We start from the raw sequence: 144,179 nt of genomic DNA, 5'->3' as shown, positions 1-144,179 counted from the left end.
TTTGTACAGAGAAAGAGGAAACTCGGCTTCAGCTATGACCCTATAATGGTCAATATAATCGTCTGTATAAAACGGTCATAACACAGGTCTTTTATACAGAGGGTTAAACAAACAGTAGCATCTCTTTAAAGGCAGGGATTCGTAAATTGCAATTAAAAGCTATAGAAACAGTTCAACACTTTCAGAAAGGAAGATTTATTACTAAAAGGTCAAACAGGGTGCAATAAAAATATTTACAGAAAAAAGATGTAACTAAGATATATATATATATATATATATATATATACACAAAGAACCATAGCACAGCAAAGAGAGAAATATATCAGAGAGAGAAATATATCAGAGAGAAAGGGAAGAGTTAAAGTATTTGCCAAAGTCCTGGGTCAGCAGGTCCAAGTTGCAGAGCAGAAGCGGGATTTGAACTCCATATGTTACGATGGAAAGATAGGAGATGTCTTCAACTTATTTCTTTAGGCCTGCTAGCCTGTTTTTTAAAGTCCCCCAGCAGGGGGGTGGCTCCGAGTAACTGACCAATACTCTGTTTAGGGAGGGATTGGTAGGTGGAACCCAAAATTAGAACCAGCGTCTTTCATAATTTATATTCTGGCCTATAACTTCCCAGCTGCACAAGCGACAATCTCTCTGCGGGTATTTTATTATGTAGATAAGTCTAAGGATCATGTAGATATGAATTATGAAATTGTACGTTACACGGTGTACGAATTCTAGGTTTTGGCTCCCATGATGATCTGAGGTGGACGAGTGACCCATCAAAATGTTCGCCTGCGCATTGGCCATCTGACGAGGTGCCCAGTTTTTATGTAAGTCTTCCATATTTCAAGATATGAAACATAGGGGAAAAACTGATTTTACCAGAAGTTATCTGATCCTGCCACCTAAGCTGAGCTAGGTTTTCTGAGGTTACAATTCTTTCAATTCCTGGGAGAGCTGCCTTATCTCCTTACGAGGTGTGAAATGTTACAGCTTCTGGGACAGTGAGTCTCCAATTCTCTTAGGACAGCTGAGTTATCCTGGCCTAGGTGAGAAAGGCTACACTTCCACAGACTGCTAGACAGGGAACTAGGTGCCTTGGCCTGTCAGTGACCCATAACCAGCCACATCTGTCACTGTGCCTCTCAGGAAGGGAGGGGGAAGGAATGAGGGGGAAATGGATACCCTTAGCAAGATGGAGTCTGAAACCAAAATGGTTGAACCGCGTCCATCTCGGATGCGCGCGTTTGTGACAAATGGTATTATACACTATATATATATATATATATATATATATATATAAATTTTTTAAAACCTTTCCATTTTCATTATATAACTTATTTTAAACCCAGTGATGTCATCTTTGTGGCTCTCTATGTAATGCAGGTACACCATGACTGGTGAGAGGGGTCAGCAGTTCGCTGTACGCAACTTCCAAAACATCACAGCACCCTGCCTCAGTACTCCTCATAAGTGGCCCTGATGCAAACAGTGGGCTAAGTCTAAAATGCCTTGATGGGCAACTGCCAGGCTGGAGGAGTGGGCCTGCCTAAGTGGGCTGTTTTCGGGTGCTAGGTATGCCCACATGTGATGTTTATTCTTCATGATTAAAACAACTGAAATCTAATGAGTGAAAGGAGTGGGCTAGGGACTATCATGCTGGGGAGGAAAGGGATAGATGATACTGGATGTCCTCCAGCCAGGCAATGAGGCAGGCTCTGTCTGATTACTATGTCCTCTAATGCATATTGTGAGAAGCTCACAGTGTGCTGTGAAATCAGAGTCAGTCATTTCATTAGAGGAGAGCAGCCTGTACTGTACATCTGTGTAAGACTGCAGGGACGGCTGGAGATCAGCTTTATATAAAATTCTGCCAGGCAGCCTATTTGTTTTATTGTTTGTACCATTATTGGTCTGGTTGGAGGAATGCAGGGATGGAAGTCTAGAGCAATAATAATAAATGCGCGGACCATATCTGCCCTGAATATAATCACCAGAACAGCAGATTGTGAGCACAGGCCATAGTACTCTTCAGAAATCCAGTTCTCTCTGCATCAGGGTATTAGGTCTTATTGCCTCCGGCTGTACAAGTGAATTAATGTTTAATATTCCATAGTCGATGCACTTGAAAGACAAGTTTTTAAAGCTGCTAAAAGTCTTTCCATTCTAATTTGTGCACGAACACAAAATGTTTGGCATAATCCTCCCACCGCTGGGGTCTGCGTTAAAACTAGGTGAACTTCTGCTGATCCTTCCATTTAATTCAAAGGGGAGAGTTAATAGATTGCTTCAGCTACTCAAAGTGGCTCTTGCATGAGAGAGCAGGTAGGCTCCCCGCCCCCAGATTAACTCCTCGTCTACCAAGTTATGTTTATAAACAACATGGTAAATGAAGGGGTTAAAGCAAGCTCCTGGTGTAAAAAAAATAATTAATAAAAAAAAAAATAAAATATAGAGAGAGAGAGAGAGAGAGAGAGAGAGAGAAATAAAGACAAAATAAGCTTTATTAATCTGTAAAAAAACAAGCATTTAATATATAGCAGCTTAGCAAGTCTTAGATGGGATGGCTGCATTAGTTTTCTATCCATTTATCACTGACAGGGGTGCTTGCAATGATCAGCTTCTATTTACTTATATACAGGGGCAGACTGACAACTCATGGGGCCCCCGGGCAATAGGGGATCATGGGGCCCCTGTGTCCTTGCCCAAACTCAAAAAAGCCTATGAAAAAGGTACCAGGGGCATCTCATGGGGCCCCCTACTGACCCCGGGCCCTCGGGCAGTGCCCGAGTTTCCAAATGGTCAATCCACCCCTGCTTATATAAGACCTTTATCCCAAAATGAAAAAAAAAAATGTTTTCTGTAACTGTTTGACCACTTTACGCCTGTAGGACATCATATAACATGCTCAGGTTTAAGTGGATATACCAGGATGATGCCTAAAGCCTGCACCATGGTGGCTATAAAGCCACTCAATCACTTTGACAGGTAACAGAAAGTGGTCACCCCCCCCACTGCTGTCACCTTTACTGGGCTCTCCCATCCCATTGGGTAGCCCCATAAGGATGCGACTGACGGAATTGGCTTCCAGGCACAGAGTGAGAGGAACTTACTGGCAGGTGCAGTCTACTTTCTCCACTGTAGATGGCGCTCTTCCACGGCGGCATTGCAGTTGGAGAGGAAATCAAGAGGAACATGGTTCCTCAATGGTTTTCTGAGTCACTGGGGATTGGATGCTGCCTATTTAAGGCCCTGGCTCCCAGGCTTGGTGTACTTATGTGAGTGGGTAGAGTAGGGACAGATACCCGTCTTTTAGGGACAAAACTAGTTGCAGGGAAAGGTTGCTGACGAGAAGGGAAAGCGTAGGGTCCACAACTTCTCTGGACAACTTCCCTTTTAGGCACAAGTGGCCAGGCTGCATTCTGCTCCTCCTAAAAGATGCTGTCAGTTCAGCTGAAACCGCTGTCAGAGCCAGTAAGTGCTTCCAGTTGGGCTGTCTTCCCAATGGGTTTATTGTGAGCTGTCTTTGCATTACTTCAACACAGGTTCTTTACATCACACTTGGACTGGGTGTGTTATTGCGGCTGCACCACACTGCACCCCACCTAGAAACTGATGTTCCTCCTACTGTGTGATGTCTGAAACTGGAAATGATGAGGATTTAATCACTTCTGGTTTCAGTTTGATGTAAACAGGCCAGTACTGGCTTGTAAAAGCATCTGGTCAAAGCAATCTCATTGTTGTTGGGTTGTACTGAAACATACACTATATTGCCAAAAGTATTGGGACACCCCTCCAAAACATTGGATTCAGGTGTTCCAATCACCTCCATGGCCACAGGTGTATAAAATCATCACCTAGACATGCAGACTGCTTCTACAAACATTTGTGAAAGAATGGGTTGCTCTCAGGAGCTCAGTGAATCCAAGCGTGGTCCCGTGATAGGTGGCTACCTGTGCAATAAGTCCATCCGGGACATTTCCTTCTACTAAATATTCCACGGTCAACTGTTAGTGCTATTATAACAAAGGGGAAACAACTGGGAACAACAGCAACTCAGCCACAGTGGTAGGCCACGAAAAATGACAGAGGGGGGTCAGCGCATATTGAAGCGCACAGTGCACAGAAGTCGCCAACTGTCTGCAGAGTCAATAACTAAAGACCTGCAAACTTCATGTGGCCTTCAGATTAGCACAACAACAGTGCATAGAGAGATTCATGGAATGAGTTTCCATAGCTGAGCAGCTGCATCCAAGCCTTACATCACCAAGTGCAATGCAAAGCGTTGGATGCAGTGGTGTAAAGCACGCCACCACTGGACTCTAGAGCAGTGAAGATGTGTTTTCTGGAGTGACGAATCTGGCAATCTGATGGACGTGTCTGGGTTTGACGGTTGCCAGGAGAACAATACTTGCCTGACTACATTGTGCCAAGTGCAAAGTTTGGTGGAGGGGAGATTATGGTGTGGGGTTGTTTTTCAGGGGTTGATCTTGGTCCTTTAGTTCCAGTAAAGGGAACTCTTAAGCTGAGAGCATACCAAGACATTTTGGACAATTTCATGCTCCCAACTTTGTGGTAACAGTGCACAAAGCAAATTCTATAAAGAAATGGATGAATGAGCTTGGGGTGGAGGGACTTGACTGGCCTGCAAATATTCTTGACCTCAACCTGAAAGAACACCTTTGGGATGAATTAGAGTGGAGACTGTAAGCCAGGCCTGCTCGTCTGACATCAGTGCCTGACCTCACAAATGTGCTTCTGGAAGAATGGTCAAACCTTCCCATAGACACCCTCCTAAACCTTGTGGACAGCCTTCCAAGAAGAGTTGAAGCTGTTATAGCTGAAAAGTGTGGGCCAACTGAATATTGAACCCTACAGTCTAAGACTGGGATGCCATTAAAGTTCATGTGCGTGTAAAGTCAGGCGTCCCAATACTTTTGACAATATAGTGCAGATGTGGAGCAAGACAAATGGGCAGCATGAATATTCATACTGTTCAGCAAATTCCTCGGAGAGATGGCCCAGATGGTGGCTAAGAAGGGGTATAAATAGTCTGAATTGTAGAACAGCATTGTCTTCCTGCCACTTGTTTATGTGGCGTGGCTACCAAGGTCTCAGCTAGCTTGCTGGTGGGATGTATACTGAGTCCTTCTATGGTGTTACTTTGATCTCTACTCAGGAATCTTGTTAGAGGAGTTGCTGGAGAGTGTTAAGTGGAATGTTAACCTCTCCCTCGCTGGAACATCTTCTGCTGGTATTGGAAAGAGGCATCCAGTTACCCAAGGGACATAGTGGGTACTGATCTGGCCTGGGGTTTTCTCTTTTGTGATTGTGCACTATTGGGATTGTTAAGCCATGCAGTTCTTCTCCTTAGAGGTACATCCTGATCAGTCACCTCTAGTTTGTGAAAGACTGTTTGCTACACCTGAGCTAAGTAGTTTCTCTCCTGAAAGATAAATACTGTCAGCTTCTTCAGAATTATCGTTAGAGAACTGTTCTTAACTCTGGAAGTCAAGCAGTTCTTCCTCTGAGTGGTACATACCTCTTGCCAGTAGCAGCAGGACATCTAACTACTTGAGGAATACATATGGTCAGTAAACTTTTTGTTTAATCCTTCTATGTACCCCATACCAACCAACCCTGAATAAAGGCATCTAAAGCAGTATCACGCTATGAGGTCTCTTATTGGGCACTCTGTATGAGTGCCATCATTCGCAGTGCCCATTTGGAGGATTCAGGACCCTGATGGTGATACCTGGTAACGGTTTCGGATGACCTTGCTTCCGCGGAGCCGGGATGGTAATCTGGGTACAATCTGATCTGGGATCTGATGATCGTTTCATGGCCTGGTGACGCAGGATTACATATTGCGTGTAATAAACGCACATCTGGTGAGTGCGTTTTTCACCTATTTGTGTGAACACACCTATCATCACACCTTGGATCAGGACGTCCACTCACCTTGAATTAGGATCCTGTATGATCCGCACTATTATATAGAACTTTTATATTCATTGATCACCCCTAGAGTGATATCACGCATGTGTATATATATTGTGTGTATAAACTGTGCTCTAGTATTCAGCGCTGCACCATTTTATTTTAACACATATGTTTGATTGGAGGTTTTATTTGGTTACCTTTTCGGTGTATCAGCTGCTCAGTTATATTGTTTGTGTATACGCTTTTGTGTACACACATTTATACATTTTTTGGCATTTAGTTGCGCTCACTTTAACATCCCATATTACAATACCTCTTGCCTCTACTACTGTTTCACAAAAGAATTTTGTTCTGAGTTTGGCAGAGGACATCTATTCCTGAAGTATAGCTATAGCAAGAAAGGCCTCCTGTTTGTACATAGTTCTGGGAATTATGCCCAATGTTGGTGTCAGTGGGAAGAATACTGCTTAGTATTAGTGGGATGAATAGTGTCCCAAGAGCCACATAAAGGCTAACAAAGGGCGACATCCAGCCAGAGGGCTACTATTTGGAGACCACTGGTATAGAGGTATTGACCTAGTTACTGTAAACAATGGATTATTTAACTACCAAAACTAAGATTCTATGCTAAACCTTTCATCCATCTTCTGAGTTCTTACATGTCTTGCTTTGATCAACCAGTAGAACAGCGAATTAGTGGAAAAGGTGCAATTGTGGGTTTACCCAATCAATTCAGTCATTTGTCACGATCTGTGTAGATGAAAGTATGGCAGGGGTGTTTTGTTTGTCTACATACAAAGGTTTCCTCCTTCCCCATTACAAAAAATCCAGTAGAGAATGAAGAGATTCTTGACTTGAGAATCTCTGCAAGCAACAGTGCCCTGCCTGCTGATCTCTGGAAAAAAACAGTATGGAAGACAGCACAATGACAAAAGACAAATGACAGGCCATTATTAAGGGTTCCTACTCTCCCTGCTAGACCTTGTTTTATAATATGGACAGTGCAACATATGGACATGAACACCAAAGTTCCTGAGTGGATGGGAATTATGAAAGAGAGATTTTGAATTTGGAGTTTCAAAGCCATATGAGAAGCCAGGCACTGTGTCCTGGTCAGGGGTCAGACTCAGAAATCAGTAGCTATAGCAGAAGAAAGGCTCCCACTGACCAACAGTATGAATACACGAACAGGTCATCCTGGTGGATGATGTAGGCCCACTCGAGGTGTGGGGTCTACGCACTAACCGGTATTTAGTAGCTGTCAGGAATGGACTGGCCAGCAATAGTGGGACTCACCTGCCTTATGAGCTGCAGTACCAGGGCTGGCCAGCGGGTGCTCCCAGCAATCAGAGACTCAACTTTGCAGCCAATCAAACACCTGGAACTAATTATACTGGTGTATTTAAGGGATGGCCAGACCTGCAGACTCTGCCTTGGTGTGTGTTTTTCCTGGGCCCTGTATCTTGTAAACCTGCGTTCCTGTTCCTGTTCCTGTCTTGTTGCTGACCCTGCTTGATTCTGACCTCTGCTTACTTCTCCTGTTCTGATCCCTGGCTTGTGACCCTGACCATCCCTCTGCCTGACCCTCTGTACCATGCTGCCCGCTACCTGCTGAACCTGGCCTGTGACCCCGACCATTCTCCGCTTGCTCCCCCTGTACCTACCTGCCCGATTGATATTGACCCGGCCTGCCTGACGACGCTTGCATTGTATGTACTGTTATCTGTGGGTGGTTGGTTTGGTTTGTTTGCACTGTGTTATGTTTTAGTATTGCACTGCGTTTATGTTTGTATTGTTAGTGTTAATAAATTATATTGTTTATAACATATCTGAAGTCTGCGTTTCCCTGCGTCAATCACACACCTCTGGTCATACCCGGGAGCCCTGACATTACACCAAGGCCAATCCTGACCAGAAGTGGCTGCACAGGGAAGCCATCTTGGTTTGTTGATGGGAAGGATGGATCTTGATGAGGTTGTGTATTTATATCTGCTAGTGTTTGATGACTTGGCTTTGTGTAAGCTCAGCTTTGTTCAACCCATACTGCAGACATGGACAGATTTGTTGCACCCAGCCTCAGTCAGCTTACAAAAACCCAGTCCTGCTTCTAATCTATTTCCTCAAAGCTCTATTCCTGCATTCCCAACAGCTCCTCCTGCCCTGCTATCTACCGCATGTCAGTACCCTGTTCCCACTCGCTGCACCTATCCTGCCTTTAACCCTGTAAAAAAGCCCTCTGTAGCAACTGCTCCCTCCTCTGTTCCATCCTCCAGCTCTTCTCTGTCTCCAGCTGCTCCATTCGTTTGCAGACCTGCGTTTACTTGCAGTGCTCCAGTAGTTAAAACCAGAAAAAAGCGAAAATTCTTTCCAACCAATACCATCCTGCCAGTATCCAAACCGGTGAGCCTGCCGTCTGAGAACCTGCCTTCCGTGGTTCAGCCTGCTGCCTCTCTTCAGCCTGATGCTTCTCTTCAGCCTGAAGCCTCTACTCAGCCTGATGCCTCTACTCAGCCTGAAGCCTCTACTCAGCCGGATGCCTCTACTCAGCCGGATGCCTCTACCCAGCATAATGAACTGATCCAGCCTGATGATCCTATTAGGCCAGTTGACTCGATGCCCGCTGTTGATCCAGATGATCCGGTACCTGATCTGGTGCCCGCTGTCGTGCCAATTGACTCAGAGCCCGCTGTCGTACCTGGTGACTCGGTGCCCACTGCCTTGCCAGATGACGTGGTGCCCGCTGTTCCGCCAGTTGACTCGATGCCCGCTGTTCCGCCAGGTGACTCGGTGCCCGCAGTCTTGCCAGACGACTCGGTGCCCGCTGTTCCGCCAGTTGACTCGGTGCCCGCTGTTCCGCCAGTTGACTCGGTGCCCGCAGTCTTGCCAGACGACTCGGTGCCCGCAGTCTTGCCAGACGACTCAGTGCCCGCAGTCTTGCCAGACGACTCGGTGCCCGCAGTCTTGCCAGACGACCCGGTGCCCGCAGTCTTGCCAGACGTCTCGAAGCCCGCTGTTCCGCCAGACGACTCGATGCCCGCTGTTCCGCCAGTTGACTCGGTGCCCGCAGTCTTGCCAGACGACTTGGTGCCCGCAGTCTTGCCAGACGACTCGGTGCCCGCAGTCTTGCCAGACGACTCGAAGCCCGCTGTTCCGCCAGTTGACTCAATGCCCGCTGTTCCGCCAGTTGACTCGGTGCCCGCAGTCTTGCCAGACGACTCGGTGCCCGCAGTCTTGCCAGACGTCTCGAAGCCCGCTGTTCCGCCAGTTGGCTCGGTGCCCGCAGTCTTGCCAGTTGGCTCGGTGCCCGCAGTCTTGCCAGTTGACTCGGTGCCCGCAGTCTTGCCAGTTGACTCGGAGCCCACTGTCGTGCCTGGTGACTCGGTGCCCGCCGCTCCGCCTGGGGGCCCGAGACCTGTCGCTCCGCCTGGGGGTCCGGCGCCCACCGCTCCGCCTGGGGGCCTGAGACCTGTCGCTCTGCCTGGGGGCCTGAGACCTGTCGCTCCGCCTGGGGGCCTGAGACCTGTCGCTCCGCCTGGGGGTCCGGCGCCCGCAGCTCCGCCTGGGGGCCCGAGACCTGTCGCTCCGCCTGGGGGCCCGAGACCTGTCGCTCCGCCTGGGGGTCCGGCGCCCGCCGCTCCGCCTGGGGGCCCGAGACCTGTCGCTCCGCCTGGGGGTCCGGCGCCCGCCGCTCCGCCTGGGGGCCCGAGACCTGTCGCTCTGCCTGGGGGTCCGGCGCCCGCCGCTCCGCCTGGGGACCCGAGACCTGTCGCCCCGCCTGGGGGCCCGATGCCTGTCACCCCGCCTGGGGGCCCGATGTCTGTCGCCCCTCCTGGGGACCCGATGCCTGTCGCCCCTCCTGGGGGCCCGGCACCCGCCGCTCCGCTTGGGGGCCCGGTGCCTGTCGCCCCGCCGGGGGGCCGGTGCCTGTCGCCCCGCCTGGGGGCCCGATGCCTGACGCCCCGCCTGAAGGCCCGGTGCCTGCTGCTCCGCCTGGTGGCCCGCTGCCTGCTGCTCCGCCTGGTGGCCCGGTGCCTGCTGCTCCGCCCGGTGGCCCGGTGCCTGCTGCTCCGCCCGGTGGCCCGCTGCCTGCTGCTTCGCCTGGTAATCCAATGTGCCTCTGCCCGGAGTCCAACCCGATGTGCCTCTGCCCGGAGTCCAGCCCGATGTGCCTCTGCCCGGAGTCCAGCCCGATGTGCCTCTGCCCGGAGTCCAGCCCGATGTGCCTCTGCCCGGAGTCCAGCCCGATGTGCCTCTGCCCGGTGTGCCCCTGCCCGGTGTGCCGCTGCCCGGAGTCCTGCCCGGTGTGCCGCTGCCCGGAGTCCTGCCCGGTGTGCCAGTCTTTGATATCCCGCCAGTTACCAGACCCGGGCGGTGGAACATTTTGCCCAGCTAGGACTGTTTGGAGCGTCCTGAGGCCGCTCCTTGAGGGGGGAGGGTACTTTCAGGAATGGACTGGCCAGCAATAGTGGGACTCACCTGCCTTATGAGCTGCAGTACCAGGGCTGGCCAGCGGGTGCTCCCAGCAATCAGAGACTCAACTTTGCAGCCAATCAAACACCTGGAACTAATTATACTGGTGTATTTAAGGGATGGCCAGACCTGCAGACTCTGCCTTGGTGTGTGTTTTTCCTGGGCCCTGTATCTTGTAAACCTGCGTTCCTGTTCCTGTTCCTGTCTTGTTGCTGACCCTGCTTGATTCTGACCTCTGCTTACTTCTCCTGTTCTGATCCCTGGCTTGTGACCCTGACCATCCCTCTGCCTGACCCTCTGTACCACGCTGCCCGCTACCTGCTGAACCTGGCCTGTGACCCCGACCATTCTCCGCTTGCTCCCCCTGTACCTACCTGCCCGATTGATATTGACCCGGCCTGCCTGACGACGCTTGCATTGTATGTACTGTTATCTGTGGGTGGTTGGTTTGGTTTGTTTGCACTGTGTTATGTTTTAGTATTGCACTGCATTTATGTTTGTATTGTTAGTGTTAATAAATTATATTGTTTATAACATATCTGAAGTCTGCGTTTCCCTGCGTCAGTCACACACCTCTGGTCATACCCGGGAGCCCTGACAGTAGCACTCCTGATGATGTAGTTGGGTTTTGCATGCTAGTGCCAGGTCGCAGTCTTCAGGTTTGCCCCATCAGAAGGTGAGCAAGCTGGGGTCCAATAGCAGATGTAGCAGGCAGGGATCAAGCAGAAGTGTTGTCAGCAACAAGCAAAAGATCAATAAAAAGAGGTTGTAGGTTGGGATCAAGCAAAAAAGTATTTGAGGAACAAGCCAAGGTTGGTAACGAGTAGTAGTGAAGATATGGATGGCAGCAGATAAGAAAAGAGCTGGAGAAGAACACAATAATTATGGGAGGAGCAAGGAGTTCAAGGTTCACCAGAAACAAGGTACAAGGCAAGATTATCCAAAGGATTAGACAGGGTGGCATCCAAGGTGGCTCAGCAAGAAAATCTGGACACAGCAGAGGTTGTGGGTTCGACTTGGTCCAACAGTCTCCACCTATTTATAAAACATCACTTTTGGATGCACTCACGCTGTATTAATCTTCCGGGGTACTGCTCTCAGTCTCTTATTCATGTGCAGGAGAAACCAGAGGGCCGATGGACTCTGTGTTGGGCTAAATGAGAAGTCCATCTGCCAACAGTACCCTCCAGTGGAGAAGGGAAGTGGCTACTCCACAAGCAAAATAGGTTTTAAAGAGTAGGCCGGGAGGCCACAGGCCAGGAGGCTTCAGGCCTCGAGCTAAAAAATCAGAAATTACATTTCTCACGTGTTCTATCTTAATCACTTTTCTAGCTGTGCTTAAGGGGCAAGTCTGAGCACCTGACTATTAACAAAAATATTAATATCCTTTAAATGTGAGCCCAATTTTAAATTTCAATACTCTCTTTACATGGTAAGCCTAAACCCACATGTTTGACTATGGGCTGCACCAGCAGAAAACTAAAGTACAGCAATTTCCTTTAAACTGTTTAACGACAACAGAACATGTAACCGCTGCACAACTGGCTCGACAGGAAGCTTCTAGCTTAACACAGTGATAAAGTTTTTTAATCAAATCTTTGAGCTGGCTGCTTTAATGCTAAGAGCAGACAATGTACGGTCCCAGTAGAGGCAAGGAAAAAAAATTAACGATAAGTGCACTTTGGGGGAAAAGTTCATTTATAGAACACCATTGACTACAGGGAAAAAATGTCACACTTACAAAGAATGGAACAGAGAAAAAAAGATCTTTTTTTTTTTTTTAATGCTGCCATGTCCTAGAAAATTATTTTATCAAAATAAAGAACCTTTGGCGCTCAGACAAATTTTTTTCTTTCTTTTTAAAGGCCACATTTTTTGGACATGGGTTCCTCGGTGCTGGAAAAGAAAGCTTCAAATAATGCTGATGGTTTAGTGATCTGAAGATTGAGAATTTTCCTTCCCCAAAGAAAGAAAAAAGGAAGCTCAGCTTTAAATGTTCTTATATTTTTCTTTTCTTTTTCATTTTTTTTTTGTATTTCACAAAGGATCATGTTTTTTTTTTCTTCTATTCTTATTTAAAGACAAGATTTTTTTCCAAGCAGAGATTATAACAAGCTTCATGCCTTTCATTGCTGGAAACGCGGAGGAAAGCGACCTGTCCTTGACAAACAGACTTGGGTCCCCTTGTTTGGAATTCAAGAAAATAATTATGCTGCCAAATGAAACAGCTTTTGTTGCAGATTTATTGGTGATTCTGCCCTTGAACCAAGTTTTGTTCAGAAGATGTTTCCATAAACAGCAATTTTTTAAATGTTTTTTTTTTTAATATGTAGGAAAAGCTGCAATTTTTTAAACACTTTTTAAGTTTATTTTTTCTAATAAAATAAAAATAACTTTATTTACAACTCATGAAACATTGATGTGATGATCACTGGGAAGAATTACCCCCCTTACAGATAATGGTGTAAGTGGGAACTTATGTGAGAGGCAGAAGCTGCTCATTGTTTAAGGAACCTCTAGCAACCTCTAGAGGAACCCTAGGGTTCCATGGAACTCTGGTTGAGAAACCCTGATCTAAACGATGGCTATATTACCTAAATAATTTTTCAGAGGCAGGTAATCTCCATCTAATTATGTATGACCATTATAGAAAAATTGTATTACTAATATATTTTTGGTCCAGCAAAATTGGACTAAAAATTCTAGCTCTATAGATCAAGTTTGATGGCAATTTTCTGCTAAATCCGGCCATGTATGTGTCATTCCAAAACATGGTGTTACTGGCAGGTGAAAATAACAAAAACCACTTGACATAAAAAGTAAACGAATGCAGTCACCACATCTCAACAACAATATATTACACATTTGTTGTTGGGGCCCTAGGCAAAGTAGCGGCTCTTGGCCCCATCACACACCAGCTGCATCCTCCCTTGTGAAGTGAAATGCAGATGTACAGCTTTGACCAATTTAGTAGCAGAAGGATAATGGGTTGAAGTTGGGACCCTTGGACATCCATCAAGCCCTATGCTCCTGCCTAGGTTGCCTTGATCATGATATAATATTCATTATTTTTACCACTATTTTTGTTCCTTTCAACTAAATTCACAGCATCCAAACAGAGATGAATATGATCAGATGGGATGGAAACTTCAACTTGTTTCCGCATATGATAAATTCATCCAGGTATTACTTTTAGATTGGTTTTGACTCAAGCACAATTTGTGTAAATTTGATAGAAAATGAATTGAGACTATAAATGGTCACATTTATGGTGACACTTTATAACTTCCACTCTACTTTTCTAACTGGAAATTGTTGGATGGACATTGGTAAATTAGCTCCTGGTGTTGTACCGAACAATAAACATCTGCCCATGTTTGATTTGCTGACAGTTTCACGAAACGTTGTCGAAATTCAGAAGATCTGAACCCTACTGAAATCTATAGGGTAGAATCTTGAAAATCAATTAGTTCCTTTTGTGGGGGCAATAAGCAAGCTATTGTCAGAAAAAAGAGGTATAGGAAGCTAAGTAGCTAAGTGGTTAAAACTTTCACTTAGTAGCACTAGGGTTGTCCGTTTGAATCCCAACCACAGCGCTACCTGCTGGGAGTTTGCATTTTCTTCCTATGCCTACCTGAGTTTCCTCCTAAACTTTAAAGACGTGCTGGTAGGTTAATTGGCTCTAGCATATGAATATTAGTTAGGAACCTTAGATTGTAAGCTCCTTAAGGGCAGGGACTGATATGAACGTATAAAAAATATGTAGCACTACCCTCGTAAGGGCCGCTGTGTTGTGGCTACCCATAAGCGCCTCTCTGCACAGCCAGGCAACAGGTATTTCTCACACAGTCTTGCATCCAAGAGACAGTAAACAGTCGGTGGGCTATGTTTTGTTGTTTTATTATGGGAAATCAACTTGGATAGGGGATTATGGGATGCCCAGTTTGGCTTGAATCAATGAAGGGGGGGGGGGACAACTTCCTATGTACAAAAGCAGATCCTGGACTGTTCTTTTCTTGAAAACTGTCAGTTGATCAGTAGCAGCTGCCCTTTATGGGCGAGGAACTAGCAGCCTTTCAAAAATCAGCTTAACTTCTCATAACTACATGCAGGTATACCTTTTCTGCCCTGTAGAGCTGCTCCCAGCTCCAAGGCTTGTAAACACTTCCAGCCCTCTTGACCTCTAGGAAGATCTCCTGGGACAAGGATAAAGGATTGAGCCCAGTGTTGTTCTTAGAAATCTTGCTACGTATGGCAGTCTTTCCCCTTGTAGATCCCAGAGAGTGCTGATGTACTTACTCTGTCCTCTTTGCTCCCTGCTGCTCCAGATCGCAATCCCATTCATGTTGTACTGCTGAATGTGTCCTTCTGAGCCATCCCAAGCCCAGCCTGGAGGTTGTCTCCCTCTATACCTAGGGGACCCCTCCCAGGCACTAACAGTCTCCTCAGCATTCCATCTTCCACCCAACTTTTCTGTCAGCCTGACTCTCCCATATTTATGGGCCAGTTCATAACTTTACCAGGGCCTTCAAACATCAGATTGGCCAGACTCCTATGAACATGCAGGTTATGTCTCCCCTCCTTCCTGCTTACTGACTTCTGGTAGGTTCTATGGTCCTTCAGATTTAGGTGGAGGCAATAGAGCCACAACCTGTTGAGTCATCCAGCTGACCTGCAATAACCTGACCTCAATCACAGACTCACACAATTACCATGAATCACACACAATGATTTTACCTACTCTACACTAATCTAGTAGCACACTCAAGGGTGCACTCTGCGTAAATTGATGGTGTTATGTAGATACCTGAAATAAATAAATACATGGAATTGATTGATTATAGTATTTTGGTAAGGCAAATGGAATTCTTAGATTTTACTGACCTGGAGGCCATGTTCACAATGACAGAAGCCTGCCAAAAAAACTACAGATGCTTTTCATTGCTCAGTCCTGTCTTCTTACTAGGATGGATCAACCATTAGGAAGAGCGCCCCAACAAGCGCATTTGTGAATGGAGTCTCTTTCTTTCCTGAGCCTTGTCCAGGGGGAGCCTCTGGAAGAAATCAATCTTTTCTTTGAGCAATAAACCTATAAAGGTGAATGTCATCTATGCCAAGGATCCAGCCCTTACACTGGATGTACCCAGTAGCTTTTAATGAAGTAAATTGACCAAAGGAATTTCATTGTAACATAGTTACATAGTTAGTCTGGCTGAAAAAAGACAAAAGTCCATCCAGTTCAACCATAGAAAAAAAAAAAGTTATAATCCTATATCCACAGTTGATCCAGAGGAAGGCAAAAAAGTTTCAAGTGTAAACCTACTAGGGTGTTCACGTCGTCTCACATAACCTACAAATATTATAGCTTCTGGTTTTAATAAGCAGACATTTACCAGTACAGGGATCCAGCTCTGTCCTTACCTGGGCCAGTTCTTTGTTGGCCTTTGGGTACCCCTGCAACTTCTCAGCTGGCTCTCCTCTGTGCATGCACAAGCTGTGTTGTGCTCTGTGAATGGTCCCACAGCCAGAAACCTTGATATAGAGGAAGTAAAAAACAGGTAGGGAAGGGGGAAGAACTTCCACTCAGATTGCCTAGGCAAACCAAGCAGAAGGGGGAGCAGGTACTTGCCAAAACTAGGTACCTGCTCCCTAAAAAAAAAAAGCTCAATACATGCGGGCCAATAAGGGGGGATATCCTCCTGCACTTAATATGGGTAGGTCCCTATCTACTAGCTGCAATCACTCAAACTCAACCAACAAGTCAAAAATACCGTGCATTAAAATAGTGAAGCGCTCCCAAATTATCTAAAAAATTATTCAATAAGTGAAGAATTACATAAACACTTCTAATAAATACCCATATACTATTAACTCATAATAGATCTGTGATAAAAATACCAAAATATACAATTCATAATATATACCCAAATAACAGTGATAAAACCAATTGACATAATACTGCTGATTCATAAAAATGTGACAAATCGTGATACTTGTGACACAACTGAATATCAAAAAAAGATATATAGTGATACTGCGATAAGTAAATACATATGTCTGTGGTGAACCCTATAACAAATTAGAAAAAATTGCTTCTTAGATCAAAAAAAAAAAAAAAAAAAAAAAATTATAAATAAATAAATAAACTCAGTGTTTCAAAAAAACTCAAATGATCCATGCAAAAAAATGTGAAACACTCTGTGATCTTCACTTCTAGTGCTCAAGAAAGGAATCCTCCAACGGCAGAAATGCCTGCTCACCTCCCCTCCTCGACCCACACAGGGCCAAAAGGCAAAAAGGCTCTCCTTAAAGGCAATCCTTTCCTCCAGGCAACTCAGGCAGGAACCTCAGGACTTCCACTCCACCTCCTCTCACCACGTCATATAGGGCACAAACAGAAACTTCCCATAGTATAACACCGTTTATTGTAAATAATATGGCATAACAAACTTTCCAACTCACATGGTAACTTTGGATACAGCGCTTTTTCACCTCACATCATGGGTGTACTCTCATGCAGGGAGGGAAACCAATATGGCCACTGCGTCCGGACAAAAACGTCCCCACGTGACCGGAAGTGACGTAATATCGTGCTGGGAATGGCGTTCCGACGCGTTGCGTCACGTGCATCGTGACTTCATCAGGGTACCGCCCCCCAGAGCCATGATTCATTTATATATGGGAAAGTCAGCCCACTATACCTAATTGAAGGGCGGACTCCCGGCGGCCATTTTACCGGAGTCCTCACTGCTATCCCCATTGCTAGAAGACATCCTATTACAGCACTCAATCCGTGCTATAAATAGGAGCCATCAGCTTCCATCATATATATGGCATATTCTTATTACCACTCCCCACAGAAAAACATATATAAACAATGTAACTAATCTTTTAATATAATATTAATATTAAAAACCCACAAAATACCCCAACTTTAATACTAGTTAATCAATACCAAAAAAAGGGGGGCAGAAGAAGATTATTATTTAAAGGTAAATGAGACCCAGCAATGAATTAGATGAATATAAAAATAGATACTCCCATCTAATAAAATTGCTACCTTTAATATTAAAAATAGTATACCGGTATATATATATATACACCAATAAAACCATAAGACCATACAATTTAATAATTTCCAATAGAAACATTTATTCAAAACCCTAACTTGATTCCTCTAAATCCTCACAAAAAACTAAAAAACCTATTTGTTTATTAAAAAATCCCATATATAAAAACAAATAAATATATGGTTAATTAGGTCACACCTCACTTCGCCCAATCCGACCATTTACCTATGATTGAAAAAAACAACAATACCCAAACGAATTCCTAATAAGTCATGTGAATAAGCCCATGATCCGAGTATACAGGATACATAGCATATATCAGTAATCAATCACTACATTATATTAAAATTATTAAAATAATTTTTTTTAAAACAAACTTTTTTATATATAAATGCACAGTCTAAAACCAAATTAAAAGTCACTAATAAAACAATTTAGATCAAATTCCACATTTAATCCATACGGTGCCTGCGTACGCATAGTATAGATCCATCGGGACTCAGCTTGACTTAAAGATTTGACCTTACTACCTCCCCTCCAATGTTTGGTGTATTTCTGAATTCCCCAAAATTTTAAACCCGACGGATCCTTACTATGTCGTTTAAGGAAGTGTTTGGACACACTGTGTTTTGGGAAACCATTTTTTATATTTTGGACATGTTCCCTGATACGTTTCCAGAGTGGTCTCTTCGTCCTTCCAATATACTGCAGGCCACACTCACATTCTAAACCATATACAACACCTTCTGTACGGCAAGAAATAAAATCCTTGATCTTGAATTCAGTGCCGTCGATATTGCATTTAAACGTTTTCCGTTTACTATTTTTCCCTTTAGTTTCCCTGCACCCATAACACTGTTTGCATGGGAAAAAACCAGATTGGTCAAGAAACGTGCCTTTCTTTTTTCTATCAGGTGGATCCAACACACTTTTTGCCAACTTCATTTTCAATGTTGGTGCTTTCCTATAAATAAATTTCGGACCATTTCCTAACAATGGATTCAACAAGGGATCTGATTTTAAAATTGGCCAATATTTACTAAAAATCTTCTCTATTTTCTTGTAATGGACATTATAGTCCAACACTATGGCCATATGTCCATCAAAAATATCAACTTTCTTTTTATCCACTACCAATGACTCTCTCTCTATTTTTCCAACCTCTTTAATACTTTTTTCAAGTGCTTGTTGTGAATATCCTTTAGCCATAAATTTATTTCCAATCATTTTTGCTTGTTTAATATATTCTTCCTGACTTGAGCAGTTCCTTTTCACTCTCACCAATTGGCCCTTTGGAATATTATATAGCCATGGGGGGAAATGACAGCTGTCTGTTGGTATATAGCCATTCCTATCTACCTCTTTGAAATACGTTTTAGTGATGATTTTACCTCCTTCATTTCTAATATTGAGATCTAAAAAATTAACTTCATGACTGTCATATGACCAGGAAAAATGTATATTCCTATTATTAGAATTCATTCTATTCAGGAATCCCAAAAGTGACTCACTACTGCCTTTCCATATGATAATTACATCATCAATATATCTGGAGTATAATAAAAGCTCCTCAGGAGTCTGTTTATAAATTGCCTCTTCCTCCCAGTGGGCCATATATAGATTGGCCACACTGGGAGCGAATTTAGCCCCCATTGCGACTCCTTTCACTTGTTGGAAAAAAGTCTTATCGTGCCAAAAATAATTATGTTGAAGGCCATATTCCAAACACTTCACTATGTACTTCCTTTGGGGCCACCCTATATTGGTATATTCCCTAAGCCCCCATGTAGCTGCCTCTACTGCCCCATCATGATCAATGATTGTATACAAAGATGTCACATCAGCACTTGCCAACAGAATTTCCGAACTAAGCTCCATTTTCTCTAATAACTGAATTAAATGCTTAGTGTCTCTTAAATAAGCTTTCGTCCTTTTGACTGCTGGTTGCAGATAAAAATCCACATACTGGCCTAATCTAGCCAGGACCGATTGTACCCCATTCACTATCGGTCTACCTGGAGGTTCACTGAGATTCTTATGTATTTTAGGTATTGTGTAAATTATGGGTATTCTACACACCTCTGGTAACAGATATTTGGCCTCCTTTTTGTTCAAAAAATCCTTCTTCTCTCCTTCTTGTACAAGCTTGGTTAAAACTTTTTTATATGAAAGTGTCGGATCCCTAGGAATAACCTTGTATGTGGTGGTATCTGATAATTGTTTATTTAAATCTTGCAAATAATATTCTTTAGACAGAATTACAATACCACCTCCTTTGTCAGCAGGTCTGATTACAATATTGTCTCTTTTGGAGAGCCTATTGATTCCTGTTTGGATACCAATGTTAGTTGTCACCTTTGGGATTATCAATCTCTCCAAATCATGATTGACCATCCGTTTAAAAACCTCTGTATAGTGATTATTAGATACCTGCGGATTAAAAAGTGACTTATTTCTAAAATGACTGTGCAAAATATCACTACTAGAACCACTAGCTATATTGCTCCTAGCCCCTGGTAACCCTAAGAAATATTTTTTTATGTTCAATTTCCGAACGAATTTTTGAGTATCCACATATATGTCAAACTTATTAGCTGTTTTGGGTGGTGCATATTTTAAGCCCTTATCTAGAGCCATTAGCTCTTCTTTAGTGAGATCACATCCACTGATATTGAAAACCCCTTCTCCTACTGTTCTCTTTTTCTTTTGCTGTTTCCACCCTGCCCTGCACCCCCTCCTTTTGGAGGGCTTTTCCACCTCACTCCCTCTGGACTCCTGTTCCGGTCTAAAAAATCTCTCTGTGGTAATTCGTTTCCTAATACCTCATATCTATTGTACACTTCCACCGGACTTCTTCCATCTCCATTGGGTGGATACCATCTTTCCTGTGGATAAAATCTCGGGCTTCTTTCTGGATAATAATTGTACATTTTGTTCGGATAATACTCAGGTCTAGGTGGACCATAATAATCAGGTCTCTGATAATTGTTAGGTCTATTCCACTGTGGATTCCACTGGGGTCTCCACCCATTCCCTCCATTTTTTCCTTTGGGTTTTTTATTATTATATGGAGGTCCTCCATTTTTCGGTTGTTGCCTCCATCCATTATGGGGAGTGTGGTATGATGGACCATAATGGTTAGTCTTTTGCTCATCATTATTCCTAACTGTTTTAGGCGGCATTGGAAGGGATCTATTTGTGTCCACCTTTTGTTCTTTGACTGGAGTGGTATTATTAGATGCAGTCTCTGTCTCAACCGGGGAACGATTTTAAAAAGGAACAAGTTTTTAAATGGCAGAGTTCCCCGGTTGAGACAGAGACTGCATCTAATAATACCACTCCAGTCAAAGAACAAAAGGTGGACACAAATAGATCCCTTCCAATGCCGCCTAAAACAGTTAGGAATAATGATGAGCAAAAGACTAACCATTATGGTCCATCATACCACATTCCCCATAATGGATGGAGGCAACAACCGAAAAATGGAGGACCTCCATATAATAATAAAAAACCCAAAGGAAAAAATGGAGGGAATGGGTGGAGACCCCAGTGGAATCCACAGTGGAATAGACCTAACAATTATCAGAGACCTGATTATTATGGTCCACCTAGACCTGAGTATTATCCGAACAAAATGTACAATTATTATCCAGAAAGAAGCCCGAGATTTTATCCACAGGAAAGATGGTATCCACCCAATGGAGATGGAAGAAGTCCGGTGGAAGTGTACAATAGATATGAGGTATTAGGAAACGAATTACCACAGAGAGATTTTTTAGACCGGAACAGGAGTCCAGAGGGAGTGAGGTGGAAAAGCCCTCCAAAAGGAGGGGGTGCAGGGCAAGGTGGAAACAGCAAAAGAAAAAGAGAACAGTAGGAGAAGGGGTTTTCAATATCAGTGGATGTGATCTCACTAAAGAAGAGCTAATGGCTCTAGATAAGGGCTTAAAATATGCACCACCCAAAACAGCTAATAAGTTTGACATATATGTGGATACTCAAAAATTCGTTCGGAAATTGAACATAAAAAAATATTTCTTAGGGTTACCAGGGGCTAGGAGCAATATAGCTAGTGGTTCTAGTAGTGATATTTTGCACAGTCATTTTAGAAATAAGTCACTTTTTAATCCGCAGGTATCTAATAATCACTATACAGAGGTTTTTAAACGGATGGTCAATCATGATTTGGAGAGATTGATAATCCCAAAGGTGACAACTAACATTGGTATCCAAACAGGAATCAATAGGCTCTCCAAAAGAGACAATATTGTAATCAGACCTGCTGACAAAGGAGGTGGTATTGTAATTCTGTCTAAAGAATATTATTTGCAAGATTTAAATAAACAATTATCAGATACCACCACATACAAGGTTATTCCTAGGGATCCGACACTTTCATATAAAAAAGTTTTAACCAAGCTTGTACAAGAAGGAGAGAAGAAGGATTTTTTGAACAAAAAGGAGGCCAAATATCTGTTACCAGAGGTGTGTAGAATACCCATAATTTACACAATACCTAAAATACATAAGAATCTCAGTGAACCTCCAGGTAGACCGATAGTGAATGGGGTACAATCGGTCCTGGCTAGATTAGGCCAGTATGTGGATTTTTATCTGCAACCAGCAGTCAAAAGGACGAAAGCTTATTTAAGAGACACTAAGCATTTAATTCAGTTATTAGAGAAAATGGAGCTTAGTTCGGAAATTCTGTTGGCAAGTGCTGATGTGACATCTTTGTATACAATCATTGATCATGATGGGGCAGTAGAGGCAGCTACATGGGGGCTTAGAGAATATACCAATATAGGGTGGCCCCAAAGGAAGTACATAGTGAAGTGTTTGGAATATGGCCTTCAACATAATTATTTTTGGCACGATAAGACTTTTTTCCAACAAGTGAAAGGAGTCGCAATGGGGGCTAAATTCGCTCCCAGTGTGGCCAATCTATATATGGCCCACTGGGAGGAAGAGGCAATTTATAAACAGACTCCTGAGGAGCTTTTATTATACTCCAGATATATTGATGATGTAATTATCATATGGAAAGGCAGTAGTGAGTCACTTTTGGGATTCCTGAATAGAATGAATTCTAATAATAGGAATATACATTTTTCCTGGTCATATGACAGTCATGAAGTTAATTTTTTAGATCTCAATATTAGAAATGAAGGAGGTAAAATCATCACTAAAACGTATTTCAAAGAGGTAGATAGGAATGGCTATATACCAACAGACAGCTGTCATTTCCCCCCATGGCTATATAATATTCCAAAGGGCCAATTGGTGAGAGTGAAAAGGAACTGCTCAAGTCAGGAAGAATATATTAAACAAGCAAAAATGATTGGAAATAAATTTATGGCTAAAGGATATTCACAACAAGCACTTGAAAAAAGTATTAAAGAGGTTGGAAAAATAGAGAGAGAGTCATTGGTAGTGGATAAAAAGAAAGTTGATATTTTTGATGGACATATGGCCATAGTGTTGGACTATAATGTCCATTACAAGAAAATAGAGAAGATTTTTAGTAAATATTGGCCAATTTTAAAATCAGATCCCTTGTTGAATCCATTGTTAGGAAATGGTCCGAAATTTATTTATAGGAAAGCACCAACATTGAAAATGAAGTTGGCAAAAAGTGTGTTGGATCCACCTGATAGAAAAAAGAAAGGCACGTTTCTTGACCAATCTGGTTTTTTCCCATGCAAACAGTGTTATGGGTGCAGGGAAACTAAAGGGAAAAATAGTAAACGGAAAACGTTTAAATGCAATATCGACGGCACTGAATTCAAGATCAAGGATTTTATTTCTTGCCGTACAGAAGGTGTTGTATATGGTTTAGAATGTGAGTGTGGCCTGCAGTATATTGGAAGGACGAAGAGACCACTCTGGAAACGTATCAGGGAACATGTCCAAAATATAAAAAATGGTTTCCCAAAACACAGTGTGTCCAAACACTTCCTTAAACGACATAGTAAGGATCCGTCGGGTTTAAAATTTTGGGGAATTCAGAAATACACCAAACATTGGAGGGGAGGTAGTAAGGTCAAATCTTTAAGTCAAGCTGAGTCCCGATGGATCTATACTATGCGTACGCAGGCACCGTATGGATTAAATGTGGAATTTGATCTAAATTGTTTTATTAGTGACTTTTAATTTGGTTTTAGACTGTGCATTTATATATAAAAAAGTTTGTTTTAAAAAAAATTATTTTAATAATTTTAATATAATGTAGTGATTGATTACTGATATATGCTATGTATCCTGTATACTCGGATCATGGGCTTATTCACATGACTTATTAGGAATTCGTTTGGGTATTGTTGTTTTTTTCAATCATAGGTAAATGGTCGGATTGGGCGAAGTGAGGTGTGACCTAATTAACCATATATTTATTTGTTTTTATATATGGGATTTTTTAATAAACAAATAGGTTTTTTTAGTTTTTTGTGAGGATTTAGAGGAATCAAGTTAGGGTTTTGAATAAATGTTTCTATTGGAAATTATTAAATTGTATGGTCTTATGGTTTTATTGGTGTATATATATATATACCGGTATACTATTTTTAATATTAAAGGTAGCAATTTTATTAGATGGGAGTATCTATTTTTATATTCATCTAATTCATTGCTGGGTCTCATTTACCTTTAAATAATAATCTTCTTCTGCCCCCCTTTTTTTGGTATTGATTAACTAGTATTAAAGTTGGGGTATTTTGTGGGTTTTTAATATTAATATTATATTAAAAGATTAGTTACATTGTTTATATATGTTTTTCTGTGGGGAGTGGTAATAAGAATATGCCATATATATGATGGAAGCTGATGGCTCCTATTTATAGCACGGATTGAGTGCTGTAATAGGATGTCTTCTAGCAATGGGGATAGCAGTGAGGACTCCGGTAAAATGGCCGCCGGGAGTCCGCCCTTCAATTAGGTATAGTGGGCTGACTTTCCCATATATAAATGAATCATGGCTCTGGGGGGCGGTACCCTGATGAAGTCACGACGCACGTGACGCAACGCGTCGGAACGCCATTCCCAGCACGATATTACGTCACTTCCGGTCACGTGGGGACGTTTTTGTCCGGACGCAGCGGCCATATTGGTTTCCCTCCCTGCATGAGAGTACACCCATGATGTGAGGTGAAAAAGCGCTGTATCCAAAGTTACCATGTGAGCTGGAAAGTTTGTTATGCCATATTATTTACAATAAACGGTGTTATACTATGGGAAGTTTCTGTTTGTGCCCTATATGACGTGGTGAGAGGAGGTGGAGTGGAAGTCCTGAGGTTCCTGCCTGAGTTGCCTGGAGGAAAGGATTGCCTTTAAGGAGAGCCTTTTTGCCTTTTGGCCCTGTGTGGGTCGAGGAGGGGAGGTGAGCAGGCATTTCTGCCGTTGGAGGATTCCTTTCTTGAGCACTAGAAGTGAAGATCAAAGAGTGTTTCACATTTTTTTGCATGGATCATTTGAGTTTTTTTGAAACACTGAGTTTATTTATTTATAATTTTTTTTTTTTTTTTTTTTTTTGATCTAAGAAGCAATTTTTTCTAATTTGTTATAGGGTTCACCACAGACATATGTATTTACTTATCGCAGTATCACTATATATCTTTTTTTGATATTCAGTTGTGTCACAAGTATCACGATTTGTCACATTTTTATGAATCAGCAGTATTATGTCAATTGGTTTTATCACTGTTATTTGGGTATATATTATGAATTGTATATTTTGGTATTTTTATCACAGATCTATTATGAGTTAATAGTATATGGGTATTTATTAGAAGTGTTTATGTAATTCTTCACTTATTGAATAATTTTTTAGATAATTTGGGAGCGCTTCACTATTTTAATGCACAATACATGCGGGCCGAACATCATGTATATCAGCAGCATTCAACATCTAAAACAACCAGCATAATCTTTATAGTCTCTCTGTTAAAGCAGAACTAACACGTCTGTGCGAAAGTTGAGACCTCACTCCTGTGATGGTGGTGGGGCTGAGTAGTAACAGCTGGAAGTGTCTTAGCAACGTCCTAGCAAAAATGCAGAATGGCATGATGCCATCTCCCAGCCTTTGGGAGGCCTACACCTATACCAAGGGCATTTTTCAACTTTATTCAAAGTTGCACAGGTTGTTTTTATCCATAGGTGCCCTTTATTTGTATAGGCAGATTGTGTTTTCTTGTAAAGGTGGACTAATTAGTGGTGCACCGAAATGAAAATTCTGGACAGAAACCAAAAATTCAGGATGCACTTGGGCAGAAACCAAAACCAATATGGACAGTTTTTATTAAAAAATATTTTTATATATATATCCAGTAACATAAAATAACTTTTATTCAAAGTATGTATATATGTATCATGTAGTCATGGCAAAAATATTGGCACTCCTGCATTTGTCAGATAAATGCCAATTTCATCCCGAAAATTGTTACAATTACAAATGTTTAGGCATTCTCATGTGTATTTCTCTTGTTTCCATTGGTATGACACAAAAAAGTGGAGAGACAAAAAGCCAAACCTGACACATTATACTCAAAACTCCAAAAATGGAGTGGATAAAATTATTGGCACCTTCAATGTAATATCATTATATTATATAGTAGCACACCCCTTGGAACAAATAACTGAAATCAATTGCTTTCTGTAGCCATCAATGAGTTTCTTCCATCTCTCTACTGGAATCTTGGACCACTCTTTTTTGCCACTTGTCCAGGTCTCTCAGATTGGAAGGGTTCCTTTTCTGAACTGCTGTATTGAGATCTCTCCACAGGTGCTCTAAGAGATTGAGATCTGGACTCATTGCTGGCCAGTTCAGTACTCTCCAGCACTTTGTCTGAAACCATTTCTGGGTGCTTTTTCATGTGTGCTTTGGGTCATTGTCCTGCTGCAAGACCCATGATCTCAGGCGTAGACCCAACTTTCTGACACCAGGCCCTACATTGCATCGCAGAATTCTTTGGTAGTCTTCAGATTTCATAATGCCATGCACAATGTCAAGACATCCAGTGCCTGAAGCAGCAAAGCAACCCCAAAACAGTGAATTTTTGGTTTACAAATGAAAATCCATTGAAAATAAAGCCTTGGTTTACACATTTTTAACGATTTTGTTTCGCAATACGAAGTATATGTCAGTGCCGATTTTTAAATGCAATCCTGGCTTTTTTTTCCTTCACTATAGCTCACAGAATTAGCTGTCACTTTCCCCGGAGCTAAAAGATACAGGTGTACCTCAGTTTACGAACACCTCCGTGAACGTAATTTTCGGTTTATGAATGAAAATCCTTTGGAAATAATGCCTTGGTTTACAATTTTTTTTACACATTTTTTAATGCCATTGCCGGCTTTTTTTTCCCTTCACTATAGCTCACAGATTTAGCTGTCACTTTCCCCGGAGCTAAAGGATACTTTGCTTCTTTTATCTCGGGAAAACAAACTAAAAAGGAAACATTGTTTCTTTTATCTTGGGAAATAAACTAAAAGGAAACTTTATTTCTTTTAGCTGGGGGGAAAGTGACAGCTGATTCTCTGAGCTATAGTGAAGAAAAAAAAAATCTGGTAATTTCATTTAAAAACCAACACTGACCTATAGTGACGGTGACTTTTTAAAACTTTTTTCTGACCTCCGTAACAGATTAACTGGTTTTCAATGCATTCCTATGGGAACCCACGTTTCAGTTTACAAATTTTTCGCAATACAAAACTTCCCGGAGAAAGCATTCAATTTGTAAACCAAGGTACACCTGTACATACCTTATTTCACATTTAGTGATGTCATCACTGGATCTCTGTGCATCTCTATGCAATGCAAACAAATCATGGCTGGTGCATAGCTTCCTGAACACATCACAGCCTCTGTAGATTTCTCAAGAGTCCTCAGCCCTGACGCAAGCAATGGGCTGGGTTTTGATTTCCATACGCTGCACTGATGGTAAAAACAAGCCTGAAACAGCTGTATGTAGTTTGGCATAAATTGCTATATAGTATAGACATATGTACAATTTTTCTATGTAAATATAAAACAAACTAGCATATTTTAAAAGTATACTTTAGAGAAAGCTTTTCGCTTATAGCAAAAGCTTCTATGTAAGTCCCACAGCCTGTAGTTGACTGTATACACTCCTAATGGCGGGTTAAATAGGTTGATAGCCAGGATTTATCCCTCTGCTGGGGTCACTCACTGCCAAGGAAACTTGCTTGTAGTTCATCAACAGCTCCACTGCAGTCCTGACCCAGAGCAGAGCTACAGTTCACATTCACTTATCAGGAGAGGCGTGCAACAAAGTAACCGGCAATTCATGAGATGGATGCAGAAACCAGAACCAGGTGCCAATACAATCCTCTTGTCACAAACGGCAAACTTGTTTGGCTTAACCACTTCGAAACTGGACACTTTCACCCCCTTCCAGTCTGGACACTTTCACCCCCTTCCAGTCTGGACACTTTCACCCCCTTCCAGTCTGGACACTTTCACCCCCTTCCAGTCTGGACACTTTCACCCCCTTCCAGTCCGGACACTTTCACCCCCTTCCAGTCCGGACACTTTCACCCCCTTCCAGTCCGGACACTTTCACCCCCTTCCTGCCCAGGTCAGTTTTCAGCTTTCAGCGCTGTCACACTTTGAATGACAATTGTGCAGTCATGCAACACTGTGTCCGAACAAAATTTGTTTTTGGGTGGTATTTAATCACCACTGGGTTTTTCATTTTTTGCTTAACAAACAAATTCTGAAAGTTTTGAAAAAAAAATGTTTTTATTAATTTCTGTTATAACATTTTGTAAACAAGTAATTTTCCTTCTTTGCTGATATGCATTGATGAGGCTGCACTGATGGGCACTGATAGGTGGCACTATTAGGTACTAAGGAGGCTACACTGATATGTGGCATTGATGGACACTGATATGCAACATTGATGGGCACTGATAGACGGCACTGATGATAGGCGGCACTGATGAGGAGGCACTGATAGGTAGCACTGATGGGCATTGTTAGGCAGCACTGATAGGCACTAATGAGGCAGCACTGATGGCCACTGAAGAAGCTACACTGATATTCGGCATTGATGGACACTGATATTTAGCACTGGTGGGCACTGAGAGGCAGCATTTGATGAACACTGATAGGCAGCACTAATGGGCACTGAAAGGCAGCACTGTTGGGGCTCCACTGATAATCTGGGACTGATGATTTGTGCTCTAATTATCAGTTTAAGTGCCGGTTCACATTGATGCAGTGCAGAATTTGCACAGGTTTCTGTGCGATTCCCACACTGAATCAAAATCACACCCCATTTATGCGAACCTCTGCAGATGTGTATGTTAACCATTTCAATACCGGGCAATTTTACACCTTCCTTCCCAGGCCAGTTTTCAGGTTTCAGCGCTCTCACATTCGAATGACAATTGCGCGGTCATACAACACTGTACCCAAACTAAAATTTTATCATTTTCTTCACACAACCAGAGCTTTCTTTTGGTGGTATTTAATCACCACTGGGGTTTTTATTTTTTGCTAAATTAACAAAAAAAGACTGAAAATTTTGAAAAAAAAAAAGTTTTTCTTTGTTTCTGTTATAAAAGTTTGCAAATAAATAATTGTTCTTCATAAATTTAGGCTGAGATGTATTCTGCTACATGTCTTTGGTGAAAATAACCCAAATTAGGATGTATTTTTTAGTTTGTAGGAAAGTTATAGAGTTCACAAACTATGGTATAGATCTGATTATTGATCAATCCTGAAGTACTGACGGCCAATCTAATTTCTTGAGGTCCAAGAATGTCAGAATAGTACAGATATCCCCCAAATGACCCCTTTTTGCAAAGTAGACAGTCCGACGTACTTCATAAGAGGCATGGCCAGTTTTTTGAAGTTGTATTTTTTTTGTCATACTTTTTCGGAAAATGAAAAAATTTAAAAAACTAGTTTCACTATTTTTTTTTTACATATTGTCACCAGTGCAGTACAGCGTCATCATATAACTGGCATGGCGGTGATCAGGGACACTGACTGGTGACAGTATGAAAAAAAAAATTATATATATTTTTTTTATTTTTTTATTATTTTTTAGTAAAGTTTTTTTCTTTTTTTTAAGATTTTTTTTTCATATTTCACTATGACCAAAGTTGTACAATGTTACCATAGTAACATTGTACTACTTTGGGGAAGTGATCAGTATTTTTTTTTTTTTTTTACACAATATGCTTATAGCAAAGAATTACTTTGCTATAAGCAAGCATTTACCTGAATAACATCGATTCATTCAGGGTTTTTTTTTTCTTTTTTTTGTGCTTAGCTGTGATTTGGCCACAGCTAATCACATGATATGTGCATGTGATTAGCTGTGACCATTCACAGCTAGACACTAGTATACAATGGATGGCATGAATGAAGCCATCCATTGTATACAACTGTCATGTGACCTGCTGCCATTGGCCACAGCAGGTCACATGGTACCGGCAACGGGGCCGATACTCAGATTTGTCATCGGCCGTGTCCGAGGTACACGGCCGGTGACAGATGGCGCCGCTGCGCCGTTCTGCAGGAGCGCAATCTGCGCATGTGCGGGAGGACGCCATATGGCGTCCACCCGGAACGCTGATGACATTTGCCGCCCGCCGTAGGGCGGGCGGCAAATGGTTAACAACACCCCGATTTTGGTGCGAATGTGGTGTGATTTAAGCCATAGAAAATGTATGACTCAAGTTGCACCACACAGAAATCACATGTGAGTTGCACAGGAATGTGGTGCAATTTCTGTGCGAATCACATTCAATGTGTAGTGTGAACCGGCACTAAATGTCCCCAGTGTGAATTGCCAGTTACTGGCTCTCCTCTCGTCACGCTGTGACAGTGCATGAGGAAAGGACTGCTGATAACTGGCAAGTCTGTTTACAATGTCATCAGCTGTGATTGGACACAGCTGACCACATGGTAAAGGGCTGCTGTGATGGCCCTTTGCCATGATTCTTGATCAGCTGTGTCTGGTTTAACCGCTTCCGCGCTGCCTTATAGCAGAAATACTGTTACAGAGCGACACGGGTGTGCAAAATCATGAATATGTACATGATTTTGCAGTTCCAGGTAGGGAGCGTGTGTGCGCCCTGCCCGCGCCACCATTCGCAGCCTCGACTTTCAATCACTGGTTCCCGACTGGTGATTCCTCGCCGACACCTGGCAATCTCTGATTACCAACGGGGGATAGACCTGTATGCAAACAATACAGATCTCTCCCCTGTCAGCTCCTGCACACTGCTTTGTATGGCTCTGCATAGCAGTGTGCATACAGTGGAACACACAAACAGCATACATAGTAAAACAGCACACAGTTAACTCATTGATCGCTCACATGTTAACCTCTTCCTGCCCAGTGCCATTAGTACAGTGTCAGTGCATTTTATTAGCACTGATCACTGTATTAGTGTCACTGGAGATGTCAGTGACACCAAGTCAGTTCCCCCCAGTGTCAGAATGCCCGCCGCACTGATCGCCACCATTACCATGGACGTCCTCTCAGAACTGGACGACCACGCAGTAGCCATCTTTGGCTGTAGAGCGGTCGGGAAGTAGGTAAAATGGTATTAAACCCAAACAAAAAAAAATAATTTGCAGTTTACCAATCCTTATCCACTTTAAGACCAGGTCAATTCTACACTTTTTGTTTACATTTAAAATCAGTATTTTTTGTTGTTGCAATTGTTCATGTTACACGGCACTTGCAAAGTGTTTTTTTTTTCTAAATGCACTTTCATTAAATTTAATGCGCAAAAGTATGTACCTCCGATGACGTCATTTATGACGAAACACGTTGGATGGAGCCGAGCCGTGACGTCACTGCACACGCGGCCCTGACTTCTTTTGTGTGGAATGCTGTATACAGTGCCGATGTGTTTTTAACCAATTTTTAATAAAATAAAACATCTGGATTTACACTATTGGGGGCGCTCTTTGCTCATTTTATATTTCTATGTGCCTACTATTGATGGAGAGGAAAGCTGGGCTATGAAATGTGGAGACTTGGTCAGCCTGTGGTTTTAAACAAGCAGTATATGACTTTTCTCATGGGAGTTACATCTTGTATGGTAAGCCTCTAAGTATTGCAGGTGGAGGACACAAAAGGTTTATGCTGTATACACTCAGAGACTTTTTGAACAATCACGGTGCTCTTGCCACTAATCTCTCTATGGACTGATGTAAAGTTTATTATGGACTTTTTGAAAAAATTATTTAGCTATTTAGGATGTTTATCATTATTATTATATTATTATACAGGATTTATATCGCGCCAACAGTTTGCTCAGCGCTTTACAATATAAAGGGAGACTATACATCAACAATACAGTTCAATGCAAAGGGGTTAGGAGGGCCCTGCTCCTCGGAGCTTACAATCTAAGAGGGAGGGGCTGGCGGTAGAAAAAGTAATAACTGTGGGGGGTGGACTGGTAGGAGGAATAGAATATTCCATTATTAGCTGAAGTCAGGATAGGCTTCTTTGAAGAGATGAGTTTTCATAGATCGCCTAAAAGTGGGCAGAGTAGGTGATAGTCTGATAGATTGGGGTAGAGAGTTCCAGAGGATGGGGGAGGCTCTGGAGAAGTCCTGGAGACGAGCATGGGAGGAGGAGACAAGGGAGGGAGTTTATGATTTGTTTATTGTTGACCAAGCCCTGTTTTCTATATACTGTTTTTATATGGTGTATCCCATATTTTGTGCTAGCAGCTGATTTTTGCACTTTACCTTTAGCACAGTGTTTTCCTTTTTGGTTAATTGTTATATATGCACTAGAGCAGGGGCGGACTGACCATTCGAGAACTCGGGCACTGCCCGAGGGCCCGGGGTCAGTAGGGGGCCCCATGAAATGCCCCTGGTACCTTTTTATAGCCTTTTTTTGAGTGTGGGCAAGGACACAGGGGCCTCATGATCCCCTATTGCCCGGGGGCCCCATGAGTTGTCAGTCCGCCCCTGCAATAGAGTTGATTAAGCAACGCTGTACTAGATGAAGGTTTTGGATTCCATGATCTTCAGACTGTTAAATATGTCCTTTCCGTTTAGCCATGATTGATTTTTTCAGACGAAAATGTCATTTTCATCTGTTCGATACACGAATCTTTGAATGGACATAGTAACGCATGTCATCGAATCCGGAAAAAAGGTAAAAAAATGAACAAATGCTTTTGTTTCATTTAGATGATATCACATGATGTAATAGTAGTTCAGGATCATGGGGAAATGATCATATTTTCAAATTAGTTAAATAATTTGGATTCGGATAATTAATGGATCTGAATTTATTATTTTTGATCTAGCATTTAGTCACTATCCTAATGTGCAGAAGGGTTGAGTATTGATCTTGTAACTGTGTTGTCTGGCAGCTTTCGCTAACACTTTTGTCAATTCACCTGTACTGAAAAGATGATTGGAGGGGGGATTTGTGCTAAAAGGGGTGACAATTTTTGCTGGGGGGGGATTGTGCTGAGAGGAGGGATTTGAGGGTGGTGGAATAGATTTTCTGCTGGGAGGGGGGATTTGGGTTGGTGGGGGGTTGTATGTGCTGGGAAGGGGTATTGGTGCTGGGATGAAGGATGGGGGGGAGGATTTGTGCTGGGAGGGGGAGAGTATTTGTGTTGGGAGAGGGAACAGGGAGGAGAGAGTTTGTGCTGGGATGGGGAAGGGGGATTGTGCAGGGAGAGGGGATTTGGGGGGAAGGGTGGCGGAGGATTTGTGCTGGGAGGGAGGGAAGAGGATTTCTACTCGGAGAAAGTATCTGGGGGGATATTTGTGCTGGGAGGGGGTATTTGGGGAGGGGAATGTATGCTGGTGTAAGGGATAAGGGAGTGAGGATTTGTGCTAGAAGGAGGGAGAGGATTTGTGCTGGCAGGAGGAATTTGGGGGAGAGGATTTGTGCTAGGAGGAGTGCTTGGGGGATGAGGATTAGTTATGAGAGGGGGAGGGGTTGCTGTAAGAAGGATTTGTGATGGGGGAATAATTTAGAGGGGAAGTAGATTTGTACTAGCAGGGGTGTTTGGGGTTGTGGTGGTGGGGGGGGGGGGTATTTGTGCTGAGAAGAGAAGAGGGTTTGTGCTGTGAGGGGGGATTGGGGGAGGGGGGAGTTTGTGCTGAGAGGGGGATTTGTGGGAGGGAGCTGGGGTATCCCTAGGGTTGGTGTCACCCAGTGTAGTAACACTTAGTGACACCCCCTCCGATGATCCCCGCAGGATGGATCGGATCTGCGGATTGAGCATAATAGATCAGAGTCCTCCCCAATCCGCAGATCCGATCTATCCTGTGGGGATCGTTGGCTTGTAACCTATACGGGGTTAACTGATCTCTCCACCAGCTCCAAAAGGTAAGTTTTACAGCAGGCCCCCCTCTCTCTCCCCCCTATCTCTCTCTCTCTCTCTGCCTTCTCTCTCTTCTCCTCTTCCCCCCCTCTCTCTGCCCTCTCCCCCACCCCTCCTCTCTCACTCTCCCCCCTACCTACTACATGAAGCTGCAGTGCTGTCACCAGTGTCGGGGGATTACACACTGACCTGCTGCATACTCTGCCGCCCCTCCAACTCTCTGACTTCAGCACCCGTGGCAGGGATGTGGACCTGATCCTCTGCTGAAACTCCGAGGAGCAGAGGTGTCCGAAGTGCCTGCCTCACTGTCCGCCCCCTCAATGCTTGCTTATTTCAGCAGAGGCACATACAGGGACGAACTGAGCCTTTCATGGGGCCCTGTAGTGATCCCGAGCCCTCGGGCAGTGCCCGAATGGTCAGTCCGCCCCTGGTGGAGTGGGTCCGGTGTCACCCCGTGCAAAAGTTGTCACCGTTCCCCCCTGCACCTGCCTAGGGATGCCCCTGGGAGGGAGGATTGGTGCTGGGAAGGGGGTGTGGGGATTAGTGCTTCTCCTGACCCTTACACTGTGTGTTAGACACCCCATGACTCCTGCACTCTTTTAGTTTTATACTCCTGGCCCCTACCAAGGACGGACTGACAACTCATGGGGCCCCCGGGCAATAGGGGATCATGGGGCCCATGTGTCCTTACCCAAACTCAAAAAAGCCTATGAAAAAGGTACCAGGGGCATCTCATGGGTCCCCCTACTGACCCCGGGCCCTCGGGCAGTGCCCGAGTTTCCAAATGGTCAGTCCGCCCCCGGCCCCTACTGTTCATTACGCACTCCTGTCCCCTGCTTTTTGTGCATTGTGTACTGATGAACAATGTTCTATAGTGTAATGCACTCCTAAACTCAGCACTGACTTACACATGCTGGACCTCTGCATTACACACCCCTGACCCCTGCACTCTATGTATTCCTAAACCAGACACTGACTACAGCACAGCATCATATACTCCTGACCCTTGCACTCCTGCCTTACAGTCCCCTGCACTATGTAGCCTATATTGTAAATATCATACTTCCCTCAAAATTGTTCCTCAACAGTTGCTGGTTGCTAAGCAGTCCCTGAATTTTTTAATGACGTTCTACTTTAACCCCTTCATGCCCAGCTGGGCCTTGACACCAAGCAGCCGCATATTTGCATACAGTTTTTAAACTAACATGTGTTGAGAGAGCTCGCCCTGCGCACTCCCAGCACGTGGCTCGGCGTTCCATGGAAAGGTCCTGATCAGGACCTTTCCGATCATGTGACCGCCATGACAGCCAATCACGGCGGTCACATGACCCTAAACCCTGCCCCGCCTTCTGGCATCAGAAACCCCATAAAGGGCCGGGAGGCGTTGGCGCTGAAGGGGGTAAGTAGGCCAGAAAATGTGTTAGCGCTCTATTTTTAGTGTGCACAAAATCATATGTAATTGTTCTGAGGTTTATATGTGTCTGTCAGCCTGGGTTCACACTGATGTGGTGAGGAATCTGTACCGGTTCCTGTGTCAATTCCACACCGCATCATAATCGCACCCTGTTTATGCGAACCATTGCGGGTGTGTATGTTAGGTTACCAACACCCCAAGATCAGTTTGCGAAACGCGGTGCGATGTGCAGAATCGGATCGCATAGGTGTGAATACCCATGCAATCCGATTCTAGTGCGCACTAAAAAAAGGGTCGTACACCTTTTTGGTGCGCATGAGGTGTGATTTGATCCATACAAAATGTATGGCTCAAATTGAACCGCACAGAATTTGCATGTTATTTGCACAGGAATGCGGTGCGGTTCCTGTGGGAATCACATACTTTGTGTCGCACCGCATCAGTGTGATCCCAGGCTGAGACTCTCGCTTGTGGCAAAGCATTCAAAACATATTTCCAGGTACAAGGAAGCCTGGGCTTTGTGTGACAGTATCTCTTAAGCCCCTCCCACTGTTAACAGTTTGGCCACACCTACTGTTCACCATGTGCCTCATTACTACCACTCCATTCCCCCCCCCCAAGACAGGGGTGGACTGACAACTCATGGGGTCCCCGGGCAATAGGGGATCATGGGGCCCCTGTGTCCTTGCCAACACCCAAAAAAGCCTATGAAACAGCCAATTAAATGTACCAGGGGCATCTCATGGGGCCCCCTACTGACCCCGGTCCCTCGGGCAGTGCCTGAGTGCTCGAATGGTCAGTCCGCCCCTTTTTTTTACAATCCAAATAAGGCCCTTGGAGCTGAAAAAGATTGTCCCAGGGGCGGACTGACCATTTGGAAACTCGGCCACTGCCCAAGGGCTCGGGGTCATTAGGGGGCCCCATGAGATGCCCCTGGCACCTTTATCATAGGCTTTTTTGAGTTTGGCCAAGGACACAGGGGCCCCATGATCCCCTATTGCCCGGGGGCCCCATGAGTTGTCAGTCCGCCCCTGTCTCGGGGGGGAGGGTGGAGTGCTAGTAATGAGGCACATGGTGAACAGTAGGTGTGGCCAAATTGTTAACATGAGTTCTCAGTCCGCCCCTGGATTGTCCCCTCCCTTTCGCCATAGTTTAACCGCCCCACTTTTTTTCGCGCTATGTACACCATATGTCACTATCTCCCCGAGGTGTCCCTCCTCATTCTCAAGTTCTGAGATATGCAAATATATCCTTGCTGTAGCAATTCATACACCATAAAAATCCATGTACAGTATATCAAGATGAGATTGCTGTTTATTCCGGTGCCCCCCCCTCATCCTATCACAAACAAGATCATTTTTTTAGGTCAATGATAGAACACCCACTCTCCGTGACTCAGCCCCCGGGACTGATTCCTTCCTACCGTCTCATATTTTCCCAAAGCAGTTTGTCAAATAGTCCATCACGTCTGCAAAGCCAAGTAATTTGGTTAAAAAAAAAAAAATAACAAACACCTACAGACGCGGTTTGCTATGCACGCAATTCACTTATATCACACGAGGATGCCTTTCATCATCTCCTGATGACTGCTCGTCGGAAGATTGTAAAATATGCAAATATCAAGAGTCAGGTGCGGCTTAAATAACGCAGCCATTCACTGCGAGATTGTCAACTGTTACCCAGGTGTAAAGCACATTGTACTCCAGAATACGCTTCACATCATGTAATTACAGCGGCTCTAATACCGGCATCTAGCTGCTTTTGTTCCTATTTCGCACACTTACGGCAATTCATAAGAGCAATAATGAGGGCTTTTCGTAGCTCTAGAATTGCGTGTTTTCCATTCATTTGAACACGTCTCAGTTACTTGAAAGTGCGTGCTGCGGAGTGTTTCTTAAAACAGAGCTCTCTGCAACGTTACGAGTCTGCAAGATTGAGTTCTCGACATGTCACAATATGTACAGCAACTGTATCCATTTTTTTTTTCCTGAAGCTGTTACTTTTATCATTAAAGCGGAGTTCCACCTGAATAAAAAATAAAATAAAAGTCAGCAGCTACAAAAACTGTAGCTGCTGACTTTTAAAATACAGACACTTACCTGTCCCTCGGTCCCGTGGTGTCCTCACCGAGGCTGGTTTCACCGGCCATCTATTCTCCCTGGTGCCAGCATTGTCAATGTGGGCACCCTGCTGTACCAGCGTGCAGCTTCACAGCAGGGTGCCCGCTGCGCATGCGCGAGAAGCAGTTCAGTTATGGGCACTAATTCACAAAAAGAACATTGGGGAACTGGAGAAAATACAGAGAAGGGCAACCAAACTGATAAGAGGCATGGAGGAGCTCAGCTATGAGGAAAGATTAGAGGAACTGAATTTATTCTCTCTTGAGAAGAGGAGATTATGGGGGGATATGATCACCATGTATAATACATAAGGGGGGTATGATCTCCATGTATAATACATAAGGGGGGTATGATCTCCATGTATAATACATAAGGGGGGATATGATCACCATGTATAATACATAAGGGGGGATATGATCTCCATGTATAATACATAAGGGGGGATATGATCACCATGTATAATACATAAGGGGGGATATGATCTCCATGTATAATACATAAGGGGGGATATGATCTCCATGTATAATACATAAGGGGGGATATGATCTCCATGTATAATATATAAGGGGGGATATGATCTCCATGTATAATACACAAGGGGGGATATGATCTCCATGTATAATACATAAGGGGGGATATGATCTCCATGTATAATACACAAGGGGGGATATGATCACCATGTATAATACATAAGGGGGGATATGATCACCATGTATAATACATAAGGGGGATATGATCTCCATGTATAATACATAAGGGGGGATATGATCTCCATGTATAATACATAAGGGGGGATATGATCTCCATGTATAATACATAAGGGGGGATATGATCTCCATGTATAAATACATCAGTGGTTCATATAGTGAACTCGGTGTAGAGTTATTCACCCTGAGGTCATCACAGAGGACAAGGGGGCACTCTTTACGTCTGGAGGAAAAGAGATTTAATCTCCAAACATGGAAAGGTTTCTTCACAGTGAGAGCTGTGAAAATGTGGAATAGACTCCCTCAAGAGTTGGTTCTGGCCAGCTCAGTAGATTGCTTTATAAAAGTCCTGGATTCTTTCATAGATACACAGAATATAACTGGATATAACATTTATAGGTAAAGTTGATCCAGGGAATATCCGATTGCCTTTCGGGGGATCAGGAAGGAATATTTTTTTCCCAGCAGGAGCAAATTGGATCATGCTTTGCTGGGCTTTTTGTTCTCTCTGGATCAACTGTGGGTGTAGGATTATAACTTTTTTTTTTTATGGTTGAATTGGATGGACTTTTGTCTTTTTTCAGCCAGACTAACTATGTAACTAATGCTGAAAAACGCGGTAAAATGTGGCAAACCGTTGTTTTTGGACTTTTTTTGAGCAAGAAAATTTTTTTTTCTTTGATAAAAAACCGCTAAAAATGCAAACGTGTAAAAACGTGGCAAAACACAGCTAAACGCTAATGCAAAAACGCTAAAAAAATGCTGAACAACTCACGTTGTTTTGGGGGGGGGGGCAAAGATACTCCCCCTTCATCAGGGCTGTGTAGGATAGCTAATTGCTGGATCAGGAGAGCTACTGACCAGCAGTATCTTCTAGAGCAATCAAGATAAAGCTACACCTAGGCTATACAGCTGTATGTTTCTATTGATGCACATAGGGTAGGGAGACAAAGCTCTAGTTCCTACATGTAAGGATAGCTTCACAGGATGCTGCAAAAGAAAGAATATATAATTGTGCTGGCTTCTGATCTCTCTGTGCCAGGGGCGGACTGACAACTCATGGGGCCCCCAGGCAATAGGGGATCATGGGGCCCCTGTGTCCTTGCCCAAACTCAAAAAAGCCTATGAAAAAGGTACCAGGGGCATCTCATGGGGCCCCTACTGACCCCGGGCCCTCAGGCAGTGCCCGAGTTTCCAAATGGTCAGTCCGCCCCTGCTCTGTGCTACTTCCCTGAACTTCCGGTCTGCATAGGAAAGCAGTAACAGTGGACAGTGCAGTCTGAAATCAGTTTTGGAGGAGGGAGGAGGAGGGAGGAGCAGGGAAGTGCCTTGCCATCCTAGGCTACAGGGCTGTGTGTTTACATTGGTGCACACAGTGTAAAAGAATACAGCTCCTGCATGCAAAGGTGGCTCCATAGAATACTGCACGAGAAAGAAGCCATCCTAATACAGGAAACCTGGGGAGTGGTCATGGCACCAGCTTAAACTGGAACATAGGCAAGGAATAAAAGATAAAAAAAACTGCTTACTTAGTAAGTGATTAAATCAGCTGCTGAAAATGCCAAAACTTACTTTAAACCTAAGCAATCAAATCATTTCTGAAAGCAGATGCAATGTAGAAAAAATTTTGGCATTTTTTAAACTGTTTACCAAATGTATATTGTCAGAAAAAAAAAATACACTGAAATTGAATTTACAGTATAATACCCAGTTATTGGTTTAGCCCGGGGTTCACATACATGCGGCTCGGCACATTGGATGTGATTCGCTCAGGAACCACGCCGCATTCCTGTGCAAATCACATGCGAATTGTGTGCCGTGTGATTGGAGCCATACATTTTGTATGGCTCTAATCGCACCGCACCAAAAAGGTGCAGGACCATTTTTTGGGTCCGCACTAGAATCGGATCGCAGGGGTATTCACACCTATACGATCTGATTCTGCACATCGCACCACGTTTTGTGGACCGATTTCGCGGTGTTGTTAACTTAATATACACACCCGCTGCTGTTTGCATGAACGGGGTACAATTATGATGCGGTGCAGGGGCGGACTGACCATTTGGAAATTCGGGCACTGCCCGAGGGCCCGGGGTCAGTAGGGGGCCCCATGAGATGCCCCTGGTATGTTTTTCATATGCTTTTTTGAGTTTGGGCAAGGACACAGGGGCCCCATGATCCCCATTGCCCGGGGGCCCCATGAGTTGTCAGTCCGCCCCTGCCTGGTACCTTTTTCATAGGCTTTTTTGAGTTTGGGCAAGGACACAGGGGCCTCATGATCCCCTATTGCCCAGGGGCCCCATGAGTTGTCAGTCCGCCCCTGATGCGGTGCAGAATTCGCACAGAAAATGCTGCAAATTCCGCATCGCATCAGTGTGAACCCAGGCTAAAGTATAAGAGCTGATTCACACATGTGCAGTGCAGCCTGAAGTTCAGGTTTCACAGCTAATTGACACAGTAGGTGGTCAGCGGTTCAGGTCAGGTTTACATCAGGTTCAGGACAGGATTAGTTCAGGATTGTATACTGTTCACACATGTGTGCTTTAGAAACAGTTCCCATAGAAGTCATTAGCCTGTAATCCTGCACCTGAACCTGACGGCACAGTTCAGAAATCGGACAGGACTCTTTTTCAAACCACACTGAATCCAGACTGCCAGTGCACCAGACATATCTGAACAGGCACCATAGGAAGCAATGTTATTTCACATGTCATGCGGATTTGATGCGGTTCAAACCACATCCAATCCTCATATTTGTGAACCAGCACTTAAAAACCGAGTTGCGTCAAGTAAATAGATACCAAACATGTCAAACCTTAAAATCACAAGAGCGCCTAAAACTTTTGATAAACTTTGGTAACCAAATTCGACACTTTAAAAACTTTTACATGTTATCAGTTTAGAGTTAAGCGTGAATTATGACCCTAAAATTACTGTTCTCCCTCCAACATTCGCAATGATATGCCACATGTGTGCCACAATTTATATTAACATACACATGCACAGCCTATGCTGCCTTTGCATTTAGAAGTGTCTGGGGGCGACAGGATGCTTTTAATTTATTTTTTTTCATTTTTATTTATTTTATCATAAAAGTTTAGCACTTTTCTTTTTTTTTACATTCAACTATATTGCTATCATAGGGGGGCTAAAAAGACTCACATGACAAGTCCGCCTTATGGAGACATCAGAGGTCTGTTCGGCTCCGTTCACACCAATGCGATTTTTAGTGCTTTTTGCAGAAACGCACTACAGTCCATTTAACATGGTTTCCTATGGGACATGTTCACATCTATGCTTTTTTGAGCTGCTGTGATTTTGGAAAGGGCCAGGGACTTTTTTAAAAGCAAAAAGCAGCGTTTTTGCTATGATAGAGTTCAATGGAGAAGCTGCTGAAATGCATTGCAGTGTGTTTTTGCTGCATCTTTGCCGTGTTTTGCATTTTTATTCTGCCCAGCAACAAAAAAAATTTGACTTTAACATGCGTCAAAAACACATCAAAAACGCGTGTAGAAAAAAGCAAAACAAACTGCAAAAAGCACTGGAGAAAGCAAAACACAAAATGCATATACGTGAACCAAGCCTTAGACCCCCTGATGTCTCTCTTGTCCTCCACTGCAGCTAATTAAGTACAAATCATGCTTGAGTAGCCCAGGAATGACAACTCTGAACCTGAAAGTGACTTAATACACACCGCTTCTGGGTTTAACCTCCCTAACGGTATTCCTGAGTGTAGCTCGGGGTAAAATGTCAGTACCAAAAGCAGTAACCCCGAGCTACACTCAGGCTTACCATGCGGCGTTGCATAGGGATTCCCTGCAGCACTTACCTTGTCCTTCGCTCCCGCGATGTGTCCCCTGCAGCGTCCCCGGCCATCTCCTCCGGCTGATGCCGGCATCCGGCTCCTGTGTTCCGGTCCCTGTGACGTCGGGACGTACGGGCGCCGCCGGCGGCGGGAAATTTGAAAATTTTTAAAAAATGTCATTTTTTTCAAAATGATTTTACATAGTAAAACATTGCGGTTTCAACCCATTTCACATACATTTTGTCCCTAGTGCTCGGTCCTGTCCCCTCTCTGCATTATTACTGTTCTTTCTGCCTGGAAACTTAGAAAAGTCCATGGCGTCCAAAAAGCGTCCCTTTATGTCAAAAGCGGTTTTAGACCAGCTAGAGAACAGCGATAGTAAATCAGAACCACTTGCAGATTGAGTGATAATGATTCGTGGGGGAAATTCGTCAGACACTGAAAACGATTTTGCGACTTTGCTCAGCGATGTGCGAACTTGGCGCTCTATTTCAAATTTCAGTGTTTTTGGTTTGATTATATTATTGAATTAAATGTATTATTATTATATTATTATTTTTTATGATTATTTGTTAAATTATAATTTATGATTTTGTGTTTCAAATTTTATGATACCCGGGATGTTTAATGGACTCTTGTTCGGACAGATTTCAGTGAGTTATTCCTAAATATTACAGCCTACAATAAAAAAACTACATATTTCCATGCAAAATAATGGTACCGCTTTCAGCACCAAAAATCTGAAATAATCAGACCGCCAGGGAGGTTATTGATCGCAGCGATTGGGGAGCAGATGTCCCCTCAGCTTCTGCTCTCAATGTTGGGAAATTGTGCTCCAGTCCCAGGCTTTCCGGAAGAACAAGTTTGCCTGGGAGCCATTGGTACTAAAAAAATGATCCAGAGCCACCCAGATCACTTTTACTTTTTCTCACCTAATAGAGAATGGCAGTGGGGCTGGACTGTATAAAAAATAATTAAACAAAAAATAGCCATTTTGACATCATGGCAGGGAAAGGAATGCCGGGAGGCGTCCCCAGGAGTGAAAGTCCAATTTATTTAATTTAAGGTTTTCCATCTGTGGACTAATAAAAAAGTGACATAACTACATCAAGTACCATTTCTGATGGTTAGAAGCAGTCATTATCACAAGCAGAGATTTACGAATGTGTTGGAAAATCACAGGGTTCACATTGATATGTGTTCTTGTCGAATGCTGTGCGTGTGTTATTCACTCCAACACGCATGCAGAGACTGACAAAAACGAAGAGTGTGACTTGCTTGACCTTTAGTTCAAATGCACTTTAATAGGACATGATGGGGGGGGGGTGATTTATTAAAACTGGAGAGTGCAAAATATGGTGTAGCTCTGCCGAGAAACCAATCAGCCTCCAGGTTTTATTGCCAAAGCTTACTAGAAAAAGCTGAATTTCAAAGCTGATTGGCAAAAATGCAAATAGTAAATTATTATTATTATTATACAGTATTTATAAAGCGCCGATAGTTCGCTCAGCGCTGTACATTACAAAGGGGACAGAACATGTGACAGAACAACCCCCAAGTGCCCAAAGAACCAAAGTGGGTAAAACGTAGCCTCTAAATGTGCACTGTGTGTTTAAAGTGAATGGGGTTGATTTACTAAAGGCAAATAGACTGTGCACTTTGAAAAGTACAGTTGCTCCAGAGCTTAGTAAATAAACAGAATCTTTGCTGACTTCCATCATCCAATTATGTGCAAGCAAATTTTTTTTTTAATTTTCCTTGCATGTGATTGGGTATTCTTTGCAAAGTGAAGGCTTACTTCATTTACTAATCTCTGGAGCAACTTTGCAAAGTGCACGGTCTATTTGCCTTTAGTAAATCCACCCCATTGGGTTTTGCTGACCTGCTTTTGACATGCATTAGGGCTCTTTCACACGAAAGTTCCGATCGGGTCTGCCTGCCCGTTTTTCATGCAGACCCGATCGGAACCTCCATTCTCCTCTATGGTGTGGCGGTATAAATGGACATCGGCCAACATCCGATCTGACAAAAAGGGATGGATGGGGATCCAAATCCCCTTCTGTCTGTTGGATCAGGTAACATTAAAAAGGACAGGTGGCCGCTCATTGAGGAGAGCGAGCAGCTCTGTGTCTGTTCTGCAGCAGCGGAGGGGACACAGAGCTGTCATCCGGTTGCTCAGTGGGGATCAGCGGAGAGAACCCCCACTGAGCAAGTGGATCCGCTCCATGTGAAAGGACCATTAGGGCTCTTGTACATGGGCTGACTGAGAATATTCAGTGGAATTGCAGCCATATCTCCTCCACCCAAGCAGCCCAGATGCAGAGTACATTGTCGTACAATCATTGACAGGTTGTATGTTGCATCTGGGCTGCCAAGGCAGCAGAAATACATGGGGCATTATGGGTACAATGGGCCAGTGTGCAAAAGTTCTAATTCACTCTCAAGTCTGGGTGAGAGGCAAGGTTGGTGCTCTGCCCATCTATGAATAAAAATCAATAAATAGAAAAGCAATGCAAAATATTTAATAATTCATATTGTGTTGCGCTCCTAGTGAGAATATCTGTGATATTAATAACTCTATTTACCCTTGGTAAACAAATATATAATCAGGTGATGTGCAAAAAATATATGCAGAATAAAAAATATATATATTATTAAAAAATTATATATATTATCCACTGATGAAAATATAAATGTGGAAATAATATCCCCAGAAACAATAAGTGATAAAATAATGTGTACTAAAACATAAATATAAATAAATCAATATGCATCATGATTGGTGAATAATCAAAAAATACAAATAACTTGAAATATATATATATGTACTGCAAATTAATTTGTGATATTAATTAGAGATGAGCGAATTTCTCAAAAATTCGATTCGGCTGATTCGGCGAATTCCAGTGTGAAATTCGATTCGATGCGAATTTCTTCGCTACGAAGATGACTTATAATAAGGGTTTCTAGGCTTCAGAGAGCCTTTAAATTAGTGCAGAACACTGTACCTTTAATTTAAATGCCCTTGGAGATGAGGAAAGAGAAGGAGAAGGAGAAGGAGAAGGATGAGAAGAAGGAGAAGGATGAGAAGAAGGAGAAGGAGAAGGATGAGAAGAAGGAGAAGGAGAAGGATGAGAAGAAGGAGAAGGAGAAGGATGAGGAGAAGGAGAAGGATGAGAAGAAGGAGAAGGATGAGAAGAAGGAGAAGGAGAAGGATGAGAAGAAGGAGAAGGATGAGAAGAAGGAGAAGGATGAGAAGATGGAGAAGGAGAAGGATGAGAAGAAGGAGAAGGAGAAGGATGAGAAGAAGGAGAAGGAGAAGGATGAGAAGAAGGAGAAGGATGAGGAGAAGGAGAAGGATGAGAAGAAGGAGAAGGATGAGAAGAAGGAGAAGGATGAGAAGAAGGAGAAGGATGAGAAGAAGGAGAAGGAGAAGGATGAGAAGAAGGAGAAGGATGAGAAGAAGGAGAAGGATGAGAAGAAGGAGAAGGAGAAGGAGAAGGAAAAGCAGAAGGAGAAGGATGAGAAGAAGGAAAAGGAGAAGGATGAGAAGATGGAGAAGGAGAAGGATGAGAAGAAGGAGAAGGATGAGAAGAAGGAGAAGGATGAGAAGATGGAGAAGGAGAAGGATGAGAAGAAGGAGAAGGATGAGAAGAAGGAGAAGGAGAAGGATGAGAAGAAGGAGAAGGAGAAGGATGAGAAGAAGGAGAAGGAGAAGGATGAGAAGAAGGAGAAGGAGAAGGATGAGAAGAAGGAGAAGGAGAAGGATGAGAAGAAGGAGAAGGATGAGAAGAAGGAGAAGGAGAAGGATGAGAAGAAGGAGAAGGAGAAGGATGAGAAGAAGGAGAAGGATGAGAAGAAGGAGAAGGATGAGAAGAAGGATGAGAAGAAGGATGAGAAGAAGGAGAAGGATGAGAAGAAGGACAGTTCTGTGACAGTTTCTGTCTATTTCTGACAGTTCTGGGACATTCACTCCATACAGCTGTTTCAACCGCTGTATGGAGGGAATGTCATGGAACTGTCAGAAATAGACTATTAATGACAGTTCTGGGACTGTCCTTCCATGCAGCGGTTGAAACATTGTATGTATTTGTTTCCATAAATGGATCCATTTATGGAAACAAATAGATACAATGTTTCAACCGCTGTATGGAAGGACAGTCCCAGAACTGTCATTAATAGTCTATTTCTGACAGTTCTATGACATTCCCTCCATACAGCGGTTGAAACAGCTGTATGGAGTGAATGTCCCAGAACTGTCAGAAATAGACTATTTATGACAGTTCTGGGACTGTCCTTCCATACAGCGGTTGAAACATTGTATCTATTTTTTTCCATAAATGACATTCTGCAAATACACTTAGAGGAGCGCTGCAGATACACTTTTTGCCGGCTTGGAATTAATCTTATTTTCATCCTACTTCTTCTTCTTCATCCTCATCCTCATAAGAAGAAAAAGAAGAAGTAGGATGAAAATAAGAATAATTCCAAGCCGGCAAAAAGTGTATCTGCAGCGCTCCTCTAAGTGTATCTGCAGAATGTCATTTATGGAAAAAAATAGATACAATGTTTCAACCGCTGTATGGAGTGAATGTCCCAGAACTGTCATAAATAGTCTATTTCTGACAGTTCTGGGACATTCACTCCATACAGCTGTTTCAACCACTGTATGGAGGGAATGTCATAGAACTGTCAGAAATAGACTATTAATGACAGTTCTGGGACTGTCCTTCCATAGAGCGGTTGAAACATTGTATGTATTTGTTTCCATAAATGGATCCATTTATGGAAACAAATACATACAATGTTTCAACCGCTGTATGGAAGGACAGTCCCAGAACTGTCATTAATAGTCTATTTCTGACAGTTCTATGACATTCCCTCCATACAGCGGTTGAAACAGCTGTATGGAGTGAATGTCCCAGAACTGTCGGAAATAGACTATTTATGACAGTTCTGGGACTGTCCTTCCATACAGCGGTTGAAACATTGTATCTATTTTTTTCCATAAATGACATTCTGCAAATACACTTAGAGGAGCGCTGCAGATACACTTTTTGCCGGCTTGGAATTAATCTTATTTTCATCCTACTTCTTCTTCTTCATCCTCATCCTCATAAGAAGAAAAAGAAGAAGTAGGATGAAAATAAGAATAATTCCAAGCCGGCAAAAAGTGTATCTGCAGCGCTCCTCTAAGTGTATCTGCAGAATGTCATTTATGGAAAAAAATAGATACAATGTTTCAACCGCTGTATGGAGTGAATGTCCCAGAACTGTCATAAATAGTCTATTTCTGACAGTTCTGGGACATTCACTCCATACAGCTGTTTCAACCGCTGTATGGAGGGAATGTCATAGAACTGTCAGAAATAGACTATTAATGACAGTTCTGGGACTGTCCTTCCATAGAGCGGTTGAAACATTGTATCTATTTGTTTCCATAAATGGATCCATTTATGGAAACAAATAGATACAATGTTTCAACCGCTCTATGGAAGGACAGTCCCAGAACTGTCATTAATAGTCTATTTCTGACAGTTCTATGACATTCCCTCCATACAGCGGTTGAAACAGCTGTATGGAGTGAATGTCCCAGAACTGTCAGAAATAGACTATTTCTGACAGTTCTGGGACTGTCCTTCCATAGAGCGGTTGAAACATTGTATGTATTTGTTTCCATAAATGGATCCATTTATGGAAACAAATACATACAATGTTTCAACCGCTGTATGGAAGGACAGTCCCAGAACTGTCATTAATAGTCTATTTCTGACAGTTCCATGACATTCCCTCCATACAGCGGTTGAAACAGCTGTATGGAGTGATTGTCCCAGAACTGTCAGAAATAGTCTATTTCTGACAGTTCTGGGACATTCACTCCATACAGCTGTTTCAACCGCTGTATGGAGGGAATGTCATGGAACTGTCAGAAATAGACTATTAATGACAGTTCTGGGACTGTCCTTCCATACAGCGGTTGAAACATTGTATGTATTTGTTTCCATAAATGGATCCATTTATGGAAACAAATACATACAATGTTTCAACCGCTGTATGGAAGGACAGTCCCAGAACTGTCATTAATAGTCTATTTCTGACAGTTCTATGACATTCCCTCCATACAGCGGTTGAAACAGCTGTATGGAGTGAATGTCCCAGAACTGTCGGAAATAGACTATTTATGACAGTTCTGGGACTGTCCTTCCATACAGCGGTTGAAACATTGTATCTATTTTTTTCCATAAATGACATTCTGCAAATACACTTAGAGGAGCGCTGCAGATACACTTTTTGCCGGCTTGGAATTAATCTTATTTTCATCCTACTTCTTCTTCTTCATCCTCATAAGAAGAAAAAGAAGAAGTAGGATGAAAATAAGAATAATTCCAAGCCGGCAAAAAGTGTATCTGCAGCGCTCCTCTAAGTGTATCTGCAGAATGTCATTTATGGAAAAAAATAGATACAATGTTTCAACCGCTGTATGGAGTGAATGTCCCAGAACTGTCATAAATAGTCTATTTCTGACAGTTCTGGGACATTCACTCCATACAGCTGTTTCAACCGCTGTATGGAGGGAATGTCATAGAACTGTCAGAAATAGACTATTTATGACAGTTCTGGGACTGTCCTTCCATACAGCGGTTGAAACATTGTATGTATTTGTTTCCATAAATGGATCCATTTATGGAAACAAATACATACAATGTTTCAACCGCTGTATGGAAGGACACTCTGCACATATGGATCCATTTATGGAAACAAATACATACAATGTTTCAACCGCTGTATGGAAGGACAGTCCCAGAACTGTCATTAATAGTCTATTTCTGACAGTTCCATGACATTCCCTCCATACAGCGGTTTCCGGCAAAAAGTGTATGTGCAGAGTTCCTCTATTCTGCAGATACACTTAGAGGAGCTCTGCAGATACACTTAGAGGAGCTCTGCACATACACTTTTTGCCGGCTTGGAATTATTCTTATTTTCATCCTACTTCTTCTTCTTCTTCTGCTTCTTCTTCATCCTCTTCTTCTTCTTCTGAGGATGAGGATGAGGATGAAGAAGAAGAAGAAGAAGAAGAAGTAGGATGAAAATAAGATTAATTCCAAGCCGGCAAAAAGTGTATGTGCAGAGCTCCTCTAAGTGTATCTGCAGAATAGAGGAACTCTGCACATACACTTTTTGCCGGCTTGCAATTATTCTTATTTTCATCCTACTTCTTCTTCTTCTTCTTCATCCTCTTCTTCTTCTTCTGAGGATGAGGATAAAGAAGAAGAAGAAGAAGAAGAAGTAGGATGAAAATAAGATTAATTCCAAACAGGCAAAAAGTGTATGTGCAGAGCTCCTCTAAGTGTATCTGCAGAATAGAGGAACTCTGCACATACACTTTTTGCCGGCTTGGAATTATTCTTATTTTCATCCTACTGCTTCTTCTTCTTCTTCATCCTCATCCTCATCCTCAGAAGAAGAGGATGAGGATGAGGATGAAGAAGAAGAAGAAGAAGTAGGATGAAAAGAAGAATAATTCCAAGCCGGCAAAAAGTGTATGTGCAGAGTTCCTCTATTTCTGACAGTTCTCTCACAGCTTCTTCACATGTACAGCGGTTGAAACATCTGTATCCTAAATGGAAACTAATAGATACAAATTAGTTTACTAATTGTATCTATTAGTTTCCATTTAGGATACAGATGTTTCAACCGCTGTACATGTGAAGAAGCTGTGAGAGAACTGTCAGAAATAGAGGAACTCTGCACATACACTTTTTGCCGGCTTGGAATTATTCTTCTTTTCATCCTACTTCTTCTTCTTCTTCTTCATCCTCATCCTCATCCTCTTCTTCTGAGGATGAAGATGAAGAAGAAGAAGAAGTAGGATGAAAAGAAGAATAATTCCAAGCCGGCAAAAAGTGTATGTGCAGAGTTCCTCTATTTCTGACAGTTCTCTCACAGCTTCTTCACATGAACAGTGGTTCAAACATCTGTATCCTAAATGTAAACTAATAGATACAATGTTTCAACCGCTAAACATGTGTTCCTTCTGTCAGAGAACTGTCAGAAATAGCGGAGCTCACTGCAGGGACACTTTTGCCGGCTGATCGGGAAATGTTCGATTCGCGCACCCGAAGTAGGCAAAATTTCGGTTTCGCCGCGAATCGAATATTTCCTGAAATTCGACTCGAATTCCGGTTCGCCTGGTTCGATTCGCTCATCTCTAATATTAATGTCCTTTAAATACAGTGACTTTGTGCTTGATTAAATCTTGATTGAGTGACTTATTGTGAATCCGTGACTCTCTTTGAATCCTTAATTAGTGAAGATGTATGCTCACCTCCTTATTAGCCTGCAATTAGGCTATACACACTTGTGGTTCACCTCCTATGGAACCTGCTTAGATGGAATTCCTCCTTTACAGATTGTAAAAACGTGGATATCCGTTATCCTCAATTAGCCCATATGCGTTTTTCCATATGTGGGGACAAATTGCCAAACATAGTGTTTTATCCTTATAAAAAGGTTTCTGCTTTATTGCTCTCCAACAGGTACACTCACATAAATAGTATGCGGTATAGGATGAATTGCTCAGCTCAAGTAATCCGCCAGCCGTCTAGCCATGCACTCGCCGTCTGTCAAACACTCCGGCTCTCTCCGAGTGACACCGCAGCCCCACCCCTACGCGTTACGCCACTGGTCACGTGGCTTCATCAGGGGGTTGTGATCACAACCCCCTGATGAAGCCACGTGACCAGTGGCGTAACGCGTAGGGGTGGGGCTGCGGTGTCACTCGGAGAGAGCCGGAGTGTTTGACAGACGGCGAGTGCATGGCTAGACGGCTGGCGGATTACTTGAGCTGAGCAATTCATCCTATACCATCCTATACCGCATACTATTTATGTGAGTGTACCTGTTGGAGAGCAATAAAGCAGAAACCTTTTTATAAGGATAAAACACTATGTTTGGCAATTTGTCCCCACATATGGAAAAACGCATATGGGCTAATTGAGGATAACGGATATCCACGTTTTTACAATCTGTAAAGGAGGAATTCCATCTAAGCAGGTTCCATAGGAGGTGAACCACAAGTGTGTATAGCCTAATTGCAGGCTAATAAGGAGGTGAGCATACATCTTCACTAATTAAGGATTCAAAGAGAGTCACGGATTCACAATAAGTCACTCAATCAAGATTTAATCAAGCACAAAGTCACTGTATTTAAAGGACATTAATATCACAAATTAATTTGCAGTACATATATATATATTTCAAGTTATTTGTATTTTTTGATTATTCACCAATCATGATGCATATTGATTTATTTATATTTATGTTTTAGTACACATTATTTTATCACTTATTGTTTCTGGGGATATTATTTCCACATTTATATTTTCATCAGTGGATAATATATATAATTTTTTAATAATATATATATTTTTTATTCTGCATATATTTTTTGCACATCACCTGATTATATATTTGTTTACCAAGGGTAAATAGAGTTATTAATATCACAGATATTCTCACTAGGAGCGCAACACAATATGAATTATTAACTTTATGGACACAGAGGTAGTAGTGTGTTGAGTGTTTGCGATCCTATTAACATTTGGGACAGTGTGTGTCCATTTTTTGATGGTTTTTTGGGGGGTTAATATTGGGTGGATATAAATTGGCTCGCAAGTCACACAGATATCTGCTAAATGCAAAATATTTGTGTATGGATATAAAAAAAAAATTAAATACAAAAAAAAAAAAATGTTGTACCTGTTTTAATATTTTGCATTGTAATATTTTTTATGTACCTTTTTTGTAGTATTGATCATATGACCCCGTTTCTCAGCTGCAAAAGGGGCTTAGAGAGCTGGGGGTAGAGACTGCAAGGGGCCAGTCAGCAGGAGGCAAGGAGAAAGCAGAAAATTATCTTCCCAGTGAATGGCTGTGCAGGAAGATGTGTCAGCACAAGTGTTGGCCATTGAGGACAGGCAGGTTGTGCCTCCAATAAACCCAGAAAACTGACCATGCTGGGAAGTTATGCCTAGTGTGTTCAGCTTGAAATGGGCAAGCAGGGGGACTATCAGGATCACCAGGTATTTCAAACAAAGAAAGCAATACAGAGATAGAAGGATACTTTTTCATACCAGGACATGGTACAGCAGGCACATATCAGGAATGTGAAATGTTGGGGTAACATACACTTTAAAGGAAATGTAAAGCATACACTTTGATTTATAACATCAGCATTGTAATAGTAAAACAAACAATCACGGGCATAGCAATAGGGGTCGCAGGGGTCACAATGGTGTCCCTGTGCATGCTCCAGGGGCAGCAAGAGGAACAGTGACAGGAACTGCAGTGGAGACAACATTTACCCAACCTAATCAGCTGTATTTTCCTGCTGCAGCTGAAAGCCCGCTTCTCCTCCCTGTCCCACTGGCATTCAGCTACTGCAGGAAAATACAACTGATCAGGTCTAGTAAATGCTGCCCCCAACACCCCTCCTGTCCTGTTCCTCTTTCTGCCCAGGCCCCACTCTGTGTGGCCCTGTCCCCTGGTCAACCCACCCCCGCCTGCATTACAGACGGCTTCCTGGTGCCATCGGCATTTACTGGCACCTTCCTTTTCTTAATGAACACAATGAGTGATCAGTATTGATCATTCACTATGTTCATTCATATTGAAGCATAGTAAACTGTGTTCACTATGCTTCAGTTTGTGAATGAACAGGAAGTCGCTTAGCACAGATCACTTCCCATTCATTCACTGTCCAGTGCAGCTGAGGCTGCAGAGAAAGAGACTGGGAAATCTCCTGTCTTCATTCCCTGTTTCTGTCTCAAAAGTGAGACATCAGGCATATATTTAGACCCCTGATGTTTCACCAAAGCCACCCAATGGGGCTCCTAAAAAAAATAAAAAAAAAAATTAAGTGAAAATAATATTGGAAAAAATAATAATACGAAGAAAAAATTAAAAAAAAAAACACTACTGACACCATCCTCTGACAAAATCCACTGCTCTATTGACACCATCCACTGTCCTCTGACACTGTCCACACACAGTCCACTACTCTACTGACACTATTCACACACCCTCCACCCTACTAACCCTGTGCCTGAATATTTATGAGGTCTCAGCCAATCCCTGAGGGGGAGTGCCCAGTAGGTGGCTGAGAAGGAGATGCATAGCATGGAGCAGCGGAGTTCTTGTCCTGAGGGAGGAGATACCAGCCTGGAAGTGCTGCTGCTTTTTTGGGCAGGTCAGCTAAAGCCTGCAGAGAATTCAGGAGAATTCAGGAGCTGGATGCTGGAGCTAGGGGTGTATTTTCCTGGGAGCACAGTTGCAGCAATGCAATTATGTCATGTTCCCAATAAATATAAATGATAGGAGTGAGGAATCTCTAAAACCTTTTAAGCAGTCAACTGAAATTAAGAACATACACAGGCAGTACTTTATACTTACCTTATTACATAATACAATGAATGTTATTTTTTAGCTGCAAATGTAATAAATGAAGACAATATTCAAAATAAAATACTTTCCATGCAATAATATTATTTGCAACTTTGCATGAAAGGTTCTCTTTAAGTTCTGGAAATATATGACCTAGATTAATGATTTTCTAGGTACGGTAATGAACCACTATACATCGTTGGGAATATGACTTTGATGCATAGTTATTAATTAAAGCACATCCTAAACAATGCATTTTCCATGGAGAGAGTACGTTCTCAATGTTCATTCTATGAATTATTAAACTTTCTATCTTCTGGTCATCTGTTGTATTTTCCAGTTCACATAGAACAGAGATAAATTGAGGATGAATTTTATTTAAGTTGATTTGAAAAAGCTGATTTTCCAGCATTCAGCCTCATACAATAATTAGATTTATCACATCCATATGTATTGCTTTGTCTTGGCCACCATTCCATCTGCCACATGTTTAACGTTTACTCAAGATTAATACAAAATTTTGTTATATTCATAACTTCTTTGTTTCGAATTTATAAAGAACATTTTAATTTAGGGCCTTCATGATTAGATTTCTGCATAGTATGCATAAATGGCATATCTGCCCATGACTGAACGCCTCTCCCGTGTGGATCACAGCTCTGCCATTTCAAGACTACTACCTTGTCCAGCTTCATGGTTCTTGCTCTTGAATAAGCCATTTAGGCTTAAGGAAAGGGGTTCCTGACCATTAGTGGCAAGGCAGAAAGTTTACACATGTTCCATAAACTACTGAAAGAAGAAGTTAATAATGAATGGCCAGTCTAAAAAAGGCGTGGGTCTAAATTGTGGGTAACTGTCAGGAATGGACTTGCCAATAATGGTGGGACTCACCTGCCTTGTAGGCTGCAGTACCAGGGCTGGCCAGCGGGTGCTCTCAGCAATCAGAGACTCACCCCTGCAGTCAGCCAAATACCTGAAGCTGATTGCAGGGGTTGTATTTAAGGAATGGCCAGACTCACAGTCAGGGCCTTGGTGTGTTTTTTTCCATGGGCCCCTGTATCTTGTATCCTGTGTTCCTGGTCCTGTTCCTGTTTCTGCCTGACTTGTTGCCGACCCTGCCTGATCCTGACCTCTGCTGACTTCTCCTGTTTGATCCCTGGCTTGTGACCCTGACCATTCTCTGCCTGACCCTCTGCACCGCGCTGCCCGTGAGTTACTGAACCCAGCTTGTGACCCCGACCACTCTCCCGCCTGTTCCTGGTACTCCGTTTGCCCATTTGCTACTGACCCGGCCTGCCTGATGACTCTTGCATTGTATGTATTGTTATCTGTAGGTGGTTTGGTTTGTTTGCACTGTGTTTATGTTTAGTTTTGCACTGCGTTTTGTATTGTTAGCCTTAATAAATCATATTGTTTATACCATATCTGAAGCCTGCGTTTCCCTGTGTCAGTCCACACACCTCTGGTCATACCCGGAGCCCTGACAGTAACTCAATGCAGGTGTATGAAGAGCTCCTACTCACCTAAAGAGACAGTCAGCCAATAGACAAGTTGAAGCCTTCTAAATACTGTCCCACTCTTCCTGCCCTCTATTGCTCTTGTCACAGCTTTCTTTGGCCGAGGTGTGCTTTGCTAGCGATGAATGGCACCTCATTGATGCCCTCAATGGGCCTTGAATGGTGGACATCTGTTCCAAATTTATGATTAGCGTAAGCCTTAAAGCCCATGCATACTTCCCAACTTTCTGAGATGGGAAAGAGGGAAACCCTTTAGCACAAAGTGTGTAGGCAAAGGACACACTCCCTGCTACACTCCCAAATATGTGACCCATGAAGAATTAATATGCAAACATTGATTGGCTAAACCCACAAGTATTTTTTCATCATGTTTCCTTTGTACTGGCTTTTGAAAACAATAATGTGATAATAAAAATGTCTGTGTGAAAGGTTTAGTGTAATTTTACCCTTTTAATATTTAAATTAGAACTGTAGTTACCGCTGTGTCCCATTGCAGAGATTTTCCTTCACTTCCTGTCCCATAGCCAACAGGAAGCATGATGAAATCCCTGCAAATTAAGGGACTTTCTTGAGAACCCCCAGATCACCAGAACTAGTGTGAACCATTAGAAGATTTGCCCTCAATTACATTTCTGGGGACAGCCTAAAATTTGGGATTTTCTTTTACTTTTATTTTTAATTATAATGGTAAACAGAACAAATAGAGAGGGGGAATCTCCTTAACCAGTTGCCGACCGCAGATAGCCGAATGACGGCCAGTTCTGAGTGGACGTCATATGACGTCCCCCCAGAACGCGCTCTCCTGCGCGCCCCAGGGGGCGTGCACCCGGCGATCTCCGTGATCGCTGTGTCCTACGGACACAGCTGATCACGAGATGTGGTAAAAGGCCGATCATACCGGCCTTTTACCACGTGATCAGCGGTGTCCAATGACACGCTGATCGCAGGGAAATGCAAGTGCCGGTTCTCGGCTGCACTTTCCTCACGCTGTCAGATCGTGAGGAAAGTACTGCCGAGAACCGGCAGTTGTCAGAGTGAGGATCGGCACCGATCATCAGGGCCACTGATGATCAGTGCCCTGATGATCGGTGCCCAGCAGTGCCACCCACAAGTTCCGCCCACCTGTGCCCAGCAGTGCGCCCATTAGCTCCGCCCACCTGTGCCCAGCAGTGCACCCACCTGTGCCACTCTGCAGTGTCACACACCTGTGCCCAGAAGTGCCACCTACCTGTGCCCAGCAGTGCCACCCACCTGTGCCCACCCACCTGTGCCCACCAGTGCCACCCACCTGTGCCCACCCACCAGTGCTGCCCACCAGTGCTGCCAGTCAGTGCCACCAGTCAGTGCCCAGCGGTTGTGCCAGTCAGTGCCGCCAGTCAGTGCCCAGCAGTGATGCCAGTCAGTGCCATCTATCAGTACCCATCATCAGTGTCACCTATCAGTGCTGCCTATCAGTGCTGCATATTAGTGCCGCCTATCCGTGACACCTCATTAGTGCTGCCTATCAGTGCCGCCTATCTGTGCCACCTCATTAGTACTGCCTATCAGTGCCCTTTAGTGCTGCCTATCAGTGCCCATCAGTGCCGCCTATCAGTGCCCATCAGTGCTGCCTCATCAACGCACATCCGTGAAGGAGAAAAAATACCTGTTTGAAAAATTTTATAATAGAAACAAAGAAACTTTTTTTTTTTTTTTAATTTTTTGCACTTTTTTAATTTATAGCGCAAAAAGTAAAGCGCCCAGTGGCGATTAAATACCACCAAAAGAAAGCTCTATTTGTGAGAAAAAAATGATCAAAATTTCATATTTTGAAAGCTGAAAGCTGAAAGCTGAAAATTGGCCTGGTAAGGAAGGGGGTATAAGTGCCTGGTAGGCAAGTGGTTAATGGGGACACAGACAACAATGAAAGCTGGCAAGTATTCTAATCCCTCTCTACTCTATTCAAAGCTAAAAAACGTTTTTCCCTTACACTTTAAGTACTGCATTTATTACAGAGGCCTAGACAACTGTACAAAATAAGGGACAACTGGGAAAGAAAGAGAGACAGAGGGTTTTGGTTCCATAAGAGGGACAGTCCCTCTAAATACCGGACAATTGAGAGGTATGTCCTTGTTATGTTGGGTGCTTCCAGTTCATCTATGGCTGCTATTGGTTTTATGGTGAAGTTAGCGGTCAGTTCGGTCAGTTCGGTTAGCTTTGATATTATTTGTGTGTGTGAGGTTGGTAAAGTAGAATCCAAATAGTATTTCAGTTAGTTGGTTATACCTATGATTTTCAACAAACATAGACCTCCATGCGGCTGCACAAAAACCCAACTCTCCACCTATTGCTACGTTTTAGGTCCCCTCTTTAAACCCCCTCCTCTTTGATCCAGTGATTTTCCTTTGTAATGTAAAAAATAATATTTGTCTTGATTTTTCAAGGATAGTAAAAGCAGTAATAAAATATCCCCATTTCATTCATAGATGCATGCATCCTATGGAGCCTCTTAACCCTTTGAGGACCGTAAGATTTTGGAACGCCATAAGAATCAATTTTTTTGTTTTTAAAGTTCGTACACTTCAGTTGCTGTAACTAAGCCATTTCATGAAATAATTGGCAAAAAGCTAGATCCATTTGTTGTTTGTTGATAAGAACTAATATTTTGACTCAAACCAAAAAAAAAAAAAAAAAAAAAGAGTTTTAAGTTCTTAATCAGATGATACAGGCAATTAAAAACATGGAACAAATACATCCCTTGGTCCTCAAAGGGTTAAACAGTTCCCTGTATATAATTGTGCCTGCATATCAAAGAAAACACTTATTTGATTTGTTATTGGCTACTGACAGCTCCAGATTCATAGCAACACTTCACCAAACTTCCAAGTAGAGGAGCACACACCCTTTGCTCTTCACACTGGAGTGGCTTGCCACCTGAACTATCTGTTGCTGCGGGCGTAAGCTGCATGACCTGTATTGGCAGCCAGGAGCATGCATGCAAAGCTGGCTCCTTGGGACCCTGTAACAGGATGGAGCCACCCAAACACAGGAACCAGGAAAGGGGACATTTTTAGAAAAGTAATTGACAGAAACCACAGGCTTAAAAAGATATCAGACATGCAACAGGGTAAGTGCTAAGGTCTACAGCTCTATATTTTTTTTTAATTAGAGATGAACAACATTTTAATAGAAACAAGCAGGCCTGTTTGGGCAAAACATTGTCTTGACCTTGCCTATAAAGATATGGCTCTAAATTTTTTATCCTCATTAGGGATGGGAAGAGCAATTTGAACTTTCTGCTAAATTTGTGCCTTTGCTATTGGTAAAATTTTGCTTTATGAGAATATCTTAATTTCATACCTAAGGATACAAACTCTCCTAAAAAAAATTAAAATTTTCCTTTATTTATAGGGTATGGCTTTTTTTTGGGTGAGACTGGTATTTAGGTAGTTTAGTTCATGTACTGTTCTTTGTGTTGGTGCTTTTTTTATGTGTGTGTTTGTGATCATTATTTGTATTGTGCACTGTCGTTACATATCTTTAAAGTTTTTTTCTGTTTAATTTTTTTTCCTGTCTGTGAAAAAAGAGGAAATAATAAAACATAGAAGCATAAAAGGGTGGAGGTAGAAAAAAAAAATAATCCATCAAGTTTGCTCCAGTTTTTTTGTTTTGTATACCTCTATGTTGATCCCAAGCATGTTTGAATCCAATTACTGTTGACACTGAGGCTAATGAGGGACATTTTGGTCAGAAGAAAAGGTCCAGAATCATTAAAAGGAGCTTTAGTAACTCTCTTGAGCCATTTAGAGCCTATTGTACCCTTAAAAGCCACTGAAAACACATTTATTTCCTAATTCCAATTGACTCCACTGCATTTTCCCAAAATGATTTTGCTAAAATTTCAGGGAGACAAATTATGCTCATTTACACCCTCAGTTCCTCATTTGATCCAATAGAAGGATCAAGTTGTAGATCAAGTCAGCCCCCAATTTTTTTTTCTGGAGTATAGATATATAGTATATTTGTCCAAGGCATGTTTGAATCCACTTACTGTTGATATTGAGAGTGATGGGGGACATTTTGGTCAAAAGAACAGATCAAGAATGGTTAAAGGGAACTTTTGTAGTTCTCATGAGCCAATTAGAACCTATTGCACCCTTAAATACCACCCAAAACACCTTAATTTCACATTCTCAAATGATTCCACTGCATTTCCTCAAAATGAATTCGCTGAAATTTCAGGGAGACAAATTACGCTCATTTACATCCTTAGTTCCTCATTTGATGCAATAGAAGGATCAAGTGGTAGATCAAGTCAGACCCCGATTTTTTAATTTTTTTTGGAGTATAGATATACAGTATATTTATCCCAAGCATGTTTGAATCCACTTACTGTTGATATTGAGAGTGATGGGGGACATTTTGGTCAAAAGAACTGATCAAGAATGGTTAAAGGGAACTTTGAGCCAATTAGAACCTATTGCACCCTTAAATACCACCCAAAACACCTTAAGTTCCCATTCTCAAATGACTCCACTGCATTTCCTCAAAATGAATTTGCTAAAATTTTAAAAAGAAAACCTGCACTCATTCACATTCTCAGTTCTTCATTTGATCTAATCAAGTCTGCCCCGATTTTTTTTTACATTTTTTAAAACTTTTTTGCCTAAGTAATGATCTGTGTTTGTCCCAAGCATTTTTGAATCCACTTACTGCTGACATTGAGGCTAATGGAGGACATTTTAGTCATAAGAACAGGTTCAGAATGATTGAAGGAAACTTCAGTAGCTCTTGCGAGCCATTTAGAACCTATTGCACCCTTAAATACCACCAAAAACATCTTACTTTCACATTCCAAATTGACTCCACTGCATTTCCGCAAAATGATTTAGCTGAAATTTCAGGCAGATGAATTGTGCTCATTCTAAACTTCAGTTTCTCATTTGATCTAATAGTATGTACAATACAGCATCATTCAAGGCTAAGATCTAATTGACAGTTCTGCCTCCATGTAAAACTGTGGGCAAAGAGAATGGAATATGTTGTATTTTTAACAATTTACGTTTATCTTTACTTTCTTTTACAAAGGATTTTATTGTAGAATAAGCAGAGATAAACAAGCATTCGTGAAACATATACATTGACCAACAAGTATAAGACATACAGGGCATTTGAGAAATATTTCAGAACATATACTGGTAGAAGCATAAGGATAAACTGAATATTCAAGTGCCACGGAAGAGAAAACAGGGAAGGGAGAGGGGGGAGAAAAAAAAAAAAAAGGGGGAATGAGTGGGAAATAGTGAGCAAACATTTGGAGGTCAATGACAATGCAAACTCTAAAATAAATTTTTGCTATATGAGCACATAGAAGACAGGGGAGGCATAAGGTAAGGCCTCTCCAGAGGTTAATATATATTCCAGACATTGGGCTCTCATTGGAATCCAGATTGCCTAGGTAGTATTGCAGATGTAGCACTCAGAGCAATGAACACAGTCGTTACAATTAGCATAATGACAGATTGAACAGAAGAATAGAGAAAGACACTCAATGAGAAGATGAGGACAACAACAACAACAAAAAAAAACAAACAATCACAAAAGGGCTCCAGGGCAGCTGCAACAGAATCGATCCTCATATCGACAGAAGGGACTGGTCAAGTCTCGAAGGCTGGGCTGTATCCAGCCAGGGACGCCATATCTGCAGGAATTTTATATGGGTATCCAGCAGAATAGCTGTCAGCTTTTCATTAACCATTATGAAATTCATCCGGTTTTTGACAACCTCAAAGCTGAGGAGGGAAGTCTTCCAAGCCCTTGCGATTGTCAATTTAGTAGCCATAAATAAATGTGATGCTAGCTGCCGTTCAGAGCGGAGAAAGCCCTCCAATGGTTTAAATAGGAGCGCTTCGTATGGGTTACGCTTAATGTCTGCGTGAAGCATAGTGCGGAGAAGGGTATAAACCCTAATCCACAATCTGCTAACCTTAGGGCAAGTCCACCAGATGTGAACCATAGTACACAATTGTTGGCACCCCCGAAAACAGGCCGGAGAGTATGTAGGAATAAAACCAGCTAGACGAGCAGGTGTATAATAACATCGATAAAGAATTTGTAGGCATTTTCAAGAATGATAACATTCCTAGAACATTTAGATACTGCTTGGGTCATGGTCCGCCAATCCTGTTGATCCTAAGTCCCCCCAAGTTCCAACTGCCAACGTAGATGATAGGAACGGACCGGAGGAGTTCTATCAGAAGTAATGGAAGAGTAAACCAAAGAGATCATACCCGGAGCATGGGGTCTATGTCTGCACTGGCTTTCAAAGGGGGACAGACGGTAAGGTCCCGAGTGCGTCCGTACTAGTGTATTAATAAAGTGACAGAGTTGAAGGTAACCAAAGTGTTCTCGCAAAGGGATGTTATAGGAAGAGCGCAAAGTTTCAAAGGTAAGTATTTGAGTAGGAGATAGTAACGAATGTACATCATAAAAACCATGTGTTTGCCACCAAGCAAATTGCCTAGGATTGTCCCAGCCTGGAGGGAATGACGGGTTATGTAACAGACGTAACAACGGTAGATGGGTAGAGATAAGGCCAGTGGAGTATTTAATGGAATCCCAAAGGCGAAGCGAGAGCGTCAGCGTCGGGCTAAGGGTTGATGGACGATGAGAAAAAGGAAGCCACGGTAAGGAGGAGAGTGGTATCGAATGGAAGTCTACCACATCCACAAGGGGAAATGGTGAGATGCATGAATATGAGCTAGGGGGGCAATATTAGCAGCCAGGTAATAAGACTGGAGATTTGGGACAGATAGTCCCCCCTCACTCCTTCAAGCAAATAAAATGTGTTTACTAAATTCTGGGTCGAGAAGAACTCCAAATAAAGGACAAAAGTTTTCGCTGATGGATACGCAATATATGCGAAGGAACAGAAACTGGTAAAATGCAAAATAAATACAATAATTTAGGGAGATAGGTCATACGGATAGCATTGATTCTACCGAACCATGAAAGCGGGTAATGAGACCAGGAGGACAACATCTCGGTCAGCTCTTGGAAGACAGTGGGGAAATTAGTCCATTATAGTCCGTCATATGTCGGGGTGAGCTTAATTCCTAGATATGGTAGGGCCGAGAGCCATTGAAAAGGGAACGAATGTTTCAAAGTAGCCAAAAGTGATGAGGAGAGAGAAATTGCCATAGCTTTTGATTTGGCAGGATTGACATGAAGACCCTTTTATCTTTACTTTCAATGGGACTGGAGGACCTACAGACTGCCTGCTGACTAGACTCCAATAATTTTCATACTTGTTAATACTTGATAACATCACACCTGTACTTTCCTTTAAGCTTTGTAATGTAGCTAGCTGAAGAGCACCAGGCACACGTCTTTTTTTTCACCTTCATAAAGAATCTGATTTAATTTAAACTGCAGTTATGAAAAAAAAGACTATCACACTGAATGTCTTCATTCTCCATATGGAATGTGAAACAAGTGTGGGAAAGGCACTTTCTATAGAACATTAACACATATACCTAAGTTGTTCAGTGCAGATGCTGAGCCTGTTAATGACTTGGTTGTTATTCTAACCTGAGCTCATTATCTTTCCAAGGTGTACTCTCTGGTATGATCAACTGTATCCATCAAGCAGTGCTTCAGACGAATGTCTGACACCCCTAATAAATATATTTATTATTCTCTGTGTAGAGGATTAAGGCTCGCCATACATTATACAATTATCGTCCAATTTTCTGCCCAATTTTCTTTAGATTTACCTTCAACTGTGTAGTGCAAGGGCCTTCCTAATTGGATACAACTGAAAGTGTTGTTTAGGTTTGTCCTCATATTATATGGTTTTTGGTAAATCTAAACCAAAAATCTCCAGATAATTGTATAATGTATGGCCAGCCTAAGGCTTCTGGTCTTTGGTGGTGCATCAAAACTGAGCATAGGGGGTCATGTATAGGTTAAAAGGTGAGAGACAACCATTAATTATTTTTTATATAAAATTAGGTGGCCAAAATTTTCTGTAACAGTATAAGCTTGTGTTGATGGCATTAATTTGAGATACTTCTGAGATCCTTCAGAATTATTTCACAGGTGCACTTGACCTGCAGTTAATTTCCTTTAATTGATTGGCTTCAAGCAGGTTTGTTAATACTTATAGACTTGTGTGGGAATGCAAAACCCTCTTGAAGCAAAGAAAAACTCCTCAACAAACTTCTTACCTGGTAACTTTAGGCAAGAAGCAAAGGTTATCAGAGAGCAACTGAAAGTTAGTATCAATCAGAAAGTCTACTTTTGTATAACTTAATCTAGCTGCAAGAACCTAGAGGAACATTCTTAAATTGCTCAGATTAAGTAGGTCCCTCAAGACAGGCTTGCACTATGTCATTTGGTAGGTGTAGCTTCCTTCCTCAGAAAAATGCATCTTTGCATGTAATCTGTAGTAGGAACATGAATAGTTTATATGGGTCTACTAATATTTTTATGTTTATCTGTAGCTTGAATAGTGTATTGTAAGATAAAACTTATTTTTGGTTTTGGTTTTTGGGCAGAGTAGGGCATGGATATAATTCCAGCTAATTTCTTTTTTCAGTTGGTGAGATTTATCTTCAATTTTAGTCCTTCAGACCAGTCTTTCTCAACCAGGGTGCCCAGGCACCCTGGGGTGCCTTGAGGTGTTTTCAGGGGTGCCTTGGCAAAATGTCTAAAAGTTGCCCAAAACTTGTATACAGCCAGCAGGTGGAAGAACCCTGACTTTTAGTTACGCAAGGCACAGGTTTTCATTGTGCACTAATGCAACCTTCTAGCCACCGGCGTTCTGATAACCAATGACATCATCAGTTGATAAGGAGGATGTCAGCTGCCTGAACAGCATCTTTGTTTGACTCTCCCCTAGTTTTTACATTTTAGAATGGAGTGCCTCAAGACTCTTCATAATTTTAAAGGGTGCCTCGAGTCTATCCATAATTTTAAAGGGTGCCTTGACTAAAAAAAGGTTGAGAAACACTGCTTTAGACCAGTGTCCAGGGTCAGCAACAGGTCTATTAAGATATACCTGCCAATCATGGCCATGTGACAAGTAGATTGCAACCCTGCTGTGCTGCCCCTATATTTGAAGTGGTTGCCACCTTTCAGACCTCAGATCATCGTGGCATTGAAGAGTCTAGGGAAGTCCTAAGTTCCTCCTCAACTCTGATATTTCATATGACAAAGCCTAGGGGTAACATGGGAGGATCCTCTCTGCTGTAGTGTGTCTTAAATCTGGTTACTGAATTTTTCAGGGGGGGGGGGGGGGAGATATTGTGTTGGGGGTGATTTTAGCTTAGGGGGTAAAGAGTTCATGGGGAGTAGTTTTGCTTTGGAGGGGAGAGTTGTATCCTAGTTACTCCTGACCTCTGCATTGTGCATTATGTACTACTGACCTCTGCACTGTGTCTTACATACTACAGACCCCTGCACTCTGCATTACATACTACTGTCCCATGTACTTTGTATTATTTACGTCTGACCTCTGCATTACACGCTACTGTCCCCTGAACTCTGGGTTACATACTACTGACCCCTGCACTGTGCATTACATGCTACTGGCTTCTGCACTCTGAGTTGCTTACACCTTAGTCTTGCACTCTGTGTTACATACTACTGACCTCTGAAATCCATGTTACTTGGGCCAGCCATAGATGGATTGAATCTCAGCCAGTTCAGCAGGGACCGGCCGAGATTCAATCCATCTATGGGCAGGGTGGTTGTGCCCAAGTCGATCCATCAATCGACTTGGGTACAACTAGCCTGTTGTATTTTTTACATGCAATTATATCCGGTGGCTATAGCTGCTAGCAGTAATCATTTTGTTATGGGGACCGGGAAGACTCCATGCTGGCAGAACACAATAGCTTCACAGGAGACATTCCCCCATCAACACTGACTGTGTTGATGGGGGAACCTAGCATTTTTATTTCCTTCCACCCATGGTGGAAGGAAATAAAATTGCATATTCTATGAGCTGCTTTACACCTGACTCCTGCACTCCAGGCTGTGTATCCTTGCTTTAGGAAATCTGAACAAAAAGAGGGAGCTCTCTTCTTAGGGGAAAGGAGTTAGTCATAGGTGGGCAGACTTGAGAAAGAGGCATTACCGCTTTGAAATGCGTAGCCACGCTCCTGACATCTGATGTCATCCTGAAATATTCCTATGCTGTCATGATGACTCTGGTATGGTTGTAGCTCTACATGCTGCAGATGGCTTCTCTCCACACATTCCTGGATTGCTGTAGTTCACCCTGGGTCTCTGAGATGACTTCCTTTGGGTTTTATAATATGCCTTCTTTCTTCTTACTAAATGTGAATGCATTTTCACTGTTTTAATAGTAAACATTGGCTTGCTATTCAGCCTGGGTGTGTATAGAAGCTCTGATGTCCATTTTATTGAATTCCCCTCTTAGACAATTTTCACAAGTGCCTCCAGTGGAATATTGGCCCTCCCCTCCTGTTTCAGTGACATTTCAAGATGTTATATTCTCTCTCACTTTCAATCAAGATGGCAATGGTCCCCAGAACAAATAGTGTGAGAATCTCCCCAGTGGGGTTATAGACAGCAAGAAAAATGTGTCAGGGTTTCTAACCCTTCCCTTCTATATCTTAAGTGAGAAAAAAAGACAAGGAAGATATAAAATAAGTTTTTTGTTTTTGTCAAGAGCCCCCAGGTTATTGTTGTCCAGCAGATTTTACACAATGTGGGGCCATAATGCATTCACTGCTAGGATGAAAAACCAAAAAAAGTCAGGAAAGGCTGAGCCTCTAAATTTATGTCCATGCTTGATTTTCAAGTTGGATTGGAGTATACCTTTAAGATCATACTATTACCTTAAATAACTTATGGCCATACAAGCTGCTGAAATATTTACTTGTAGCATTGAAGGTTACTAATTGCTTTCCTATAAACCAGCTTGTATTGAATGCTTAGTGGTTCTTTGAAAACAGAAGGGATTTCCAAAGCTTTATTATTTGCTGATGGCGATACTTTTCTCCAAGATTTTCCCTTGTGGGCAGTTATAGGAGATTAAATGCATCTTTCATAGATACGCTGTCACTAAAACCCAGCTTTGGACGCCAAGACTGTTGGGTTCTTTTTGTAAAGATGGGATCAACAATCTTTGTTGCACATAGTGGCCATTTTCCAAGATTTTTTTTAGGTTTTCTTTTGGAACTTTTAAGCCTTCCACATTTTCCTGCATTTTTTGGTTTGAAAACATTTAACTATGTAATTTGCTTATTTTTGGAAGGAGCTGATTTAGGACTAAGTAGAAACTTATGAGGAATCATGAAACGTATTAGACATGATTGCCATTGGGGAAGGGAATCATTTCAGTGGCAGGTGGCTGCTGGGGGGGTAAAAGTGTGTGTAAGTGTCTGTTTGTGGGGCATTAATATCATAATGCCAAGTTGTATGTTTGAATATTTATATATATATATATATATATATATATATATATATATATATATATATATATACACACATATATACACATATACACACACACACACACACACACACACAGTACCCCGCTAGTTAGCCAGGGGGAGCTAGCTAGTTTTTTCTAGAGAGGAAGGCTGGATAGCAGCCTGGGCATGAGTCAGCCTGGGTGTGAGTCAGCCAGGTTATTTCAAGTCAGGGCTGAAGGCTCTACAGAATGATTCCCTGATAACTCCCCGTTCTCTAGAGACTTGAGAAGTTTCTAGAAGGCAGTGGGTGGGGGTGAGAAGGGGCTGGTCTGCACACTTAAGGGACTCTGGCCAATCCCCAGGTAGGAGGCTTGGCATGGGGCCAGGGCAGCCCTTAAGTATGACTGAGTCTGCTCAGCATCAGGAGAGTTGGGGTGGAGAATGAGTGAGGGGTTGGGATGCTGGAACCTGGAGGGGGCCCAGTGGGAAGAGGCCTACCTCCAGGATGGACATGAAAAGAAGGATCACTTAACCTCACCGGTCCCCAGAGAGAGGACCACCTGTAGAGCCAGGGAAGGAGCCAGCCCAGCAAAAGGCCTGAAAGCAACCACCAACCCGACAAGCCTGCAGGCATGGAACAGTGAGCAATCGTGCGCCCCTTTTGGAAATGTTCTGGAGGTTGAGGCGGCAGGATTTAGCCAGTGATTGGATGTGGGGCCCAAAGGAAAGGTCAGAGTCTAGGATTACGCCTAGCACCCTGGCATGAGGGGAAGGACCAATGGTTGTGCTGTTGATCTTAATGGTAAAGTCACGAGTGGGGGATCGGGGAGGAGGAAATATTACAAGCTCGGTTTTGGAAAGGTTGAGTTTAGGTAGAGATGTGACATCCATGCTGATATGTCGCTTAGTAGATTTGTGATATGTGAGGAGATTGAGGGGGTGAGCTGGGGAGTGGAGAGACAGAAATACATTAGATGTGACTTCAGGTGAGATTTGTAAATCACATGTCGCACCTGTAGTCACAGTGGTGTGAAACATTATTTTCTTAATATATTATTTTATTAATTCACATAGATGGGGCGTCCATATTTGCTCATTACATATTTATAAAAACTGTGGTTTTCATTTACTATAAAATGTTGAGAATGTTAACTTTAAATCGCCAGCCATGTGCAAGGAAATATATGAAAAAAAAAGCGAAAGAAAAAAAAAAAAACATGATTTTTACTGGTATATGATTGGATGATTCAAGTAAGTATAGGTCCACCTTATCTACTAAGCTAAGTCAACATTTATTTGGAAAAGTGAAAACCTCTCTCACAGTAGGTTCACACATCTGTTTTTTAATGCGTCTCTCTTCCATTCTATGGAGCCAAAAACGCATATTCTGGCACTAAGAAAAAACAAATACCTTTTTCCAAAATGCGCAAAAGACAAATGCACAGTTGTGAATGAGCCCTAGATAAAAGGTATCCTCGTGTTGCGTATCTGCCAATAAATGTAAAATGGCACAGTTGTGAACAAGGACTTAAAGTGTCATTAAACCCAAATCATCAAAAACTGTCAATACATGTTATACTAAACCTGGGGAGTGCAAAATCTGGTGCAGCTCTGCATAGAAACCAATCAGATTGCAGGTTTTATTGTCAAACCTTAATTGAACAAGCCGAAGTTAGAAGCTGACTACCATGCACAGCTGCAACAGATTCTGAGTGCGCCAGAATTAGTAAATTTCACTAAAGATAAATATACTGTGCACTGCAAGTGCACTTGCTCCAGAGCTTAGTAAATAAGATAAAGGACGTCGATGACGAAGCGCGTAGGGCGGAGCTTGATTGATGTGATGTCATTACGTTTTTGGCTGCCAGCTACTGCGCATGTGCTGAGTAGCCAGGCTCGTTTATGTGATTGCTGTTATGCTGTTGATGCTGGTGTCGGCTGGGACACCTCTTGAGTAAGTGCAATGAGTACCTAATAAAGGAATTGGTTTTTATAATATTGCACCATGAAGTCTTTCTGTTTCTCTCGAGTGCTTGGCATTTCCCCCCATGGATACGTTTGAAGGTGGTCCTTTTGGAGAAGTGGATTTTCGATTAACTATAAAGTTTTTCATCCTGTTATTTCGATCGATGAGGATCGGTGTGTTGCAGAGTTTCCGTTTCTGAAGATATATTTATGGATGATCTGCCATTATATTATCAAGGTTTTTTGGTGAAATGTTTCATATTTAGACACTTTTTTGCACAAAAGTTTTTTGCACTTAAAAGTTTTTTATATTTTTTTGTGGTATTGGCATATATATATATTTTTTTCTGGACTTATGATTTGATGATTTCTTTATATACATTTATATATTTATACACATTTACTAGCGCAAATTATTTATTTATTGGTACACTTTATATATGGTGATTTTTTGCAGCTGGTACACTATTAGTAAGTTATATAATTTTGACCATAGGCGCTATTATTAATTTTTCTTATCCCTCAGATCTTTGCCTGAGGATGGGAAGATCAGAGGAACATCATGTGACAGCAATGATTAAATAAGATACTTAGATGATTTTTTTTATATTAAATTAAATACAGTGGCATGATCTTTACTGACTATATAAATAACAGGGATGGTGGCAATTAAACTTGTTTAAAGCGGAGTTGCACTCACCCTGTCAAAAAATAAAAGTCAGCAGCTACAAAAACTGTAGCTGCCGACTTTTATAAAACAGCCACTTACCTTTCCCTCAGTCCCGTGGTGTGTCCCCCGCAGCCCGTTTCACCGGCCGTCCTGTATTCCAGGCACCGGCATCTTCATTGTGGGCACCCGACTGTGATAGCTTGCGGCTTCACAGCCCGGTACCCACTGCGCATGTGCGAGTAGCGCTGCGCTTCATGAATGGTCCTGTAGTCTTCTGGGACCTGTCACATGTCCCAAAAGACTACAGGGAGGGAGGGATGGAGGACAACTTCCATTTCTGATCGCCAGGTGATCGGACCGGAAGTGGGAGCGGGTATCTGTCAAATTTGGGTACCTGCCCCCCCCACCCCCAAAGTTGCCAATCCTTAATGGGGAAAGGGGAAGCAGTCCTTAAAGCGGAACTTCCCCTTTTGGGTGGAGCTCCGCTTTAACCACTTCCTGTCCGGACACTTTCACCCCCTTCCTGACCAGGGCAATTTTCAGCTTTCAGCGCTATCACACTTTGAATGACAATTGCGCGGTTATGCAGCACTGTACCCATATGAATTTTTTACCATTTTTTTGAGACAGATAAAGCTTGAGACGATCAGTGTCTCACTGTGTCCGGAGGACACAGCGGGCACCGGATCGCGGTGCTGCGTGCTACCAGGGAGCGCGCACAGCTAGAAATGGCGGGTGCCGTTTATGAACGGCAACCCGTCCCTGGAGTGCCACCGTCCTTCCGTTTATAAACAGCAGGAGGACGGCAAGTGGTTAATATCACTTTAAGCTGGCCATAGGTTTTTTATATTTTTGTATTCAACCAGCGGGCTGAATGAAAAAAACCATTCAGATCACTCTTCAGAGAGCATTTGATAGGTGGTGAGGAGGCACTTGCAGAGTGGCCCCATTCACCCAAGTGGGTGGTGCTCGGCAAGTGCTATGCCCACTAAAAGGGACAAGGGGTATCATTCCGGGCGCATCTGCAAAGAAAAGCATGGTGGATGCAGCATGTGTACACCCCTTCGCTGCTGCCTTTGCAGCTAAAAGGGAAGCGCTTGGGGGACAGTAAAAATACGGCTTGCCCGCTGGGTTTTACCATCCCTCAACCGCTAGTGTGAATGAGCCCTAAGAGTCCCCTGCCAGGACATTGTGTTTTGAAAGCAGAACCCACTGTTGAGAAAAGTTTCCAACATGCCCCTTTTATAGAAGTCAATCAATTGACTGCCTTCTGTCAAACAGGGACAGCCACACATCGATCAACATTCGTCCGGTCCCTGCTGAACCATTAAAATTTTGATCCGTGTATGGCCAGCTTTAGTAAATCAGCCTCAATTATTTTTGCACTCCACTTCTGACACTAGATGGCGCTTGTAAAGTTCTTTATATGAAATATAATGATGAAAACATATCGTGCCCAAAAAAAAAAAAAAAAGCAAAAGCCATGCCAAAATGCCTTTCAGGTAAACTATAAAATAATGAATCAGAATATGTATCCACTAAAAATAACATGTTGACTTCCTTTAAAGCTTTAGTCGTATCTAAATCTGGCCAAAAAAAAAAGTAACCTTGGTTCGTATCAGTTATGCTAATATGTACGATTCTGACAGCTTGCAGGCTTTCCATCCATTCCAAAAAAAAAAACACCTTTTAAATATAATACGTGCAAACTTTCTGTAAACCCCAGCAGGTTGTGTTTCATGTCTCTGTGATGCAAACTCAAAAATTCTAAAAAAGGACGGTGAAGGCAGATGTAGTCTTGGTAACTCGATCATTTAGTGAAATGCTGTCAACTGTTAAACAGGTGTGAGATTGCAGCCATTATGTATGTTGCAAATCATATAATTATGGCACAGCTAGCTCCAGTATATAAATTCTTGGGCTTTGTTTGTTCAGCCTTCATTTCTAGGCATTTATGTAAATGTAGTAACAATATAATGAGACAGTTTCTTTCTTTATAAGCTTAAGGCTGTAGAAATTTCAGTATTATCATTAAAATAGAAAAAAAAAAAAACATACTTGATAAAATTTTTAAATAGTTTTAAAGTGTCTTAACTAAGGTAGTAAGGCCTACATATTAAATTGGATTTAATAAGAATTGCACCTGTGCCTGGACTATTGGCATTCCATTTTATATCTTCTCAACTCTCAAGTAGCAAAAGTGCTTTCAAACGATTCAACGATTCATCAATTACCTCTGTAGCAGCATGTACTGTGGAGCAATTCATCATCAAAGATAACTCCTTCCTGCCACCTGCTGGCAGCCCTTTAAGGGGGTGTTAATGCTGGGAGGTGGTGATGGCTTTTTGATCATGTGATTGGCTGCCACAGTGCTAATTTGACTGGGAGTCTGCTGGCTGCTGATCCCAAACAGCAACCAGGAGCTGTAGGTGACAACGTAGTCATGTGACCCACCTGCATGATCATAGTGTCAGCAAAACTGTTATAAATGTATTTGTACTGTTCTGGCATTTTAGGGCCTGAAGAAATGAATTAGGACATTAGTACATCAGGACTGATCAATTTTCAAATACAGTAAAAAATAGCAAAGTTTGTAGACAACTGTACACCTTTCACAAAAACTACTTAATATACACTTGTTGGGATTTTTTTTTATACCAAAGACATGTAGCAGAATACATTTCAGCCTAAATTTATGAAGAAATTTGTTTTTTTTTAATCGGATATGTTTTAGAACAGGAAATAGAAAATATTGTTTAGTTTTTTGTAAATGGTCAGTCTTTTCTCATTTATATAATAAAAAATGTAAAAAAAAAACACAGTTGTGATCAAAAACCACCAAAAGAAAGCTCTATTTGTGTGAAAAAAAACGATATACAGTATCTCACAGAAGTGAGATAATGCTGGCAGCACTCATACGTCTATTTTCCAAAGAAAACCTTCGGATATGACGCTGAGCACGTGCACTCAACTTCTTTAATCGACGATGGCGAGGCCTGTTCTGAGTGGAACCTGTCCTGATAAACCGCTGTATGGGCTTAGCCATCGTGCTGCAGCTCAGTTTCAGGGTCTTGGCAATCTTCTTATAGCCTAGGCAGGGGCAGACTGACAACTCATGGGGCCCCCAGGCAATAGGGGATCATGGGACCCCTGTGTCCTTGCCCAAACTCAAAAAAGCCTATGAAAAAGCTACCAGGGGCATCTCATGGGGCCTCCTACTGAATCCGGGCCCTTGGGCAGTGCCCGAGTTTCCAAATGGTCAGTCTGCCCCTGAGCCTAGGCCATCTTTATGTAGAGCAACAATTCTTTTTTTCAGATCCTCAGAGAGTTCTTTGCCATGAGGTGCCATGTTGAACATCCAGTGACCAGTAGGAGAGAGTGAGAGCGATAACACCAAATTCAAGACACCTGATCCCCATTCACACCTGAGACCTTGTAACACTAACGAGTCACATGACATCGGGGAGGGAAAATGGCCAATTGGGCCCAATTTGGATATTATCACTTAGGGGTGGACTCACTTTTGCTGCCAGCGGTTTAGACATTAATGGCTGTGTGTTGAGTTATTTTGAGGGGACAGCAAATTTACATATTATACAAGCTGTACACTCACTACCAGGGGCGGACTGACCATGTGGAAACTCGGGCACTGCCCGAGGGCCTGGGGTCAGTAGGGGGCCCCATGAGATGCCCCTGGTACCTTTTTCATAGGCTTTTTTGAGTTTGGGCAAGGACACAGGGGCCCCATGATCCCCTATTGCCCGGGGGCCCCATGAGATGTCAGTCCGCCCCTGCTCACTACATCACATTGTAGAAAAGTGTCATTTCTTCAGTGTTGTCACATGAAAAGATAGAATAAAATATTTACAAAAATGTGAGGGGTGGACTCACTTCTGTGAGATACTGTAAATTTAATTTGGGTACAGTGTTGCATGACCACGCAATTGCCAGTTAAAGCATCACATTGCTGAATAGTGAAAAAATGGCCTGGTCATGATGTGGGGTAATGTCTTCTAAAGCTTAAGTGGTTAAACAACAATCAGATCTCATTGCATTGAACAAATTGAAGAACAATAACAGAATGGAATAGAAATAGAAACTGAAGGTGCCAATGCTACTTTACTCGGTGTAAACTGTAATGTGAGCGCACAGCTGGGTACATTCGTATTCCAGCCAAACTGCTAAACACACAGCTGAAAAACATATTTAGAAACTCATTTACCTGCCAAACATTCTGCTAAAGTGCACCTGTCTGCGCAGAAATATGAAGGCCGCTATTGCTTCACCTTCAATGACTAGAAAACACACAAGACGAAAACGCAATAAATACATTTTATTACAAAAAAAAAGACAAAACGGTACTTACAAACCAAAGGTATAAACAGGCATATATCAAAAAAGCTTCAGTATGGGATCATGGGGTCCCATCCAAAAACCTTCTGGTTGTAGGCGCTGACACGTTTCAGGAGCTGTACTCACTTCCTCAAAGCTGACAAACGAGCCTCGGTTCATGCTATGCACCGCATTTGAATCTCACAGGAACCGCACCACATTCCTGTTCCATTCACATGCGATTCAGTGCGATGCGATTTGAGCCCATTCATTTTGATTCAATAGTTAGACACAAAAGAAGTGTCACAGTGTAAGGTCAGGTTCAGAGACCAGTTGCTATAGCAGTAAAAGGCTTACCTGGAACCAGCAGGATAGGTACACCAGCAGATCCCCCTGGGAATAACGCAGGCTCACCTGAGGTGCGGGGTCTAAGTATTAACCGGTTTTCACCAGAGCTCCTAATGGTGGAGATGGATTGGGCTGCGTGTTAATACCAGGTCGCAGATCTCAGGATCACCCCACCAGGGAATGAGCAGACTGGGAACCAATAGCGGATCAACAGGTTAGGGATCAGACGAAAGCAGAGTCGGTCACAAGCCAAGGGTCGGTCACAAATGGTAGCAGATCAATCGTAGTACGTTAGGATGAGACAAAATCGTGGTCAGGAACAAGCCAAAGATCAGTAGCGGAGGTGTAGACAGCAGCAGAAACAGTAGCGGGATATTGGCTGGAAAGGCACAATAATCTGGCAAGGAGGAAGTCCAAGGACATGGCTTATATAGGAAGTTCATGGGAGGAGCAAGGAGTTCAAGGTTCAAGAGCAAACAAGGTACAAGGCAGGATTATCCAATAGATGAGGCAGAGTGTTGTCCAGCATCCTAGGTAGCTCAGCGAGAAGAGTTACTGCCTGACACAGTAGAAGTCCCAGGTTCAAGTCCAGGCCCTGACAAGAAGGGAGTGAGTGGGGGAACTCTCCATTTTGCTTCCCATGGTTGATATTTGCATGCCGGAGCTCAGAGGTCACAGGGAGCACTTCAAATAATACTGAAAGGCAAATTTGTCTTTTTTTCCACCCTGTGATTAGACAGTGAAAAGAGAAGCAGCACACTGATGAACTCATCTCTCTGTCACTCTGCTCTCCCCTCCTATCAGCGTGCTTCTTGCACTGCAGCACACCTCTTTGTGCTGCTTCTCCATCCCCATCTGAGCTCTGCTGTACAGTAGACTTGCAAGAGGATAAATCAAAACTTCAGGTACTTGCAGTTTAAAAAAAAATTATTAATGATAACAGAGCTGCATTAATTAATTAATTTGTAGTTTCACCCCTAGTAGAGTTCCCACTCCATACTCCAAACCTCTATGCCCAGTCATGCATACACATCAGCTGAGGCTGACTCGCATATCTCCCACCTCCAGTGTGAGCATGATTTTCTCCGTTAATCATTTGTTATATATTCAAACCCAGAGCAAATATATTCATGAAGCATAATTAGAGACCATGGTTTGATTTATATTCACCGTGAGATGATTTATGCCAGAATCAAAGTACATTTCATAAATGGCCTACCTAAAATACCATTACACTGATGCTTATCATAAAACGTTAGCTGTATCATGTTAGTAGAATACGCCATTCATTTGTAGGGAATTTTTTCCCCTTTCTAAAAAAAAAAAGAAAAGAATAATAGAAATAATGCAGGCTGATTAAGATAAATGACACATTTGATTTCACAACAAAAGCAAACAGTAAACTTCAGCTGGAGTTTTTCAAAAGTGGAAGAAACATTGTGTTCCCTAAAAGGTGTACTTGAAACTGTTGGCTCTCCAAGGACCGTCTATGGAACGAAACGCATCAGGGCTGGGCCATTAGCGGTGATGTCATCATGCTGGCTAGGTTCGGCAGTGTTGTGTATACATGCTTTTAATATTTTCACAAAAGGATCCCAGTGTGATACACTATGGGGCTTCCTTCTCTCCTTTCTCTTGCTTTATCTGTATTTACAGTATATGTGATTATAGTGTTTATGATTTTTTTTAATTTATGTTCAATAGTACAACACATTAATTAGGCAAAACTAGTTGAAGCGGTAATAAACCCAAAACCAAAAATGTAATATATTGCAGCTTAACAATCATTAGAGGTGGTGACTGCATTACTTTTCTTTTCTTTGGCTTTTTATCCCTCTGTTTTCACCTGGTGATCTGCCCAGTAACATACCTCCTGTATTAGTGAGACACCAGTTTGGACACAGAAGACAGCATTATTGTCAGTCTGGGGGAGGGGGATGGGGCGTGGGTAAATGTATTAGCAGATTTGAATACACTGACAAATGTAAGCCAAACTCCAGCTTACACTTTATAATCAGTTACAGCAAACATTTTTGTTTTCCTTTTGAGATAAAGGTTTTTACTATTGAGCTGGGGACCTGCTGAAAAGGGGTACTAATGAGCAGGGGATTTTTAAGAAGTTCTTTTCCCCTTTCTATAAAAAAGAAAAGAATAATATAAATAATGCAGGCTGATTAAGATAAATGATACATTTGATTTCACAACAAAAACAAACAGTAAACTTCAGCTGAAAAAAGACCTCTGAAAGTGGAAGAAACATTTTTTTTCCCTAAAAGGTGTACTTGAAACTGTAGACTCAGGCAACCCTCTAAAGACCTTCTATAGAATGAAACACATCAGGGGAGGGGGCCATTAGCAGTGACGTCATCACGCTGGCTAGGTTCGGCAGTGTTGTGTATACATGCTGTTAATATTTTCACTTTTTTTAATAAAAGGATCCTAGTATGATACACTATGGGGCTTCCTTTTCTCCTTTCTCTTGCTTGAATCTATTATATTGAGTGGTGGAAATATAGAAAAATCATCCCCTCCGTGACAACAGTTCCCCAGGCTATGAGAGTGGATGCTTTCTGAACGCGGACTCCATGCGGTGGGATTCCTAGAGCCATCAGCAGGGAGGATTTAATCATAAGTGTGATTTGACCTCTGCAATGTTATGTTATGTTTTGCTATGGTAAGCAGGCTGTGATGGCGGCTGGTGAAGGCATGAGAAGTTTTTGGCAGTGGTGGATTTATTTATTTGTTGACATTTGCACTATTTGTTTCCACGAATGGACATATGATTCATTGTGATATTTGATTGCGATTATAATGTTTATGATTTTTAAATAATTATGTGCAATAGCGCAACACATTAATTAGGAAAAACTACTTGAAGTGGTAATAAACCCAAAACCAAAAATGTAATATATTGCAGCTTAACAATCATTAGATGTGATGGCTGCATTACTTTTCTTTTCTTTGGCTTTTTTCCCTCTGTTTTCATCTGGTGATCTGTAACATACCTCCTGTATTAGTGAGACACCAGTTTGGAGAAATGAGCACAGGACACAGAAGACAGCAGCATTGTCAGTCTAGGGGGAGGGGGAGTGTTAAATGTATTAGCAGATTTGAATATACTAACAAATTGAAGCCAAACTCCAGCTTACACTTTATATAATCAGTAACAGCAAACATTTGTTTTTCTTTTTGAGATAAAGGGTTTACATGAATAAATAAAAGGTGATCACCCCTGCCAGTGGTAAATGGATGGTCTCATCTATGTAAGCTGAAGAGCTTGAACTTCTGAAAAACAGCAGGCTGAATCACCAGATGAAAATAGAAGAAAGCCTAAAAAAAACAACTAATGCAACCATCCCATCTAGGACCTGGTAAGCTGCAATATAATAAATGTTTGCTTTTGGGTTTAATACCACTTTAACCACTTCCAGAATGGACACTTTTACCCCCTTCCTGACCAGGGCAATTTTCAGCTTTCAGCGCTATCACACTTTGAATGACAATTGCGCAGTCATGCAACACTGTACCCATATTAATTTTTTACCATTTTTTTGAAACAGATAAAGCTTTATTTTGGTGGTATTTATTCACCGCTGGGATTTTTATTTTTTTTTGCTATGTAAATGAAAAAGTCCAAAAATTTTGAACAAAAGTGTTTTTTTTTTATAAAATTTTGCAAATAAATATTTCATCATAAATCTTTGCCAAAATGTATTCTGTTATCTTTTTAGTAAAAAAAAAAAAAAAAAAATAGTTTATAACCAAAAATTATAATTTTTAAACATTTTTTTTTACATTTTTATTTTATTTTTTTATATTATTATTTTTTATTTATTTTTTTACATACTGTCACCCTAGCAGTACAGTGTCACCATGGTGACACTGTGCTACTTGTGGGGGGTGATGAAGATTTTATTTTTTTTTTTTATTTACACTGATTGCTTTTACACCCATATAGGATGTAAAAGCAATCATTTCTCTTTCTCTCTGTCTGCATTCTTGCACTCATTGAGAAGTACTGAGTGAGCTGTGATTGGTCACAGCTTGTCACATGGTACAAGGCTGTTGTGAATAGCCTTGTACCATGTGACCTCTGTGATCATTCACAGATTTCACACGTAGTAAGCAATGATGTCACAAGTGACATCTTGCTTACTACTTTGCATGTGATCACTGATTGGCCAATCAGTGATCACATGATCGGGACCTCGTACAGAGGTCCCATCCAACGATCGGTGTTTCACTGTGTCCGGAGGACACAGCGGGCACTGGATGGCGGTGCTGCGCGCTCCCAGGGAGCGCGCACAAGCAGGGTGCGGGGAGGCCGTTCATAAACGGCCACCCGACCCTGCACTGCCACCGTCCGGCCGTTTATATGCAACGGCCGGTCGGGAAGTGGTTAAGTCAGGAATAGAGATCAGTAAATAATTAGGTTTGTGATGGAAATTTGGAAATTCATTTTCTAGTTTATTTTCTCTATTGTACTTTTTGTTTCATTTTTTATTTTGTTTTTAATCTATGATTCCGACTCACTTTACAGAGCTCTATGCCAAAAACTTTTTACCCATTTTACATAGCATCACCAAAGATCTACAGACATCGGACAAACCATTTTTCTCTTGGTTTGGCAGAGCAGCTATTCTTAAGATGAACGTGCTTCCCAGACTACTATACCTAATGCAAACGATTCCAATCAAACTGCCCAATTCCTTCTTTAACCTCCCTAGCGGTCTGATTATTTCAGATTTTTGGTGCTGAAAGCGGTACCATTATTTTGCATGTAAATATGTAGTTTTTTATTGTAGGCTGTAATATTTAGGAATAACTCACTGAAATCTGTCCGAACAAGAGTCTAGTAAACATCCCGGGTATGATAAAATTTGAAACACGAAATCATAAATTATAATTTAATAAATAATCATAAAAAATAATAATATAATAATAATACATTTAATTCAATAATATAATCAAACCAAAAACACTGAAATTTGAAATATAGCGCCAAGTTCGCACATCACTGAGCAAAGTTGCAAAATCGTTTTCAGTGTCTGATGAGGAATTTCCCCCACGAATCATTATCACTCAATTCGGCAAGTGGTTCTGATTTACTATCGCTGTTCTCTAGCTGATATAAACCCGCTTTTGACCTAAAGGGACACTTTTTGGACGCCATGGACTTTTCTAAGTTTCCAGGCAGAAAGAACAGTCAAAATCCAGACAGGGGACAGGACAAAGCACTCGGGACAAAATGTATGTGAAATGGGTTGAAACAGCAATGTTTTACTATGTAAAATCGTTTTGAAAAAAATTAAATTTTTTTAAAATGATCAAATTTCCCGCCACCGCCGGCGGCGCCCGTACGTCCCGCCGTCACAGGAACCGGAACACAGAAGCCGGATGCCGGAGGAGATGGCCGGGGACGCTGCAGGGGACACATCGCAGGAGCGAAGGACAAGGTAAGCTCTGCAACGCCGCATGGGAAGCCCGAGTGTAGCTCAGGGTTACTGCTTTTGGTACAGAAACTTTACCCCGAGCTACACTCGGGAATACCACCAGGGAGGTTAAGACCTATAAAACATTGTGTACCTCGTTTCTATGGTGTAATAAACGCCTCAGAATTGGTTTTGAACAACTTACCATGCCTAAGACGGACGGAGGTATTGGACTGCCTGATATCACCCGCTACTACAGAGCCTGTTACATGGCAAGAATAGTAGATTGGTCTACGAACCGCAACCGTAAGGCTTGGGTTAATTTGGAAGCTGTATTTTCGGGGACCCCGCTCGCCACTTCCCCTTGGCTGAAAAATTCCCACATCCCGTCTGAGTTCAGGGAACACCTTCTTATAGGCCCTACTCTATCGTGTTATCATCTGATAAGTCAGAAAACAGGTTTTCCTTCAACTCCTGGTCCACTCACTCCTATCAAAATGAACCCAGACTTCCGCCCTGATATGTCTCGTGCCTTTCTCGCTGGGTCTAACCCCCCAGACAATTTGAATCTGCATCAACTCTTCAAAGATGGGACATTCTTACTCAGAGACTACCTTTTGAACAAATGGCCATCCCTAACCCTGACGCCGTGGATGTTCAGACAGCTCCACCACATTATACATAGCTCCTCACACCTAAAAGACTATACTAGACCACTCACCCCATTTGAAAAACCCTGCTCAACAGACTTTCCCCAGAGACATGTTATATCTAAGCTCTACACATGCCTCGAAAACACCATTGACCTTCCATCTAGGAAAGCTTGCAAGGCCTGGAGCTCTGACTTACAACTCCAACTATCGCCAGAAGACTGGGATCACATTTACGAACATATACACAAAGGGTCCATATGTGTCTCCACTCAAGAGAACAAGTTTAAACTGTATTCTAGATGGTACAGAGTTCCGTCCCTACTTCACAAATTTGACCTTAACATCTCAGTTGGAGATGTCACCCGGCGACGGGTACACTCTTGCATATCTGGTGGGACTTCCCATTGCTGCAACCTTTCTGGAGGAAAATCCAACCCATAATCACGCAAATAACTACGTACTCCCTAGACCTCTCCCCCGCATAATTCTTACTCCACCACTCCACACTTTAGGACATACCGTAAATCACTTGCCATGCACATGGTAAACGCGGCAAAACAATGTATCCCAGTCCACTGGTGCTCAACACATGTTCCCACTATTCGAGAATGGTTTGCTAGGATCAACAAAATTGAGAAAATGGAGGAATTGATTTCTATAGCAAAAGACCATCTCGAGAGATTCAGGAAGACATGGGCTTGTTGGAGTCATTTCAAAACCACCATTACCTATCACCTATTATTGCAGGAACAGCCTACACCCCCTGATTAAATAATTGGACACAATGCTATCTCAAAAGACACCCTATCCACCAGTGATGCATTTAATGCACATTTAGATGGATTGAGACTCAACATCATAACCTATCTTTCAGGTTCTTGACCCACATATTGCCCCATTAAATGATCTTGCACATTTTAAATCCTAAACTCCATAGCTATCTTTCTGGCTTGTATAAAACGATGTGATTTATATTATCTGCAGCTACCCATTCTAACATCCCCTATACTCCTTACCCATTCTCCCCCCCACCCCCCTTTTTTTTACCTCATATTCCCCCCTACTACCTCACTCTACATCTTTTCTTCTATCTATTCACCTCTCTGACTTTTCTTTATCTCACAACTTTTGTAAGCTTTCATCATTCATATTTTCCCAACAAAATATAGCATTTACCGTAATCTCTCATACAAGTGTGACTAATTTCACGTGGATCACACAATCCCGAAATGGGCACACAAATCATAACGCACACATCACCATGTGTTATTCTTTCCCAGCCTTTCACATTCCCTTGACATAAGGGCTTACAAGTAGATAGGTCAGTAATTAACATACCTATAACGATTTATCTATTACACTCATTCAGGGGCGGACTGACAACTCATGGGGCCCCCGGGCAATAGGGGATCATGGGGCTCCTGTGTCCTTGCCCAAACTCAAAAAAGCCTATGAAAAAGGTACCAGGGGCATCTCATGGGGCCTCCTACTGACCCCAGGCCCTTGGGCAGTGCCAGAGTTTCAAAATGGTCAGACCTCCCCTGCACTCTTTGTATCTGCTGGTCTGCTATACACCTTTGATGTAAAGATATACCTCACCTCGATTCGTACTACAATTCAAATCCATAGCCCGTCTGCGAAACGGGATGCTGCATATTGTGTCTATGTTCGGACTGTAACCCATATTTGTATGTACATTGATATGCCTTAACTTTCTCAATAAAAATTACTTGTGGAAAAAAAAATATATGATTATGTTCAAAAGTAAAAAAACTACTTTTTTTCAAATTGTATAGTAAAAAAATAAATTAATCTTATATACTACAAACATTTCATAATTATCCTAGATCTTAAGCTCGAAAGAGTAGGGCCCTCTTACCCCTCGTACGTTGTTTGTTATTGTTGTACTGTGCCATGTATTGTCCCCCCCTCTATTGTACAGTGCTGAGCAAACCCTTTGGCGCTATATAAACTCGATGTAATAATAATAATAATCATCTACAGCCAGAAGGTGGCGCTCTAGGTAGACTTTTTTACTCAGTTGATTTTACTGTTTTGCTGTGAGTAGTCTGTGCTGTGAACAGACCTCAAATTACACAAGATGGAATTAGTCAGAACACACCACTTCCCTGCCATACACATTCTATGTACTTTTATTATTACAGGTACTTACATAGCACCATAAATTTACACCACACACATATATATATATAGTACCAGGGGCGGACTGACCATTTGGAAACTTTGGCACTGCCCGAGAGCCCGGGGTCAATAGGGGGCCCCATGAGATGCCCCTGGTACCTTTTTCATAGGCTTTTTTGAGTTTGAGCAAGGACACAGGGGCCCCATGATCCCCTATTGCCCGGGGGCCCCATGAGTTGTCAGTCCGCCCCTGTATAGTACATTCATAGCAGTCCCTTACCCTCAAGGAGCTCACAGTCTAAGATCCTTAGCTCACTTTCATACATACACATATTAGGGCCAATTTACACAGGAGCCAATTAACTTACCAGCATGTCTTTGGGAGGAAGCCCACAAAGGCACAGGGAGAACATGCAAACTCCAGGCAAGTAGTTCTGTGTATGGGATTTGAACCAACAACCTTAGCACTGCTAGGCAGAAGTGCTAACCACTTAGCCACCATGCTGCCCTATCTGTGTTTTCAGATAGACTGAGACAATCAGTAAGTGAGCAGCTAGTGCTTTTTTAAAGAAAGTCCAGAATGCTTTGGAAAATCAACATCATGGGTAAACTCTACATTCACCGTTAACCATGTGTAAAACTCAAGGTTTTCATTTAAAAAAATCAAATATTTTATACCATAAATTGTCCCACACCCAGTTTGTTTTCCCTTTACAGCTGAATTACACATTAAATAAAATGTGGCATTTGACAAGCTTTTCTGAAATGCCAACCAATGCCACTGTGACTAAATAAAATGGTACTTTTACAGTTCTGTTTACACTTTGTGTTTGCTTTGCTTTCCTTCGCATTGCTTCAAAAATGATATCCCATGTCGCTTTCTTGGTGCTTCAATGCATCTTCAAAACCTCCATAGAAGTCTATGACAAAGCTCACTTATAGCACCTGCAGCTTTTAAGAGGCTTTTATTGTGCTTTAGCTTCACAATGTTTTATAGGTATTGGAGGTATGAGATATCCCAGGGTGCACTGGTAAACCAACAAGCAAACTGAAAATATGTAATCAGCAGTCACTTCCGGTTCATGTGTATATTCTATTGCAGACGTCATATCTGGTGTGCTGTGTGGAGCAGCAGGAAGGTGAGTGGGGTCTTGACTGGAGCGGAGCGACTATCAGATGGCACATGTGGTGTGCAACATAGGAACGCTATAGCGGAAGGTGGGAGAGGACTGAGCAGCACAAATTCAGCAAAGTTGGGGGACCAGAGCAAGAAAAACTAGCAGATGTCACAGGTGGCGTGCAGCAAGGGAGCTATATAGTGTGAGGTGAGTGGGGACTGGAGAGAGAGGAGGATCATCAAACCAGAGGCTCAGCAGAGCTGAGCTTAACTACTGAGTGGGGGATCAGCAGAGCTGGGGGTACTACTGAGCAGGGGATCTGCTGAACATGGGTACTAATGAGTTGGAGATGTGCTGAACAGGGGTACAAATAAGCTGGGAATCTGCTGAACAGGGGTACTAATGACCTGGGGATCTGCTGAACAGGGGTACTAATGACCTGGGGATCTGCTGAACAGGGGTACTAATGACCTGGGGATCTGCTGAACAGGGGTACTAATGAGTTGGGGATCTGCTGAACATAAGTACAAATGAGTTGTGGATCTACTGAACAGAAGTACTAATGACCTGGGGATCTGCTGAACAGGGATACTAATGAGCAGGGGATCTGCTGAACATGGGTACAAATGAGTTGGGGATCTGCTGAACAGGGGTACTAATGAGCTGGGGATCTGCTGACCATCGATACAATTGAGTTAGGGATGTGCTGAACAGGGGTACTAATGAGCTGGGGATCTGCTGAACAGGGGTACTAATGAGCAGGGGATCTGCTGAACATGGGTACAAATGAGTTGGGGATCTACTGAACAGGGGTACAAAGGAGTTGTGGATCTGCTGAACAGGGGTACTAATTAGCAGGGGATCTGCTGAACAGGGGTACAAAGGATTTGGGGATCTGCTGAACAGGGGTACTAATGAGCAGGGGATCTGCAAAACAGGGGTACAAAGGATTTGGGGATCTGCTGAACAGGGGTACTAATGAGTTGGAGATCTGCTGAATGGGGTCGCTACTGAAAATCAACACACACACAGGGCATTTGCCAAGCTTTATTAAAGCTTCAAAAAAGCATCACTGAAGCATAAAAAAAGCATGTTGAAACAGTAGGTGCTTTAATGTGTCGAAGTCGAAGCAAGTGTAAATGATCCCTTACAGTGCTGTTGAAAGAATGGAAGGAGCCTTTCCTGGAGTAAATGCTGCTTCAGTCTCCTTCTGGTGCTGGTTACCCAATTAAAACCCCATGCACCTCATAATGTGATACGGATGAAGGATAGGTTCCAAGATGAATTATATTACTAACAGGAGTTCTTACAGCAGTCACTTTTTTCAGGGTTTATATCTTCTTTAGCCATTGAGGACCTTGGGCATAGGAGACATGCCCTAAAAAATACCTCAAGATATCTAGTTTCTTGGTCATATCTTCTATGTCCTGCTCCTTTCCCCTTCTCCTTCATTGCTATTACCAGCAATTGATAGCTGTCAAAGTAATAGCTGGGCCTTACTATGTATCACATAGCAGAAGCAGCTGTCAAAATGCAGTCATTCTTTTGTAAAATGACTCTAGCAGATAGTCAAGTGTCATTGAGTAAATACAATGTAACAGTTTTTACATTGTATTTACTATATCATTCATGTAGATCAACTGGGTAACCTTTGATCTGCATATGACAGGGCTAATGAATTAACATTCAAGGAGGACCGCTTGCTAAAATGTTTCTTCCAGCCAAGGTCCGAATCTCTCTTTTCAAGTAAAAGAAAAAAACACCTTACATAACGTGTTCCCAAGCAGAGTACCTCTAAGTTCAGTTGCTCCCATCAGATTAACCCCTTATATCAGGTGTCCCCATCAGAGTACCCCCTTATATCAGGTATCCCCATCAGAGTACCCCCTTATATCAGGTGTTGCCATCAGAGTATCATCTTAAATCAGGTGCCCCCATCAGAGTGTCCCCTTACATCAGGTGACACCATACATGAGGTTCCCTCATTAACATGCCCTCATATCTGGTGTCCTTATCAGGGTGCCCTCTTACATCCCTTTAGAGTGCCATCCCCCATAAATCAGATTACCCCCATTAGAGTCTCACTATAGATCAGTAGATTCCATTAGAGCCACATAGGGGAGGGAGATGGGAGAAGAAGTGTGCTGCAGGGGGTGGAGCACACACATGAAATCATTGGTTGCTATGATGCCGGCAATCCTAACAACCAATGACTGCTGTTTAATAAAGATCCAGCAGAGCAGAATGGTGGGCTGCTGGTCAAGACTAGGTCTTCAGTAGGTCTGGATCTGGACCGCCATTTAGTGAAGGCTGGCTTATGACATCACTTAAGGCAAGAAATCAAGCAGCGAATAACAACAACAACAAACATTAAAATGCATTCCTATTTAAGCCTTTTTTTAACCCATAACCCCAATTTGTCTGATTTTTTTTACTAATAATATTTAAAATATATTGAACATCAAAACGTTTTTCATTGTGGATAGAGTAGGGAAGGGTTAAAACCTCTTTTTTTTTAATCTGTGTCATTAAGGAGATTTCCTTTTATTTTTTATCCTTTGGACTCAGCAGGAACTGAGATGATATCTTTCCACTGTAAGGGAAATCCCCTCTTAGTTGTCATGGGAACAAGTGTCCCCATTGGAAGATTTCCCCTCTCTTTCTGCTCTAGTGGCAGATCAGATTTAAGGATGTCCCCTCACTTTTATTTCTGGTGATCAGGACAATTAGAGAGAATGACTCTTCCTAACAGACACACAGAGAGTAATAAAAACCTGACAGGGGTTCTAACACCTCATCATTCTATCTAATAAAAATAAAGTTTTGCCTTTATTATACTTAAATTTTATTTTTCATTGTTATTTTTTTCCTTTGTCATTTTTCTTCAGTGCCAAATATGCAGTAGTTTGAAAAAAAGGACTTTTTTACTTGTAAAAGGTAATGCTTTTGTGTCTTTATAAAATAATATTATACAAATTATAGAATAAAATGCATATTTTTAAAACTAGTTAATTGAAAATTAATAGTGGTCAAAATAGACAAAAATCCACTTTTTTTTTTAATTTTGTTACTTTTTTTTTAGTCTATACAACTGTTCAATAATGGCCATGGTTTGGAATTGGAATGTTCAACAAGCTTATATAGATGCAGTGGTCAGGTGTCTACAAACTTTTGGCTATATAGTTTACTTTTGATATTTTGGAGCAAAATGTATTTTATGTCTGACATATTGTTTAACAGATCTGTCTATCTGTCTATCTATCTATCTATCTATCTATCTATCTATCTCAGGGGCGGACTGACTACTCATGGGGCCCCCCGAGCAATAGGAGATCATGGGGCCCCTGTGTCCTTGCCCAAACTCAAAAAAGCCTATGAAAAAGGTACCAGGGCATCTCATGGGGCCCCCTACTGACCTCGGGCCCTTGGGCAGTGCCCGAGTTTCCAAATGGTCAGTCCGCCCCTGATCGATCTATCTATCTATCTATCTATCTATCTATCTATCTATCTATCTATCTATCTATCTCTCTATCTCTCTATCTATCTATCTATCTATCTATCTATCTATCTCAGGGCGGACTGACTACTCATGGGGCCCCCCGAGCAATAGGAGATCATGGGGCCCCTGTGTCCTTGCCCAAACTCAAAAAAGCCTATGAAAAAGGTACCAGGGCATCTCATGGGGCCCCCTACTGACCCCAGGCCCTCGGGCAGTGCCCGAGGGTCAAAATGGTCAGTCCGCCCCTGATCTATCTATCTATCTATCTATCTATCTATCTATCTATCTATCTGTACTGTATATTTTATATATATATATATATATATCTTGTATTGAACTGTATTGTTGCTGTATTGCCTCCCTTTATATTGTAAAGCGCTGAGCAAACTGTTGGCGCTATATAAATCCTGTATAATAATAATTATATATATATATATATATAATGTGTTGATTGTAAAATCAATACAATTTATTATATAACTTATATAGCTAAATTTATATATATATAAATTTATATATATATATATATATATATATATATATATATAGCATTTGGGAATCGGGAGAAACAGCATAACCTTGAGCTGCGAGTTGAGGCTCGGATTCCTACAGACAGGATTACATCTATAATTTAATGGGGTAAAGCACCTGCCTCTCACACACACATATCCCTGAGCTGCAGACCATCTGCTGTTCTGCTGAGAAGCCAGTCAAACAATTACCTAGCAGGGGAGTCTGAATGACAACATTCTACCCACAGATACTGCAGGATACTTACAAAGTAAAACAATGTCTTTAACACTGCAATAACTCCATGAAACAGCCAAGGGAGTAAATTAAAAGGATTGCATTTAAAGGGCAACTTCACTATCGATAGAAGTTGTCCTTAAAATGTTCCCCTGAATGTGGCGGCACCACTATACTTACTTTTAGCCTTCTTCATAGGTGGACCTCCCAGGGCCACCTTAGCCTTTGCCAAAAAAAGTTTGGGCCACGTCAAGCTCCTACTTCTCATTCACGCCACTTGGCCAATTTTTTTCCTATGGCTAGGGACCATCATTAACCACTTGCCTACCAGGCACTTATACCCCCTTCCTTACCAGGCCAATTTTCAGCTTTCAGTGCTGCCGCACTTTGATTGACAATTGCGCGGTCATGCAACATTGTACCTATATGAAATTTTGATCATTTTTTTTCTCACAAATAGAGCTTTCTTTTGGTGGTATTTAATCGCCACTGGGCGCTTTACTTTTTGCGCTATAAATAAAAAAAGTGCAAAAAATTTGAAAAAAAAAAAAAGTTTGTTTCTTTTATAAAATTTTTCAAACAGGTATTTTTTCTCCTTCACTGATGTGCGTTGATGAGGCAGCACTGATGGGCACTGATAGGCGGCACTGATGGGCACTGATAGGCAGCACTAAAGGGCACTGATAGGCAGTACTAATGAGGTGGCACGGATAGGCGGCACTGATAGACAGCACTAATTAGGGGTCACGGATAGGCGGCACTAATATGCAGCACTGATAGGCGGCACTGATAGGTGACACTGATGATGGGTACTGATAGACGGCACTGACTGGCATCACTGCTGGGCACTGACTGGCGGCACTGACTGGCACAACCCCTGGGCACTGACTGGCAGCACTGCTGGGCTGCACTGGTGGGCGGCACTGGTGGGCAGCAATGGTGGGTGGGCACAGGTGGGTGGCACTGGTGGGCACAGGTGGGTGGGCACAGGTGGGTGGCACTGCTGGGCACATGTAGGTGGCACTTCTGGGCACAGGTAGGTGGCACTGCAGAGTGGCACAGGTGGGTGCACTGCTGGGCACAGGTGGGTGCACTGATGTGCACGGGTGGGCGGAGCTAGTGGGCGCACTGCTGGGCGGAACTTGCGGGTGGCCCTGATGATCGGTGCCGATCCCCACTCTGACAACTGCCGGTTCTCGGCAGTACTTTCCTCACGATCTGACAGCGTGAGGAAAGTGCAGCCAAGAACCGGCACTTGTATTTCCTTCTGATCAGCGTGTCATTGGACACCGCTGATCAGGTGGTAAAAGGCCGCTGTGATTGGCCTTTTACCACATCACATGATCAGCTGTGTTCGTAGGACACAGCGATCACGGAGATCGCCGGGTGCGCGCCCCCTGGGGCGCGCAGGAGAGCGCGTTCTGGGAGGACGTCATATGACGGCCACTCAGAACTGGCCGGCCGCAGTGAAGCCGTCATTTGGCTATCTGCGGTCGGCAGCTGGTTAATATGGTCCAGCCTTGGGAAAGAATGGACATGGCTGAGATGTCTTTCTGCAAAGCCTATTTGGTGTTGGGAAGGGCAACTCAGTGAAGAGGAGGAGCTGGGCTGCAGGGAGTTATTTTGCTGGTGACTACCACTTGAAGGTTGGGGGGAACATTTATAGGACAACTTCGCTAAAAAAGAAAGAATGATGAGAACTACTGCATTGGAAAAGTCAACTTCAACCAAAAATACACTGCACCAAAATAAAAGAAGATTGGCAGTTGCTGGGGGATGCAAATTATCACATGTAAATTTAAATTTTCTTGCATCATAGGTCAAATAAACTTTTATGTTGCAGAGCGTATCGTTTCATAAGGATTTCTAACCGTCTTGCTTGATCACGCTACTGCACACCTTTCTTGCGCCAAATATTAACAAACTAATTTTCTGTACCATTATTTACTTGGCACAGATTGTGAGGCTGTGCATGAAAATCCCAGTAGATCGTCAGTTTTTGAAATACTCAGACCAGACCGTCTGGCACCAACAACCACGCCACGTTCAAAGTCACTTAACCACTTTCCCGCCGCCCTATAGCAGAAGTACTGCTACAGGGCGGCATAGCTGCGCAAAGTCACGTATATATACGTGATTGACATTTCCAGGTAAAAGACGCATGCGCACCACCACCCTACCTACGCCACTATTGACTGCTGGACATGTCAATCACTGGGTCCCGGCCAAAAATCGGTGACCGTCGGCAGAGCTGACGGGGAGAGACCTGTGTGTAAACAACACAGGTCTCTCTCCTGCCATCAAGAACATGCTGCTTTGTATTTCTCTGCACAGCACCTTTTTTTCTGTCACTAGATGCCCCCAGTCTGATTGCAAGGATCATTCAACCAACCCACTCCAGCCTGTGACTTGACAATAAAAGGAGAAGCAGGATTGTGATGAATGCATCTCTCTGTCACTTTGCTTTCTCCCCTAATCAGCATGCATTTTGTCAGCACATGAACTGATTGGTTCCTTGTGCTGGTGCTTCCTTTCACACTCCAGCCCTGCTGTACAGGGACTGCGAGAGAGTGATATCAGGTCATGTTCAGGTGCTTACATTACATATATATATATATATATATATATATATATATATATATATATATGTATATATATAATCTTTTTTTTTGTTTTCCACGGGACTCAGTCGATGACATATCACTACACCGGGCCATTGCCAGTGTCATGTGACCGCTGTGACTAATCACAGCAGATCACATGTCAATTGTATACAATGGATGACTTCCATTCATGCCATCCATTGTATACAATTATTTTGTTAGCTGTGACTGGTCAAGGCAGTCACATGATACAGGCAGGGCCAATCACAGCCCATGTGTATCATGTGATCAACTTTGCCCAATCACAGCTAATCACAAAAAAAGACTGAATGAATCAGTTTCATTTAGGAACAATGATTGCAAATATCAATGAAATACATTGGTATTAGCAATCATAATGTGTTAAAAAGAAATCCTGATCACTTGCCCAGAGTAGTTCAATGTTACTATGGTAACATTGTATTGCTTTGGTCACAGTGTGCTGAAAAATAAAATAGTAAAAAAAAGAAAAAATTTAACAAAAAAGAAAAAAAAATAGAAACATTTGAAAAAAAAAATAAAAATTTAATTATTATTATTATTTCCACCAAAGAAATGTAGCAGAATACATTTTGACCTAAATTTATGAAGAAATGTTACTTATTTGCAAAATTTTATAACAGAAATGAAGAAAAGTGCATTTTTTTCCAAAAGTTTCAGGTGCTTTTTGTTTTATTTAACAAAAAATAAAAAACTCAGTGGTGATTAAATACCACCAATAGAATTCTCTATTTATGTGAAAAAAATGATAACAATTTCATATGGGTACAGTGTTGCATGACCGTGCAATTGTCATTCAAAGTGCAACATCCCTGAAAGCTAAAAATTTGCCTGGGCAGGAAGGGGATATAAGTGCCCGGTATTGAAGTGGTTAGAATAAAGCGTTTTGTTAATTTTTGTCTTTTATATCTGCCTAGAATTCATCTTTAAAGAGAAGGGTGTTAGGATGGGGGGGGGGGGGCGTTCACATTTCTAATAGCTCGATGTTGAAAAAAATAATAGGCATTGGCTATCTGGTGACCTTCTTTCTTAGATACACAGAATATAACTGGATACTAACATTTAATGGTAAAGTTGATCCAGGGAATATCCGATTGCCTCTCGAGGGATCAGGAAGGATTTTTTTTCCCTGCAGGAGCAAATTGGATCGTGCTTTGCTGGGGGTTTTTTTTTGCCTTCCTCTGGATCAACTGTGGGTATAGGATTATAACTTTTTTTTTTCTACGGTTGAACTGGAAGAACTTTTGTCTTTTTTTAGCCAGACTAACTATGTAACTATCATTTGTCTGGTCTCCAGGTTTGAGCAGATGTGGAGAATGAAAAGATTTGTTTTCTTTTGGATCGATTCATTAAGTTACTAATTTTGTTTTGTTACATTTGTAATGAAATTAATTTCATTTAGTTGAGTTTCGTTTAGTAATTTTCAACCAGATTTTATTTTTTTCCAATGAATTCGAAGAATCCTAATTGAATTTGAATCGAAAATATTGTATCAATCTGAATTCATTTAAGAATAGCTGGTTCTAGTCTATTCGAATTTCAGAAGATGGTTGTATTCTTTCTATTCTATTTTTTCCTATTCTATTCTATTCCATTATTTTCTACAGTTTTTTTCTATTCTACTATTTTCTATTAAATTCTATTTTTGTTATTTTATTATTTTCGTTTCATTTCTTTTCTATTTTATTCTATTATTTTATATTCTATTCTGTGTTATTCTATTCCTTTTGAAATTTGAATTTTGGAAGAGGGCTATATTCTTTTTATTTAATTATATTTCATTCAAGTATTTTCTATTCCTTTATTTTCTATTCTATTCCTTCATTTTCTGTTCTTTTCTTTTATATTCTATTATGTTTTATTCTATGCTGTTCTTTTCAAACTATATTCTAACATTAGAACACATAGTTTTTGAAGGAAATCAGCAATATGTTTATATTTCGAATTTGTTTTCTAATTTGATTTAGTTTTCGATTAGAATTTGATTCAAATTTCAGATTAAATTTTATTCAGTTGTTTTGGATTCATTGCTATTGAAATTCAGTAATTCAGATACATCCGAATCTCCAAATAACGAAAAATTTCATCTGAATTTCTATTCGGCATGAAACGAACCGCACATGTCCAGTCCTGAGGTCCCAGCTTCTCCCACTAACCAAAATATCAATGAAAATACTGTATCTGTATGCAGATCTAAACATGTAATTCCATATTGAACTTATGAAAAAAAAATTACCTTACGTACATTTTTTCTTGCTGCTCAAATATCAAAAGTTCTGGCAACTAAAAATGGGCTTATAAAATACTCATCGAAGTACTGGAAATGTCTGCAAGCAGAACTCTACATACAGTAATTTGGTAGAACTGTCTCATGCCCTTCCTGCAATAGACAGGCGGGCAGACCTCATCCACCCTGTAAAACCCCTAAGGCAGGGGTGTCAAACTCCATTTCACCATGGGCCATATCAGGATTATGGTTGCCCTCAAAGGGCCGGTTGTATCTGTAAGACTAGATGTCCAGAGCACCCCACCCCTCGATTACATCAGATGCAGGGGCGGACTAACCATTCGAGCACTTGGGCACTTCCCATGGGCCCGGGGTCAGTAGGGCGCCCCATGAAATGCCCCTGGTACCTTTTGTAGGCTTTTTTTGGGTGTGCTTTGAGTGTGGGAAGGACACAGGTGCCCCATGATCCCCTATTGCCCGGGGACCCCATGAGTTGTCAGTCCGCCCCTGATCAGATGTCAAGAATCCCACACCCTCCCTAACATCATCAGGCACTCTCTTTGGGGCAGAGCTGGAAAGCAGAAAGTGCAGGGTCTGGAGGAGGACCAGAGGAAGAGTGGAGTCAGTTACTGGAGTCTGCTGAATGCTGAGACCAGGGGAGGCAGAGATGAAGTGGTGCTGTGCTGCAATGAGAGGTGCAGGATTTGGCAGAGGAGTTCTATTCTCCCCTCTGCTGCTGACTGCTGAGACAAGGTGGGGGCGGAGACAAGGGGGTACCTGCAGGAGAGGGGCAAGGGTCACATGAAATGGCCTAGGGGACGGATTTGGTCCATGGGCCTTGTGTTTGACACCTGTGCCCTAAGGGGCCATTTCCACTTGCTTTGGTCCATGTAGAACGATCCACATTCAGATTGCTTCTCAGAGAGCATGTGACAGGCAGTAAGGAGGTGTAGTATTACCTCCTCAGCACTTGCTTCAACCCCTTGAATGCCCCTTGCATTATAGATCGTTGTGGGGCGCTTGCAGAGCAGCCTCGTTCACTTGATTGGATTGCACTCGACGACATGAGTATAATTCCTGCTGTGGCCGCAAAGTATCGCGCCCGTGGCATGTGTACACCCTCAGCTGCTGCCTCTGCAACTAATGGAGAAGTAATTGGAGATAGTAAAAATGCAGCTCAACCGCAGGATTTTATTGCCCCTCAATGAGCCCTAGAGCTATGATCTTATGTGTGGCAGTAAAGGCAGTTGAGCCAGGGTTTTACTGCCCCCGAGCTCCCGCCTGAACACTAAAATGCAGCTCTCATGGTTGTACGTATGCTCGAACAGCATGAGAGCCGCCCAGCAGCTGCATGTAATGTACATGATTACGGTGTGGTAGCACAGCATATATAGAGTTAAATTAGGTGGCAAGGAGGCAACTTAGGGTTAGGGTTATCGCCTCCTCATCTACTGTCAAACTCCCTCTGAAAATCCCACTGCAGATAACTGTTCAGAAGGCACTGTTCATGTGAACGAGCCCTATCTGTGAAACAAATTTGAGCTATCCAATGGAAAATATTGTTCTCTATAACCAGAAAAAATAAAAGTAGGAATCGAACATAAATGTTGCAGCAGCACAGTATACACTCAAGTCTACGTTACTACATAGGTACTTCCCTTGAATAGAGACACACTTCCATTGAGACATCCTCAGAATCATAAAACATGCAATTGATCCAGAGGAAGGCTAAAATCTTGATAAAACACGGTCTAAATCAGATAACTCCCGGGATCAATATTCTACAATGTCATACTTGTAAATACCAATAGCTCTTTATATTTTGTGCATTTAGAAACAAATCCGGCCCTTTCTGAAGCAATCTATTGAGTTGACTAGATCAAGCTCCAGAGGAATAGTGATGAGCTTAGGTTAGGGCTGAAACCGCTGGAAGCTGTCACTTGACATCAGGCTGCTGGCCCAATCAGCTGTGGCTGAGTAATTCTTCGCTCTGCAGCCATACATTACAAAGAGGGTGGAGATGCTGGTGATATCCTTGACCTAATATGGCCACATAGCCACATTTGGTCAATGACGTTGTCCAAATATGGCCATATTATGTAAATGATGCCACCAGCATTTCTGTCCCTTTGCTGATGGCCTGCGATCTTGTGAACTGGGTTTGGCCTGAATCTTAGCTCATCACTACTGAGGACATATATTTCAGATCTTTACAGCTTTCCAGTAAAGTGCCCTTTCTGTATGCATTCTAAGGTTAAACCTCGTTTCCTCGAAACACAAAGAATGCCTCAATAACTTTTCAATGAACCTACTATATAAACCATTTACATATTTACACAAGATGATCATATTCTATCTCCCTAATCCCCACTACTTAAAGGAGCTTAAATTCAGTTTGAGTAAAATGTTTCTAAATCCTGTTTTTAAAAATATGTAGCACTACCCCCTTAGCAGTTGCTGAAGATTTGGGTCCCCCTATAGTCCTGAACAGCCAGGCAACACGCATTTTCATTCAGACTTGCATCCAGGAGACAGTAACTTGGATGGGGTGAAGGGTGTAAGGGATGCCCAGTGGAACTGAAACTGAGGACAAACTTCCTGAAACTATTTACAAGTCATTACAGCAAAAATCTTCTTCTGGAGAGGTAGCCAGCCTCTCCTGATGTACCACTCTAGACCCTAGATTCTCCTAAATCTAGCAGCTTTGGGTGAATCCCTGGGCAGGGGACTCAGTGACTGTCCCTTTAGATAATTAAACAGTCCCGGGTAGCAGCTAATCAAGTTTTTCCACCAGACTGCTCCTTCCCCTATGTGGCCTAGGGAATGTAGGTCTCTCTCTTGTGTTGCTGGTGGGTTGGTTGCTGCTGCCAGACCTTCTAGCTGGGTTGCTCCTTCCCTGCTGCACAGGTGGTCCTCTCTGGGGGGGCTGGTGAAGTCTCAAGCTTTCCTCCTTCCAAGGTCCTCTGCCTGCAGGTGAGCCCCTCTCAATCTGGGCCCCCTAACAGGCTCCTGTCCTGCTTCCTCTCTCACATCTTCCACCCAACGTCCTCTCCAACCACTCTCCTCCTGCTGTGCAGGCTCAGTTACTCTTAAAGGTTGTCCTGGCCCCTTGCCAAGCCTCCTGTTGGGGATTGACCGGGATCCTCTGGGAGTACAGACCAGCCACTCCTTAGATCCATCCACTGCTTATAGACCTTTCTCCAAAGTTCTAGAACAGGGGGAAATTCCCCTGTCTAGAACTGGTCTGCAGAGCCTCTCATCTCTGACCAAAATTTTACAACTGCTAGCTATCACACCCAGGCTGCTATTCAGCCCTAGCTAACAATTAGAGCCATTTTGAAGGAACATCTGTGGTCACTTTCTCAACAAGGCTTCCTCCAGGGATTACCATGGGTACCTTGAGCAATTAGCAATTTCTGCCGTTCAAATTAGTTCCCACTGACACCATTGACCTTTTTACATATCTATAAGAGTGGAGTTCTTACTAATGACAGGAAGTGTTTGGGGCATTCTTTCCACTGACCATCACATTAATACAGCGTGAACTATAGATATAGTAATTCTTAGCAGGGGTTTCACGAGAGCGGAAAGTTTTTTCAAGGCTTCCGACATGCTAAAAGTTTGAGAAAATGGCTGCAATATGGGGGTTGATTAGCCCAATGGTAGATGTATTTTTTAGTGAAGTCCGTGTCAAAACTGTGTTTTAAGGGCCTAGTAGCCCACTTTTATTAAAACAGATTAAAGTCCACAAACTTGCCTACGTAGGGGTTTCGGTTTCTGACAGTAAAAACAGGTAACAGAAAAAATATCAAGCCAACTGGCTCTCTTAGCTTACTCGGATTTGGCTACAGCACCTTACTGGATGGGCCCACTCTTGGCCTCTAGGTAGGGGTTCTACTGACAACCCAGGTTCTCTCACTCCTCAGAGACTTAAAGATTCCTTTAGTCCCCTGGACTCTCTCCGAGTTACCGCTGCTCTCTTAGTCTGCCAGTCTCTCACAGTCTCCCAGACTCTCTCAGATATCCCAACTCTCTGTCCAATGGGCATGGCATCTCTCCCACATGGAGTGCTGTCTCTTGAGTAGATCGCCTCTATCTCCAGATAGGATTACACACCTGTCTGCAGATGGGAGCACAATTCCCTCCTGGAGCCCTGAACAATTCCCAGGCCTTCATTATAAAAGTTGTCTACATCTGGACACACACCCTGCTGGTTTTCAACAAGCTTTGGACACTGGGTAGGAGTCTTATTCCCTCCCAATACACTTTGAAATCTTCAAACTATGGAGCCCAATCCAGGAATACCAAAATCTAGAGAAAGAATATTAAACAGTTTTCTCCACTCAAGATTGATACTCTGGAGTCCCACACTCTGCACATGTATGAACCAGGGGCGGACTGACCATTTGGAAACTCGGGCACTGCCCGAGGGCCGGGGTCAGTAGGGGGCCCCATGATATGCCCCTGGTACCTTTTTCATAGGCTTTTTTGAGTTTGGGCAAAGACACAGGGGCCCCATGATCCCCTATTGCCAGAGGGCCCCATGAGTTGTCAGTCCGCCCCTGGTGTGAACCCTGTGTCCTTTTACCAACCATTTCCCCAGTGGCAGGGCCTCACATTGTCATATGCCCTAGAGGATTGTTCCATTGCCTTGGAAGGGCTCCTTTGAGCCTCTCTCATGTGACACTGACACACATGGACACCTTGAAGCAACATACAGAAGCTTCATTCTCAGGCACAGGCATAGGTTTGCCTGTGAAATGGGGCTTTTGCACAGAGAACCATGGGGCATGTTGTCCCATTGCAGTAGATGCTGGATATGATCAGGGCCTGCTCCCTGGCTAGGAGGTCGGGGTAGTACTGTGAGGATACTGGGAGCTACATAAAAAAAAATTAGTCTTTGGGGCAAAATAAGGCAAATAAAACTGGCAATAATAGTCATATGTGGCTAAAGGGCAAAATGCTTTTTATGCCTAGGGTTTAATACTACTTTAATATTCCACCATAGCTGAGCTCCCCATACCCATCATTAATTTTCAGTTCCATGACCTCCTTTTTGTATACTGGTGCCCAAAACTGCATACGGAAGATGCTTTGTTCTGGATGAAGATTACATCTTTCTCTCTTGAGTCATACCTCTTTAAATACATGAACGTATCTTGCTGACTCTAGAAGCTGTAGAATGGCTTAGCATGTTGTTAGTCTATGATCTACCAGGACACTCCGATTCTTCTTCATCACTGATTGACCTAGTTACTCGCCCTAGATTGTATGATGCATGCATGTTTTTAAGGCCCCGAAGCCATAACTTTACATTTATAGTATTATTTGCAGTTATCCAATCAACTAAATCATCCATGCCAGGCTTGTTAAGAGTCATCTTGCAAGATCTGTGTTCCACTGCCTAGTTTTGTATCCAATGCAAGCTCAAAAAAGGCACAGCTATCTAGTTTAATATATGGTGGACATGGTCATCATCAATACTTGGGTATGCTTTGTCATCCAAATAATGCTAAATTTACAGTTCATAGATGAAGCTGTTCCAAAAATATATTCCTTACATCATTACAACACGTCCATCCTGGAGGGCTGATGCAGGATACTTAAAGTCATGGAGTCATGCTGTGTAAATATACTAAAGTGCTTGAATGATTGAATGGAAATTTACTGTAAGGAAGTTATAGTGAAGGATAACAGAAAAAAAGCATCAAATACATAAGATAAAAAATGAGGACAAAATACCTTAAATTAAAAGTTATGACCACTTTTGCATTATTTTCAGTACATCCATAATACAAAAGGAAAGTAATATATTGTAGATTACCAATCCTGGAATGAGATGGCTGCATTTTTCAACTTGTTTTCCCCGTAAATAAAAAACTCACTGTCCCTGGGTGGCTGCGCTCAGTCACTCTACAGTATCTAAGGGGTAAACCATGGTTGTCTCATGGGCTCCACCTAAAATATGTCTGCCTTTGTTTGTCTGGATTACATAGGGAGTAGCTGATTAGTAGGTTACAGAAGAAAGATAAGATTGTTTTATGTTTTCTATTCAGCTCACAAGAACTGACGCGGGCACTACATTTCTGTATTTTTTGTATTTGGAGAGAATGTTCTTAGACCTCAAAAATGGAAACTAATACAGCCATCACATCTAAAGCCTAGTAAGCTGTAATAATTAAATTTTTATTCTTGGTTTTAGTCATCACATGAAAAGAGATCCAATCGGTGATACAAAATGACAAGTTCAATGTTGTAGGAGCATAGGTAGAAGCTTCCTACATTCATTATATCCTGACTTCTGTGCTGTCCTAGTCAGGGGCGGACTGACAACTCATGGGGCCCCCGGGCAATAGGGGATCATGCGGCCCCTGTGTCCTTGCCCAAACTCAAAAAAGCCTATGAAAAAGGTACCAGGGGCATCTCATGGGGCCCCCTACTGACCCCGGGCCCTCGGGCAGTGCCCGAGTTTCCAAATGGTCAGTCCACCCCTGGTCCTAGTTCTTGCTGCCTTATGTGAGCTATAAAACAAAAGAATGGCACAAGAGGCATTAGCATAGTGTAGCATATCAAATTTATTCAAGAGTTGTAAAACGAAATAATGGACTCACAACTAATGGAAGAAAGAAGATCGGAAAAGTTGAAAAGTCAGTTTAGGGGAGGTAAAATTGTGTGAAAAGGCCCCTAAAGCAAAATACCGGCCTGCCATTAAAAAAATATGTGCCCCACAAATGCAGTGCTGTGAAAAAGTATTTGCCCCCTTTCTGATTTTTTTTTTTTGCATATTTGTCACACTTAAATGATTCCGATCATCAAACAAATTTTTACGTTACACAAAGATAACCTGAGAATTGTAAATACAAAATTTACCCCCTAAACCTAATAACTAGTTGTGCCATGCTTGGTGGTAACAACAGCAATCAAGCATTTACAATAACTGGCAATGAGTCTTGCACATCGCTGGGGGGGGGGGATTTTGGTCCACTCTTCTTTGCAGAATTGTTTTACTCCAACCACATGGGAGAGTTTTTGAGCATGAACATCCAGTTTAAGGTCATGCCACAGCATCTCAATGAGATTTAAGTCCGGACTTTGACTAGGCCACTCCAAAACCCTAATTTTGTTTTTTGTTTGATTCATTCAGAAGTGGACTTGCTGGTGTGTTTCGGATCATTGTCTGGCTGCATAACCCAAGTCCACTTGAGTTTGAGGTCAAGAACTGATGGCCAGACATTCTTCTTCAGGATTTTCTGGTAGAGTGCAGAATTCATGGTTCAATCAATTATGGCAAGTTGTCCAGGTCCTGAATCTACAAAGCAGCTCAAGACCATTACACTACCACCATATTTGACTGTTGGGATGATGGTTTTTTTTTATGAAATGACTTGTTAGTTTTACTCCAGATGTAACGGGACACACCCCTTTCAAAAAGTTAAACTTTTGTCTCATCAGTACACAGAATATTTACCCGAAAGTCTTGGGAATAATCAAAATGTTTTTTAGTAAATGTGAGATGAGGCTTTGTGGTCTTTTTGGTCAGCAGTGTCTTTCACTTTTCAATTTTTCGCTGACCTTAACTGAGGCAAGTGAGGCCTGTAGTATTTTAGATGTTGTTCTGGGTTCTTTTATGACCTCCTGGATGAGTCGACGTTGTGCTCTTGGAGTAATTCTGGTAGTGCGGTCACTCCTGGCAAAGTTCACCACTGTTCCAAGTTTTCTCTATTTGTGGATGATGGCTCTCACCGTGGTTCACTGGAGTCCCAAAGCCTTAGAAATGGCTTTGTAACCCTCTCTGCACTGGATCACTTTTCTAATATGTGATCCAGCTTTTCCAGGTAGGGAGCATGCGTACGTCCACCACCCCGACTGTGCTGGGTTACAGCACAAGCTGACCAAAGGGTCCCAGCCCTTGATGGATGGCTGATCAGCGAAGCGGATGTCAGGACAGAACTCTGTGAATGTAAACAACACATAGCTCTTTTCTGTCAGGGGGATGTGCCATTTTTTGTTTCCCTGCAAAGCAGGGGATAAAGACCAGCACATCCCTTAGTAAAAATCAACACACAGTATACAAAAAGCACTGTTAGGCACACAGTTAACTCAGTAATTGTCCCTGGATGTCCACCTCTTCCCAGCCTGTGTCATTAGTACAGTGTCAGTGTATATTATTAGCACTGACCACTGTATTAGTGTTACTGGAGAAGTCAGTGGCAGTTAGTCAGTTCCCACAAAGTGTCAGTTAGTGTCAGATTGCCTTCCACACTATCACATTCCCACTATAAGTCCTTAATCACCGCCATTACTAGTATAGAAAATATATATATAAATAAAAATGACAGTATATACAGTATACCATAGTTTGTAGACGCTATACTTTTCACACAAACCAATTAATATACACTCATTATGATTTTTTTTACCAAAAATATGTAGCAGAATACATTTTGGTTGATATTTACCATTTACCATGCACAGCTGCACCAGATTCTGAGTGCACCAGTGTTAGTAAATCTTCCCCCTTGTGTGGCTAGGCTTACACCTTCAGCAGACACGCGGCAGTTCCATTAATTGTTAATGGCACGCCACACACATCTGTTAATGCCAATGTGCACCCGCCAAACCGCACGATGCCTCTGTACCCTGCAGTTTGGTGTGGCACAATTTTGGATAAAGGTCAGGGTCTTCTTTTCCATGTTTGACGTGTGTAGGGCGGCTTATTGATATCAATGGGCTGTCCTATGCACGTTGTGTGTATTGTGTGTATCCTAAATCATTTGGTTTGTAATAAAATATTTATTTTTGTATTGATCCTCATCATTATTTTGAATCAGAAATTCCCTTCATTGGGTTTTAGATGTGTCATGGGGCCTCCTAACCAGTTGGTGACACCTGAAACATCTTTCCTGGGATCCTTTATGTTGACATCAACACAAGGTGGTCCAAATCCTCAATCGCCTTTCAAAGCAGCATCAACTCTAGACTAGTGGTGCTAGCATGCAAGGGCGGACTGACAACTCATGGGGCCCCCAAGCAATAAGGGATCATGGGGCCCCTGTGTCCTTGCCAAAACTAAAAAAAGCCTATGAAAAATGTACCAAGGGCATCTCATGGGGCCCCCTACTGACCCCGGGCCCTCGGGCAGTGCCGGAGTTTCCAAATGGTCAGTCCGCCCCTGCTAGCATGGTTTTTATTTTGTGGTGTTATACTACAAGCAATCAAAGGATAATTAGCTCAGTTCATCTAAAGTGTAACTGTGACTTTCTTAGTCCAATAAATATTTCAAGAAGAAATCTTGAGTTGGGAATAATGTTCCAGTAAAGATACACCGGCTTAAAACCGGGAAAACACCTCAGCCTGGCGGGTCACGCGATCGACCCGTAAATACAGCTGGCAGCCACGATGACCTTATAACGAGGTTCATCCTGCTCTCCAGAATGAATAATCTTTGTGATAAGAGCACTTCATTAATCATTTACAGCTGCATGGAATGTCTGCACTTACTGTAATCCTCCGCAATTTAATTGTTCATGAAAATAAAACACGTAAAAGGCCCCCACGAGAGCATGGATCCTGTCAGCTATTTATGACTTGTGATAATTTCTCACTCTTAGAAACTATTGGACTTCTTTCAACTCCTTCTTTCAAATTAATTTTTCAGCAGGGAGAAAAAAAGAAGATTAATTTCTCGTATTGCTGAATTTTCTGGTGTCGTGTTGCGACTATACACCTGTAAACAAAGCATGTTGACCTAATTCGATTTTCCATTTTAATTAATGGACAGTTACACTTCTGAAAAACATTATGACAAAATATAGATCATTCCAACACAAATCATTTTGTAACTGGAATTAAAAGTCCAGCCAAAATAGTTTTTACATTTTGCTTAGGGTGGGGTAGGATTAAAATTACTGTCTGGCCTCTTCTGCAGAAATGTCCCTTCTTCATATTAACCTCCCTGGCGGTATGATTATTTCAGATTTTTGGTGCTGAAAGCGGTACCATTATTTTTCATGGAAATATGTAGTTTTTTTATTGTAGGCTGTAATATTTAGGAATAACTCACTGAAATCTGTCTGAACAAGAGTCTAGTAAACATCCCGGGTAGGATAAAATTTGAAACACAAAATCATAAATTATAATTTAACAAATAATCATAAAAAATAATAATATAATAATAATAAATTGAATTCAATAATATAATCAAACCAAAAACACTGAAATTTGAAATATAGCGCCAAGTTCGCACATCGCTGAGCAAAGTCGCAGAATCGTTTTCAGTGTCTGATGAGGAATTTCCCCCACGAATCATTATCACTCAATTCTGCAAGTGGTTCTAATTTACTATCGCTGTTCTCTAGCTGATCTAAACACGCTTTTGACCTAAAGGGACGCTTTTTGGACGCCATGGACATTTCTAAGTTTCCAGGCAGAAAGAACATTCAAAATGCAGGCAGGGCACAGGACAAAGCACTCGGGACAAAATGTATGTGAAATGGGTTGAAACAGCAATGTTTTACTATGTAAAATCGTTTTGAAAAAAATGACATTTTTTTAAAATTTTCAAATTTCCCGCTGCCGCCGGCGCCCATACGTCCCGACGTCACAGGGACCGGAACACAGGAGCCGGATGCCGGCATCGGCTGGAGGAGATGGCCGGGGACGCTGCAGGGGACACATCGCGGGAGCGCAGGACAAGGTAAGTGCTGCAGGGACTCCCTATGCAGCGCCGCATGGTAAGCCCGAGTGTAGCTCGGGGTTACCGCCTTTGGTACTGACATTTACAGACACAGCTACACTCGGGAATACCGTTAGGGAGGTTAAAAACCTGACCTCCGGAAGGTTTTGCCGCCCCCCCTGACCAGGTCATTTTTTGCAATTCAACACTGTGCTACTTTAAATTGCTCTGTCAGTTAACACTGTACACAAATACATTTATATAATTTTTCCACACAAATAGAGATTTCTTTTGGTGGTATGTGATCAATACTGGGTTTTTTATTTTTTGCTAAATGAAAAAAGGACATTTTGAAGAAAAAAATGTTTTTGACTTTCTGCTATGAAAACATATCCACTAAAATCAAATTTCTTCATAAATGTAGACCAAAATGTATTCTGCTACATGCCTTTAGCAAAGAAAAATTCCCATTAAGAGTATATTAATTGGTTTGTGTGAAAGTTATAGTGTTTACAAACTATGGTATATACGGTATATATCAGAAAATTGATCAATCTTGATGTACTTATGGCTGATATAATTTCTTAAGACCCTTAACCACTTCCTGTCTGGACACTTTTACCCCCTTCCTGTCCAGGCCAATTTTCAGCTTTCAGCGCTATCACACTTTGAATGACAATTGCGCGGTCATGCAACACTGTACCCAAATGAATTTTTTAGCATTTTTTGAGACAGATAAAGCTTTATTTTGGTGGTATTTGTTCATCACTGGGTTTTTTATTTTTTTTGCTATGTAAACGAAAAAGTCCAAAAATATTGAAAAAAAGTGTTTTTGTATAATATTGAAAAGTGTTAAACTTTTTCAAATAAATAGTATTTCATCATAAATCTTGGCCAAAATGTATTCCGTTATCTTTTTAGTAAAAAAAAAATAAATAACACAAATTAGTTTTTCACAAAAAATGATCATTTTTAAACATTTTTTTTTTTACTTTTTTTATATTATTATTTATTTTACATACTGTCACCCTAGCAGTACAGTGTCACCGTGGTGACACTGTACTACTTCTGGGGGGGTGATGAAAATTTTCTTTTTTTTTACACTGATTGCTTTTACACCCATAAAGGCTGTAAAAGCAATCATTTCTCCTCTCTAGTTGCATTCTTGCAGCCATTGAGAAATACTGAGTGAGCTGTGATTGGTCACAGCTTATCACATGGTGGAAGGCTGTTGTGAATAGCCTTGTACCATGTGACCTCTGTGATCATTCCCTGATTTCACACGTAGTAAGCAATGATGTCACAAGTGACATCTTGCTTCCTACTCTGCATGTGATCACTGATTGGCCAATCAGTGATCACATGATCGGGACCTCGCACAGAGGTCCCGTCCGACGATTGGTGTTCCACTGTGTCCGGAGGAAACAGCAGGCACCGGATCGCGGTGCTGTGTGCTCCCAGGGAGTGCGCACAAGCAGGGGGCGGGGAGGCCATTTATAAACAGCCACCTAGCCCTGCACTGCCACCGTCCCGCTGTTTATATACATCGGCTGGACGGGAGGTGGTTAAAATGCTGGGACAGCACAAATACCACCCAAAACCACTTTTTGGAAAGTAGACAGTCCAAGGTATTTAGTAAAAGGCATGGCGAGTTTTTTAAAGTTGTAATTTTTTATCACAATTTTTTTAGGAATTTTAAGAAATTAAATACATGTTTTTTTCCATTATTTTTTGCTCACTGTTACATGTGCAATACAGCATTATCTTATGACTGGTGTGGGGATGATCAGGGATTTTTAAAAACAATTTGAACTTTATTTAACACTAATAAAAACATTTTATCTAGATATACACTTTAATGTTGTTTTTTTCCCATTTTCTTTTGCAGAGAATGCAATTTTCAAACATAATCAAACATTTCAGAAGTTGTTTCCCTGCAATATGGAGCAGCTCTCTTCTTCGCTAGTATACAGAAAGCTCTTATATATCTCATTTCCTGATTGTGTGATTGGCTAACAGTTTCTATTTCTTTATTTCTTTTTTCAAAAGTCTGCATTGTGGTACAAGTTGAATTTCAAGCATTCCCTCGAGTAGGGTTTTCATTTTTTTTAAGATGCACTCTACAGCTCATCAGCTTCTAAAGGCATACAGACACCTTGGTTCCCCATGTGATGTACGCACTCTCATCATCACCCTCCGCAGAAATTGTTTAGCTCACTGGACCAGGGACAGACTGACAACTCATGGGGCCCCCGGGCAATAGGGGATCATGGGGCCCCTGTGTCCTTGCCCAAACTCAAAAAATCCTATGAAAAAGGTAACAGGGGCATCTCATGGGGCCCCCTACTGATCCCGGGCTCTCGGGCAGTGCCCGAGTTTCCAAATGGTCAGTCTGCCCCTGGTTCAGAGACTAGTGTTGACTTGTAAATGCTTGTCTGAAGAGCTTGACATGTTAAGGGCTTTGACAACGCAATTACAAAGGTACTAACAGGGGCGGACTGACAACTCATGGGGCCCCCGGGCAATAGGGGATCATGGGGCCCCTGTGTCCTTGCTCAAACTCAAAAAATCCTATGAAAAAGGTACCAGGGGTATCTCATGGGGCCTCCTACTGACCCCGGGCCCTCGGGCAGTGCCCAAGTTTCCAAATGGTCAGTCCTTCCCTGCACTGGATACAATCTAAGCACCAGTAGATTTTAGGGCCAGTTCACACCACAAAAACACACTGCAGATGCTTTATGTCCTCATACACACTCAAAGTTTTTATAACGCTGTGTAAAGTCATGTTAACAACGTGAGTTTTTCAGCTTTTTTTAGTGTTTTTGCAATGGTGTTTTGCTGCGTTTAGCTGTATTTTCCCGCGTTTTTTCATGTTTGTGGTTTTTACCGGTTTTTTAATTACAAAAAAAATTTAGGGGGGTCAAAACAATGTCCAAAAATGCCACGTTTTACCGCATTTTGCCGCGTTTTTCAGCGTTAGAGCATTTTTGCATTAGCGTTTAGCGGCAATTCTTGCATTTTTTCGCATTTGCGTTTGTTAGCGTTTTTCTTTACCAAGAAAAATATTTTTTGCCAAAAAAAGTCCACAAATGTCAGTTTGTTGTGTCTTCCTCGCTTTTTGCTGCGTTTTTCAGCGTTAGAGTGTTTTTACAGCTAAAAAAATTGTCTAGAAACCCTCTAGTCCTGGGTTTTTTTTCCAGCCATAAAAAGTTGATTCCAGTCTATGTGTGCATGGACACATCAGATAACATGCTGGGGGGTTTACTGGCTGTAGAAAAAATCATCAAAAGCCAAAAACAGCCGCTGTAAAAACGTTCAGTGTGCATGAGGACGTATGCTTACAGTTCACACCACACTCCGTGCGTTTTTGAAGCATTTTGCTGTGAACAGTTCCGTTCAGAAAAAAGAAAAAATGCAGCATGTTCTACTTTTTTCTGCACTGGAAAATGACTGGAACCGACTGCATTAGTTTGAACTGGGGTCATTGGAATACATGAAAAACATTGTGCATGCATTTTTGATGCAGAAAAAAGACTACTGGACTACATCTGGTGTGAACTAGTCCAAGAGGTAGGTCTCTTTGGGTGGGGTCAACTGAGCAGATAACCATGTTGATACCATGTGCTTTAACGAAAACATGCATCATTCATAGCATCCACTATTGTGATTCTGACTTTTGAGCCCTCATGCACACGGGACGTTTTGATAACACTGGTAACAGCTGTGTAAAGTCACATTAAAAAAGTGAGTTTTTCAGCTCTTTTTAGCATTTTTGCATTAGTGTTTAGCGGCTCTTTGCTGCGTTTAGCTGCATTTTTCCACATTTATGCTTTCAGTGCTTTTAAGCGTTTTTTTTTTTTTACCAAAACAAAATTATTTTTTGATCAAAAAAAATTCCAAAAACACCAGTTTGTGGAGTTCTACTACGTTTTATAGCGTTTTTCAGCATTAGAACAGTTTTAAAGCTAAAAAACTCCTCTAGAAACCCACTAGTACTGAGTTTTTTTTCCAGCCAAAAAATGTCCCAGCCAAAAAACGATGATTACAGTCTATGTGTACATGGACACATAGGATAACATTCACAAAAAAACGTCAAAAGCTAAAAACAGCTGCTGTAAAAACGTCAAGTGTGCATAAGGACTAAAAATGTCGGTATGACTTGCTGACAGGCCCAGGCAGGAATGTAACAGACTATGGTAGCATCTTCAGAAAGACAGAGTTCCTTCATTTCTAGTTAGAACATTTCAGGGATTGGGCTTAATAATTTTGAATATTGTTTAATGAAAAGGAAAGTAAAAAAAAAAAAAATAATTACAGAAAAAAGTATCACGAAAAAAAACATAATTAACATTAAAAAGTTGAAAGGTGAAACTACTTAGTAGAGTCGACTTGGTCTTTAGTACAATGGTTCAGATCACTTAAAGATTAAGTCTGATGTCAGGAAAGGAATATCCATGTACAAAGATGCCCTGCATTAAGGAACTCAGCCCCTGGCCAGTTCACAGGTGTGCATGCATGAATGAACACTTGAAGAGGCATGGAGGAGATCAGCTATGAGGAAAATTTAGAGGAACTGAATTTATTCTCTCTTAAGAAGAGGAGAAAAAGGGGGGATATGATCTCCATGTATAATACATAAGGGGGGATATGATCTCCATGTATAATACATAAGGGGGGATATGATCACTATGTATAATACATAAGGGGGGATATGATCTCCATGTATAATACATAAGGGGGAGATATGATCTCCATGTATAATACATAAGGGGGATATGATCTCCATGTATAATACATAAGGGGGGATATGATCTCCATGTATAATACATAAGGGGGGTATGACCTCCATGTATAATACATAAGGGGGGGATATGATCTCTATGTATAATACATAAGGGGGGATATGATCAACATGTATAATACATAAGGGGGGTATGATCTCCATGTATAATACATACAGGGGGATATGATCTCCATGTATAATACATAAGGGGGGATATGATCTCCATGTATAATACATAAGGGGGGATATGATCTCCATGTATAATACATAATGGGGGATATGATCAACATGTACAATACATAAGGGGGGTATGATCTCCATGTATAATACATAAGGGGGGATATGATCTCCATGTATAATACATAAGGGGGGGATATGATCTCCATGTATAATACATAAGGGGGATATGATCTCCATGTATAATACATAAGGGGGATATGATCTCCATGTATAATACATAAGGGGGATATGATCTCCATGTATAATACATAAGGAGGGATATGATCACCATGTATAATACATAAGGGGGGATATGAGCTCCATGTATAATACATAAGGGGGGATATGATCACCATGTATAATACATAAGGGGGATATGATCTCCATGTATAATATATAAGGGGGGATATGATCTCTATGTATAATACATAACGGGGATATGATCTCCATGTATAATACATAAGGGGGGATATGATCTCCATGTATAATACATAAGGGGGGATATGATCTCCATGTATAATACATAAGGGGGGATATGATCTCCATGTATAATACATAAGGGGGATATGATCTCCATGTATAATACATAAGGGGAGATATGATCTCCATGTATAATACATAAGGGGGGATATGATCTCCATGTATAATACATAAGGGGGGATATGATCTCCATGTATAATACATAAGGGGAGATATGATCACCATGTATAATACATAAGGGGGGATATGATCTCCATGTATAATACATAAGGGGGGATATGATCTCCATGTATAATACATAAGGGGGATATGATCACCATGTATAATACATAAGGGGGGATATGATCTCCATGTATAATACATAAGGGGGGATATGATCTCCATGTATAATACATAAGGGGGGATATGATCTCCATGTATAATACATAAGGGGGATATAATCTCCATGTATAATACATAAGGGGGGATATGATCTCCATGTATAATACATAAGGGGGGATATGATCACCATGTATAATACATAAGGGGGGATATGATCTCCATGTATAATACATAAGGGGGGATATGATCTCCATGTATAATACATAAGGGGGGATATGATCTCCATGTATAATACATAAGGGGAGATATGATCTCCATGTATAATACATAAGGGGGGATATGATCACCATGTATAATACATAAGGGGAGATATGATCTCCATGTATAATACATAAAGGGGGATATGATCTCCATGTATAATACATAAGGGGAGATATGATCACCAGGTATAATACATAAGGGGGGATATGATCTCCATGTATAATACATAAGGGGGGATATGATCACCATGTATACATACATCAGTGGTTCATATAGTTAACTCGGTGTAGAGTTACTCACCCTGAGGTCATCACAGAGGACAAGGGGGCGCTCTTTACGTCTGGAGGAAAAGAAATGTAATCTCCAAACAAGGAAAGGTTTCTTCACAGTGAGAGCTGTGAAAATGTGGAATAGACTCCCTCAAGAGTTGGTTCTGGCCAGCTCAGTGGATTGCTTTTAAAAAGTCCTGGATTGTTTCTTGGATACACAGAATATAACTGGATACTAACATTTATAGGTAAAGTTGATCCAGGGAATATCCAATTGCCTCTCGGGGGATCAGGAAGGAATTTTTTTCCCCTGCAGGAGCAAATTGGACCATGCTTTGCTGGGTTTTTCTGCTTTCCTCTGGATCAACTGTGCGTGTAGGATTATAACTTTTTTTTTTAATGGTTGAATTGGATGGACTTTTTTCTTTTTTCAGCCAGACTAACTATGTAATTATGCATGTGCGAGTGCGCATTAGCGCCAAAACCTCAATAATTCAGTTTATTAATGCTGTGGTCTATTACGTTCCCTGAGTTTCTGTTATCTGTTCCTGATCTGATTTCCTGTTGCCGACTTGATCCGCCTCTGACTGGTCAAACGCTGCCTGTACTGACCCTTTGCTTGTCTCTGGACTACGCTCTGCCTAATCCTGCTGTTTGCTCATCCTGCTGTTACCTTGGCCTGTCTCCTGACTTCTCTCCTGCCTGCCGTCTGAACCTGATCTGCCCGGCAATTGCAACCTGACTACGCCTTGCTGCCACCCTGCTCCTGCGCCAAGCCAGTCTGCATTATTGAAAAACAAAAGACTTTTGCGCTAGATGTGTGATAGCCATTGAAAATCAAACAAATAAAAAATGATTAAATTAAATATAGATTACAGTTTTGCCACTTCAAACAAAAATCAATGAAACCAAAAAAGAACCCTTAAGTGATTCAGTAGTTAAAAAAATATAAATAAAAACATATACATATATAGATAAGTGATTCATCCACATAACTAAAAATGGAAAATCCATAAAAGTATTTTCCACCAAACAATTCTTCTAATTCCCCCCAAAAATACCACGTGCTCATAAAGGAGGTGTTGCCCCCTTTCGGTTGTGCATTCACCGAATAACTATGCCCCCCATTCTCATGGTTGCCTGGAATCACTTATAATATTAATTCAGATGGGAAGGAAGTCAGTATCAATATTGTTTCACTTCTTTCTGTTTATCCTCAAATCTCCATGCCTCTCATTCCCATGATTAGCTCACCCAGGGACGGACTGACCATTCGAGCACTTGGGCATTGCCAGAGGGCCCGGGGTAAGTAGGGGGCCCCATGAAATGCCATTGGTACCTTTTTATAGGTTTTTTTGAGTGTGGGCAAGGACACAGGAGCCCCATGATATCCTATTGCCCGGGGGCCCCATGAGTTGTCAGTCCGCCCCTGCTCACACCACTTCATAGATTGACCGATTCCTAGTGCAGAGGAGCTATACCCATATAGATAACACTCTCCTTCTCCTCAATCTTCTCTCAGGGTTAGTAATCATGAAACAACAAAGAAAAAAATATCAGTCTCATGTACACTGCAGCTGATAAACTCACGTTTAGGAGCTGTTCAGCGTTTTTTTCAGCAGCCCCTGAACTCTCCCGAATGTTTTCTTCAGTCTCCATGTACACATCTTCGTTTACAGTCGTTTACAGGCATTTGAGTTTACAGCCGTTTTTTTTAATGCAGAAAACTTGCGTTGAGCAGTCGATTTTATCAGCGTTTCAAACGCAAAAAGCTTGTAAACGCAGCTAAACACGGCAAATCATGTTTATAAGCGTTTAAGCCTGAAAACGTTTTTTAACTCTTCCAGTTCCCAATGCTGTGCAGAGCCTTTTTTCATCATGAAAAATTCATGCAAGGCGTATTCCCAGTACTCAGATGGACAAAACACTGAACACAGGATGTTCCTACCAAGATTGTCACACATTGTAATGACCAATTCACACCTCAGAGCTCTCCCACCCTTGGAAACAAAAGATATGTGAATTCACACCTCAAATTGCTCAGGAAGACCCCTGGACAGGTGACCTTAATGACTCCCTCCACCAGACACCTTTCCCACCCTTGGAAACAAAAGAAATGTTAATGAGCAACTCACACCTAAGCTAATCTCAACACATACTGCTCTATGTGCTTCTACTGTCTGTATTTCTCTGAAACAGTCTGAAATTGTTAATAATGTATCACTTTTCAGTGCATTCTGGGCATTTGGGAGGTTCTCCTGTGCTTAGCTTAAAAAACCGCTTCTAAACGCAAACGCACATAAACGCGGTATGCAAACCTGGCTAAACAGACTTTTTTTTAACCTACGTTTTCCAGCAGTCAGTTTCCATCGTTCAGAAGTGTCCCGTGTACATGGGGTCTTATTCTCTGGCTCCAGCCCTTTAGGCTATGAAATCCAATCCAGTCATCTCTGCATTCCAGAGGTATAGCGACACCTGCCAGTGAGAGACCCACCAGGCACTCGTGCTCCAGCGCTCTCTGTCATTTTACCAGTGAGTTGACCATTTTAGTTGACCAATTAGTTGATCTTCTCCTACATTAATGTAACAACATTTTAGGAAGATAACTCCATTACATTAGAAATTATGGATTTTGTATGAAAGTTTACTCTGGGTTGGTCTGGTCACATGACTTCACATCTCTTTTTTGCCTCTCTTTGCTGCATTGTCTTGTAAGTCCAGGGTGGCTTGATGACATGCCCCCAGGGGGCGAATCCCTGATGCCATGGGTTTGCAGAAAGTGGACTAGCAAAGCACCATGGAGGAGAACATGTGGGGCAGCATTTGAGCCTGGAGAAAGTTTTATAGGAGTTTTTTGAAATTTACAAGTCCCACAAAAAATTTGGAATGTCATTCTGAAATTACCTGAATTCCACATTGACACTTATATCTCATGGCCAGGGCGGACTGACAACTCATGGGGCCCCCGGGCAATAGGGGATCATGGGACCCCTGTGTCCTTGCCCACACTCAAACCACGCCCAAAAAAGCCTATGAAAGGTACCAGGGGCATCTCATGGGGCCCCCTACTGACCCTGGGCTCTTGGGCAGTGCCCGAATGCTCGAATGGTCAGTCTGCCCCTGCTCATGGCCATAATCTTTTTCCACTAGCCGTGCCAACATAATCAGTCCCCATAGACCTCTTGCTCTGGGATACAGCCTCCCAAATCCTTCCACAGAAAGAGGATTTGGGCAAATTGTGAACATTGTGTAGGCCACAGCTGCAAGATTATTGGTAGGTATACATCTGGGGGTGGGTGAGGGCAATGTTAAAGAGAACGTATCCTTTAATTCCCAACTTTGAGCTTTGCACCTCCCACACCATTGCCCCCTCCCTCTGAATGCCTCCTAGTGTATTTCTCCTGAATTTTTTTGATATACTTGACTTTTCCAAAGACTTCAGGCCAGTCACGTGATGCTGCAGGGTCCTTTAAGTCTTAACCTTGTTTCTGGGCTAGGTGGTCCTTAGTGATGTACAGAGCATCAGGCAACATGACACCCTTCCCTTATAGCAGAGTTCTCAGTTTTCTGGTCTAAGTGACGCTGAGGACATCTAGTGGTCAAGAAGAGGTACTGCATGGGCAGCTCCTGATTGAAGGTAGGTAATACGGCCATTGCTGTTTTTTTTACAGGTAGGTTTTACAACTGAAAAAATATTAGTCTTGAGTTGAGCTTTAACTTCTTTCTATCCCACCTCCTTAAAAAAGATCTTTCTGAGCCTGGTATTGTACTCAAGCTTTTATCCCGACACTTACAATTCGCTCAGCATTCCATGTCACACTGGTACTGTACAATCTAGTATGTATTGCTTATTTATTGTACTCTGTTTATATGGAACCACAATAATACTTGTAAGCTATTTTGTAATGCATTTTATTGTCCACCTCGAACATAAAAAGACAAAAAGCACTTAAGCGAAAACACTTCAGAATTTTTTTTTTAAATCTTTAAATGGTTCAATTTCCTTTGCTAACAAGTCAGGCATAAATCTAGCCCGCCTCTGTCTAAATGGCCCCGTAATGGTCTACTTCCATCCGGACGGGAGACTAGCAATCATTAACATTTATACTTCTTACTGGTAAAGAGGCAGATGACATAAACGCTGCAAAATGATCTAGTAATTCAATTGCTGTCACATTAGGAATTTTAATATTAAGGCCCTAGCAATAAATTCCAATTTCATTTGCTGTCACAAGGTAACATACACTAAGCTGTCTCTTTCTTTAGACGCACACCATCAAAATCCATTTTCGACATTTAATGATGTAGCCTTCAACCACTAACCCCCTCCCCTGCACACCTTGCTAGTATTGTAGAATATGATGAGTTGTGCCAGCATCAAAGTGGCCAATAAGTGAAGAGGATTGTTCAAAAAAAGAATACGTAGAGGTGCTTCTGCTTTATGGATAAAATGTGCACCTCCAGTGCATTCATAAAGTTTCAGACTTCCTTAATTTTTTTAAATGTTGCTATGTTTTAGCCTGATACTACAGTTGTTTAAATTCATTTTTTTCTTATTAATATAATGCCCCATAATGAAAAAGTGAAAAGAGAATTTTAGAAATGTTTGCAAATGTATGAAAAAAGGAAAACTGAAATATCACAATGCCATAAGTATTCAGACCCTTTGCAGCAACACTTGAAATTTAGCTCAGATGCCTCCACTTTCTCTTGATCATTGCTGAGAAGTTTCTACACCTTGATTAGAGTCCACCTGTGGTAAATTAAATTGATTGGACATGATTTGGAAAGGCACCCTCTTCTATATCAAAGGCCTCACAGCTGACAATGCATACTGTATCAGAGCAAAAGTCATGAGGTCAAAGGAACTGCCTGCAGAGCTCTCAGACAGGATTATTGCAAGGTGCAGACCTGAGGAAGGCTACAAAAAATTCTGCTGCGCTGACAGTTCCTAAGAACACAAAGGCCTCCATAATTATTAAATAAAAGACGTTTGGCACAATCAGGCTCTTCCAAGAGCTGGTCACCTAGCCAAACTGAGCAACTGAGGAATAAAGGCCTTTGTAAGAGAGGTGATCAAGTACCCGTTGGTCACTCTGAGCTCCAGAGATCCTGTGTGGAGGTGGGACAAAGTTCCAGAAGGACAACCATCATGGCAGCCCTCCAATAGAGAGGCTAGATAGAAGCCTCTTCTCAGTACAAAGCACATAATAGCCCACTTGCAGTTTGCAATAAAGCACCTGAAGGACTCTCAGACTGTGAGAAACAAGATTCTCTGGCCTGATGAAACAAAGATTGAACTGTTTGACCTCAATTCTAAATGTTATATCTGGAGGAAACCAGGCGCTGTTCATCATCTGTTCAATACCACTGCAACAGTGAGGCATGGTAGTGGCAGCATCATGCTGTGGGGGTGTTTTTCAGCAGCAGGGACTGTGGGACTGGTCAGGGTTGAGGGAAAGCTGAATGGAGCAAAGTACAGAGCAGGGGCGGACTGACAACTCATGGGGCCCCCGGGCAATAGGGGATCATGGGGCCCCTGTGTCCTTGCCCAAACTCAAAAAACCTATGAAAAAGGTACCAGGGGCATCTCATGGGGCCCCCTACTGACCCCGGGCCCTCGGGCGGTGCCCGAGTTTCCAAATGGTCAGTCCGCCCCTGGTACAGAGATATGCTCAATGTAAACCTGTTCCACAGTGCTCATGACTGGGCAGAAAGGCTTACCTTCCAACATGACAACGATCCTAAGCTCACATACAAAACAACACAGGAGTGGCTCATGGACAGCTCTTTAAATGTCCTATAGTGGTCTAGCCAGAACCCTTTTGAACAAAGCTTGTCACGTCTTACCCAAAAAGACATGAGGCTGTAATTACTGGTGCTTCAACAAAGTACAAAGTAAAGGGTCTGAATACTTAAAGACGTGATATTTCAGTTTTTTCTGTTTAATAAATTTACAGACATTCAGGCTTAACAACATAACAACTTTGAAAAAACTGAAGGGGATCTGAATATTTTGTGTACACACTGAATGTTTTATTTGCATTTGAAGTTTTTTCTGGATGTATTAAAGCCCAACTCCAGCCAAAGTTTTTTAGTATTGGATATAGCAGGTAACCGGTAGCACCTCTGTCATGTTTCACATGTTGTCTTGGTCCTTGGTGTTTTTCAAAGAGATTTCTCAACAAAATAAAACATGGAGACATGGATGGATGGCTGAGTTTGCTTTCTTTATTAAAAGTGAATTAAACATAATTTTCAGTTTGTGGTGCTCAGATACAGTTTGGTTCCTCTCTAAGAATATGTAAATATTTCATTGTGAGTAATCTGCAGTTCTGTTTTAACTAGCTGCCGACTGCAGATAGCCGAATGATGGCTGCACTGCGACCGGCCAGTTCTGAGTGGACGTCATATGACGTCCTCCCAGAACGCGCTCTCCTGCGGGCCCCAGGGGGCGCGCACCCGGCGATCTCCGTGATCGCTGTGTCCTACGGACACAGCTGATCACGTGATGTGGTAAAAGGCCAATCACAGCGGCCTTTTACCACGTGATCAGCGGTGTCCAATGACACGCTGATCAGAGGGAAATGCAAGTGCCGGTTCTCGGCTGCACTTTCCTCACGCTGTCAGATCATGAGGAAAGTACTGCCGAGGACCAGCAGTTGTCAGAGCGGGGATCGGCACCGATCGTCAGGGCACTGATGATCAGTGCCCTGATGATCGGTGCCCAGCAGTGCCACCCGCAATTTCCGCCCACCTGTGCCCAGCAGTGCGCCCACTAGCTCCGCCCACCTGTGCCCAGATCACCCACCTGTGCCCAGCAGTGCACCCACCTGTGCCCTGCAGTGCACCCACCTGTGCCACTCTGCAGTGCCACCTACCTGTGCCCAGAAATGCCACCTACCTGTGCCCAGCAGTGCCACCCACCTGTGCCCACCCACCTGAGTCCAGCAGTGCCACCCACCTGTGCCCACCCACCTGTGCCCACCAGTGCCACCCACCTGTGCCCACCCACCAGGGCTGCCCACCAGTGCCACCCACCAGTGCAGCCCAGCAGTGCTGCCAGTCAGTGCCACCAGTCAGTGCCCAGGGGTTGTGCCAGTCAGTGCTGTCTATCAGTACCCATCATCAGTGTCACCTATCAGTGCCGCCTATCAGTGCTGCATATTAGTGCTGCCTATCCGTGACACCTCATTAGTGCTGTCTATCAGTGCCGCCTATCCGTGCCACCTCATTAGTACTGCCTATCAGTGCCCTTTAGTGCTGCCTATCAGTGCCCATCAGTGCCGCCTATCACTGTCCATCAGTGCTGCCTCATCAACGCACATCAGTGAAGGAGAAAAAATACCTGTTTGAAAAATTTTATAATAGAAACAAAGAAACTTTTTTTTTTTTCAAATAGTTTGCACTTGTTTTATTTATAGCGCAAAAAGTAAAGTGCCCAGTGGTGATTAAATACCACCAAAAGAAAGCTCTATTTGTGAGAAAAAAATGATCAAAATTTCATATGGGTACAATGTTGCATGACCGCGCAATTGTCAATCAAAGTGCGGCAGCGCTGAAAGCTGAAAATTGGGCTGGTAAATAAGGGGGTATAAGTGCCCGGTAGGCAAGTGGTTAAGGTGGGCTTCCAGATTTTCTGCCATTCATGCCAGAGCGTTCTGAGGCACAATTCCTAAAACACAACAACATTCAAGATGAAGAATCCTGCTATTCTCGACTGGACCTGTTCCCAGCTGAACATTGCATAGCTTGTTGCCTGTCGCATAAAGCTTGGTAAAGTAAATCTTTGGAGCAGAATCAAACATTTTTGGCCCCATAGACTTTAATCAGCGCCTGTACGTAAACATATACACAATATTACCAAAAGTATTGGGCCGTCTGCCTTTACATGCACATAAACTTTAACGGCATCCCAGTCTTAGTCCGTAGGGTTCAGTATTGAGTTGGCCCCGCCCTTTGCAGCTATAACAGCTTCAACTCTTCTGGGAAGGCTGTCCACAAGGTTTAGGAGGGTGTCTATGGGAAGGTTTGACCATTCTTCCAGAAGCGCATTTGTGAGGTCAGGCACTGATGTCGGACGAGAAGGCCTGGCTCACAGTCTCTGCTCTAATTTATCCAAAAGTTGTTCTATGGGGTTGAGGTCAGGACTCTGTGCAGGCCAGTCAAGTTCTTCCACCCCAAACTCACACATCCATGTCTTTATGGACCTTGCTTTGTGTACTGATGCGCAGTCATGTTGGAACAGGAAGGGGCCATCCCCAAACTCTTCCCACAAAGTTGTGAGCATGAAATTGTCCAAAATGTCTTGGTATGCTGACGCCTTAAGAGTTCCCTTCACTGGAACTAAGGGGCCAAGCCCAACCCCCGAAAAACAACCCCACACCATAATCCCCCTCATTATCCAAACTTTACACTTGGCATAATACAGTCAGGCAAGTACTGTTTTCCTGGCAACCCCAAACCCAGATACCTTCATTGGATTGCCAGATAGAGAAGCGCTATTTACCACTCCAGAGAACACGTCTCCACTGCTCTAGAGTCCAGTGGCAGCGCACTTTACACCACTGCATCCGACGCTTTGCATTGCACTTGGTGATGTAAGGCTTGGATGCAGCTGCTCAGCCATGGAAACTCATTCCATGAAGCTCTCTATTCACTGTTGTTGTGCTAATCTCAAGGCCACACAAAGTTTGGAGGTTTTTAGCTATTGACTCTGCAGACAGTTGGCGACTTCTGCAAACTGTGCGCTTCAGCATGCGCTGACCCCGCTCTGTCATTTTATATGGCCTACCACTTGGTGGCTGAGTTTCTGTTGTTACCAGTTGCTTCCACTTTGTTATAATACCACTAACAGTTGACCGTGGAATATTTAGTAGCCATGCAGGAAATGTCACGGATGGACTTATTGCACAGTCGGCAACCTATCACAGTACCATGCTTCAAATCACTGAGCTCCTGAGAGCGACCCATTCTTTCACAAATGTTTGTAGAAGCAGTCTGCCTGCCTAGGTGCTTGATTTTATACACCTGTGGTCATGGAGGTGATTGTAACACCTGAATCCAATGATTTGGAGGGCTGGCCCAATACTTTTGGAAATATAGTTTATTTCAAACACTCCCATTTAAAAGTCTATGTTCATGTACTGCAAGTCACGAGTGAAAATGTACATAAAAACATGCAAAAGAAAAACTCTCCAAATTGCCTGGCTACACTTACGCTAAGTATGATTGGAATCACTATATATAGTCTAGAAAACCATCAATGGTAAATAGGTGGCAGGGTCCTTGCTGGGTACCAGGTAAACCACACCATTATAAACAAAATAAAATACAACATTTATTTTATCATTGAAATGATAAAGATAAAACAGGGAAGAAGCACAACACGTGCCCATCACTATGCCCTGTACTTGGAGGTATTGGGAGCCTGCATAAAAAAAGATATATGCATCAAAATATACACCAGATAGCACAGAATGAAATCCTTGTACTCCCGTGACATGGTGCTAGACTGATAAAGCGTCTTCCTAACTACCATGATGCCCCTCCAATGTGGAATGCTACTATAAAGAGCCTCCACAATGATGGCGACTAAAGGGGCTCCCAAGGGAATGACCATGTCATCAATAACACTCAAAAAATGAATCATCCTTCAAATAAAAAGGAAGACTAATGACAAATGGTCTTAGGGCGGCATCAACCAGCTCAATGTTTATGTACTTTGGGTAACGCATACATTACAGTGGTCCTAGGAAATTTGGTCCCCATAAAATATCATGTTTCTTTAGAAATTGTTCCTTTTTCAAAAGGTACATCTGCTATCTTATAGAAACTCTTGCAAAAATGATTAATCAATAGGGAAGAAATTGGACAATACCATGTCTCTTCTATCTATTTCCTAAAATGGTCCAATATGTAACCCCTGAGAAAGAACAAGTCTTGAATCGCATTGGACTTTGGGCAGACTGAATTTGGGATTTCATAATATTTTGAGGTTGCCTCCTTTGGGGAGGATGTGAATTACTATGTACAATACTGAGGCGATATGGCTTTAAATATGTAACACATCTGGATATGTTGGCCTGTTGAATATGTTTATCTATATAATTTTAACAATAAAAAATCAGCATTTTATTTTGTTTATAATGGTGTGGTTAACCTAGTACCCAATAAGGCCACTTAACCATTTATGGTTCTCTAGACTTCCGTCTACATTTCATTGTTGGAGCCACTATATAAAGTAGGCTTAGTTGCCACCTTATTTGGGGTACCTTTTCACTAGCAGAAATAGTCAAAAAGTAAAGGGTGTGTTTGCATTGCACAAAATAGAGCCTACAGCATCCAAGAAACTACTGAATGGCAATAAATACATCCAAGTCTATTTCTCTACCCCACAGCTCACTCCATTAGTCTCCACACATATCGCTAATCTACTAACGGACATATCAACCTGGATGTCACACCACTTCCTCAAACTCAATCTATCCAAAACCGACTTCATAATATTTCCCCCCCCATGTGCCCCTTCCCCGACTTCTTTGTCAAGATTGAGGGCACAATTATCAACCTGTCCCCGCATGCCAAGGTGCTAGGTGTAGACCTGGACTCTGGACTATCCTTTCAGCCCCACATACAATCCCTGTCCAAAGCCTGCAGCCTCAACCTATGCAGAATCTCCAAAATATGCCCCTTCCTAACCAATGACACTGCAAAGCTTCTAATTTACTCCCTGGTCATCTCTTGCCTTGTCTACTGCAACTCCTTCTTCATTTGATTACCTTTACATAGGCTATCCTCTCTTCAGTCCATCATAAATAATGCTGTCAGACTCATCCACCTTACCAACTGTTCAGTGTCTGCTACTTCTCTCTGCCAATCGCCCACTGGCTTCCACACACCCAATGAATTCAATTCAAAATACTACAAGGCCCCCAGCTACATAACTACCCTAGTCTCAAAATACCAACCAAATCATTCTCTATGTTCCTTCCAAGACCTCCTGTTCTCTAGGTCCCTTGTCACTTCCTCTCATGCTTGCTTCCAGGACTTCTCCCGGGTTGTTCCAATCCTATGGAATTCCCTACCCCAATCTGTCCGACTGTCTCCTACTCTGTTTACATTTAGACGATCCCTGAAAACTAATCTCTTCAGACAAGCCTTTCCTGCCCCCACCTAATATCTGTACTTTATTTTCTCCATCAGCTCTTTCTCCACAGTTAGTACCTTTTGTATCAGTTGACCCTCCTTTGTAGATTGTAAGCTCTAACGAGCAGTGCCCTCTGTTTCCACCTGTATTAAATTGTATTGTAATTGTACTGTCTGCCCTCATGCTATAAAGTGCTGGTACTATATAAATCCTGTATAATAATAATAATAATACTCCTACATTCTTTTTATAATTCTAAGCATGCAGGGGCTATAGTCATAATAGCATACCAATATTCTGTTCATTTGATGGTTGTCTTTCAAAGTATTTCATGCTTAAAAGATTTGTTTGCAAAATCATCCAGGAGGTTTGAATGGGAGGTGCTGGATCCACCAGTATAACTGCACAGTATAGAGTAAAGTCTACACAATAGGTCTGATTCAGAGGCTGTTGAATATGAATGGACTATGAAAAGTACTTGAGCAATTTTCAGCAGTTTATAAGAAGCAATAACATCACACCAAAGGTCTTAGAGTCCAGACTTGTGTATTTCATTACATAAAATCCATAAAAAGCCATCCAAGGTGCTTTGTGATTTGTGTAGTACCCCCTATGTCAATAATGAGGTTAGGGGAATCTCAAATGAGTAAGGGGAATGGGAAGTCAAATTAAGCCCAATGACACCCTTATGTCTCCAAAATATGCATCAGATTTAGATCTTTTATCTGTAAGGCAAGGCAGAAAGTTGACACATTTCATATAATATAACCCCCATTAGAATACAGCTCAGCTCGAGACAAGCAGGTTACAATAAATCTCATTAAACTTCATTTGCAGAAGATCATAAAAAATTCTAGCAGTATTATAAATCCTGCTTAGCCAGATTCTACACAACCTGTCAACGAGCCCAGTCGTAAATGGCTAATTGGATGCCGTAAAACGCTCTACAGGATGTCTCCTAATCCAGGCCTGCTAATAGCAGTCACAAAATGCCATTTGGTATGTAATTCCACAATACACATTTGTCAGATTTTGGTTAGTGACCTATACTAGCAAACAGATGAGCTGCACAGAGTTAAGTTTATTACCATTTCCATAATTAAGACTATAATTGAAGTAAGTCAATAACAAGTGATTACAGCAATGCATAAGAGCTTACCCATCAGTTGAAGACCAAACATGACTATGCTATAGTGTACAGAAGACAAAGTGGTCATACTATATCCTCCTGGGAAATGTATTATCCGGGAGTATATAATGTTTGGTCTCTATCAAGTTATGATTTCAATGTGCAATAATATTGTGGACTGTAAAACATGGGCATCTGGAAATATTGACATTGTTAGGAAAACTGGCACTGAGGGAGTATTTTATTAGAGAACACTTCAACACTTATTAGACCATTTGATTAGCTATGTAATTTCTGTAAATGTCATCCTCAGGGACCAGATAAAATGGCTTGACAGCAGACAAAAGACCGATCAGACTTTTTTAAACACTCTTCATTCCTAATCTAATAAGAAAGTAATAAGTATGCAGGGCTGAGAGAGGTTTGAACACCACGTCCCTAATTAAAATACTTGATTCAAATAAAGAATTTATTGGGGCTTTTAGCGTCCCATAATTACACAAACTAGTAAATAAAATAATAATAATATAAAAATATAGTGTAAAATCTTAATATAAATCACTTTAAAACATTGATGTCAGCATATATAGACATATTTATGTCCCACCCATAAATGTGACATGTGACATATTTATGTCCCACCCATAAATGTGACATGTGTGCCCTTAGTTTATTTTAATATACACATATATCCAGTTTCACATATCCAGATGTCCAAATATGGTTTCTAACATTCCATCATCATTAGTATCACCCAGTGGGACAGGGCACTTTTTCAACCCAATTCACAGAAAAATGCTTCCTCAGGGGGACATGGAGAGAAGGTATAAACTCTATGTGTAAGAGTGAGATAGCTGTAGCCACCAATAAAATGTTCTCTTTCATAGTGTAGAGTACAGTATAAATGAAAATCCAGATCATAAAATATTACAGCTAGTGAGTGCACATCTGTGTGGGGCACTGATACCATGGTACTGTTTTAGGCAGTTTGCAGTGGCATGTTGTGGCAGAGTGAAGGGGCACCTTTTGCTGTGATCAACAGCAGGTACAGTATAGCACTTTCAGTTATTAATTCACTAGTGTTGTAGATTATGAACTTTATTCCTTTAAAACATATATGGACATTTGTTTTGATGCATTTTAATTTAATAGAAACACCTAAATGGTTTTATGAGCCCATAACAATTTATCATGGTATTATTATTCGTTTCACTTGACTTTTGTTTGGGTATATTCAATTTTTATCAGCATATTCATTTACATATTGGGTTTTGTAAAATTGGTAGCACATGTTCCAATAGACAGCACTGCTACATATCCACTTATATTTTTACTCATTTACAGTATGGGCACACACAGGGGAGCACCTTTGGTAGCAGCTATTGGAATAGCACACGTTGAGTTTTTACATAGCACAGGTTCATCGATTGTTTGTATTGACTATGTATATACCAGACCTAGTCAATGCCCCTGGACGTTGCAAATCACTGCACCAGTTACCGCTGCTACAGTGATCTCCAATAGCCTCTGGGTCCTGTGCTGAGTGGGCAGCCTGATGCAGTTTGCCCGCTCAGCACAGGTGTCATTCAGAGAATACTTTGAATTTTCTCAATGGATGAAAAGCATTTTTTGATTGGACGAGGTGGAGAGCATGACATAATTGCCCTGTTTCTCTACTTCTTCTAATCAGAGAATGGTTTGCAAAGTGATTTCTGAATGGTCCCTGTACTGAGTGTCCAACCTCCTGAGTTCAGTGAGCAGCAGGGCAGCTGATCGGCATGGGACAAGGAAGCAAGTGGAGACCAATGTAATAGTGGTGTCTTCATCAGTGATTTGCAGCTTCTAGAGGTATCCCACAGGTATGATATATGCATAGTTACATCGGTCCAAGCTGGACTACGTAAACCAGCCTTTCTCAACCTTTTCAACACAGAGGAACCTTTGAAATAACTTTCCAAGCTTGAGGAACGCCTGCTAAAAATGACTATATCTACAACCAGGGGCATATTTACCACAAGGCATTTGCCTAGGGTGGCATTTTTTAGGGGGGCAGCACTGCCCCCCCCGGAAGAAGGAACATATGCGGCATGGGGACCAGGTGGGATGTGAAAGGGGCTGCTTGATTGTGTATGCAGAGCCCGACTGTCTTTCCCAGGGCTCTCTTGGGTGGGGGCAGGGGTGTTGTTGGTCACTGTCAGGCTCTCTCGGTAGGGGGGGGTCTGGTGTTGGTCAGTGTCAGGCTTTCTCCATGGGGAAGGGGGGGGGGGGGCTGGTGTTGATCGGTGTCAAGTCCGGTTTCTGTGTTGCCTAGAGCAGCACAAAACCTAAATACACCAATGTCTACAACTCATGATACATTAGTGTTATATTCATTGGGAAGAATGCTCCATACACTTGTGGTCATGGGGAAGAAATCCGCCTTACAAAAAACTAAAAAGATCAATGGTATTGGTGGGAACTTATATGAGAGAAAGAAATTGCTCATTGCTCAAGGAACCCGTAGCAACTTCTGGAGGAACCCTGGTTGAGAAACCCTGATGTAAACATATCTATACCTGGAATTCTTCCTAAAAGTATAACTAAAGGCAAAAGTGTTTTAGTTTTGGATAGAGTGCAGAAGGATTAGAACTCCTGTCCGTTTTTATTGCTGTCTGTGCCCCCGGCAGGGAGATTCCCCCTCTCTATTTGTCCTGTTCACCATTATCATTGAAAGTGAAAGTAAAAGAAAATCCCTAATTTAGGTTGTCCCCAGAAAAGTAGAGAGGTAATTCTCTGATGGGGACACTAGTCCAGTGACCTGGGGGGCCCAAAGGAATTCCCTTAATTTGCCGGGATTTTCTCTCACTTCTGTTTGGCTATGTGACAGGAAGTGAAGGGAAATCTCCGCAATAGGACACAGATGGTGAGAAGAAAATCTGACAGGGGTAATAACCCTCCCTTGCTCTAACCAAAATGGGAAAAAATGTTTATAGTTCTATGTAACATGAGAAGCCGTCAGTCCTCAGCCCCCCCCCTTCACATCAGACTCCCCCATATTTTACATCGGAATTTTCGGCAGACTTCCATCTCTTTCTGGATACTGGGGCTGCCCTGAATTCCGCCATCCCTGGGTTAGGGCCATACAATTGCACACTACATCATGGAAATGCATGAAGCTGTGATAAAATTAGACTCAGCATGACACCGCTGACAACCCCAGACAGCACCCCAGGGTGCCGCAGCACCCTAGTTAAGAAACACTGCAATAAGCAACCAAGAGGTCTTTAAAAATCAGGGTTTTTGTAGGCTTTTGGAGTTCTCTCAATTCCTAAAAACCATTTTAACAGCCATCGGAATCAATTTCCCAACAAAGTAATAGAGAGGTAATTCTCTGATGGGGACACTAGTTCAGTGACCTGGGGGTCCCCAAGGAATTCCCTTAATTTGTTGGGATTTTCTCTCACTTCCTGTTTGGCTATGGGACAAGAAGTGAAGGAACATCTCTGCAATGGGACACAGATAGTGAAAAATAATCTGAGAGCGGTTATAGCCCTCCCTTAGTCTATCCAAAATGAAACAAAAAGCTTTGCCTATAGTTCTACTTTAACTTTCAAATATGCAGCAACTTTACCCCTGCACCCTACAAACTCCTCCCATGTATCATTTAAAATAACATTTTAAGCCTGAACTTAAGGGGGTATGGTACAAACAGCCAAAATGTATTTGCTGTTTTACTGTAGATTTGTATGATCAATATTAAGGAGTTCCCAATCAATGTCCTCCCTAATGATACTCCTCAATGATATTCCTGTATGTGGAGCCACAAAAGTCCTTAAAAAAGGGGGTGCCTTTTAACTCCCAAAATGCATTGACTTTACTTACACACTAATATACATGAATTTGCTTTTAACCACTTGACCTCTTGAAGATTTACCCCCCTTCATGACCAGGTCAATTTTTGCCATACGGCGCTACGTTACTTTAACTGACAATTGCGCGTTCATGCAACGCTGCACCCAAATTAAATTCATGCTTTTTTTTTTAACACACATATAGAAGTTTCCTTTGGTGGTATTTGATCACCTCTGGGTTTTTTACTTCTAAATGAAAAAACACCGACATTAAAAAAAAATTACTTTCTGCTATAAAACATATCCAATAAAATAAAATTTCTTCATAAATTTATTCTGCTACATATTTGTGGTAAAAAAAATCCCAATAAGCATATATTGATTGATTTGTGCAAAAGTTTTAGTGTCTACAAATAGTGGTATATATTGAAATTTTTTTTTATACTAGTGATGACGGCCATCAGCGACTTATAGCAGGACAGCTATATTGTGGCAGACAGTCTGACACTAGTTGACACATTGTGGGAACCAGTGACACTAATAGTGATCAGTGCTAAAAATATACACTGTGACTGTATTAATGACACTGACTGGGAAGGGGTTAAACATCTAGGGCGATCAAAGGTTAAATTGTGTGCCTAGTCAGTGTTTTTGTGTACTCTGTGTGGTGTTTTTACTAGGCAATCTGCTAGATTTTATTCCCTGAATAAAATCTAGCAGATCGTCGTAGACATAGGCAGAGCTGTGTTATGTCAGTCTCCTCGGCGATCAACAGGTGCCAGTGCTCACCTGATGTCCGGCACCTGTTGATCGGCTTCTGCTGTGTCCAATGACAGCAGAATCGGTGCTCAGGCAGCAGGCGAACAAAGGCCGATCAACAGGTGTCAGTCTCCTCTGCGATCAACAGGTGCCGGTTCTCATCTGGTGCTTGGCACCTGCTGATTGGCCTTTGCTGTGTCCAATGACAGCAGAAGCTGCGCTCAGGCAGCAGGCGTGCAGAGGCCCATCAACAGGTGTCAGTCTCCTCAGTAATCAACAGGTGCCGTTGCTCATCCAATGGCTGGCATCTGTTGATAGGCCTCTGCTTTGTCCAATGACAGCAAAAGCAGTGCTCAGGTAACAGGTGTGCGCCCCTCCCCCCCTGGCGGAAGTACAAAATCACATTTATATACGTGATTTTGCACAGAACTTCCACCCTGTAGCAGTAAATCTGCTATGGGGTCGATGGCAAGTGGGTTTAATAACTGCAAGTTCTACGACTTTTTCTTATGCTGAGCTCCTCACCTACCTCCATAAGAAACAATCAGGCAGTCAGTAGCTTTGCCAGAGCTCTGATCCTTTGTTTCAAAAGATGTCACATGACCCATGCCGCGCCATCTGATCACAGTAATTTTAAGCCTTTCAAAAATCTAAACACCTTTTGAAATGTATGCAAAAATGCATGAGTGAAGGTTGGGCAGCGTGGGGAGTCTTTTATTTGGCTATAGGCCCGTGTTAGGCTACAATTCACTTTTCATTATCACCTACACAGCGTTTTTTGACTTTCATGATATCACTTCATCTCAGACTGGATATCATACTGGTTTCAAAAATCATTTTTTTTTTGTTACAAAAATAAGACTTCTCTTCTGAAATGTACTTGGAAAAAAGAACATTTTCCCAACGCCGTGCCATTGTTCTGTAATGCACATCGTGGTTGTGTTATCTTTCCTGTTCAGTCTCTGCTCTCTATCTGATGCTGTCAGCTGCCAACTTCCACCTGTCACACATAATCCACTTCTATTTTCATCCATTTCTGCTCTTACTGGACAATCAAGGTGACCTTTTCACAGATTTAATACTCTTTTTACATAATGATTTTTTGTGCTGAAAAATAATGATCTTAGGGACAGCTCTCATTAGAGCTTCTGGTAATTTGAAATGTGCACGCTTCATATGTTCTCATTATAAAGCCTTTGAGTGTATAGAATTATGACAGTTCTAGCTTTGTCATATCTACAGACTATCCATCTATCTATCTATCTATCTATATTCATCCATCCACCAATTCTATCTATCTATCTATCTATCTATCTATCTCTCTCCCTCTCTCTCTCTCTATCTATCTATCTATCTATCTATCTACCTATATTCATCCATCCACCAATTCTATGTATGTATGTATGTATGTATGTATGTATGTATGTATCTATCTATCTATCTATCTATCTATCTATCTATCTATCTATATTCATCCATCCACCAATTCTATCTATCTATCTATCTATCTATCTATCTATCTATCTATCTATCTATCTACCTATCTATCTATCTATCTATCTATCTATCTATCACATATTTATATATATGTATATGTAAAATCATTCCAAAATTCCTTTTGGTGCCAAACCTTTGCTGTTGCAATATCTCTAAGCAGGATATTTTCTTTCATAACTAAAGGCTACAATAAAGGTAAGTAACTAAGGGTTAGGTAATTGTAGCAATACTTACTGTCAAGCATGGATGTTGTGGCTGCATTCGTTTTCGTTTTAAAAATAATTTTCTTTAAAAAAGAAGATCAGGAAGAAAAAATCATACTTACCTAGATTGTGGCAGCAATGATCCCAGCTGCACCTGTCCCCCTCTACCTCAAGAACTAAGAGATCAAAGACTGCTGATTGATCAGTTCTCTGAATTCAGTCTGCAGTCAGTCACCGGCTCTCTGCTCTGCCCCTCCAGTGCTCACTTGAGTGCTGGGTTGTGGAATAGGGTTGCCACCCCATCTCTTTAAAAGCAAGCATGTATTATTTATCCAGGTCCTGTGGCTGATTAAGGTGGTAATTAAACTCACTTAGTGCCTTATCTGCATTAAAGTAGCCTCAGAACCCGTGTAATTAACCTCCCTGGCGGTATTCCCGAGTGTAGTTCGGGGTTATTTATCATTGCCAAAAGTGGTAACCCCTGAGCTACACTCGGGAATACACTGCAGCGTTGCTCTGGGATTCCCTGTTTCACTTACCTTGTCCTGCGCTCCCGCGATGTCCCCCCTGCAGCGTCCACGGTCATCTCCTCCGGCTGATGCCGGAATCCGTCTTCCGGGTTCCGGTGCCTGCAAGCGTCGGGAAGTACCGGACATACGGGGGCGGAACCGGCGGGAAATGTAACAATTTTAAAAAGCCACATTCACTAATACACTAAAATCACATAGTAAAACATTCCTGTATCAAACCATTTCACATACATTCTGTCCCGAGTTCTTTGTCCTCTGTCCTGCCTGCATTTTTACTGTTCTTTCTGCCTGGAAACTGAGAAATGTCCATGGCGTCCAAAAAGCGTCCCTTTAAGTCAAAAGCGGTTTTAGACCGGCTAGAGAACAGCGATAATAAATTAGAACCATTTGCAGAATTGAGTGATAATGATTCGTGGGGGAAATTCCTCATCAGACACTGAAAACAATTTTGCGACTTTGCTCAGTGATGTGTGAACTTGGTGCTATATTTCAAATTTCAGTGTTTTTGGTTTGATTAAATTATTGAATTAAATGTATTATTATTATATTATTATTTTTTATGATTAATTATTATATTATAATTTATGATTTCGTGTTTCAAATTTTATCATATCCGGGATGTTTACTAGACTCTTGTTCGGACAGATTTCAGTGAGTTATTCCCAAAAATTACAGCCTACAATAAAAAAAAACTACATATTTCCATGCAAAAAAATGTACCGCTTTGAGCACAGAAATACTGACATAATCAGACCACTAGGGAGGTTAATATGTGTTTGGTTTTAAGGGATGAGGTGGCAACCCTACTGTGGAAGGGGAGGGATCCACTGTTTCAGGCTCTCAGCGGTATGCTGAGAAGCTGAGCCAGCTGCCAGTCAGGCTTCTGGGCAGATCCCGATTTTATTGTCGGGATGCCTGCAGAGCTTGGATTAGCTCTGTGACCTCCCCTGACAGCGGGCTTTAGCTGAAAATGGGTCACAGGAGTGCAGAACTAAAGAAAAATAGGGCCCTAATAGCTTTAATCTTAATCTGGTAATCATGCCATTAACACACTTTCTATCCTTGATGAGCATGAATGGAGATGACAAGGGAGCTAGACAGTAATAGGTCTTTGGAGGAGAAGTGATATTTTGAGATGTGGTTGGTGGTGTAGCTGGATGCAGAGTTGTGAATGGTTTCTAGATATCACTAGATGTGGTGTATTTTGTCTCAGATTTTTTCATTGTGGCAGCTGATCAGTTCTTTGTAAGATATCACATGTGAAATGGAGGGATCCAATGGCGGAGTAAAGCAACATTTCTCAGTTCAGCCATTACTGCTGGTTTCAATTCAGAAATCAACAACATGATTAAAATGGAACTATACTCCCCTTTAGTCAAGTGATCGGGTGTCTCAGAGCCCCCGCGCTGGCCACTGACTTCTTTGGGTGGATGGCTTCTGGGTATCAATCACCGCTTGTTTTCATTGGCCAGGCCGAGATGACATCACTCCTGCGCATGCGTGGGAGTTCGGTCAGTTAGGCATTGCAGAATTTGTACAATGAGCTGCATGTGCACAGCTCACTATACAGAGGCGGATCGGCAGGTAAGCAACTTTAATGCAGAAGAAACATAGCATGTCTCTTTTTTAGTCTTGCCTGTGCTGGGCAATCCTTCTTTTCTTCAGTCTCAGTAACAACAGCAAGGAAGTAAAACATTAAAACCCACCAAAAATGACTTGCAGGTAAATTACACAATACCTCGAAATGTGTATGATGTGTTTTAAATGCCGCATTATGCCTAGACACAACTCCTTAGACCCAGTATAACTGAACAGTATGGTCACTTGTTGACTTTGCACCATCCACAGGCAGCTCGACTTGGCACCATCCACAGGCAGCTCAACTCTTCAATAAGACACTGAAGTTGAATCCAGCATAATTTTACATCAGCCAATTGCAGCACAGAGGATGTTTTTCCAGTCTTTTGAAATGTAAGAAGACAATGACTATCCTATGCTCTGTCAACTACTAAACACTGACTAAGGAAGCATGGAAGAAATGGGGACGGTCTAGTTGGGACTAACAGTAGGAGAAGACAGAAGAAACCAAAATCACATAGTAAACAAGCTGTAGTGGCCCAACACCACCGCTAGATATTAGCATACTACAAAAGAATAATAACCTGATGCAGTCCAATAAAACAGAAAAATTACATAAAAGTTGGGCAGAACAGTGCACTTGCGGAAAATGCCCATTCATTGCTCTATAAATGAAATGTGATAGCAAAGCCACTACCACCAGTGGCCATGATTATTATGCAAGTCATGATATCACTGCTTATGAGTCCTCATGCACAATGGATGTTTTTACAGCAGCTGTTTTTGTCTTTTGAAGTTTTTCTCTACAGCCAGTAAACCCCCCAGCATGTTATCCTATGTGTTTTTTAGCTGTTAAAACGCTCTGATGCTGAAAAACACTGCAATATTATTATTATTATTATTATTATAATACAGGATTTATATAGCGCCGACAGTTTGCTCAGCGCTTCACATTATGGTGGCAGACAGTACAGTCACAATACAATTCAATACAAGAGGGATTAGAGGGCCCTGCTCCTTGGAGCTTACAATCTAGGAGGGAGGGGGTAATGGTACAGAAGGTAATAACTGTGGGGGATGGAGTGGTTGGAAGAGTAGAGGATTCCAGTATTAGCTGAGGTTGGGATAGGCTTCCCTGAAGAGATAGGTTTTCAGAGTGCGCCTGAAAGTGAGCAGAGTAGGCGATAGTCTGATAGATTGGGGTAGGGAGTTCCAGAGGATGAGGGAAGCCCTGGGGAAATCCTGGAGATGGGCACGGGAGGAGGAGACAAGGGAGCTAGAGAGTAGAAGGTCTTGTGAGGAGCGGAGAGTACGGTTTGAGTGATATTTGGAGACAAGATCGGTAATTTGGGGCAGTGTTATGAACGGTTTTATACGTCAGTGTTAGTGTTTTGAATTATATCCGTTGGGCAATTGGAAGCCAGTGGAGGGATTGGCAGAGAGGGGTGGCAGATACAGAATGGTTAGTAAGGTGGATGAGTCTGGCAGCAGCATTCATGATAGACTGAAGAGGGGATAGCCTGCGATGAGGTAAGCCAATGAGGAGGGAGTTACAGTAGTCAAGGCGTGATATAACAAGGGAGTGAATGAGTTGCTTCGTATGCGGTAAAACACTGCAAACCATCATTTTTGGGTCTTTTTTTGACCAAATAAAAAAATTTTTTTCTTTGGTAAAAAAAAATGCTAAAAAATGAAGATGTGGGAAAACGCCACTAAACGCTAATGCAAAAATGCTAAAAAAAGCTGAAAAACTCATTTTTAATGTGACTTTACAAAGCTAGCATTACCAGCGTTATCAAAACATCCAGTGTGCATGAGGGCTTGGACAGAGCTAATGAGACCTTTTGAATTACATTTAAAAAAAAAAAAACCCTTTCTTCAAAAAATATTTTAATGTATAAATGATTATATTGTCTGTATAATTTCTAATTTATTGTTGCATTTGTTGCATTCATATTGAGGAACTGCACAGATCCCTGGACTACCCTCTTGTACCGACATGATCATTACAGCTCAGCACCTTGAGTCACCGCGTTCATGAATTGCTCAAAGTCTCATCCTGCCTTGCATACAGACCTTGCTGCTTTGCATCAGCGTAATATAGAAACATTAAATCAAATCTGTGACAATAACATATTTATATTGCTGACAATATTTCAGCAGCTCCAAAGTGGAAGATGTCAATGCCCGGAGAGAGGGTGAAATATGGGCAGCAGGAACGGCCTACCGAAGCAAACGAGACACAATGCCGGTTGACGAACTGTCAGTTCACATGTCAAAAAGCAATTGATATATATTAATATAAAGTCAAGCTATTGAAGGCCAGAACGAAGCACAGAGCAAATATCGTTTGTAATTCAGCCATGCTCAATTCGCCTTCTATGATAAGACCTGACATCTCCTAAATGAAAATGTACTCTGGGATAAAACTGCGAATAACAGCGATGTCTCCGGGAGAATCGGTCCATGGCTGGGTGGAATGGAAATGCATATTGCTTGCTCACTTGACAATAAAGTATGTCAGAGCCAAGGAAATGCATTTTCCACATATAAACACTGTATATCACTCTTCAGGTGCAGTAATCAAAAAATATCCTGTCAATCACAGCAAAGAAATAAGAGGAAGTCAGAAAAAAAGGCAAATTTGGGAAAAGAAATGAAAGAATTTGTGTTGACATCTCCGCTACATCTGGGAGGTCTTCTTACATGCACTTGACATTTTTTATTATTTAAAGAAGAGTTCTAGGTATGGATATTTTTTTTTTATATGTTACGTTGGTTCGGTGTGGACCAATGTAACTAAGTATACAGTTGTGACCAAAATTATTCAACCCCCAATGCTGTAAAGGGGTTTAGGGACTATAGTGTACATTTGGAATTGTATTCAGAATCAAATCCTACAAGGACGTTGTAACTACCCAAATGCAACTAAAATGACATCAATTGTTTATGTAATACAGTAGTAAATGGTTCTTATGTGGTTTCTTCATTGCCACAATTATTCAACCCCTTAAAGACTACCACTCTGAAGAACAGAGGTTCATACAGGTGCTTTCCATCAGGTATTGAAAACACCTGTGGATGTCACCGAGCAGCAATCAAGCATAATAAGCACCAATTAGGCAGCTTTAAAATGACTGTGATACTCAGCTCCTTCTAGACATTTACTGGTGTGGTTACAAACATGGTGAAGGCAAGAGAATGGTCCAGGAAGACAAGAGAAGAGGTGATTTCTCTTCACAGGAAGGGCAATGGCTATAAGAAGATTGCAAAGATGTTAAACATACCAAGAGACACCTTAGGAAGCATCATTCGCAAATTCAAGGCAAAGGGCACTGTTGAAACGCTACCTGGTCGTGGCAGAAAGAAGATGCTGACTTCGACTGCTGTGCGCTACCTGAAGCGTAGAGTGGAGAGAAGTCCCCGTGTGACTGCTGAGGAACTGAGAAAAGATTTGTCAGATGTGGGTACAGAAGTTTCAGCCCAGACAATAAGACGCACACTGCGTAATGAAGGCCTCCGTGCCAGAACTCCCAGGCGTACCCCCTTGCTGTCTCCAAAGAATAAGAAGAGTCGACTGCAGTATGCCAAAAGCCATGTGGACAAACCACAAAAGTTGTGGGATAGTGTTCTGTGGACTGATGAAACAAAATTAGAACTGTTTGGGCCCATGGATCAACGCTATGTTTGGAGGAGGAAGAACAAGGCCTATGATGAAAAGAACACCTTGCCTACTGTGAAGCATGGTGGAGGGTCAATCATGCTTTGGGGCTGTTTTGCTTCTGCAGGTACAGGGAAGCTTCAGCGTGTGCAAGGTACCATGAATTCTCTTCAGTACCAGGAGATATTGGATGGAAACGTGATGCAGTCCGTCACACACCTGAGGCTTGGGAGACGTTGGACCTTTCAACAGGACAATGATCCCAAGCATACCTCCAAGTCCACTAGAGCATGGTTGCAGAGGAAAGGCTGGAACATTTTGGAGTGGCCATCGCAGTCACCAGACTTAAATCCGATTGAGAACCTCTGGTGGGACTTAAAGAAAGCAGTTGCAGTGCGCAAGCCTAAGAATGTGACTGAACTGGAGGCCTTTGCCCATGAAGAATGGGCGAAGATACCCGTAGATCGCTGCAAGACACTTGTGTCAAGCTATGCTTCACGTTTAAAAGCTGTTATAACTGTAAAAGGATGCTGTACTAAGTACTAAGATTGAATGTCACTTGGGGGTTGAATAAAACTGATAATGCTGTGAGCACAGAAAAGACATTTGTGGTTATTTCATTATAACTGTTATGTTATATTTGTCTGACCTACAAGTGCCTCTTTAATGTAAATGTAAGCAAGATGACTGAATGATCAAAAGCAATGTCAAACTGGCCAAAACACTCAATTTCAGTGGGGGTTGAATAATTTTGGTCACAACTGTATACCATACCCCTGGGATCTATCTAAAACAACCATTCTCAACCAGGGATCTGTGGAACCCTAGGATTTCTCCAGGGGTGGCTAGGGGTTCCTTGAGCTGCAGCTCACCGATCTCCCATCTGGCGGTACCTTCATCAGGTTAATCCAATGTAACTATGTATATACCATATTTCTGGGATCCCTCTAGAACATCCATTCTCAACCAGGAATCTGTGGAAGCATCGGGTTCCTCCAGGCATGGCTAGGGCTTCCTTAAACTGCAGCTCGCTAATCTCCCATCTGATGGTACCTGCATCAGGTTGGTCCAATGTACAGTAACTATGTACAGTATATATCATACCTCTAGAACAGCCATTCTCTACCAGAGTTCTGTGGAACCCTAGGGTTCCTCCAGAGGTATTAAAGTGTTACTAAACCCACAACAGTACAATCAGTCTGTATATGCAGTAAAGCATGCTTGTTATACTCACTGTGGAACCTAAGGGGTTACTCCTCTGCATTGTGTAAAAACACTGTTTGATCCTATCTTCTCTGATCCTCCCCTTTCTCCAGTGTCCCTCTCTTATCTCCTGATAAAACATATTGTGTGGAGACACTCTGCACATGCTCAGTTTGCTGTGTATTGCTAGAGAGGTTTTTTTTATTTTCTTGGGAGAGTGCATGTGATAAACACAGGGCCAATCAGCACTGTTTTGACAAAGGTCAGGGGTTCTGCATCCTCCTACAGCAGAATGAAAACTCCTCCTACAAGCTTTAAGCAGTGTTCAGCTGGACACTGATAAAAGTCACAAGACTGCTCTAACTGCTAATGAGAAAAGGTATTTAGCCATTTATATTTACTAAAATAATTTCACTTCCATGTTCTGTGTAGTGTGGGAGACCAGATACAGTATAGTGAATGCAGGGTCCGGGGTTTAGGATCTTTATCACCACTTTAAGGTTCCTTGAGTTGCATCTATCTGATCTCCCATCTGATGGTACCTGCATAGTTTTAGTTCCAACACTGCAGAGCCAGTGGCATGACTGCAAGGGTGACATTCTGGCCACCCCTTTAAGGGAGTCATTCTTCCCACTTAGCACCACCAATTTACAGGGCATTTTCTCAATAATCTCCAAAGAGCGAAGGGTTCACTGAGACCTAAAAATTATTTAAAATGTTCCTCTGGTGTAAATACATTAAGAAAGGCTGCTCTAGAAGCTGGAAATTACAGTAGTGGACACCAGTATTTCAATGATCTCCGCTAGCGTCTGGATTCCATGCCAAGTGGCTGCCTTTCTGCATTATGAACAATGAACACAAGAGGTCAGTCATTTGGCATGGGAGCATTTCAGAGAATACTTTACATATTTTTAATGCATGCAAAGTGTTCTCTGATTGGACAAGGTGGAGAGTGTGACATCACCATTTTTTTAAGGTTTACTAGGTACAGTATATAAAATCTTTGTTTTGTAAGTTACATTAAATACCATTCTGGGAGGCTTCTCATTTTTCAAGGTCATGGTATAACTGGTCATAGTTAGTCACATTCAACTGGACTTGTTCTGTTATGTTGAAGACATTTCGGATATTATCCAAGCCACTGCTCTACCTGCTGGAGGCAATGTGGTTCCCTGGGCCGAGGGTTGTAATCCCAGTGTCCACCAGTGGGTGTCTCCCAGCAGCCAACAGACCCCAGTAATCAGTTTCCACCAGATGCTGACTTCTAGAAGAGTATTTAGGTTCTCCCCTATTAGTCCCCCTGGCTCCAGTGTTATGTCATGATTCAGCAGTGGGGATGGCCAGATCTGCGTGACTACACTCAGAAAACTGGGACCAGACTGTATGTTTTAAGTGAGATTTATTTAAAGTAAAACAAAATCCATCCAACCACTGTCTGGTCGCATTTTCCTGAGTGTAGCCACATAGATCTGGCCATCCCTGCTGCTGATTCCTGACATAACACTGGAGTGAGGGGGACTAATAGAGGAGGACCTAAATACCCTGACTGCAGCCAGCAGACGAGCTGGCACTCGTTAGTGTACACTGGAATTACAGTGCCACCAGGAGGAGGCCCAGGTCATAACAACTGGAATTTTGTAACTAGAACATGGTGGTTCCACAACCTTCACACCTCCCATCCTGTTCTTGGGGCTGCCTGTGTGGAATAAATTCTGGGATATTTTCTTGGCACTTATTAAGAACTGAAAAAGTGGTTTGGATAAGCTACAAAATGTCTTCAAAGAGTCGGGGAATGCCCAAGAGGCTCTGTTTTGTATGTTATACCTTGCAAACAAAACGTAATAAATAGAAGTTTAAAAAGAAAAAAAGTTCAAGGTCCAAGTCCAGTTGAATGTGACTAACTGCTACTAGCCATTAAATACAAGGGAGTTTACAGTATTAATGTACACAGACACCTTACTGAATGACATTAGGTTTGCTAAAGCACAGTATATCCAAGGGCGGACTGACCATTTGGAAACTCGGGCACTGCCCGAGGGCCCGGGGTCAGTAGGGGGCCCCATGAGATGCCCCTGATACCTTTTTCATAAGCTTTTTTGAATTTGGGCAAGGACACAGGGGCCCCATGATCCCCTATTGCCCGGGGGCCCCATGAGTTGTCAGTCCGCCCTTGAGTATATCTTAAACTATTGCAATTCTGTTAGATGAAAATACTTGTATTCCCATCTCTCCACCCTGTTTCATCCAACTCAGTGTTGTTGATCAACTGCATCTTCTTTATCTGTCTATATGCACTTCAGCAATGGCTGCATGGTGTTTCTCTGGGCAGGTATCCTGACATTACCTTATGATGACAAAGTGGACCATGCCTATATATTGTGTGCTAAAACAACTTTTAGTCTCCACTGGAAGACCCTGTGACAGGATTACAATATGGGAGCACAAATGGGAGACAGAGCATTGTCACCTGGTAAGAGGAAATGCATGAACAGGGACCTTTTAAGAGTGCATTTTTAAAAAATCCACAGAGCTTATTGTCATATGAAACTGCATGTACTGTACATTATATCCGTGTGAAAGGGTGCGAAATAAAATCTTAGTAAACTATTGTCTTTCCACATCAAATTGTGTTTATTAATTAAAATAGAGTTCTTCAGAAAAATACCACATTATGACCACAAGATGGAGCTGACGATCATAGGAAATAAGTATTCTTGACTATGATCATCAGTTGCATCCAAAGGCCATAATGCAGCATTTTTCTGTTTATCTTCATCCTCTATAACTTAATAACATTCAATCTGGAGAGAAAATAGGCTAATAAAATTTGATTTACTCTCATTCGTTGTGAACTAATGTACATGTAATTTCACAGGATAGATAGCTCTGCAGATTTTTTTATACATACAGATTAAACATATTTTTACATATTTTTTTAAATTACAATAGCATGATAGTATTTACAGTATATGAGAATTTAATGATTGGGTTTTCATCAACTTTATTTCCATTGCAGTAACCTGAAATCTGGTAGGCTGCTTCTATTTGTACCAATAGGAAGCAGGCAGGTAACCATAAAGCAATGTGAGAATCTCCAGTTCTTAGCGGGAAGGTTTTGGTTAAGACAAAATTGGTACTTAGTAGAGCCATTATGTATCTATTAGATAGAAACTGAACACATCTCAAAAAAAAGAAAAGTTTATACAACTCAATCTAAAGTCTTTACATACATTTCAATATAAAAAAATAAATCCAACTCTACCTCAAGTCCTTCCACACATCTTAAAATAAAAAAAAGTTTATCCAACTCAACCCAATGTCTTTTCACACATCTCAAAAAAAAATTATCCAGCTCAATCAAAAATCCTTTAACACATTTCAAAATTAAAAAAAACATTCATCTAATTCAACCCAAAGTTCTTCCACACATCTCAGAATGAAAAAAAGTTAATCCAACTCAAACCATAGCCTACAGTAACTACACATCTCAAAATGTAAAAAGGTTCATTCAACTCAATCCAAAGTCCTTCCACACATCTCAAAATAAAAATAAAAATGTTTATCCAGCTCAATCCAAAATTCTTCAACACATCTCAAATTATAAAAAAAGGTTAATTCAACTCAATCCAAAGTTTTTCCACACATCTAAGAATGAAAACAGTTCATCCAACTCCAAAGCCCTTCCACACATCTCAAAATAAAAATAAAAAAGTTTATCCAGCTCAATCCAAAATTCTTCAACACTAGAGATGAGCGAAGTATTCAAAAATTCGATTCGACTGATTCGGCGAATTCGTGGAAAAATTTCGATTCGAGTCGAATATATTCGCTGCGAATTTAACTTATAAAAGGGTGTTTCTAGGCTTCAGAGAGACTTTATATTAGTGCAGAACACTGTACCTTTAATTTAAATGCCCTTGGAGTCTGCTGGGGAAGAGAAATAATACTGTCAGTCAGTATGACATGCAGATGAGTGCCGTCGATCTTAGAATCACCGCACATTTCACTCATTTGGGCAGTCACGGGGCCAAAACCAGAGTGTGGAGCCACAGTGTGGCGGTGGAGGCAGCAGCAATGGGAGGCCATACAGCACCCTATGACAAAAATGGAAACCACCAGCAGTGTGAGGAGACCTGAAAGTGGCACATGGCAGAGTGTGGCGATGGAGACAGCAGCAATGGGAGGCCGTACAGGGACCCATGACACACTCTGGACCTGGCAGCAGCATGAGGAGGCGGTACAGGGGCCCAGGACAGATTACGGGCCTGGCAGCAGCATGAGGAGTTGGTACGGGGGCCCATGGCAGATTACGGGCCTGGCAGCAGCAATGGGAGGCCGTACAGAGACCCATGACACACTCTGGACCTGGCAGCAGCATGGGGAGGCGGTACAGGGGCCCATGACAGATTACGGGCCTGGCAGCAGCATGAGGAGTCGGTACGGGGGCCCATGACACACTCTGGACCTGGCAGCAGCATGAGGAGGCGGTACAGGGGCGCATGACAGATTACGAGCCTGGCAGCAGCAACTTGGACAGGAGGACGTTCAGCTTCTGCACCGTCGGGTGCGTGCTCGCAAACTGTTGTCTCTTGGAAACGGATTCCAAGAAAGACTGCTGACGGAATCCGTGAAGAGGAGTAGCAGGAGAAGGAGCATCTGAACGAGCGGAATATGCCAACAAGCGACAACAGGGGCCCATGAATGATTACAGGCCTGGCAGCAGCATGAGGAGTCGGTACGGGGGCCCATGGCAGATTAGGGGCCTGGCAGCAGCTATGGGAGGCCCGTAATCTGCCAGCACCCTATGACAAAAAATGGAACACACCAGCAGTGTGAGGAGACCTGAAAATGGCACATGGCAGAGTGTGGCGATGGAGACAGCAGCAATGGGAGGCCGTACAGGGACCCATGAGAGACTCTGGACCTGGCAGCAGCATGAGGAGGCGGTATAGGGGCCCATGGCAGATTAGGGGCCTGGCAGCAGCTATGGGAGGCCCGTAATCTGCCAGCACCCTATGACAAAAAATGGAACCCACCAGCAGTGTGAGGAGACCTGAAAGTGGCACATGGCAGAGTGTGGCGATGGAGACAGCAGCAATGGGAGGCCGTACAGGGACCCATGAGAGACTCTGGACCTGGCAGCAGCATGAGGAGGCGGTATAGGGGCCCATGGCAGATTAGGGGCCTGGCAGCAGCTATGGGAGGCCCGTAATCTGCCAGCACCCTATGACAAAAAATGGAACCCACCAGCAGTGTGAGGAGACCTGAAAGTGGCACATGTTTGGGGCATGATTCATGGCAGATTTAGTCAGTTGTGTCAGGAACTGGTGGTTTGAAATCCAGACTAATCCACGCCTGATTCATTTTCACAAACGTGAGTCTCTCCACACTTTGGGTGGACAGTCGTGTCCTCCGCGGAGTTGCAATACCTCCTGCCGCACTAAACACGCGCTCCGATGCCACGCTACTGGCCGGGCATGACAGCCTTTCAAGGGCAAATTCAGCTAGTTGGGGCCAAAGGTCAAGTTTCGTTGCCCAGTAGTCAAGGGGATTGTCTACCTCGGTTGGCAGGGTGCTGTCCAAGTAGGTCTAAGCCTGTTGTTTGAGGTCCTGCTCCAGGTCCACCTGATGCTGCTGCTGCTGCGGCTGGTTATTAGTTTCCTCACTGCGCTGGTGAAGAAAGCTACTCATCATCGACTGCAGACTGAGGCAGCTGCTGCTGGTGGAGCTGCCACTGCTCCTACCACCCCACCCCTCCCCTGCTGCCATGGCAGCGGAACGCGAGCGCACAGGGCCCACAGTGTCTGAGGATGGACGTTGGCGCAGACAGGCAGAGACCAGCTGACTACATAGGTGGTTTTTATAGTACGTTATTTTGGCCTCCCTCTCAGCAGGTGTGAAAAAGGCCACCATTTTTGAACGGTAGCGAGGGTCCAACAAGGTGGACAGCCAAAAGTCATCCCTCTGTCTGATGGTTATTATTCGGCTGTCGGTACGCAAGCAAGCGAGCATGCTATGGGCCATTTGTGCCAAGGAATGCGAGGGACTCCCTGCCTCCATCTCCACAGCATACTGCCACGGTGCGTCTGGGTCCTCTGTCTCCTCTTCCTCCTCCTCTACCAGATGCTCCTGCTCCTCCACTCCTGTGGAAAAACCACCCATTTCACTCAATAATTTCTGAGCACCAATGTCCTCCTCTACCTCCTCTTCTTCCTGTCCTGCCCCCACAGGGGTCATGTGGCGTTGAGATCTGTGCGCCACGTCTACCGCACCCTGACCAGCCATTGTTAACAGCATTTGTTCCAGGACGTGCAACAGAGGAATGACGTCGTTCATCCCATAGTCCTGCCGACTCACGAATAGCGTGGCCTCCTCAAAGGGCCTGAGCAAGCGCAGGTGTCACGCATGAGCTGCCAATGGCTGACATCTAAGTTACACAGGGAGTACCTTTATCCGCTTTTAACATCAGGAAATCTGTGATGGCCTTTTGCTGTTCGTAAAGGCGGTCTAACATATGTAGGGTTGAATTCCACCTTGTTGCAACGTCACAGCATGAGAAGTCGGTACGGGGGCCCATGGCAGATTACGGGCCTGGCAGCAGCAATGGGAGGCCCGTAATCTGCCAGCACCCTATGTCAAAAAATTGAACACACCAGCAGTGTGTGAGGAGACCTGAAAGTGGCACATGGCAGAGTGTGGCGATGGAGACAGCAGCAATGGGAGGCCGTACAGGGACCCATGAGAGACTCTGGACCTGGCAGCAGCATGAGGAGGCGGTATAGGGGCCCATGGCAGATTAGGGGCCTGGCAGCAGCTATAGGAGGCCCGTAATCTGCCAGCACCCTATGTCAAAAAATTGAACACACCAGCAGTGTGAGGAGACCTGAAAGTGGCACATGGCATGAGACACTGCGGACCTGGCAGCAGCATGAGGAGGCGGTACAGGGGCCCATGGCAGATTAGGGGCCTGGCAGCATCTATGGGAGGCCCGTAATCTGCCAGCACCCTATGTCAAAAAATGGAACACACCAGCAGTGTGAGGAGACCTGAAAGTGGCACATGGCAGAGTGTGGCGATGGAGACAGCAGCAATGGGAGGCCGTACAGGGACCCATGCAGACTCTGGACTTGGCAGCAGCATGAGGAGGCGGTATAGGGGCCCATGGCAGATTAGGGGCCTGGCAGCAGCTATGGGAGGCCCGTAATCTGCCAGCACCCTATGTCAAAAAATTCAACACACCAGCAGTGTGAGGAGACCTGAAAGTGGCACATGGCATGAGACACTGTGGACCTGGCAGCAGCATGAGGAGGCGGTACAGGGGCCCATGGCAGATTAGGGGCCTGGCAGCAGCTATGGGAGGCCCGTAATCTGCCAGCACCCTATGTCAAAAAATTGAACACACCAGCAGTGTGTGAGGAGACCTGAAAGTGGCACATGGCAGAGTGTGGCGATGGAGACAGCAGCAATGGGAGGCCGTACAGGGACCCATGAGAGACTCTGGACCTGGCAGCAGCATGAGGAGGCGGTACAGGGGCCCATGGTGGATTAGGGGCCTGGCAGCAGCTATAGGAGGCCCGTAATCTGCCAGCACCCTATGACAAAAAATGGAACACACCAGCAGTGTGAGGAGACCTGAAAGTGGCACATGGCAGAGTGTGGTGATGGAGACAGCAGCAATGGGAGGCCGTACAGGGACCCATGAGAGACTCTGGACCTGGCAGCAGCATGAGGAGGCGGTATAGGGGCCCATGGCAGATTAGGGGCCTGGCAGCAGCTATGGGAGGCCCGTAATCTGCCAGCACCCTGTGACAAAAAATGGAACACACCAGCAGTGTGAGGAGACCTGAAAGTGGCACATGGCAGAGTGTGGCGATGGAGACAGCAGCAATGGGAGGCCGTACAGGGACCCATGAGAGACTCTGGACCTGGCAGCAGCATGAGGAGGCGGTATAGGGGCCCATGGCAGATTACGGGCCTGGCAGCAGCTATGGGAGGCCCGTAATCTGCCAGCACCCTATGTCAAAAAATTCAACACACCAGCAGTGTGAGGAGACCTGAAAGTGGCACATGGCATGAGACACTGTGGACCTGGCAGCAGCATGAGGAGGCGGTACAGGGGCCCATGGCAGATTAGGGGCCTGGCAGCAGCTATGGGAGGCCCAAAATCTGCCAGCACCCTATGACAAAAAATGGAACACACCAGCAGTGTGAGGAGACCTGAAAGTGGCACATGGCAGAGTGTGGCGATGGAGACAGCAGCAATGGGAGGCAGTACAGGGACCCATGACAGACTCTGGACTTGGCAGCAGCATGAGGAGGCGGTATAGGGGCCCATGGCAGATTAGGGGCCTGGCAGCAGCTATGGGAGGCCCGTAATCTGCCAGCACCCTATGTCAAAAAATTCAACACACCAGCAGTGTGAGGAGACCTGAAAGTGGCACATGGCATGAGACACTGTGGACCTGGCAGCAGCATGAGGAGGCGGTACAGGGGCCCATGGCAGATTAGAGGCCTGGCAGTAGCTATGGGAGGCCCGTAATCTGCCAGCACCCTATGTCAAAAAATTCAACACACCAGCAGTGTGAGGAGACCTGAAAGTGGCACATGGCAGAGTGTGGCGATGGAGACAGCAGCAATGGGAGGCCGTACAGGGACCCATGAGAGACTCTGGACCTGGCAGCAGCATGAGGAGGCGGTATATAGGGGCCCATGGCAGATTAGGGGCCTGGCAGCAGCTATGGGAGGCCCGTAATCTGCCAGCACCCTATGTCAAAAAATTCAACACACCAGCAGTGTGAGGAGACCTGAAAGTGGCACATGGCAGGAGCATGATTCATGGCGGATTTAGTCAGTTGTGTCAGGAACTGGTGGTTTGAAATCCAGACTAATCCACGCCTGATTCATTTTCACAAACGTGAGTCTCTCCACACTTTGGGTGGACAGTCGTGTCCTCCGCGGAGTTACAATACCTCCTGCCGCACTAAACACGCGCTCCGATGCCACGCTACTGGCCGGGCATGACAGCCTTTCAAGGGCAAATTCAGCTAGTTGGGGCCAAAGGTCAAGTTTCGTTGCCCAGTAGTCAAGGGGATTGTCTACCTCGGTTGGCAGGGTGCTGTCCAAGTAGGCCCAAGCCTGTTGTTTGAGGTCCTGCTCCAGGTCCACCTGATGCTGCTGCTGCTGCGGCTGGTTAGTAGTTTCCTCACTGCGCTGGTGAAGAAAGCTACTCATCATCGACTGCAGACTGAGGCAGCCGCTGCTGGTGGAGCTGCCACTGCTCCTACAACCCCACCCCTCCCCTGCTGCCATGGCAGCGGAACGTGAGCGCACAGGGCCCACAGTGTCTGAGGATGGACGTTGACGCACAAAGGCAGAGACCAACTGACTACATAGGTGGTTTTTATAGTACGTTATTTTTGCCTCCCTCTCAGCAGGTGTGAAAAAGGCCACCATTTTTGAACGGTAGCGAGGGTCCAACAAGGTGGACAGCCAAAAGTCATCCCTCTGTCTGATGGTTATTATTCAGCTGTCGCTACGCAAGCAACCGAGCATGCTATGGGCCATTTGTGCCAAGGAATGCGAGGGACTCCCTGCCTCCATCTCCACAG

The sequence above is a fragment of the Staurois parvus genome, unplaced genomic scaffold (genome assembly GCF_062004578.1).
Source record: "Staurois parvus isolate SC_StPar_1 unplaced genomic scaffold, SC_StPar_1.0 ptg000578l, whole genome shotgun sequence".
Taxonomy (NCBI): domain Eukaryota; kingdom Metazoa; phylum Chordata; class Amphibia; order Anura; family Ranidae; genus Staurois; species Staurois parvus.
Note: the sequence above shows the minus strand (reverse complement) of the source record.